The 144179-nt window shown below is 40.7% G+C and overlaps 2 protein-coding genes across 2 annotated transcripts; both read left to right on the top strand.

Moving 5' to 3' along the window:
• Positions 1 to 31877: 31877 nt before the first annotated feature.
• Positions 31878 to 119171, top strand: CD2AP (CD2 associated protein). The gene is given in 19 exon segments (XM_050893442.1): positions 31878 to 31964; positions 55129 to 55289; positions 73975 to 74128; positions 77867 to 77967; positions 82489 to 82609; positions 85744 to 85788; positions 85791 to 85927; positions 89536 to 89644; positions 93634 to 93725; positions 96037 to 96141; positions 98544 to 98580; positions 98961 to 99023; positions 102513 to 102672; positions 106119 to 106261; positions 112594 to 112724; positions 113564 to 113650; positions 114285 to 114469; positions 115628 to 115691; positions 116848 to 119171. Coding segments are annotated over 19 exon segments (1941 nt in total). The 5' UTR covers positions 31878 to 31960; the 3' UTR covers positions 116890 to 119171.
• A 5961-nt stretch (positions 119172 to 125132) lies between these two features.
• LOC127014231 (adhesion G-protein coupled receptor F2-like) lies at positions 125133 to 129601 on the top strand. Its single transcript, XM_050893441.1, has 5 exons — positions 125133 to 125210; positions 126158 to 126194; positions 126331 to 126491; positions 127080 to 127385; positions 128123 to 129601. Exons 1-5 carry the CDS (start codon positions 125133 to 125135, stop codon positions 129599 to 129601), a joined length of 2061 nt encoding a protein of 686 aa, XP_050749398.1.
• Positions 129602 to 144179: the final 14578 nt, after the last annotated feature.

Genomic DNA, 144179 nt, shown 5'->3' with positions numbered 1-144179 from the left:
ACCCCAATACTGAGAGTGAGACTCCTTCCTGTTGCCAAGAGTCATGAAGGCATCCTTAGGCAACAGATCCTCCAAAGATTTTAGTCCCCCCCAAGCTGGCCCTTTACATGGCATCAAGCATCTTCCTTGTGCAACCTTCACCCTGTCCCATCCTGCCCAAGCTGGATGAGTAATGATAAAACCCAGCAAGGAGGCCAGTTCCTGTTTGTTTTTATTTTCGATTAACAAGACTGAGCCCGGGGAGATGGGCCCCAGTGCTGTTTTTGGCCATGGTGTTAGTTTGGAGCCTGCAAAAGCAAAGGCAGGCCAGCAGTTTGCAGCTCAGCTCAAGGGGAAGGAGACAGAGACCAGAGAAAGAGGAAAGAAGTGACTGGAGGACGCGTGGAGAGACAGCCGAGGAGATGGACAGGGAGGGAGGAACTGCTGTTCTTTCCTAAGGCTACTATCCACTAAAGCCCTGCCCTAGCACTACGCAGTGCTGTCCTGGTTGGAGTTATAGGGTTGCTGAGCCCTGCCTTATTCCTCCTACACAGCCTGATTGAATGGTGCAAGGCTGTCTCCTTCCCTGTGTTCAAGGATGAAGAAGTGAGGCATGGAAAGGTCGACGACTGCGGGGTGCCGACAGCCCCGGGCAGCCCCTGCAGCACCAGGTTGCACATGGCTTGGGCAGCCCTTTCAGAGCTATGGGGCTCCTCCAGAGGAGATGTTGGGGCCTTTTGCAAATTGCTTGGTAAAAGCTAGAAATCTGAGCAGCCATTGAAGTCCCCTGGTGATTGCTGACATAGGTGACTCGCCCAAATGACGACTGCAGTTAGGGGTTGGACCTCCTGGGACGTATCCTGCAATCTGGGCTCTTGCGACACACAAGCTCTGCCCAATCCAGCCGTGGTGCCTGACACCGCTCTTGTGTCACCCCGCTGTGACCATGCCTCCTGCAAAAACAGAGCAGGTGGGACAGAAGGGAAGGCACCTGGTGCCTTTCTTGCTCTAGTTCACAGCTTCACATTTCCACCAAGCTGGTCCGTGAAGGTGGGTTTGCACTAAGATGCCCATACTGCAGTCTGGCCCAGCCAAGGTATGGACACAGGTTCTGCACAGTCAGATCCGTTTGGGGAGCTGTAGCTCCAGTGAGGACACGAGACTGAGTTGAAAAGCAGGGCAAGGACTCTGTAGATGGATGCAGCTATTTTTTCATTGCATGTGAGCTGGAGCTCTTTATATTTCCCTTCCAAATCATGCTATGCAGTGCCTGTGAGACATGCCCCGGAGAAGGTGACCCTGCTGAACGCTGGGCTGCGTTGGGCAGGTGGCAATAGGCAAAGCGTGGTTTGTTCTGTGCGCTGGGCAGGCTGTGCCAGCTTCCCTGAAGGAATGGCTTTAGGCTGGGAAAGCACTGCCTGTCCAAATGAGCACGCTCTTGCCTTGATTCGCTTGGAATTTGTCAAGGGAGCCAAAACTCAGCATTGCTGCGAGAGAACATTTTGATTTCCATTTTGAAACATCATCGCTTTCAGTTTTGTCTTATAAAACTCTTCTTTGCCTTTTCTCTGACCTAGAGGTTGCCTGGTGTGATAAGGCCACATCCATACTATTACACTTTTATCTTTTAAAGGGGTGGGTGCATCCAATTTGCGGCTAGGGATGGACCCTGTGTTGGGTTAAGTCCTGAATCCTCCCTGGGAATTGCTTGGGCAGAGCTGGGGCCAAATTTATGCCTAGGACTGTCCCACCAAGATGAGCATACCAACAACCGAGCACCAGTGGCCGGACATTGCACTCATACAGATGTGGCTTTTGTGTCCCGCTTTGGTAGAAGGCACACTGCCACCAAGCAAGTATCTTCTCTGGCACCTCAAGGGTAAGGATTTTCATTTGTGGAAATTCACGTGGAAAAGCTTCTTGCTTCACTCCTCCATGGCTTTTATCTTCATAAACGCAAGCACTCAGACATAAGGAAAATACAAAAGTGGAACTAGTGGGATGAAAGGCAACAAAATTAAAAAAAAATAGCAAAATATTGATGACAGTCTTATAGTATCAGTTTAAGGTGAGGTCCCAGCTGTGGAAATGCTCCACACAGGCAGAACAACATGTGCCCCCTGGGGAGGCCCCCCCGAAGGGGCTCAGCATGGGAAGCATGGTCTTTTCAGCACGGATCTGATGACATGACCATGCTACCAGTTCAGAGGCAACCTCCTTCAGGTCTGTTCTACATGTTTCAATCCCCCGAGAAAAAATTTTCCATGCCTCTTCAGTACATGACAGTGTAGAAGTGGCACCATCCATGAGCAACTTCAGAGACCTTTTTTAACCATACCCTATGTGGTAAGGGAGAGGACACAAAACACTGTTACAGGTGTGGTACCAGAATTTTAGAGAACAAGCCCATCTTTTTAGATATCAGGTAAAGCTGCAACCCCTTATGCCCAGCCTGGATGCTACTGTGTAGGTAATGATCTGTTTACACGATTTAAACTCCCCAGGCTCCCCAGGCTTGCCACCCCTGACAAATCTTCCTGCTATCTCCATAGCAATCTGCTGCAAAGGGCTCTAGCTGGAAAGGATGCACCTTTTCCCTGACTGTTCCAAGCCTGTGCTGTTCAGATTTCCATAGGAGTGCTTTTTAAATTGGCTTGCATCCCCAACCTAAATGTATTATCTATAAAATGCAATTTTTGACTCTGCACAGTCACAAGAGAGAAACGCCAGTAAAATTGCGTTGCCAGATAGGAAAAAAAGTCAAGCACATTGGACCTCTAGAGGCTTCCAGCATCAGGCGTGGAAAAGAGATGATAAAACACTCTGTTCTGAGTTGTATTTTCTGCAGTATGTTAGATGGCAGCTGCCGACTTAACCTATGCGGTGCCTGACGGTACACCACAGCTAACAGCTGTATCTCCACTGCCGGCAGAGATGTGATGCAGCATGTGTCAATGTATGTGAGGTAGCTCGGATGCTGCAGGCAGGAGGGCAGGGCTGCAGTGCTGCCTGCACAGGCCCGCCGGGGCTGCAGGAGCTGTCGTACTGATGTACTCACCCAGCTAATGTCATCGGCCTTCAGCTAAAGACATGGGAGCGCAGCTGAGATGGGGTGCGATTGAATGACTGTGTGCTCATCGTGGGCTGGACCTCCAGAGAGAAGAGGATGGGACGGATGTCTGTCAGAAAAGAACAAGGTCAGGGTGGGAAAGATGTCAGAAAGAACAAGAGTTAGACAAAACCCGTGGTTGTTTGCAGGTTTTGGGGCATCTCAAATTTCCCCAGGCAGAAAGCGCGAACGCACACAGACAGGCTCCCACTCACCTTGGGCCCCAGCTGCCTCCACGAAGCAATGGTTAATCGAGCAACACTATGGCTTGCAGAGCCATCTACTGACAGAGGGATGCAGGACAAGGAATTATTTTTTTTCCACTAATGTGTAGGTTTTTTCCAACTTTGTCCATGCAATTGAGAGGTTTTTTGAAGTACACCCCGTGGGCAGTACAGCCGGTATAGTCTGGCTCCTGCACACAACTCAACACAGGAATTGTTTTACTCTGCCAGTCTGATATCTGCTCTTCTCAATAAGTAATGTTCAAATATTGCCCCATCTTTAGATACAGATCTGTGGTGCAAGACAAAGAAGGAAGAAATGAAAATTATTTTGAAGTATCCTTGGAAATTAGGAGACAGACCCTTCCCTCCTCAAATAGGAGCTCTCCTTGAAAATCATGATCCTGTAAAATAATACATAATGTGGATGCAGGCCTGTAAGTTGGTCAAGGACACAGCAGCATCAGGAGTGAGAGGGACAAGCTCAACAGAGGTGTGCTGAGGTCACAGGGCTGCAGATCCTGAGTTACCAGGAAGGCAGGGGTACATCTGCTCTAACAAAGTTTCTTTCCATGCAGACGCCCCTTCTCGGGGCAGTTTTTTATCTGCTGTAAATGTATACAAGCCCCAGCATTTTTGTTTTACATCAGAGTTCGTACGGACAGAGGGCTGGACCTCTGCTGCTCCACCTTCTCTCCGAGAGCTGTAGAACCAAACCTTTTCTGCCTGACCTGAGTCTGCAAAACAGACTGCGTGTTTATTCTGCGACAATACCGACTTCTTTTATTTCTGTGTGAACAGCAGGCTTTAGAATGGGTACGATTCCTGTTTTCAAAGTGCTCCATGCCTTTGGGGTAGAAACGCACCTTTTCTTTAAAAATGTAAACAGATGCTGCGATCCTTAGGTTTGCAGAGTTGATGCTTCACTGAAAGCACAGCTTACAGCAGTCTAGAAATATAAATTCCTACCACACTAAAATGCATCACGGCGTTTTTGGTAGGGAAAACTGTATTTTTTCCAAAACATTTTATTTGGTTTTCTATTTTAATGTAAGGCAAAATCAGAATGAACTGCATGGCTTGATACTACATGAAAGCATTGACATTTTCTCCCTGCAGGAATACTGGAGATCGTGGATAAGACCAAACTTCAAGATGCAAATGCCTTCACAAAATGGAGTTTCTGACCGCAGATCAATTTTGTCATCATCTGTCTTGGTGAAGAGCTGCTTTTGTGGCAAAATGTGGATGCCTTCAGCAGCACATTAGCAGGATGGAGTTTGAAAGGATCATAGAATCACAGAATGATTTGGGTTGGAAGGAACCTTTAAAGATCACCTAGGCCAACCTCCCTGCCACGGGCAGGGACATTTTTCACTAGATCAGGGGGCTCAAAGTCCCATCCAACCTGACCTTGAACCTTAGGATGACTGTCGCTCTCGTGACTGCTGTAGTTGGCACTCATCATGTCCCAGATGAACATCTACAGATGACCCATCACCTCTCTGCTCCTGCCCTAGCCCACCCTGCTGGTTCCAGCTGTCTTCTGATAGCAATCCACTGCCTCTACCTGCACCTAAAAGCCTCTTTCCTGGCAGGATCTTTTGCAGTTTGGAGGATGCCTGGGGATTCAGCTTGTGATGCTTTGGCGGAGGTGAAACGAAATCAGAAATAAAAATGAAAAAATAGTAACCAGGCTCAAAAAGTTAATGGTCATGATAGCCACTCCCCAAGGAAAAATGGGGGGAAGAAGAAAGCTTTTAAAAGGAAGGTGGCCGAGAGAGCTGGATCTTTGCGCTATTTTTGGCTTGCCCAGAGTGGTGCAGGGTGGAAGAGCGCTGCTTGCTTACTAGAATATGCAGAAACGGTGAAATGCGATCACGACACTCCTGACGCAAAGGCTGTCCCCATGGCACAGAGCAGACATCTGACCTCTTTTCCCTGAGACTGGCTTTCATGCTAGCATATCTACACTTCCATGGACAGGGGCTGACATACGTAAAACAAATAAATATTTCAGTTCTGGTTTTGTACAGTGCAAATATGGGATCCCTGATAGGAATGGCCAGGTGCTATATATTACACAAATAATAAACATGTTAATTCTCTCCAAAAAAACAACCACGTGTGAAATAGGATGTTACATACTCCAAAAAAGAGCCTTAACTCTGCCCATCAGATTCAAACGCACCTTCATTATGTGTGCCTACACCTTTGCATTTCAAGTGTGCAGAATGCCCTTCGTGTAAGGGTTACTTACTTACAACTTTTTCTTTGTTTGTTTTTAGAGGGTTTTTTTATGGTCCCATAGCAAGCCTGGGCTGAAACGTAGTATCTCTGGAGCATTTTGGTTAAGGCAGCTGTTGCTGGAGTGCCTGATTCGCCTGACTGATGTGGCATCTCTCTCTCTCTTTTGCACCATGTTCCCTCTAAGGTTTTATTGTCTTACTTGGTGTTACATTAAGGACCAGTTACAAGTCAGAGACATCCTTCAGTACCATCTAACAACAGGCCCACTGTGACAGTGCTGTTCTCAGCCTGCTCCCAGAGAGACATGATGCTGCAGGTGAGAAGGTACCCTCCTTTGCTGGATGATGAGAGCAGTCCATAGTCCCCTTCTGGGAGGGCCTGTATGGCTAAGGAGAAGATGGAGCTGGTAAAGAACTAGAATCAGAAAAATACTGGAGCAAGTCAGACAGCAGATCATAGAATCATAGAATCATTTAGGTTGGAAAGGACCCTTAAGATCTAGTCCAACAGTTAACCTAACACTACCAGGTCCAAGTGGTTTAGGGACACCACTAAACCATGTTGCTAAGCGCCATGTCTGCACGTCTTTTAAATACCTCCAGGGATGGTGACTCAGCCACTTCCCTGGGAAGCCTGGGCATCAGTCTGAGCTGGGCCAGTCTTCTTAATCTGCTTTGCATCAGCTTGGTCTGAATAGTGAATACAGACTTGTTTTCAATTTTCACTTGACCCCCTTCCCCCAGAACTGCTGCATGTCAAGGACACCAGGTGACAAACACTTGGTAGGGCCACCTGCTTCCCTTTAGCCCCGCTGAGACCCTCCTGCATTCACAGAAAAGCAGAGAGCATTGCAAACTGGGTCACCACAGGCTGCCGTGATATTTGCTGTCGATCAGCTTGCAGCCTCCTGTCTCTTCGTTGTCTCTCTGCCAGAATGCAGTGGAGAACACCAAGACTACAAGAAGCAAGTGTTAGTCAGTGTGGGAAGCACAGGACATCTTTTCAAGCACCCTCCCACATACTTGTTTGCAGCCAGCCCTGTTCAGCTTTCATCTTAGATCTACATGGACAGCAAGCCCTCAGTTTTCCTGGTGAACTTCACTCAGTCTCCCCTGATTAAGCTGCAGCACTTCGAGACAACCATCAGCAATATCAGATTCCTTTCGGCTCTGACCCACTGCCCCACACAAATCAGCGGACTATAGTCTACACAGAGCTGTGCACATGGAGCTTAACCAAACTTGACCGCTCTGCAAGGTGGGATGCATCAGGTTTGCCCCGCCAGCCTTGAGGCAGGTGGGTTTTGATAATGTGCAATGCCACACCGAGGTACATCGCAAGTACCTTAGGACAGTGCCACGACAGTACTGCGGCTGAGGGATGTACCTGGTGCCTTCGGTCATGCTTCAGCAGAAGCACCGTGGGGCTAGGTGGCACCTAGAGAAGATGGTCTCTCCTTATCTCTGAGGATATCTTGCACGGCCAGAGTGTTTGTGGGTAGGTGACAATGTTCACCCAACCAAAAGAGCTTGGCACTTGGCTTCATGTGCTTGGGTAGAGGCTGTGGGACAGGCAGTGTGCAGAGCTCAAGGGGAAATCAGCTGTGGGGATGCTCTCCTGCTTGGTTCATCATATCGACAGGCCTGTGGGGAATATGAAAAAGGTGAATGCTTCTTGTGACTACCTCTCCTCCATGCTCAAGAGCTAGAGTGAACCTTGATGTAATAAATGCAACTCCTTTGATTTTTCGAAGATCTTATTCCAGGCAGCTTCTCCATCTAAAATCCTTTCTGAATGAGTGCCATGACGAAGAAACCAAGGAAAAATATGGGGAATTTTTTGCCAAATGCTTCTTTCTTCAGGGGAGTCCTTGTGAGATCTTAAGTTTGGCCTGGTTTTGGACGTGTTTTTTGAAATAATGTTACACCATCTCGGACAATGACCAGACTGGGCTTTGTGGACCAACCCTCCTGCTGGGTCTGATGGATGTACAAAAATGGCTAAGTGTCTTAAAAGGGGTTGTGATGACACGGAAAGAAATTTTGGCATAAGGCTAACTCTGTGCATCCAGTTTTGTCTGGAGAGTTTTCCCAATATTTACACATAGGAAAGGATGCACAGAGAGAAACACGTCTTTCTAGAGAGCCATGCTGGAAGGTGAATTATTTGTGCATTTCCTTAATACAAGATCTTTCATATAGTAGAGTAACTTTAATATTCCTACTAGAAATTTCCCATTGAAAACATCAGGTTTCATTTCATAAATGATGTTCTTCGTGCAATTTACTCTTTGGTATGAGTTTATTAAATCATTCTGAATAGGAAAAGTATTTTGATTATTAAAAAAAGAATAAATGAATGTTTTTCATGCTCTTTTGAGATTCACTGTCTTCCAATTTTACTTGACTGAATAATACCAGAACATGTATATTAGAAAGAAGATTTCAAAATTACATGAACTTGTAAAATTGAATTTCTAGGAGTCCATTTGTACATGCAAGCATTTACACTAAAACCATGTATGATGCAAACTTTACCATCAGCTGTCAGCACAGCCCAAGTTCTTCTGCACCACTGGCATATGTAGATGGTGTGAATAATAGATGCTTATTTTTTATGTAATCTAATCCCTAAACCAATGATTTCACTAGTGTATTATCCCTTATGACAGGAATATCAAATATATGGCTGGAGAACAATCCATGCAGACTTTTTACAAAATATGACACAGATATTTTGTTAAAAATTTCAAATGAAGAATGAGTCTTGTGAAATTTCACTTTGGCATTTAGTGAGGAAAAACAAGGCCAAGGTTTGATACAATGTATTTTTTTGAAATTATTTTCTCCCCTTTTGCAATTATGCAATAAACTCATGATTTCAGCCACGCTGCTGAAATGAATCAGAATACACACCTGCCAACATCTCCTGCCGAAACACAGGGGGCTGAAGTGAGCACAGGTCAAAACTGGTTTAATCTGAACATTGACTAGTTTTTTTCCCTACGGACACACAGAGTCGATTCATCCTTTATTAGTTCTGCCCTCTTCAGCACATCATTCATTAGTTGTATAATTCCCCATGCACTTTGCTCCAGTACAGAGAGCGGCCTTCCAGGAATGTAGGCTCTAGCACGGCTCTTCATGCCTCCAAACTTCGCCTTTCCATATCTGCCTAAATTAGATCAGCTTTATTCTTCCCCTCTAGCAACCTTCCCATACAGGCTATTTCTTTTGTTTGCTGACAATTCAGTTTTTACTCTGAAAGAAACGTGTTCATTCATGGACTCTCCCTGAAGTAATAAGGAGCGTGTAAGAACATTGATGTAATTATTTCAGAGTAAGCTTGTATGAATACAAAACTCAAGATTTGCTGAAAAGACTGTGCCCTGTGCTTCATGAACGTATTATACAGACATGGGGCATGTAGAAAAAGAGAGCACACCTACCTTGTGTAATTTAGAAAATATCTCCTTCACAGAAACGGTGATTGAACAGTTAAGAATTTAAAGACTATTCAGATTAGAGCTGTTGCCAAGGGACTCAGCATTAGTCAGCTGAAGCTCAACAATCCTGTAAACTCCAGCTGTTGCACACTCTATCTGAGCATCATGCAGGGATATGGCTTCTACCAGAAAGGAGGAACAGTTCCATGCAACGCCTGTGGAGAGTGTGTATGTGTGTGCGGGTGCTTAAGTACCTGTACATGTAAGACCAATTGCTAGCATGACTGAATAGTCCTTTCCTCCCACGAATACAACTGCTAATGCCATCAGCTAGCCATGATACAGAAAAATAGCCGCATCGCTGAGCATCCCAGCCCTCTACTCTGAGACTGGACTGCATCTGGCTGTGATCCTGACCCACACTGAGTAGCTGTAGTTAGAAAATAAAGCTGAGCTACTCTCATGAGCCGCCCCAGAGCATGGGCGAAGGAGCTAGAGAACGGAGTAGGGGCATGGGGAGCCCAAGATCCTTCTGCTCCTTCTGCATCATTTCTGTGTCTCAGGAGATTCTCAGTGTCAGCCAAGGCTGACTGTGTCAGGATGAGGAAATAGCCGTTCTTCTCTGTGGTGAATTCGAGGATGGGCTGCATGTTGGCAATGGATGGGGACTCATGAGGTAAGCGTTGTCTGTGATTAATAGCACCCAAGGCTTGGAAAGTGCTAAAATTTGAATGTTCCGGGTCACGTTTGATTCCAAAAAGCACAAGGATTTATTTCCATCAAATGACGGAAATCTGGCAGTTAAAGAGTTAGCATGGACACCTCTAAGATGTTTCATGCCAGAGCTGCCAAGCAGGTGGGAAATGATTGCTGGCTAGCAGTGAATCCTGCGACCAGAGAGGAGGAATCACTTTTCTTGGCTCAGCCCACGCGGAGGTGCTACAGACTCAGGAACAGACCAGCTCACCCAGAGCAGAGACAGACCATATGCAGAGACCCAGCACTGCAAGTTATTCCTAGTTATTTTTTAACAGGATTTTTTTTTGTGAAACATTAGAATACTTACACTTTATCTTTTCCCATATTTATTTTGTAATGATGCATCCAAAAAGAAAAGGAAGTATCAGCTGGTGTTCTTTAGCTCAAACAATATACTTCTTGTAAAACTTCACAAGCAATTCATATCTGATTAAAGTTGGGCAAAACATCTTTTTCCCTAACTTCAGACCTGCCTTTCTATTATGCTTCTCATAAAGGAAAATGTTTGTTGTGAACAATAAAAGGAAAGTCCCACTTTCCTGTGAATAGCTGTAACATCAAACCTCAGCCTTTAATATAATGGGTTCCTATTCTCTTCCTGGACTAAAGGGCAGCTTAAGTGAAACATTCCCAAGAAGAGATGGGGAAAAAAATCCCCTAGAAACAATAAAAAATTTCCCAAACAACCACTCAGCCTCTGTCTTGTGCCAAAGCTCTCTGCTTTGCTTTCTACCTGTCTGTCTGCCAAGAAATGAAGAGATTATCCAAAAACAAGACACAGGATCCTTTCCCCTGGGCCAGAGCTTTCATGAGGAAAGAAGAGACCGAGCAGATGGAAAAAAGAAACAGAATTTCTTTTGTAAAAAGCGAGGGGAGAAAGATGTGTAATATAGATGAGAAAATGTGAAAGAGATGGATGACACATTGAGTGAAAGGGACGATGCAGCCATTTTTACCATCATGTAAAGATTAATTAAATCATGTTCTGAATGAGGGCACTGGCGGCAACTCCCTCTGCGGCTCTTCAACTCACTGTATCGCTTTGTCTCCATTTATTGTCTGCAAGACAGGAAGAAAGAAATCTACCTGCATTGCTGAACTGTGAGAAATCAGTTAATCATTGAAGAGGATTTTAAAGATGGGAAGTGTGCAGCATTAAAATTGGTCGTGGGTAAATACCAGGTGGCTCAAACTTTGCCCTCGGCTCACATAGGCAGCCAAGTATCTGGGCTTTTTACATTTTTGCTCATTAGTAAAAATATTTTAGAACAGGCTCACATTGTGTTTTGAATCATGCTTAGAGAACTGTATCAAAAATCACTGTCAAAACTCTCAATTCTGTTTAAAGAAAAACATTTTAAACAGTAGAAATGAAAAATAACAGAGAAAAACAGTATTAAGGAAACACTTCACGACTGTCAAAATACTGTTTCCTGGTTAGTGTGGTAAGCAGGCGAACATTCAGAAAATACTTGGGTTTGGGTTTATCGAACCTTAACCAGAGGAGCTGTTTAATCATACTGTTAGGTTTCAGGTATTCAAATAGACTAAAAATATGCTTTAAATGGTCAAAATGTTCCTCTCTCACATGTTTATTAATAATCCTGGAGCAAATTACTACTTTCACCATTGGCAATTAACCTTGAGTCTTATATTTTCTTTCAACAACTAAGTTGCCGTTACATCACAGTAGATGCAATATTCCTTCTCCTTTTACTGCACTGACCTGGCATCTCCCTGCTGACTTTGCACACATTGAAAATAGTGATTTTACTGTGTGAGAGAGAAACGCTCACATCTGATTTTACTGATGCTCAGGAAAACCTTCACCTCCCTGGATGTAAGGAGGAGTTTCATCAGGAGCTCAAGGGGAACAGGACTTGTTGGCCCCTTGAAAAAGAATATAGAAGTGATATAATTGCAAAAAAATCTGTGGTATTTTGCTTAAATGGTATTTGCTTACTATTATCTAACAGACAAAAGCTAAGCTACTGCACTATGTGACAGAAGCCCTGTATCAAATGGATTTTGGCATAATGTAGATACTGGTTGAATTCCTATGACTAGTATAATCATAGGGACAAAAATGAAGAGCAGAATAAGACACAACAAGGAAATGGAATGAAGAATAACATGACGACATTCTCCAAAGATATGAAATATGAAAGAGTTAGTCCAACATGTGATGGTGTCGTGGTTTAACCCCAGTCAGCAGCCAAGCACCACACAGCCGCTCCCTCACTCCCCGTCTCCACCCCTGCTCCCGGTGGGATGGGGAGGAGAATCGGGAAAGAAGGCAGAACTCGTGCGTTGAGATAAGAACAGTTTAATAACTAAAGTAAAATATAATACTAACAATAATAATAACAAAATATTATTATAATAATAATAATAGTAGTAGTAGTAGTAGTACTAATGAAAAGGAATATAACAAAAAAAGGGGGGGGGGGGGGGGAACCAGTGATGCACAATGCAATTGCTCACCACCCGCTGACCGATGCCTGAGCCACGATCCGCCCCTCCCGGCCAACTCCCCCCAGTTTATATACTGAGCATGACGTTCCATGGTATGGAATACCCCTTTGGCTAGTTCAGGTCAGCTGCCCCGGCTCTGCTCCCTCCCAGCTTCTTGCACACCTGCTTGCTGGCAGAGCATGGGAAACTGAAAAGTCCTTGGCTGAAGATAAGCGCTACTTAGCAACAACTAAAACATCAGCGTGTTATCAACATCATTCTCACACTAAATCCAAAACACAGCACTGTACCAGCTACTAAGAAGCTTAACTCTGTTAACTCTGTTAACAGAGTTAAAGTTAACTCTGTCCCAGCCGAAACCAGGACAAATGGGAAGGGAGAAATAATAATGGGTGACAAGTTTAATGCCTTTTTTCCTTCAATAGTCACTTAAGAAAAAGGAAGTTTATTTAAAATGCTTAAGTAGCTGGTGTAAGCAGGATGAGATGCTAGTGATCATCCTTGACAAGGTGGTGAGGACAGATGAGATTCCAGGGCACTGGAGATGAGCAAGCATGGTGAATATTTTCAAAAAAGAAGGAAGGAAGGCACGCAGGAATTGTCACTAACCAGTCTGACTGCATTTTCTGAAAAAATATTAAAGCAGTGTTTGTAAAATGCAGAAAACATCTAATTAATAACAGTCAAGGGAGATTTGTACAGAATCAATTTGTTCAACTAGTCTATGTATGGCATGTAAGATGTTGAAATAATCTTTCCAGTCTAGATAGCATTGCTAAGGCTGCAGATGGAATAAGTGTGCTTGGTTTGGGGAAAACACTTCAGAAAAGATGTAGACAATTCACCCATTTCTAGAAACTTCTAGACAATTCTAGAAAAGAGAACAGATGGAGAAGATTGTAACGACCTATATATACACAAAAAGACTTCTGAAAAGAGGAAAAGAACTGTTCTTTCTGTATACTGCAAAGGGACATAAAACAATCAGCTTAAATTACAGAAGTTACACTTGCATTAATGTTTCGAAGTCCCAAATGACTGAACCATTCCAGCTTGCGTTCAGTATAATAAATTCTGTCCTCTTTCTCACTGCGAACTAGTCAAAGACCTGCTTTACAATAACTGATTTGTTTACACTAAATGCTCTCCCTTGTTGGAAGTTGATCTGGCAAAAATCATTATGTTATACCTCAAACAGTGAGTCATTGAGCTTCCTCTTTAGGAGGACAAATGAGACACGGTTCACACTAAACTACAAATAATCCCCGTGGATCATGAGTTCTGATTGTTGGAAATCCTTGCAGACTATCATTCTAAAACTTCCTTCCTCTGTACAGAGGCACCTTCTGAATAATGAAGAGTGGTACAGAACCACGGCAACCATACTGTATTGCTCCTGGTAGAAGAATATCTTCCTACGAGCGCTCCACCATCTGTAGAAAAGCCCTTTCCTTTGAACCTGTGCACAAGAGGGTAGAAGATGGCAGAAATAGGGGTAAGGTAGCAGTCTCAGAATCTAAAGATCTTGGCTTGCTTTCCACAGCATGTTCGTCAGACAGATCTGCAAAAGCAGCTGGTAGCAACTGACGCTTCAGGAGCAGAATTCACAATGCCCAAATTCCCTCTATGTTAAATGGGGAAGTTTCCAGATCAATGCCAGGATGGTCACCACCAGCAGGATGCTCACGACGAGGGTAAGAGCTGCCTCAAGGTCTCTCTTTGCTCTTTACCAAATGGTGGCTTTATAGACTCATGTAAAAAGCCAGCAGGCAGTTCCCTGAGGCTCCCCAGTCCCAAATAAAGACCCCTCAGTCAGAAGAAGTGTTTCGGTTCCATGCAGTGTATGTTTATGGGCCCATAAGGGCCTTATCTTAACAGAGGTGGAGGAGTCTCTGCTGAGATGATCTAGTTAATTAGAGTACGGTAAGGTGGGAATTCAAAGCATTTCCAGAAAAAACTGCAACTGTAATATAAAGTCTTCTTCCTGGGCAAGAGATCTGGGCAGCAGAGTTCTTACAAAAGGCAAGCATTGCCTTCGGTTGTGTACAGGGGAACACAACATTTTAGAGTATGTTACACAGCCGGAGAGAATCAGCCCTGCCAAGGGTTGCCTAATTTCTAAATTCTAACTAGCCCTTGGCCAAAAATTAGGTCCAGAGAGGTTTAATCCAGACAAGTGTTTACTGTAAAACATGTGAGTAATCCTGGGATTCACATGTACCAGGTTCCCACTGAAAACACTAAAAGCTCAGAAGCGGGCTGTGTACTTCAGATGTCCTCCTCAGTGCTAGGAAGGCTCTTCCATTTTTTAAATATCATAATTTTAACTGAGCTTGCTCTGGCATGGAGCTCCTGGTAGTTAATTTTAGATTGTGCCACTGTGAACAGAAATGTGCCGTTCTGATGCGGCATGTGTGCAGTGTAGATATGGGGCAATTTACTGCTGTGGCTTATTGCCATATCACAATATTATTATCCCTTGGGAGGGAAACAATGTAGATTTATGACTTGCTTGAGTTCTTTGGTTTGGTTATTTTTTCCTGCCAGGTTATTTTTAGTGCAAAATTGTTCCAGATTGTGTCGAGAACAGGAGAAGCTGAACTAAAACCGTGATCAGAAACGCGGCTGTGTATGAGGGATGTTTCTGTAGACAACAAGAGCCAGTGATATGTTATATTGCATAACCCTAAAGCAATCTCTAGAAAGCAATGTGTTACCTCTGTTATCTTCAGACAGTCCCCCACCCAATCCGCATGAAGAAGCAGCTCCACTGGGTGTCAATTTTAGGAGCTGCAGCATCAGATGCTTTGAAGTGAAAGAGCCACTTTCAAGAAAAACCATGTCTCTGTGTAAGGACACGAGCTAGCTGACACAGTCCCTCCTCTTCCACTGCTTTTGAAGAATACACAATATTGAAACCCTTAAATCACTTGCAGGCTTGTGTCCTCTGTTCAAGACATTTTACATCTCCCTAGGCCATTTGCTTTCAGAGACAGAAGCATGGTGTGTCTCAGAAATTAATTAACAAATTCACAACCTCTTTTGGGTCGCTTGGGAAACAGCAGTATGGATGAATGCTCCACTGATACGGTTTTAATGTTGAGCTGTCAGAGGTACAGGTACCTGACAGTTCTTGAAGCCTAATTATGGAGCGCAACTTTCTCTGTTGCCGTCTGCCTGCTCCAAAGAGACAGCTGTGTTTCCTTCCCTTTAATGAAAGAGTGCTGTAATAATAGCTTGCAAATATTTTATCTGTGGAAGCAATTATTATTTTGTTTTAAAAGCTGAGCTAACACTGGAGACATGTTTATTCTCCAAGTAGACACCCTGTATTTGAGCTATCAAATTTCTTGTTACTATTTTTAAACCACTGTTGTGCAGTTGTGAATGCAAGTTGCTTCATCTGCTACAGAAACATCCTAATTTGTTAATGAATTAACAAAAGGGGAGTTAAGGGAGAGGTTTCAAGAGCAAAAATTTGTGTTGGGAAAACACCTCGACTCCAAATTAAATTAGAAGCGTGTGATGTTGCCAGAAAGTCCCAAAGCCATAATGAGCTGTGTAATGCTCCGCTGTCAGTCTCCATCCCCTGGTGCCTGCAGCCTCCTGCTCCCTCTGCAGCCAGGAGCTTTCTGTCTCCTGTGGGACAACGATGGCAGCAGCCACAGCTGGGGCTGGGACACGCTGGCCTCCACTGGCACTTTCTAATCCTTGCTGCAGCACTGTAAATCTTAATCAGAAGCAAGCTGTACAGACTAGGGCCAATCTCAGTCTGTTTTTGTGAGTGGCCTCAGAAGGATTTGGTTCTCGGTTAATCGTTGCCCCAGGCTCTTATGACAGTGATTGCTCATTTGGTGGAGGTCACCATTGCAAGTGGCCGCTGGCAGGAGTCTGAGTCAGAGGCAGAGTCAAATTCAAGGGAAGTTGTTTTTTTCTGAATATGAGAGCTGAGGAACATGCAAGCTGGACAAGGTACTTCCATTTTTTTCCAGGCTGCAGGTTTTTTTCCTTCCTTTCCTGGGGGAAGCATGGTGTCAAATTCCTTCTCTAGCAACTATGAAATGTAGGTAGTGTGTCACACATCTTGTGTGCATGCCTATCTGCACAACAAGTAATACCACACCTTTGAGAAGAAGCAAGCAGCCTCATATCCACAATGGGTGACATTGTTTGAATTTTGTGAAGTGATATCCCCTTCCCCCTCAAAAATACTGTGCTACAACTGTACGCTGTGACACTGTTAAACCTGTGCACCAGTCTGATTTGGGCCTGTGTGGGGTTTGTCTCTCTCTTTCATTAATACTCTGCAGATGACCTGGTGTCCTCAAGGGGATGCAGGACCAGAGTAGGCTGCAGGCTAGCAGAGTGTGGCAAGTGTTAGAGCCACCTCCTCTCTGCCACCACTCTTACACATTCAAGGTCAGGCTGGATGGGGCTTTCTGCAACCTGATCCAGTTGAAGATGTCCGTGCTCATTGCAGGGGGGTGGGACTAGATGACCTTTAAAGGTCCCCTCCAGCCCAAACCATTCTATGATTCTACAGCTCTATATCAACCCAGTACAGCCCTCTCCCTCCATCCTTCCTTTGGACCCCTTCCCCTGCTTGGACCCCCACTGATCGGTTTTTGCACCATTGCTCTTGTCTGCTTTGGCATTTTGGTGAAGAGAGGAAAAAAGACAGCAGATGGAAAATGAGGGTGCAGCTCCTCTCCCATCCCTGGGCCTGCCTGGAGCAGACGCCGGTGCAAGTAATACAGCCCTGGTTCTGCTTTCTTCCTCCACTGGGGGAGCTTAGGATCCTATCACACAATAAAAGTACAAAACTGCTTCATTGCTCCAAAAAGCCATGTAAGACTATAAAGCCAGTTTTTGCACAATTAAAGTCAATGAGAGGTCTTCCCGCTAAATTCAAAGGCAGCAGGATCAAGTCTGTACGAATAAAATGGGAGCTCCAACATCAAAGGCAGGCAAAGAAAGGGCACAGCATGAGCTCATGGGATTGTTTACTACGTAATGTGCTCTCCACATTTTTTATACCTTTTGCTTGGATCTCACTTTTCTTTGAACTCCAGACAACGTGCACGTTTAGGCCCAAACCCGTTCCCACTAAAATAACTGTTTTCTTACTAACTACAATGCAGATTAGATCAATTCTTTAGTCTCATGTTTTCCTCTTGAGCACTATAATCAACCATTTTATGCTCAGTTGGATATAAAATTAACCCAGGCAAATTAGGTTTATTTCAGAATGTTGCGTATTCTAAACTATCTAATTTTGCTGGAAATAAGTCAGGGTCTTCTCACCCATAAAGGTGAGCATAGCTCAGATCTAAACGGGAAAACTGCACAGCTACTTTACTGTGGAAATATTGGGTGAGGTGGGAGCATGCACCATTTTGATAGATACTAAAGAGAGGCTACAGTTACAGGCACTGCTGCCCTGGGACAAATCAACAGCACAACACAGGGTATGCTAGTGAATCTAATTCAGCATCTTCAGAAGAAAAATGTGCTCAAGAAAACATTTTAAAGATCTGAAAAAAACCAACAATAAAACCACCCTTGACAACGTGAACCACTCACAGTCACTATTCCAGTTACTCTCTGCCTGTTACTGTCTGCCTCGGTCCTCTCCTATCGGCAGTGTTTTCTTTGAGCACAGGTATAGCGTATGGTAACAGTCAGAGCTCTTCTATCTTGTAAAATAAAGGTCTCAAAAGTAATGGGAAGCTTGTGAGTAGGTCCTCGTGATACTGGAAGGGAGACAGACGCATTATGTAATTTACAGGAAGTGCTTTTGGCAGCTTTGTGACTACAAGTTCTATAAATATCTGTTGTAGAAAAAACACAGGGACACAAAAGCAGCTTTGTCAGAAAAATGATACACTGTCGTAGGGAAATAATGTTACTAGACTTTGCAACAAGAACTACACTCTGAGGCTGCTGGTTTATATTTTGAAGGAGGAACCTACAGCCTCCAGATCCTACTGGGCTAAACTCTGCTTTTCTAAAATCTGCCAGTGGCTGGATCCCTCTTGTTTCATTAAGTCCTTTTGGTTCTCTACCTGGGCTGAATTAGCACCGTTATCTTGTACTTCTTGGAATAAAGTTTGGTCCTGGGCAGAACTGTGGCCCCATGTAATTTCCCACAATTTGGACTCAAAAGTTTTTTTAGGGACAGGTGTTGCTTTCACAGCGCTTAGCACAGCTGCAGCCTTTTGCCAACAGCCAAGTAAATCATAAAAGTACTATCGGCTTTTCTGCAATACTTCTGGAAGGCCCTGGTTGGCAGCCATAAGGGCTGGCTTTGATTATCTCTGAAGGTCTGTTGTGAAGATTGGTTTGAGCCCCAGCCCAGACACCTGGGAAAATTTCCTTTCCCATCACAATAATGAATCACAGCGTTTAAAAGGATAGTAGCTTATTAAAGGTGGAGAAGAACAGATAAACAGAATAGCATGTAATGACCGGGTGCACTTTTCTCAAAGTCAAACAATAAACAAAGTAAAACAATTTGAAGTCTTCCTCTATAATTTCATGGCAAGCAAACTGCACGCTGGTTTGTGCCTCCAGTACTAACACCCCACCGGCAGCCTGTGAGCCCCGTCCCTCCTCCCAGGATAAAAAAGCTGATGCCTCAAGTCTGAACTGCCCTTCAGCCAACTCAAGCTCCTTCTCTCTTCTGGCTCCTCTAGCAAGCTGTCCCTTTTTGACCATTAATCCTCTTCTTCAGTGATGTCTACCTCAAGACCCAATTTCCCCAAAGGATCCTCTTAACTACATTTTCTTCTCTCTTTTTTTAATTAGGTACTTTCATGCCCTAAAGCTACAAGCTATGTGAAAGATCAGACAGACCAGTCACTCCAGGCCTGTTTTGGCTTGGTTGATTGGCTCAGGGTTTTTTTTGTGTTATAGTAACTGTGTAATTTCCTCTGCTTTCACATGCTTTGTTGTTTTTTTTTAACAGAATTGCTCCAAATATGAAAAACTTAAATGAAGATCCAACATCTTTCAGATGTCTGCCTCCAGCATGCCTGTTAATCCATTTCCCTAGGTCCCCTCCCTGCTACCAGACTCCAGCTGCTTGCTCCCTCCTTCCAGGCTGCCATCTTTTTAGAGCTTTCTGGATGGGGTTGCCCTTCTCCTTTAGACCTCAACCATCAGGCTTATGGCTCAGAGGCTTAGGTCAGATCTATCTGATACAAAGACTATGTATGAGGTAAGTTTCCTCCTGAACACTTGTGCTCATTTCCTGGAAAAGGCATTTGTTTGCCTGGCCTGTGTTTGCTGTATTGGCTACAACTCCTTATCAGCCTTCTCCTCCCTCCGACCTCAGGCTCCCATCTTTTCATCTTCTCTCAGGTTTACCTCTGTGCCTGGAGCTCCTTTGCCTTCCCAGGCCATGGACTTTCTATTCTTCTGCTCTGGTATTGTCCCTCTGCTGCTTTGATCAGACTGGGCTCCGATGTCCGGACTATCTGAAATTGGCTACGGAAATTATTATATGAAAACCAGGTGATTTATAAAAGAACCAGTTAGGCAGTCAAAAATAGAAGCAACTAAAATATATCTGTGACTGTTACAACCTCTTTGGGGAAATGACTTGAGTGGGTTTTTAAGGCAACAGGTATATAGCTAGTGCTCCAAAAACAAGTACCATCTTAAAGCCTATTACAAAGAAGATTATCAGCATCCTCTACAAACAGGCAAAATACACAGAACAAACCTGTGGATTAAATACCATCTCTTTTGCAAATGGTTTTACAGAATTAAATAAAATGGATACACAATTTAAACAAAAATTAGTGTATGTGGAGGTGAGAAAGAGGAGAAAAAGTGGTATGGGCCAAGGGAGAATAAGCTCTGTTTTAAAAAAAAACAAATACAGATGAAAGGAGACAAAGTAGAGGAACAGGAGACAGAGGACTGCATAGGGCAGTGCTGTTGTACATGCAAAAATAAGTAAATGGAAGGAACAAGGATCTTCTGTTCTAAGACAAGAAGTTACCATATAAAAATGACATCCTGGCTCTTGTTTTTTTCTGTCTCCCTCCCTGCAAACACAGCCTGGGAGCACAGAAGAACGGGATTACTACATCTCATGCATTATCATTTCTAATGGAAGTTACAATGCTGTTACCACATACAGCCATGCCACTTATCCTACTACAGCTTTCTTCATGGACCTTGTAGAGCAAAACTCCAGAGCTTCCTTCAGTTAGACACATTTGGTGTCTGCTGTCTTTGGTAGAGGTGAAATTCAACCCTGTGCATATTTTATGTGCCTTGTAATAATACCCACTCATTCATTGCAGAAGAGGCATTCTATGGCCCTCCTACGACACTTCTTTGGGATTGCAGCTGGAAGGTGTGTCACTGGGACTTCCCTTTGTTTTCTCGCTATGAACTAGGCGCTTGTGACAGATGCTGGATTGGCGGCCCCACAGAAACAGATACTCCAGGCCACCAGCTTGCACAAGTGGTGACAGTTCAAGCGTCTGGCTTCTGTGTGGCACCTATCACTTTCCTGCTAGACCACCCAGGTTAATCAGCAGCTGTCAAATAGCACTGTTCAAGCACTTCTGGGCCAGGGTGGTAACTCATCTGGTTAATGTCATGGGAGCACAGCCAAAGCTGATACAAGATTTCAGTTCTTTATTTCAGTCGTCTTTTTTTTTTCCTTTTAGGGAAGGAGATAGTCGCACTCCGTATTACTGCAGGTCTGCGCCTCTACCTGCCCCTTTGGGGATGCCCTTCTGACAGTCTGAAGACCGTCCTTCCTGAAAAAGAGAGAAACGGGGTGAAAGTGGGACCATGATAACCCATTGGAGACAGCAGAGCTACCTAGCTCATTGTGATCTATACTGACTACTGTCACCAGTACTCAGATTTGGTAATGCTAAGCTTGCTCTGGCATCTGTGTGCTATATTGCAATCGCTCCTGAATACTTGGATGTCAAAGGCAAAATGCTAACAGTGAAGTCCATGCTGCACAATGCATTGTATCAGCCTATAAATGTACATAGGTGCCTGTGCCCTCTGCTTCTCATGGAATGGTAAGAACTTGACCCTTGTGCGTAGAACTTCTAAAAAATAAACATAACTGTATATACATACAGCACATGCATGCATACACACAAATATACATTATATATGTGTGTGTGTATATACATGAACTTAGGAAATAATGTAATCAAGTCCTTTTTCCTGCTAGTAAAGCAAATCACATAATGATAATCCATTACATCAAACGAGCAAGCTTCATCCTGAGAACTGTTATGTCGCTTCTCTCCAAACTCCTGTGTCAATGTTGTTCCTGAATACCATGGCTGTGCTCTGCAGTAATATTTCCTTTCTAATTTCCAGTTTAAGCACATCCACCACCATATTGTGTCCACTGATTCTGAGCAGTGCTGCTTGTAAGCTTTAGTCATTTCCTCTCCCTCAGATCTGCCCACGGATGTATTTACAGAGAGCAAATACCTCCCTTCTCAGTCTTTGTTTTGTGAGATTAAACAACCTCTTTTAGACTGCTCACACTCCAATATGGTTCAAATGGCCCTTTTCCATACCTATTCCAAGCTGAATTTACTCTTCTTGAATGTGGTCTTTGCATTCATTTTTCAAGAGTAGGTCTTACTAGTTAAATGATGGCATCAACATTTCCCTATATAATGGAAACACCTCTCCTGATAAACCGAAGAACCATATTTGTCATTTTTGTGGCTGCATCATGTTAGTGGGTACAGCCAATTACTACTCTGATTTTTCTCCTCGACATCTATCCTTTCGAACAAGTAACTTCTCACCATTAGCTTAAATGCAGGACCAGTGCAGGACCTTGCACTTTGAACTACTGTCTTTCACATCAAGAGGCTTAAAAACAGAAGGAGCGTAGTCGGATTAGGCCAGTATTTTATTACTTTCTTTCCAGTTCAAGACTTCCTCTTTAAGCAGCTGTGTCTAGTTTTTATCTCACTTTTGGGTATATGAAGCAATCTCCAGAAACGTGAACTAAATCTAACTCTAGATTGTCCAAAATGCACTGTTGATTTTGTTTGCAAGGAAAACATTTTAATAGCAGAACATAAAGGCAAAAATAATAGAGATGCTGCAAGAGGAATATGTATCCATCTACTCTAATGATGGCATTCACTTTATCAAACTTCAGTAATCAAAGTCTAAGCTAGTTGTGTGGTTTCCCTCTACAACCACCAAAAAGATGCTGGCACCTCTCCAGGGTTTTTATCACTCATATCTTAGGCACTTATTTTAGGATCTAATGAACTGTTTCCTATCGGTGCCTGCTTCCTCCTTTCCACGGATCGTCAAATGAATTCGCATCAGCAGAGTAGCTGAAGCATGCACCTAAAATCAGGTGAAATGAACCTCTCTTCACTGTTTATCTTAAAATTCAAAAGAATATTCCAGTCAGTGACTGAAATGGCTGGGTACATGAAATAAGCCATGCTGCACTTTTCTAAAAATTACAGGTGGACATTAGCACTTTTCTGAACATTATAACACGGGTGGATTTCATGCATGGGCGTTCCTGTGTCCCTTTTGGCCACTAGCTGTAGAATAACAAAATGTTCCAGTGTAACACAGGAGTAGAGCTAGTCAGCAAGAATGAAAAATGCCGAGGCTTTGGTACCGGGATTTTTCACGCACTGAGAAGAAAACGGACCATGGAGCAGTCACCTGGGATGTCAGAGAACTGTTTAAAAGAACTAAACTCCCTAAATCCGCTCATTACCGACATGTCATGAGACAAATATAAACACTGAAAGAAAAACATAGGACGTTTAAAACACTTTTTTCCAGAAGCAGGTGTTTTCTAGAATGTTCATTGCAAGAATTGCTGTAATTTCAAATCGGAACAAGAATAAGTTTTAGAATTCTGATTTCCCACGAGAGAGCTCTGATTAATTGGTGTAGAAAATGGCTGAGACGGGAAATTGCCTCTGACCAATCCTATGTTACCATCTGTCCTTATATCAGACAGATCCTGTTTTCTAAGAGCTCACTCTGAAACAAATATGGTCTTTCAGCAGACCGGTGTGTCTAAACAAAACTATTGTTTTCGCTCCTGTTTGTGACAAAAGGTCACGAAGAGAGATTGGGGAGTTCCTGAGTAAGCAGGAGCTCTGGAACAATTATAAACTGGAATTTCTAAAAAGGAAGGAATTTGATGTGAAGGGCCAAGTCATAAGGATTAATTAGATTCAAAAAGGGGTGCTGACTTTCAAGTAGTCGGGGCTGGAAATAACACAGATGGAGAAGTGAAAAAGAACAGAAAACATTGTGCCTGCAAACTGTTCTCCGAGTGGGTGTTTTGGGGAGAGTGCCAGCTAAAGGATTCAACTTATGGTAGGAAAAGTATGATTTATCCATGCCCATATCTATGGGTAATCAACTCACAAATCAGCTGATTAGTTAATGTTGCTTCCTTAGAAAAAACACTCAAGTTTGTGAGTATATTTGGTGATACACTTTTGGTGACTCAGATACTGTTGCTGGAGCACACTCCCCTTTTCTGTCACACATCCTGCTCTGCACTTTCTGGTGGGCAAATGCGAGTCCAAACAATGCAACAAACTATTCTGTATAATTAATTTCTTTGTGGTGTTTTTCTCTGACTGTACACAAAAAGCCTGCCATTCCTTGCACCTTAATTGTGAAAAGTAGAAATAATCTCAGTTCACTGTCCCACCTAAAATGGGAACTGGAAAACATTTTACTTGTCAAGACATAAATCCAACCTTCTGTTTGCCTCTCTAACTTCATTGTCTCTGAAAGCAGAATAGGAGTTGCTTTTCCTCCTTCAGGTTGAGATGTTGATAACTGTTAAAGTGGAAATACAGAGTTAAAATTTCCACTTGTAGCCAGTGAGTGAAACAGAAAACTCAGCTTCTGCTGTTTTTGTGGGAACATGCTCTGGTAAAATGAATAATCCCCAATCCTTTAACTTCTTAGGAGGGAAAATATAAAGCAATCAGGTGCTTCTGAAGTGCTCAGTCTGTTGTTAGGCTGAGCTTGCTGTCTCTCTAGAAAACCTGATGTGCATTGTTGGCAGTAGGCATCAATGCCCCGAGGGAGAGGATATACAAGCCTGCAGGAATGTAGATAAATATCTAAGTTCCTACTCTGCATGACAACGACAAAAAAAAAAAATCAGTGAAAGCTTCCAAAGCTGTGCCAACGGGCCCTTCTTCACAGTCACAAGTACCTTACTAAGACAAGAGCTAACCCTTCTAATTGAAAATATTTCGTATTTATTAGATCCAATCACAATTCTGACTTTTTTAACAAACAAAACTGATAGGGTTTGGTTCGTCTGGGGATAGGGAGGGAGAAATGCGTGTCCTTTCTTGATCTGGGCAATGTTTTCTCTGCAGTAATGTCTAATGGTTTTGTCAGTTGTAATTTACTTGATAACTTTCAGAACCGAAAATGCAGGTAACCAACTTTTTTGTAAAATTTAGTAGCTTGCCGGAAAGAGTTACACACCTTACAGAAGCATCTAATAATTGTCAGGAGAAGTAGTATTTTATTATAGAATTTTCTGAACAGTGGATATTTGGTCAACTCTGGCAATTCCCCAGATGTACAGACTACTCCTTGGGAATGCTATTTATAACCTCAAAAGTGGCTGAACAGCACTCACAAAAAGGCTGCCACTTTCAAGAAAATTAATGACAATCTTACATTGTTTACAATGTTACATTGTTACATTGAGAATGAAGAGAGAAGAGGCATTGTGTTAAGCTTAAAGCATGAAGTGATAAGCAAGTATGTTTGCACTCCTTTGTCTTGATCTCTCTATTGAAGACCATGATACTGATGAAAATGGTCTACTCATTGCATTGTCAGCTTAGAAAAATCAATACAGAAAAATGTAAACATACAGGTAACTCCATATCCCTTTCTCCAAAAGGCTCCCAAGAGTCCCCTATAGCAGATCACTATACAGAATATTGTGTCTTCATGTCCTGGAGCTTGCAGGGTGTGGCTTTGCTGTACTTACATTAAAAAAACCAAACAAAACACAACAAAACCGCAAAAAAACTCCAAGACAGTCATACTCAAAATAGTTCCCTAAGTGCAAGTAATATCTGCAGAGTTTCTGCACCTGATCAGTCTTTTTGGTGATAGACTGGTTTTAATTGGAATTTTAAAAATTACAGTTGAACATAGTTTAATTGCAAGTCCAAACTGCTCCGAAGACTTAACAACTCCCTGCTTTAGAAGTTTCCTGCTGGGTTTAGAAGCTGAACTGACTGAGCAAAACCATCAGATGAGCACTAGAACTAGCACAAGAGTGAGAGAGCCAGAAACAGAAGTTCAATGTCAAAGAGTGACACTTTCCAACTGTGGTGGCAGTGACTCAGCTGCTTCTGGCACCGCGCTTAAAGGGGCTGTACAGGTATCAGTGACTGCCATTTAAATATAAGAGCACTTTCAGTTGACACCATCGTCTTACCTGTGGCACAGAAATGTACCCTAATACATAATGTGCGTGCACTACAGTGATACAAGTATTCATGATGATGTATCAAATGCTTTAATAAAACTTAATACCTTTTGAGCAAACTCTGTATCTTTAGATCACTGCAATTAGGACTACATTGCTGTTACTGATGGAGCGAGAGAAAAATTACATTGCTAATATTGTACATTTTGTGTGAAGCTGTCGCTGCAGAGAAAAGGCTACTTATCCCCCTCTCGGAGCATGTGTGAGAACTGTTACAACAACAAGCAGGTTTTCCATTACTTTTATTTTGGTAAGACAAAATGGCTGAAGGCCACAGCTGTTGATTTATTCAGATGCCGAAGGAAACCATTAGCCCATTGGACCCTGAAGATGAGATTTCTTTGTGCTAGACATTAATATAAGGAAATCCCAAACAGTGGCTGCCAAAGGGACTTAATACAAATGCAAAATGCCAAATGTACCTAAAACGGAAGGAGGAAGATGGTTGCTTATTAGAGAAAAAATAAATATGCCAGTGAAAAGCACAGTTTGCTTTTTTTCTGCTTCTTCTTAAGTACAGTGTGACGTACTACAACCAAACTGAGGAGATGAAAACTCTCCTGTATTTACATCAAATAGAATAGCTTTGAAACTACACATATGCTTACATATATGGTTATACCGTTAATGACTGCATGTCCACGTGAAATGGTTTTTATCAGTGTGACGCGGACGGAGCTTCTCCACAAACTCCCTGCTGTTTGCAGCTTTGTATTAATTAGCTGTACTCGCCCAGTATAAATGAATTGAATCCTCAGAAGAGATGTCAAAGAAAAAATGTAATAGCTGCCATCAGGGTAGGTAACCATTCTTTCAACTGTTATAACGGCCTCATGGCAGAAACATGATTAATTGTTGCCTATACTTAGCCTGAATTTCAGATACACCTCCCTCTCCCCCAATTCTTTTCTTTCAAGATTCAACAGTTACAAGTACTTTATTTCATACCTGTGCAACAGAACTGACATTTCTAATACTTCATTCAGGACTTTAAAAGTATTTAGTACTGGACAAGCTGTCACCGACAATAACGTTTTAATCAACATTGGGCCCTATTTGAAGGACATATTTTTATACAACAAAATGAAGCCACAGAACTGAAACTTGTCCTGGCTCCCTGTCTTGTGCTCAGCCCAGCAAAACGGAGTAAGGCATAGGAGTTTTTGGCGTGAGGCAAAGGAATAAGACAAGGGAAAAAACAGTACTTGCTAATCAAGGCTAGAACTGATTATGGAGAAGAGAACAGGATTGACTAAAGAGGTTGATAATAATGGAGGAAATAGATCAAGAGTGGTTAAACTTGAAACAAAGGACAGAGGAATTTGTTTCCACTGGCTGATGTTCCTCAACTTTTTCAACCAAGAACTTAACCAATAAAGAACAAACCATTTTTGTGGTGTTGCCACAGCAATTTCCAGTTAAAGACAAATAAAATTAGGATAAACTTCCAGTGTCCACATTATTTCCCTCATTTTGATTGCTTGCTTGTTCGATGCGTGAGAATGCAAGTGTAGTTGGTTTACAAAGCCATTTTCAATTATTTTGCAGACCAGCTCCTGAGTTCTCATAGATCATCATTGACCCACACTCCACGGTTTGAAAAATGTGGCACTGGTGCATGATTCTTTTGATAGCCTGAAAACTGGCACCCCAAATTCCTTAGTATCACCAGCTGTCTGCAGTGACACAGTACTTCATCCTCCTTTAGCAATAATTTGCAAGAACGACTACGACTAGTTGCTCTTTACCTGGATGGAGGCAGCTGTGCTGTAGTTGCAAAGGGTTCAGCCTTTCTAAAAGCCCTGCATAGCTCTTGAGATGCCACATAATGGAGTGCCTGTAGGGGGGTAGGAAGAAAGACAAAATTGCTTTTGCTTCTTAAAATAATGCACGCCCTCCCCCTCCAACAGTTAAAAGAAACAATAGGATTAAATGTTAGTGTGCAAGCTTAATTTGCCCCCTCCTTGAAAATCTACATTTTGATACAGTTTTTATTTACAAAACAACTGCTCAGTGTTTTATATTTTCTTTTTTTTTTTTTAAAGAGTCCTGCCTCATTCTGTGGAATAAGCAAATTCACTCTCCACTGAGTATGCAGCGAAGGGAAAAATACTGTGTGTGCTGAATGAGTATTTTCCCACAGTTTGTAGTTTTTAAAATGAAATATATCTGCTGCTTCTTCAAACCAGCAGAGGGAGTTTTCTCATCTAAATAATTTTTTAACTTCTGAAACACAAATCTGTCCTTTTTTTAGTAATGTTATGTTACCTAGTAGGAAATGCTACTGAAAACAAAAGGTGAAATCTTACAGTCAAGACTGTTTAACTCCTCAGTGCTAGAGGCTGTAGGCTTCCAGTCAATTTTTATGGGTATTATTGTGCAAGAAGCTGCTCTCATGAAAAATGCAATAGAGTATTAAAAGCATGAAAAATTGACTCAGTTGGAATGTTTGGGAGCAAACTACTTGGTTAAAGGGGAATGTACAATTATTGCAGTACATGTGCCACTCAAATGTGCATGAAACCGTAACTTGGTAACAGCTGACACATGATTTTTGTTTGGAAAAAAAGCCAGTTCCTGTATTTTTTTGCACTCTAGGGAGAAGTTTTGAAAGTTCTGGGTTTAGGTTTCTTTATTTGGAAGTAATGGAGTAATTTTAAGATCACCACAGTAGCAAAAAAGTTCACATGAAATGTTCACTGTAGCACTACTAGGAAAAGAGTCTATCATTATTCCCATTTTTTTTGTGAGAGAAAAAAAAGCATCTCCAGTGGTGACAAATTGTATCATTCTTATATAAACCTACATACCAGGCTCTATACAATGACCTCTCTTGTAAAATAAAATGCTAGCAGTTACTGATGTTAACAGTGAATATTTTCTTGATCTGTGAACATCACAACTTTTCCTCTCTCAAAAGCAAGCAATAAATTCAGATATTCCATTAAGCTCAATCATAAAGCACTTAAAATGCTAATCTTTCATTTTTAAAAGTTCTGTTGAACAAATTCCACCTCGGGAGAAAATAATCACAGTTATTTTGGGGAACCTAATTGGATTTGAAAATACTCTGAAACAAATACGCACTTTTATTATTCCATAGAGTCAGAATATCGATGCTCTACATTCTGCTTGAACTGAAAGAAATTATTGAATAAAAAGCATGATTCTGTCTTCCCTGTACATCTATCAGTATAACAGCAAGACTGTATTTTCTAAGGACTGCATAAATACCAATCACTGCATAATATCCAAGTGAAAACGGCTAATTAAATGTTTTCAGCTTTTACTGAAGTGGCAAGTGAGGAAGGAACTCATTGTAGGTGATTTAGAAGGTAATTATTGGTAAATAAGCATTTAGCACATGACATCAGACATAGAGCACATAGAAAAGAAACGAAGTAGTCACATGGCTTAACGGTTGAGCTATAATAGTTAATAGTTAATAGCCTAGCACAGATGTATTTTCCTTATATGTATTATAATTGCCAACTCATATAAGAATGCTAAATACGGGTCCCTACGCTGCTTTGAGTTACACATGAGCGGACTCTTGCATTTTTGCAAAACTCACTGCAGCGAAGTGTTGTCAAACTCAACGAAGCATGAGGCAGACACAACTGTTCAGCGCCACATAACTGACGGACCAAAGCCCCAAAGAAGGACCAGCTTTAGGCATGGGCAAAACAGAAAATTGTACAGGGCTGCAGATGATGGATTCAGCAGCATCGCAGCCAGTCGTCCAGAGAGAAAAAGACTTTGGGGCTCAGCAGCCATAGGGGCTCCCTCAGGAACCATCCCATTTCTGCCTCACTGGTACTGAAAAGGAGATGGAGGCTAAAGCACAGCACCGGCTGGATGCTGGTGCACTATCATCAGAGCAGATGGGCTCTGAATAAAATTCAGTTTTTGTACTCAGACTGCTAAGAAGCTTTGAGCCAGCCCTGACCACAGTTATCGAGACACGTAAAAATAAAATAGAGAGAATTTCAGAAAGCCACCGTCTTGCTAGTCCACAGCATAAGAACCGAGAAGCAGTGCTTTGCTCTCCAGCATGTTCTAGACTGAAGAGGAGGGCAAAGGTAGCTTTATGTCAGCGTGAGTATTCATTCAGGGCTCATCCAAAGGTAGTAACGATGCTTAAATGAACTGGAATGAGCTTTTGCCCTAGTTCAGACCAGCTTCCTGAAAGAAGGCTACATAGAGCTCCTTCAACTCTCTTTAAAGGCATACACTATGAATATTTTATTTCTTACCTCTCGTTCATGCATACTTAGCCTTGTGGCAGGTTTTAAAAAGGTAAGAATTGCTATATCAGATCAAATTTATAATTCCCCTCATCCTTTATCCTTTTTTTAGCATGCAGCTCTTCAGAGGAAGTGGAAAAAAACTATAGAGAAGACAGATGAGGATAATTCATCCTCATGGAAGTTATTTTCTGATTTTTTGGGGGAGTGACTTCAAACTCTAAGGATGACGTTTCCTTTCTGTACCAAGTCTCCTCTTGCTATTAACTATTGTAAATCTGGGGGTGCAGAGAGGTTGTATTTTTATAAAAAACAAATTCTCCTTTGAAGAGGAGTATCATGGGGCCATTTATCAGCATTAAACGCTACACCTACTTCAAGGAAATTCTGACTATTGCTTGTATGTTTCCAGTTCTGCTGTTCGAAGAAATGGAAGCCCAGTCTGCCTCAAAGTACAGTGAAGGAGATAAAATATCATACTACAATATGGCATGTGTTTGTTTACACCCTCAGACTTCACATTTTGTCTCCAGTACTCATTATCTGACTCATTTTCTGTTTATATGCCATGAGAAAGATGCTAAGCAAAAGCTGACTCCTGGAAATACTTGACATTCTTTTTAGGCTAATTTTGTCCTGAGCTTGACTGAAATGGCTCATTTTGAACCACTCATAAAAGGATGTCTGCAGCAGGGAAGACAGAATATTTTCATTTCGGAGAGCCCTGCTGTGTTATATTCCCTGATTTTCATCAAAACCAGACCATGTTTACTTGTCCTTTTGGCCTCAGGGTCACCGTTTTTTCTTTAAATTGGTTTAGTTCTAAGTAGTCATTTTCACTCATTCCCGAGTTTCCCACAAAAACCTAAACAGTGGCAGCCTGATACAGCTTTGAACACTTTCCTAAGTACATCTTAAGTAAAAAAAAAAACAACAAAAAATACCCCTACGCTATAAACTCTCCAAAAGCAACGTGCAAGCCCACGAACACGCACACGAGGTGAGCAGCCTCGAAGGCCAAGGGGACATGCCCGCTTTCCTCCCCAGGCCTCCCTGCACGCACCCGTGCCCCCTTCTTTGAGCCAGGAGGAATGTCCTGGCCCCTGCACCCAGAACCGACCCCAAATCTCAAGGCTTCTCTGCCCAAAAGGGGCTTCCCAAAACGATCCCAGGGTGGGCGTTTTTGGGAAGGGCTAGAGCCAGCAGGCTGCTGGGGGAGGAGGTGGGGAAGCCCCTGGATTCCTGGGGCAGCCCAAGGGCCTCAGAGGGCCGGGGTTTTGCTGTGAGGGGCTGTAGGGCCGTGAGGCAGCTCCTTCCCGCGGGGGAGCTGTGGGTGCGCGGGCTGAGAGCCAGGCCCCCACCCGGTGTGGGAAGGGGCAAGGGGGGCATCGCCCCTCTGAGGCGCGGGGTGTCTCCTCAGGAGGGCCTGAGGAGAAACAGCCGCGGGGCGGGCGGGAGGCTCGGCAGACAAACTCAACTGGGGCAGGGAGAAGTAGGGAGAAGCGGGGCGGCAGCGGGTCAGCCGGCCCTGCGCCGGGGGAGCGGGCGGTGAGGGGAGGCGGCCCCGCGGGGCGGTGACACCGTCCCGGGCGGGGCGGGGAAGCGGCGGTGACGTCATCCCGCCTGGCAACGGCGGCACGGCGTGGAGGTGGTGGCACTCGGCTCTCGCGGGATTTGGCGACCCCCGCCGCGGGCGGGGCGGGGCGAGGCGGGGCGGGGCGGGGGCGGTGCCGCCGGTGCCGGAGCTCGCCTGAGGCGAGGTGCGGCGGTGGCGGGGAGCGACGGGACGGGTCTGCGGTCGCCTCTGCCCCGGGCCGCCGGCGGCTCGGAGCAGCCCCTTTCACGCCCGTAGTGGCACGGATGGAGCCGCCGTGCCCGGCTTGAGCGCGTCGGCGGGACCCGGAGCCGCTCCGCCGAGCCCGGGCGGGCGGGCGCAGCATGGGTGAGCGCGGCGGGGAAGGGCTGCCGCGGCGGGAGGCGGCGAGACTGGCTCCCTCTTCCCGCTGCCCCGGGGCCGCCTCCGCTGCCCTTTGTCTGAGGGGGAGGGCGCGGACCTCGGGTGCCCGGGAGGCGCCGCTTCGGGGCAGTCCCCGAAGTCCCCTGGGCAAGGAGCGTTGCTGGTACCCGGTGCCTTCGCAGAAGGCCGGGGCCGGTGGAGGGGCTGGAGGAGCTACCGCGAGTGGCCGGGCCCGGCGGGCGGGAGCTGGCGGCGGCAGGTGCCCGCAGGTGCTTGGGTAAACGCTGCCTCCTCGGCGGGACGAGGAGCGGCGGCGGGGCTGGGAGCGGCCGGGGCCGCTCCCTCCTGCCCGGCCTGTCCCGGGGGGGGGGGGGCAGCGGCGGGGGCCCGGGGCGGGAGAAGGCGGGAGGCAGCGCCGGGAGTTAAGTGGTTTTCGGTGGGGAGAGCGAGGTTTACAGCTGTATAGCGAACACTGATCCAGTGCTGCTTGGAGGGAGCTTGGTTGGAGTGGCTTGGTGAAGAGTAAAAGTTTTTCTGATTAAATCCGGCCCTTCTGCCTTTTTTTTTGCCCAGCTTCAGTTTGAGCTGCACCTTTGCCCATTTCTCCACCAAGGTGTTGGCTGAAAAAAAGCAAGTGTACAAAGACTCAAAGCATTCCTATTTTCATAATGTGCCAGTTGAGGTTTACACTTGAAACAATCAGGTGTACTGGGTCTAATTTTTAATGCAAGAGCGTCTGCATAGGGAAGTATGAAAGAGTGACTTAAACACCACTCTTCAGAGCCCTCTTTCCTTATACAGAGTTCCCCCACTGAGGTCCAGAAAGGTCCATTGACCATTTTGTCTGTCTCTGTTACCTCCACTCATACTGCCTCCCTTGCTCTGTGCTATGTAATGTCAGCTGCTTAATATACTTCTGGAGGGGTGCGTGCAAGAGTGCGTGCGACGGTGGCTTTTGTGTCACTGCTTGTGTGAAGAGGCGTGTGTGTGCTTATGCTGCTATGTGCAAACATGCTATGTGATTTAAGCTTTTTAAGTAGAAGGATACCTGAGTTTTAGATAGCTTTGCTTCCTCCCTGTCATGCATAAAAAGAAGTGCATGGTGTGCAGATCAAACGTGCAGTTAATGAAGCGATACATGTACCTCCTGACTTGTGTTCCTCCTGATTGTAAATACATGCTTTTAGTATTTTCATCTCAGTGAAAGTGGTCGAAGCACACTTAAAATGAAGTCTGAAAATATGAAGTGAAATTGGTGTTTTAGGTTCTGATACAAACCAAACTCTAAAGAACTCACTTTTTGATGCTTTTTGTGATTGTTGAGAATAGGTAAGAATTACTGTTTCTTTTTGGGCTGCATTGTCTTACTTGCAAGTGAGAAGCATCTATCCAGGTCATTGCGGTGGCCTGCGGTGGTGGTTCCTAAAGTGTAGAGATTTAGTGTGCTAATTAAACATTTTGAACTCAGACTGCATCATGCTGAAATGTGAAATACCTGAGGATTTACATATGGTAGGTCTGGATTACTAAAATTATTACTGTATGGTTAGGAATACTGTATAAGACTGTTAATAAAGGGTTGAGTCCAGTTTATGACTAATGATTGCTATATGACGTTATTTTATGTATTTTTTCCCTTACCTTTCCTTTTCTTAAGTGTAGCTTCTTTCTCTGCCTCTTCTGATTACAGTAGTGAGCATGTTAGTACTGCTCTAGAGGTGACTGAATTGAGTGGGTGCATACACTCCATGTCAAGTATTGTTATTGCATGGGTTGTTATAACCATAACAATTTGTGTGCATGTGCAGTTACAGAACTGTTTCTGCCAGAACGCTGGCAAACATCTATAAATGATTGCAGCATAATCCCAGAGCCTTTTAAATAGATTTTCTGTGAAGGTGTCGTCCTTTATTCAGATTTTCAAGTGTTACTCTCCCGTGACCAAAAGTGGGGAGGAATGTACAGTAAAACATCTCTAAAAATAAGAGTTGAAAAAGAACTGACTGTAGTTTGCACTGCACTCGCTATATTTAGTGATAGCCTCACGTTTACCTTGAGAAGTCATTATTTGATTATTTTATTACTGACGTCATGGTAGAGCTGGCTCCTGATAAGAGGTTGTTTGTCTTTTATGTCAGCTTATGGAAAAGATTTACATGTAAGAGGTGGCTTAGAGGGGGGCCATTGAGGTATCTGTTTGACAAACTCAAGGGTTTCTGAGATTTCTGGAGGAGTAAGAACCGGGGCAGTATGACTCTGGACGAACCAAAAGGAGAAGGGCAGAAATACAAAATGCCTTGGACCACGTTCTTTTATGTTCTTGTAGTAGTTGGAAATTAGTGTTGCAAGAGCACGTGTCATTCAGGCGCTTGAAAGATGGGGAGGAGTTATGAGAGGTGACAAACACTAGACCTTATAAAGTTACTAGTAATGCCCAGTTACATGCTTAAGCTCCATCATTATAATTCTTTGCCTTCTGTACTAGGTTAATCATGTGGATTCCATATATGGGTCTACAAATAGAGAGAAATAGATTAGTTAAAGGAAAAAAATGTATTCAGATGTTAGGGGGAAAAAAATCTATTTGAATTATCTTTTTCCTGTCGTGGGTTGATATCCACTTAGAGTGAGGTACAGTTCCATGTATTGGTGCATTGTAACATCTGTCGGGCTTCTATGGCTCAATAACAGATAATTTTCCTAATTATAGTTGCAAAATGGTTTGACTATACAACTTGCACGTTAACAGGAAGGTTGAGCTAAATTTGCAGTGTCCAAATAATTTTTGTATGTCTTCACAACTAAGAATGAAATATTCCAGCAACAGCTGATAAATTGCCACAGTGGTACACTGAAATCTACTGGACTTCTGTCAGTATCTTCTTAGCTATATGCATTTTTCCCCCTCTTTTATTTCCAAAAATTTGTACGAGCTTTGATTTGTGTTTCCTGCGAGTTAGTACATTTGCATTTGCTGCATTTCATCTTTAGAAAATTTTATAACTTTGGAATACTTTAAGAAGCCAGACATACTTCTTCATTGCTAACAGGATGAGTATAAATATACGTAAATGTATTTGGTCTACAGAAACTATTTAGTAAGTTCATTGAACATTAAACTTGTGTGAAGCCTTTTGCTTTCTTCACCTTCATGTTGGCAACGGAAGAAAATCCAGAAGGTTTTTGTAAGCAGACTGAATACTTTTTAACATATTGTCACAGGGACAGTGACAGATTGTTTCAGTATTCACTAGTAGTATTACAAGAACCAATTAAAACATTACTTCAAGGCTTGTTCTCTGATATAAAAAACAAAAAAACAACCCAACAACCCCTCCCCCCGACAAATCCACTCCAAACACCCCCAAACAAATGGGATAGGATAGATGAAGAGTCCTTCTGCTAGTATTTTTAGCAAGAAGTATGTAACATATGATGTACAGTTGAACTTTATTTACAGTAAGCTACTGAAGAATAAAATGACTTAATCAGAAGTACAAGTTATTGCAACCCTTCTGTACTAGGGTGCTTGATGAGCGTAATGTTGACAGATCAACTGTACCTTGTACTGGCAATGTTGAGTAGTGCTTTCTTATTATCATTTTCTTTATTCTAGACAAAACTATAAGGGAAGATGATGGAAAGGTGACCTCTGGAAGAGAGGTGCCTAAGCTACTGGGAAACCAAATTACAGTAACTGGGAAGAGTTGATGCATACTGGGTTTTGGTCAAGGTAGAGGAAAAATCCCATCAAAAGGTGCTAGAGGTTCTGTCAGCTCAGCTCTTGCCTTTTTTGTTTTTCCAAGAATGTAAGAGCTGCTGCACTTAGAGTCCTGTCTGTGGGGCAGGTAAGGAGGAAAAGGATATGGAAGGCAGGTCTGTCATGGAAAGTTCTTTATTTTTTTATAAAAACCCATGGTCTGGCAATTAGTAATTTATGGACTTGCTCAAAGGTGTTTGTAGTTTCACTGGACCTTTTTTTTTATAGATAGGGATGGACCATCAGGGACTTGTACAAAGGGGCACAAAGAGGAACGCGGGTCTTGCCCTCCACAACTATCTGTGGCAGTAGGAGTCCCTGTTCAGCATGAATGAGGATGTGTGGGGGAAATATGTCCTTTCAGCGTGAGGTTTTTTCCCTAAAGCTGCTGCTTGTTCTGCCTGACTCCTTTGTATTTTTGAGAAATGGTGGATGATTGATTGGTGGCTTCAGACTGAGAAGTCTCTCTACGTCTGCTTTCCTCATGTGCCAGCCATTCCGGGTGCTGGTCACCTTTACTGGATGGTTATTTTAATTTTGATAGCACTTTCATCTTTTTGTGGAGAGTTGTTCAGGACTGTGTATGTGTTGTTCAAGACTTAAATCCATGCAGGGGTGTAATTATATTTGCTGTCTTGGTTTCTTTTGTTTTCCTAACAGTTCTCAGAGTTTTTCTTTCAGCTAGATAGGATCTTCCCTTTGAAGTCTCTTCGCCTTCACTGGCCTTCTTCACTCTGTTGTCTGCCTGTGTTAGGTTTTTTTTTGTCCCTTAGTGAGTTTTTGGTGCATAAACACAGGAAGTGTGTGGTTCGGCACACTGTACTGGCTGGCACTAAGTGAGGTGGCTGCCTGGTCTGTCCCGCTCTGGCTGTCATCGCTCTGCTTTTCCCATCTGTTTTGCTTCCTTGGAGATACTGTCACATATGACTGCTGGTCCAGTATTTCCCTAACCTGGTTTCATGAAAATGATTTTTTAGGAAAGAGCAGCAATGAAAGTGCTTAAAGTGACCTAGGTCATCTTGACAGAAGTGGGTAAGTCGATCAGATGAAATTTGTTGCTAGTGGGTCTGGGGTATAGCGATTTCTAGGAGGTAGTCCAACCTGTGATTACCACCTGGGCACTAAAAACATGTCTCTGGTCCGCTATAGGGTTTTAGCCCTTTTCTTCTGTTCCTTTTAAAGTTGGCTTTTTTTTTTTCCAAACTGTCTTCCTATATTTGGTAATGTAGTTAAATTATCTTCAACTTTTTCTTCCCTGACACTCTTCCTTTCCATGAATGTTGCTTTTCTCTTCTACTCTGAACTGTGAATTTGCTAACGATCTAAAAAGTGCCCCGCTCCCTGTGAAGGGGACGCCTGTGCCTTAGCTGTCCCTTATCTTCTTGGATGTGCAGTGATGAGAAATAGTTGTACGTAACTTTGTCGCTGTGATGATGCAAGCGTAACCCTGCTTGTGCATCGCCCTTGGCTGTCCTGTCGCACTGGTTGGTAGGAGGACTGAAGTACTAAAACTGCCTGTTCAGTTGCCTCTTTTCTAGAGTGATCCCTTGCTATGTTAAATAAAAGTGTACCAAAGATTTAATTTTGATGCTAGCCTTGCTTTGAGCAGGATGTTTGCCTAGATGGCCTCTGTAGGTTCCTCTCACCCTAAATTATTATGTGTTTCTTAGTGTAAACTTCAATTCATTTGAATAATGTTGTGAAGCCTGCACAGCTATTTACTTTCTCTGACTAATGCCAACAAGTATTTTTGGGTGGGATTATGTTTTATTGCTCTAGCCATATGCAGAATTGACTTTCTTTATATAAAATCAATATGAAATGTTGCTTTTTCAGGAATCTTCAATGAAGAAAATGAAGCAGTGTAGATATTTTTGAACAGTATATCTGCATTTCCTGAAAAATTTAAGGCCTGCCACTGCCAGAGTCCTAAATCAGACTGAAGGAGAAGTCACAGTATGTGTCTGTCTGCCAAATGAGTTAAATCTTTCCACTTTTGGGGTGATGTACGCTGGAGAGAATATGATATGAGGTCATTTAGAATATTAAGTTAACTTTTCTTAAAGGAATATATATTTCCTATAACATGCTCAAGATATTACGCAGGATTGCTTTCAGTGGAATAAATTAGAATCTAATATTTTGAATTAATAAAAAAAAAGAACCATTTTCCTTTAAGTTCGGCAATTTGGACAGTGCTGACCTGTGATATTACAGGAGAGGGTTGCAGTTGGAGCTCTCCGCTGAACTCTGGAGAAGGAAGCAGGGATCTGTCTGCTTGTGTGCCTTAGTGTTGAAGAGCTTTGTGATTGTAAACTTTGAGTTTAAATTAGACATTATTGTTAAAGAAACTCAAAATGAATTTTATAGCTTTATTGCTTCAACCAGATAAAGTATTATTTTAAATTATTTAAATGGCTTAAGCTCATGCTGTTTTCTTAACAGTACCTAAATCGCCATGAACATGATACTTTTTGACAGCAGAGGAATATGTAAATGGTTTTGGAATTAAGCAGTACTAGGTAATCTCATTTTTTTGCTTCCGCAGCAGCTGAGTCTCAGCTGCTGTGAATGGATTTTTGTTGATTGGAGTTAAAGATTTTTATTTTAGTTTCAAAGAAGACAGTTTTGCCTGAGTTCCTGGAAACTTGCCTGACTTACCATTTAAAGACGACTCTTAAGTCATCCATTTCTACGTCTTGGATAAAATTACTAAGTGGTCAGTCTTAGTCAAATGTTTTTGACTGTATGTGTAGATTGATCTTTTTAAGCTGGCGCTGAAATAAAGTCTCACCCTTTACTTACCTCTGGCTAGTACGTATTGTCCTCTTCCCTTGCTTGTACGAGCTGAGTCTTCCAAAACTTCCCTGTCTTCCTGGCTTAGCTTTCAGCCAGGCTGGCTCTCCAGAAACCGAGACTAAGCTCACGGTTGCAAAAAGAGTGAATGGAAGCAGGAGGAAGATGAGGATGCTACTTACAGCGGTGTCAGCTGTGGCACATTTACGGCAGTTGTCGAAGTCGTGCCTGATAGAAATTATTGTCTTCCAATTTTAACTCTTTAGTTCAATTGTAGATTTATTGGAAACATACCAGTTTACCTTAATTCTGCTTAGTGTGTTTTTTTTCCCCAAGGTACATTGTTTCTTCATTTTTTAGGAAAAATACAAAAGCAGAACAATAAGCTAACTTCTCAGAATGGTTCAAGTCGTTTCCACTCAATGCATCTTTGGGACTGAGGGGAGAAAAGTCTCCATCTTTGCCGCTTGAAGAAATGAAATCGCTAGTTTCATGAAGTTTTCACTCTCTAGTAAAGGAGAATCACATCACTTAACTCTGAACTTGCATCTTTAGTTATGAAAGGATTTCCTTTAAGGCTGCTTTGCATGTAATCTTGCTTTGCCTGAAGTCATCCTGTGGGTGCAGTTTCACGCTATGCTTCATCAGAGATAACTTTAGGCTGCTGCCAACAAGGGCCAGAGCTTTGCGATGCCTCTTCCTGGCTTGCCGTGGCTCTAGTGGTTGTGAGTCTGTGGTGTGAGATAACAAGCTGGCTGGCGTTGAAGAAACTCTTGTGCCAGGTTTGCCATCATGTCAGCAAGCTGAATGGCCTTACTCTGACTGCACAGTCATTAGCTCCTGTGCAAGAGAGTGGATGGGACGCTATTTCAGGAGCCAGGGAACAGAGAGTGTTTCTCCTTTTCCGTTTTAGCCTGCAGTTACTTTGCACTAGATCCAAGCTGAAATTTCCCAAGCTTCTTCTGAGTGTCTATATTAATTGCTCTCCCAAAGTGTTCACGATCCACCAAACTGATTATTTCACAATTTTCTTGTTCCTGATCTTTAAAATGCTTTTTTAAACTCCTTGTCATCCTCCCCCATCCGTTTTAAGCCGGCCAAGTGTCCTTTTTAAGCAGTGCCTCTAACTTGCATTCTTTTTTTTTTATTGGTTTAATAATACCTTTAAAGAGAAAATAGTTCCTAAACAGCTATAACTTGTTATTGAGGTGCTTTTTGTATTTCTGTGGATTTTGGTTTTGGTTGTCCTCAGTAATGTGTATGTTTTGAGAAGACGACTGAGCATGGTATGTAAAAAATACGCCTCTGTCCTTCTGTATCCTGATTTTCCATGGTTGGGCTGGACTTTAATGTTCCCATCACTTAAATGCTTTTATAGAGTTTGGCTTATTTAGTACTGTCATAAATCAATAAATGCAAGATTAACTAGAATAAGCCTGCCTAAAACTTAAGGTAAATTATACTGCTGTTTGCACTCATTTTAACATCTGAATGTTTCTATCGGGGAAGTTACTAACCACTAGAACAAATTGCCAAGGGAAGTGCTAGGTCCATCATTTCTTGATATGGTCAATCCGCTAGATGATGCCCGTATCCGTGCGTTCTCTAACCTTCCCTTTTGGCAGATTTAGTGATCATGTGTCCATGGGTTGATCTAGTTCAAGACACTGGCCGGAGTTGAATCCAACTGGAAGAGAACCAGCTGGCTGATTTGGCAGCAAACTAAACCGGCACACCCTGGAGCAGCACAACTGTGAGACCAGCACAAGGGAAGAGGCAGCGGTATGGGAATGAGTAGGGAGAGAGCATGCAGGGTCACTCCTTCATCCTCAGATTGCTGGAATCGCTGTAAGAAACTTTATTCTTTGTAATGACTAAGGCAACCGTTCCTGAAAAGCAGAGCCCATCTGTTTGGTTTCCTAAGTGGTTAAGTGAGGAATATTCTTTTGTTCAGAGTTTTTAGTACAAGACTTCACAAATTTAGCTAGATTTGCAAGCTGCCTGGAAGTGTCGGCAGAGTTTCAGGTGACTATCTGAAGAGTGGGCCATGGGCTGTTTGTTTGAAACCTCAGTGTCCCAAACAACGCTTCTTTTTGTGTTCATCTGAGTTGGTGCTGTTCTGAAGCCAGGTAAAATGAGATGCTGTTCTGAAATGGGGGCAGTGGAAGTGCTGAGGCGAGTAAGTTTTTTGTAGACCTGAGGACAAAAGCAAATGTGTTAATCCCATACTATCATGGGTGTGGTAGATAAGGAGACAGCAGATCTTTCAGAAAAGTGCAAACAGCAGAATATAGTCCTTTTATTAACAATAAATTATTATGAACTGTGCTGTTTTGCTCTTGAAAATCAAATTTGGTGCTTCATTTGCCTGACTCAAACTACGCGTGGTACTGAAAATACACCTCGTCCTTCAGCACCGGGAAGTAAGAGTTTGTCTGTAAAGTGGAAGACGATAGTTAAAAACATTACATTAACGTTTTCACATTATGAGAAGCCTAAGTATACCAGGATCTGCTTTTACTGCATACCAGTATCTGTGTAAGGATGTGGTGCAGGGAAATTGGAAACCGTCTCGGATGAAACCCTTTGCAGCTTGAGGAGAGCTTGAAGGCATTTCTTGTAGCTGTATGTGCTATAGGGCTGTATGTGAATTAACAGTGTGGTTGTTCTCAAGTAAAAGCACAATTGAGAGTGCATAAAAGTGCTTCCTTTAATTTTCATGTGCTCATCATCTTACTAGATGCTTATTTTGTGGGAAGAGGGTTTGCTCTTTCAGTCTTAATGCTGCAACCTTACTGAGAGAGAATCATAAAATATATATATATGGATTGTGATGTAAATGACTTCTAATGTGTAGGTAGTAGAAGAAAACCTGCCCTGGTAGATAACTAGTAACAGGAAGCCTCGGGCTTGATGAATAGCAGGTGAAATAAAGCTGTTTATGAAACATGAGATGTGCTGTCAGTAGAATAAGACAGAGCCTGCCATCTCCATGCAGCAAGAAGACCATGCTGATTTCCTATCAAGACAGAGTTGCTGGATCTTGCTGTACGCTGCTCTATCATGCTTTTGCAGTTCTGAGCAGCGACTGAAGTGGTAAATCCTGACCTGTGTTTTTTAAAAAGCTGAGATTATATTGCTGATTTTTTTCTCTTCTCTTGATTTTACTTTTTTTTGTGTGTAGTTGGGTCACCATGGTTGTGCCTGGTAGTTGTGAAAAATGTGGGGACAGTCAAAAGGATTTCCTTTGTGTTTCCGAAATCCAAACTACTACTTCAAGCAAATGTGTTGAGAAAGGTGGAGGTGAGGGTTAGCTTTCTATGAACTTGGGTTCGGGTGCTTTGTCTCCTGACCGCAGCGGCTGCTACCCCTTGCCCCAGACAGCTTTTCATAACCTCCTGTAACGCCTCTGCTCCCTCCTCAAATTCTTCAAATACCGATCGTTCTGTGTTACTATCAATTAGCTCTGCAAGACACAGCACATGCTGTAGCTGCTTCCAAGCTGCATATTTGGTGATTAGCCAACCATCAGGTTAAAAGAGGAGGAGTGTTTGGGCAGTCGTGAAGTCTTTTCCTCAGGGAGGACTGTGATTTGGGTGCTTCAGTGCTGTCTCTGGAAAAAAAAAAAAAAACAAAAAACCACAGCTCGTATTTTTGAGATGCTACTTTACTGGCATATTTCAACCAGATGGGTGTATGGGGGAAGAGTTATTGGGAGCGAAGCAGGAGGATAGGCTGATAGGGACGCTGACGTGAGCCTGGTTTCTTCAAGTGCTCAAGATTATGTTCAGGTACCTAAAAAACCCCACAGTGAATGAGGGGGGGATGGTTGATGTGCTGCAGTAGTACTGGGGGAATGGTCCAGCAGGAACCTCCTGTGATTCCAAAAAGACAAGTGCATAATCCAGCATCTAGGAAAGAACAACCTCGCTGTCTACCAGGTGGCATGAGCAGGATAGTAGCTACCAGGTCATGGGGAGTGATTGTTTCCCACAACCTGGCACTCTCAAGGCTGCCTTTAAAATACGGTGTCCAGTTTTGCTCCTCCCTCCCCTCAAATGCAAGGGGAATACCAACAGACTGGAGAGTTGAATGTGGTTAGGAGGCTAGCGCATATAGTGTGCAAGAAGTTGGTCTAGCCTGGAGAAGAGAAAGACATACTGTCCTTGGAGGCACAGTGAAAAAATGTAAGACAATGGCTGCAAGTTAAGACAACGGTAATTCCTATTGAATATAATGGGGAAAAATGACTATGAGAATTGAGTGCCAGAAAAGGTGCCCAGGGTGGCTGTTTTATCTCCATCCTTTGAAGACTTTCAAAATTTAGCTGGACAGTGCCTTGAGTGACCTGATTTGACTTTGAGGTTGGCCTCGCTCCGACCAGTGTGGAGTAAGTGACCTACAGAGATCCTTTCAAACCTTGTTTTTCTGTGATTGGAAGTATTGCAAGCCATACAGGTTTAAATCATGGTCTTAATATGATATACTTAAATGCTTCTAAATTCAAGTTACAAATGGATCTTTAAAGGACTCAATCTCCTAACTTTTAGAACATAATTGAGCAATTTTATCTCCTTTAAAACTATCTGATTGAGATTGTAGGGTGCCCTTGAGCATTTGCCATTTTGACTGGCTTTTGTAAAAATCCATTGCATAACGATTTCTTTGTGCTTTTCAATCAACAGTTCAGTTTTTTGTATAGGCTAAAATGTCCACACTAAAAAGTAAATTAACTTTATTAATGCCATAATTAGTATGGACTGTCCTGACAGCATGAAGTCAGATAGGAACACTTGTCCCTGTTTTAACGCTAAGCATATTTTGTGGTTTTTGCAAGATCCCAATCTGGGACCATTCAGACTATTGCATCATGTCTGTTTTTAAAGATGAAGGGAACACTTTGTGCATGCTCCGAATGATGCTTTTAAGTTTCCGTAGATTTATTTCAAAGCCAGATCCTTGCCATGTTTGCAGAAATACTAATTGTCATTCTGAATTAGATATGTGCCAAATTGTAGGCCATCTATCAAAGCATTTTTGCATTTTTTTAGAGCGTGAAAGGAGTTTTCTTTTGGTTTAAACCCAAAAGGCTTCCAGAGACTTCCTTGTTTTTGTAACTCATGAATTCGTAACCTGGAGCTGTGATCATGCTGTCCTTTTTGGCTAGAAGTGTCCTGAAAAAAAATCTGCAGGAGGAGCTGAAGCTTTTGTAGTAACATGGGCTCCTGATATTGAAGGAAGGAAAGTTAAAATTCAAATACAGATTGTTTGTTTGTTTGGTTTTTTTTTTTGGGGGGGGAGGGGGATGACTTTGTAAAAAGAATTCTAACTAAGATCAGCAACAGTCTTCAGCTTCAAATGTATTTTTGTGAGCTAATTATCTAGTGGAGGTTTTAAGGGAAAAACCTATAAATATGGTGTTGACCCTGTGGTACTTTTACTGCTTATTTGGTGCTTTGGATTTGAACTAAATCTAGATGAGGTATGATCTTTTTGTTCGTCAGAGCTTTTTGGCATGGCTTGTTTTAGCAGCTTTTGTAATTTGGTGTTTTGTGACTCACCTTGAATGTTTTGCCAAATAGATGTTATAAAATTAACTTAAGGGAAGGAACAGAGGAAGAAGCGTAAATCTATATATGGAACAGTGTCTGAGTCATGACTTAAGAAAACGTGGTGTGCTTTTTTAAAGTATGTTACCCTGTGCCCTCTAAGATCCCTGATTTACTCTGCATATTAAAGTAATAGCAGTTTTTCACCTTTGCTTGCGAAGACATTTGCTACCTTTCCTGCAGGTGTCACCTCTCATTTCCAGGCTGATTTCTTGCAGTGATCTCTACTCAGACTGAAGGAAATAGCAAGTAGCACAAAACATCACTTTCTGCTTAACATAACTTCCCAGGTGAAACATTTTGACCTCTTCTGTCCTTACAAGGTAGTATCAAATACCTGTAGGTGGGACAGATTTTACTCTAATACTTCCTATTTCATGTCTTCCCTTGCTATGAAGGGAGGAGCCTGGGAGTTCCTGCTCATAGTGGTGAGAGGGTAAAAGCACATCTACAATTTTAACATTTATTAAGTTTGCGACCAAATTTAAGACAAGTATTTCTGATAATATTGGAGAAGGTGTGATTGGATGCTTCTTCTAGAGTTGGTTTAATGTACCTGCAGTGAGGAACGTATCACTAAAACGCTTTTTTCCCAGCTGGCTGGTAATGATGACTTATCTACAGGATACAGTTATAGAATTGAGGGTATGTGTGGGAATGATTTGCTTTAGGGAAGTGAAAATTGACAAACTTCTAATTTAAGCGTGCTCTGTCTTACACAGTGCTAAGCACTAGAATGCACTTTAGAAAATTATGGGAGCCTGGAGTAGGAAAATGAGGCATGCATGGTTTGCATCTTTAATGCTTCAGGGCAGGCTGCTGGGCAGGATTTCTGCTATACTGTTTAATTTCCTTCACAAAGTATCTTGCTAATTGTACCAGAGCCAGCGTGAGAAGCTGGTGTTTGAGATGGTTACTGTTAGAATGCAATGAGTTTCTCATTACTTGAAATAGTTTGGGAGGAAAAGTGTACATTTTTTACAGTTTTCAATTGTTCGTTTTCCTAATTCCTTCAGCCATTCTTACTGGGCTGTAAAATTAGACATAATCTTTTATTAAAAATGTGTGGTGACTCATTTCTTGGAGAATGCACCATTGACTTGCCCAATCTAAAAATGCCAGGCAGATCCAGGGCAGTTTCCAGATGGACCAGTTCTGTGCTGACAGAACCAAGACCCCTGGCTTTTGACTGTCTCATGGGTAGACTGCTATTTTTGTTTTTATTATCTTTTTTTTAGGCAAGCTATTGCTGTAGAAAGATTGTTGCTCTAAGCAGAAAATGTTTGTGCTAGAACTGGGTGAAGCAGCATAGAGCGAGTTACAGAAGAAGTAAGGAAAAATAGCAGACACTGCAGGGTGAAAAGAAAAAAAGGAAGAAAAAAGCAAAACTGTACTCCACCTTATCACTGACTTTAACAGTGACTGGAGCTGATTGGGAATTGTACTGTCTGAGAGTTCACGACTGGGATGTCAGTGGCATAGCAGCAGGAAAGTATTTTTGGGAGAAGTGTTCAGTGGCTCAAATTAATTTCAGTTTGGCCAACTTCTGCAGAGTTGCCTGTCAGCTGTAGATGTACAATCAGAAGTGTGAGAAGCTTTAATGAGGGATCTGACAGATCTTGTGGATCACAAGAAGTCTGTGAAAGTCACAGAATATCTCTGAAAGAGAACATGCTAGAGCCAGTTACTGATATGTTCTTTTATTTGTATGGTATATCTAACACCTAGGTAAAATCTCATTAAAAGATTTTTGTGTCTGAATCATAGAATGGTTAGAGTTGGAAGGGACCTTTAAAGATCATCTCATTCCAACATCCCTGCCATGGGCAGGGACATCTTTCACTAGATCAGATTGCTCAAAGCCCTGTCCAGCCTGGCCTTGAATGCTTCCAGGGATGGGGCATCCACAACTACTCCAGGCAACCTGTACAATTCTGACTGATCTTGTAAACCATCACATATATCCAGCACCTTTTTGGTGGCGACTTGTGATAGAAAAGATATACTGTATTCCAGAAGAATGATATATTTTCTTGATAACCAGTGCTATGGTCTTTGATTGGAAAACCTTTGATTTTTAAATTCCTTTCTAAAAATATTTTTTTTTTAATCTGATAGAGGAGAGGCGGCTGCGGCTGGAGGACTGAGCTGCCCCAGCACAGCGCTGCATGAATGTGAGCTCAGGCGGGGTTGGTGCTCTGTCTGATCAGCTTTTATGCTCAGGAAGTGGAAAGGAGGCTTGTTGGGAATTTGGCCTGACTCTGTAGCATAGTGGCTGATTGCCATCACTCATATAATGCTGCATCGAACCTAATGAGCCTTCTGAGACGTGGGGTGTGTTGGAGCGAGTATGAAGGCTGTTTCTTCAAATGGAGCAAATCCTGTTGAGATCCAAACTGAGTCCCTGCTGGGTGGCAGCAGGCTGTTCGTCGTGCTGCCAGAGTTTGGGTGGACACAGCTGAGCTGGTTTTATGTAGAATCAGCTTGGTCCAACAGTGTGTGTTTGTTCGTATTGAAGGTGTCTTTAGTGCTTGGAAGCAATGTTTGTTTGCCCAGCACCTGAGCTAATAAATTGTACAGATTTAGGTTCTCTGTCTTTGAAATAATCCACAACTAGAATAATTGGCTTACAGCAAATTGGGAATTAATTGTATATGCTTAAAAGAAAATGTATGTAGAATGGTATGAAAATCCTTCAATTCCATTGGCATTATGTTGTTTTATTATAAACTAATGAAAGAATCCTGATGGCTCAGGGCACTCTGCTTAAAACAAGACCTTAAGTCAATATTTGAATATATAAAGTCAGCATTATCTTAAACTGCCGAGTACCTCCTCTGTCACATCCCTTCCTTGTGGCAGCAAATGTTTGCTTGGCTGGCGTATAGGAGATCAAAGCTTCAGGAGCAGGAAGCAATGTGACTGCTTTGGTACAGAGCTGTTTGTCAGGACTGGAGCTGGCACGACTGGTATGGCTTGGGAGTAGGCACAGCTAGAAGTGGCTCTGCTATGTGTCACTGCTATTTCCAAGGCCATACAGGAGGCACCCGGCCTCCTTTTGAGCTGCTGTGAAGGTAGAACATCTTACTTGTGACGCTTAACGCTTTCAGTAGTCCTCATGATGCCACTGTTTTGCAAGTCCTCCACATGGAGCATGAATGTGATGGCTCCACATGGCTCAGCTTGGTTAATTGTCTGCTGTTCTGTATAGTGTGACTTAAAACTATTGACTTATTGAAGGCTGTGGTGAACTGTACTGTACGATGTGTAGACTGCATGGTCTCTGTTAGTAAAATATACTCTTTCCTTGTTCAATTTCTTAATAGCTTGGAACTGCATCCCTACTGTCAGAGTTGACAGGAATCCAGTGGTCTCATATTTATGCATTATGTTAGGATGTGGTTTCATGGCAGATTTTGACTATGTGCAAAGCAGGAGGTGGTGAGGGGCAAGATGAATGGATCTGTAGGGGGGAACTGTTGGTGTTAGGGACCTGACGTTCATCTTGCATGTTTTGGACGTTTTTATATCATTGTAGTTCGAGTCTCATCCCATGGATTTAATGCCTATTAAAGATTAGCATGCATTAAGAGTGTTCCTGGGCTGCATATCTTTGATTTAGTTTCAGTGAAAAGAAATCCAGATTACTTCCTGTGAGACTGCTCCGCACTGTGAACTGAAGCACAATCAATGAGGATGGTTTGGAGCTTCACTGAGAAGTGTGCTCCTGATCTGGACTGTAACAGCGATGTAGATCTAAGTTGGGTTTGATGCAGTCCTGCGTCTCTGACCCTGCAGTGAGCCATCTTAGGGAGATAAACTTGCAGGAAGCTGGCACTAAATAGTTTTCTCTCGGGCTGTTTTCTTTATCTGATTCACCAGTAGTATAAATAAGTGCTAATTGAAGTGCAGAGCAGGGGGAAGGGACCATGTGAATGCACACAGAAGAGAGGATGGGATCACAGCATCCATGGGTTAAGATGTCTTGGAAATACAACGTTGCAGGTGTCCCATTTCCCATTGGTGATGTAGCTGTATTGGGCACCATGAGAAGGAAAGTAGGAAATACTATATGTTTGCATCTGTTCAAGGTTCAGTCCCTAGGCTGCTTCTCATGCTGATGGCAATTGGGACGTGAAAGGAAGTACCTTTTTGCACAAGACCAGTGGTCACAGTGGTTTCCCCAATAGTGGGAAATGTGAGGCGCTTCCCTACTCAGTGTGAGGAAGACCAAACCCACATCTGTACCCCAAAAGAATACTTTGATCTTTGGGGAACTGGTTATTATGGTCATTGTGGGTAGTTGTGTAAAGAGGAGAGTGAATCATGGGAGCAGGAGCAGAGCGCAGAAGAGTGAGCCTGGCTGCAGAGCAGTGGAGGCTCTTGGCCAGGAGGGATTTGTCTTCGGTTGCCAAACCCTGGTGCTTACCTTGTGCATGTGTCTTACCAGGAGAGCTTCATAGGACAAAACTCATGCAGTTTTGGAAGCAGGGACTAGAATTTTAAGGGCAGTGGGGAGTCCACCAGGTCTCTTTATTTGAGCATGTGGGTTGTCATCAGTGACTCAGGTCAGGGTAACAGGGAATTATGTGGTGTTGAAGTGGAAGAAAAACATTCTTATAACCACTACTTATGTTTAACACTCATGGAGGTGTTTTCATTGTTCAGCATTTAAACACTTGAACTACTTTTTCAGTGTTAAGATCTGTCTTCGGTGGCCAAACGTATACTATGGTATTACTATTAAAACAGCTGGAACTCTTATATCTCACAAATTGTGGGAATGTTTCTGGGGGAAAGCAATTGGAAGGAGCTTTCTCCTTCAGTCCAGCACCTGATTTTGAGATAGTTGTGAAGAAAAGTATGATAGATAAAAGGATAAGATTGTGTCTTCTGTCATCTTTTGTCTCTAGTGTAAGCTTGCTGTCTGCTATAAAACTAAATACCTTTGTAACTCTGTGTATGTGTTCATACCTAATAACAAAAACGTTAGCTTGGTTTTATAGGAGACTAAACTTTGGGTGTTTTGTGATAGATGTACAAGTGGAAATAACAGTACTAGTAAAGTTTGTTTTGGGCATCTAGCAACTGTCTGTTATGATAAATTGGAAAAGCAAAATCTCAGTTTCTAGTGTAACTGAAGTTCTGCTGGCAAGATGCTTCTGGAGGCCACACAACTTTGCAGGGTTCACATTCCAGTAAATGACTTTGAATCTGAACTGACCTAAAACCTGCCTGAAGAGACCTTTATGGAGCATGGCATGCAACTCAAGCTCCTCTTGCTGCTTCGTGCTGGACGCTGTCCCTCCAGGTCTGCAGCAAGTTTCAGCAAGGCTTCCTGAATAGCTTGAGAGTTATATGCAAGGGTTTCAGTTATCCCATGATTTTTTTTTTCTTTTTTATAAGCTATTAAATGTGTTTTTCATGGGATTTATTTTATATCTGGTTTGTGTCTTTTTCTGGCTACTACAGAAAGGTCACTGGATTCTGACAGTATTGTAATATCCTAAACAAGGTACCAAGAATGTGAAATTTTGCTCTTTGCTGGATGACTGTCTGACACTTCGTTATTTCTATTGAGGACACAGACATGCTAGAATTTCAGTATATTTTCCACTCTTTTCCTTGATTTTTTTTTTTTTGTTTGTTTTTTTGTAGGGCTCCCAGAGGGCCTTAGTTACCTATAATAGCCAACTTCAGAAAGAGTCTGAGTAGCTGACGACTTCCTTTGTTTAAAATCAGTGAAGATGGGTGTTATGCAGCCGTGCTTATCGGGAGGCTTGCCTTCTGCTTTGGCACTGGGATGTGGTTGGCAGAAGAGCCGGTTGTGAAAGTTTTGGAGAAGTTGGAGGGTCCACCTGTGCCAGCAGTGACTGACTGCCTTGTGCAGGCAGCGTTGCTCTGTTGGCTAACAGTGTGAGCTATTTTGTCAAAGAGGCAGTGGTGTTACATCGGACACTTTTTGTCTGTGCCATGGGGAACAAGGTAGTCTGTAGTTGTTGACGAGGCTGACTGGCTTTGACGTGTTTGGTCTGTTTTATTGTTTCACTAGTCAGGTTGTCATCTTACTCAAAACCAAGAGCTGAACAGACCACTCCCATAAAGCCTGCTATAACCACCTTTCCCCCAAAGATATCCATTCAGTATTTTTTTACTTAGCACTGTTGATTTAATCGATCCCCTGCCCCTGAAAATGGGTCAAAACCTTCAAAAAGCACTGTCTGGGAAGTTCTCTAATTATGTTGAACGGCTGTCATGGCTGGATGACAGAAAGCTACCACCTAAGGTATATCTTTGACTCGAATCAGTCACAGAATTGCTGAGGCTGGAAGGCACCTTTGGAGATCATCTAGTCCAACTCTCCTGCTCAGAGCAGGGTCAGCTACAGCGGGTTGCTCAGGACCATGTCCAGTTGGATTTTGAGCATCTCTAAGGAGACTACACAGCCCCTCAGGACAAACTGTTCCATTGTTTGATCACTCTTGCAGTGTGTGTATGCATATGCGTGTGTGTATATATATTTAAGTGGCATTTGTTCTGTTTCAGTTTGTGCCCACTGCCTCTTGTGCTTTCACTGGGCACCACTCAGTCTTTTCCACACCCTCATCAATAAGATCTCCCTGAGCCTTCTCCCAGCTCTTTCAGCCTTTCATTGTATCAAGATACTCCAGTCCCTTAGTCATCTTTGCGGCCCTTTGTTGGGCTCACTCCAGTATGTTCATGTCTGTCTTGTACTGGGGAGCCCAGAACAGGACCCAGCACTCCAGATGGGTCTCATCAGTGCTGAGCAGAGGGGGAGGATCCCCTCCCTCAACCTGCTGGCAATACTCCTCCTAATGCAGCCCAAGATGCTGTTGGCCGCCTTTTGCTGCAAGGGCGTGTTATTGGCTCGTGTCAACCTGGTGTCCACCACGTCCTCCTCTGCCAAGCTGCTTTCCAGCCAAGCAGTCCGCAGCCTGTACTGGTGCATGGCATTGTTCCTCCCCAGGGGCAGGACTTGGCATTTCCCTTTGAGCTTCATGAGGTTCCTGTTGGCCTGTTTCCTCAGCCTGTTGAGGTCCCTCTGAATAGCAGCACACCTGGCTGGTCTGTCAGCCACTCTTCACAGTTTTGTATCATCTGCAGACTTGCTGAGGGTGCATTCAGTCCAGTCATCCAGGTTATTAATAAAGATACTGAACAACTCAGCGTTGACTCCTGGGGCATACCACTGGTGACTCTCCTCCAGCTGGACTATATGTCATTGATTACAACCGCTTGAGCCTGACATTTTGGGCAGTTTTCAGTCCATTTCACTTTATGCTCATCTGGCCTGTACTCCATCAGTTTGTGTATGAGGATGTTATGGGAGACAGTGTCCACTGCTTTCCCATCATCCAATGAAGTAGTCATTTCATCGTGAAAGGCTGTCAGGTTGGTCAGGCATGATTTTCTTCATACATCTTTGCTGATTCCCACTATCACCACCCTGGTGCTCTTGGGTGACACTGGCTCAGCTGCCTCTGATGCTTCATTGAACAGAGCTTCCAGCCCCTCAACTGCTACCAGGGCACTGAACATAGTCACGTGTTTCTAAATCTGTTCTGTCAGTTCTTACAGTCTGTTATAATTTATTTTTTAGAATACCCTAATCAACCTGACTCTGATTTGGCTTGTCATTTTTTTATTTTCTTCCCTCTTTCTTTGGTTAAAAGCACGTGCCAGGTGATGTCTTATGTTTATAGTTGAATTCTTGCCAAAACAAGGTTGCCACTTATTTGTTAGAGATCTAGGATAAAGACGTCTTCTTTGCAGACAGTGTAGGAGGTGGTTTGTGATGGTCCATGATGCCTGTGAAAACTCAGGAGAATGTCTCCCTCTCAGGTGAGCTTTGTTCCTGCTGGATGTGCAAGAAAAGCACGGTTAACCTCACAGCGTTCATGCTCAAGCTTGAGAAAACTGTTTTTCATCCAAGACTTGATCATTATGGACTGTTAAGCTACAGATAATTGATTTGAATGGGGTTTGAAATTGAGAAAGCTGTGTAAAAAGCAGAGGGGAGGTAAGATAGGTGGTTTTGGTAGTTTGTGTTGCTGAGGTGTTCTGGTGCACCTTCTACCAGTTGAGACTTTCTAGTTTTTGAACGTTTTGACCAGTTTATATTACTACAGTCCAACTTATTGCTGACTGATTTTAGTATCACATCTGTTCTTGAGTAAAGCTTTTAAGTGAGAACTTGAAGCATTCGGAAGTATAATTCAGAAGCATTCAGAACTACTTCAAGCATTCAGAAGTATAATCCATGGACTGACATGATTCCTAATTATTGTTGTTATAAGGAGTTGTGATTCCTTAAAAACACTTTCTGTCACCACTGGACACTGCTTTTGCTCGGGTAAATATTACGCTTGAAGGCCTTTCAGAGGCTTCTTTAATCTGGACTGTTTTGGTAGTAAAATGGTTTCTTGCCCATCACACTGCGGTCTGAATTACCTGAACGGTTCTTCTAGTGCTACTTGTTAATATTGAAGGGCAAAACTGGTAAGTGTTTCTCTTGAGGACCACATAGTAGTGAGATGTGTAGACTTCTTGCTGTTTACGTGTCATCACATGAAAAAAATGTATGGGATGAAACTATATTGACATTCCTCATGATCCCTCCCACTTTACAGGCGAGACAACAGAGTTTAGATCTGTTTTGTATACGTATCCATGAGAGTGAGCGTGGTATTGAGTATCACTGACAAATACAAGAGGAAATTCAGCACCTAAATTTCAAACATAAAAAGCTGATGTTCATTTACTGCTATTTGTCTTTGGAACACAGAAGACACATGGATGATGACTGGGAGGTTCTTGAGATCCTCCTTTGGTTGTTGGCATGACTGAGTCCATGTTTTACAGTCTGGAAAGATGACCAAAATCAACATGTTGACATTTCAAGCACAAATAGAGAAATGTTCCTCCAAGGAAATAAAGAAGCTTTCAAAATAATTAGTTCATGTTGACATAGTGTGGATATGATTACCTACTACTTCTGAGGAAAAAGGACCAGGTATTTGGCAGTTCGAGTTGTAGTCTGCAATGCTGTAAGCATTTACCATGACTGACACTGTATTCTGATCTGTTTTCCATGTTTAACTTCGTAAAACTGTCCTATAGTGTGTATATTGAAATATAGTACCTGCTAATGTGCTTAAAACCAGAGTTTATCATGAGAGAAATATGTAACATGGATACTTCTTACATTTTTATGCATTTGTAGGTTTCCAAAATGGTTGGATTGAGTTGGTTGGAAGATGAAATTTTTATTTCCAGACTGTAGGTGATGAATGATCGTTGTCTTTATGATCTGTGGCTGCTAGAATTTCCTATCTGTTGGGCAATATTTCATGTCAGCCACTCAAAAGACAATTCAGTGCAGAAGCAAGACAAAACTACTATGCTTGCTGCAGGCAGTAATGGGGAAATATGATGCTTTGAAGCAAGCTTAGAGAATATGTTTGGCAAAAATAAATGTATACAGTACTAAAAGCCTATGTTAGGAGTTCTGGAGTGTGTATGACGAGCAGATAACTGGTGATGACTTCTGTTCATTATGAAGAAAAGAAATTTTCTTTCTCAAAGGAAAAAAAGTAAAACTCAGTCTTCATGTTTATATTTGACTGGTTCCTTTGTTAATGGGTGTATTCAGAAAATAGTTTGCCAGACAGATCATTCTAGCTTCTCTTGTATTCATGCCACTGTCATGTAGTTCTGTTTTTTACCAAGCATTTTCTGACTTCATCTATAGGCAGCAGAGGGATAAAGGCTATGTTGCAACATGTGTGCAGCAGCACTTTAGATCAAAACTGTCCACAGATCGGAATTATACATTGATTTAAGGGAGCTGTAAGTTCAATAGCAGGAAATAATGCTTTCTCCCATTTGATTCCTTAATTTGTGAATTAATTGTTGGATATTATTATGCATTGATAAAGAGTAACCTGGGAAAAAACTTTTACAGCTATTCAGGATTTACCCTTTTAACCCTGTTGTGCTCTTTTCTTGGTGTGTGTTTGTTGTGATGTGCAGAGGAGAGGAAGGTTTCAGTGAGAACAGTGTTAAGTTTGGTAGTGCCTGGGTATCCTTACTGGATTTGAGTGAGAGGGAAGTTTATTTGATTGCTGCAGGTTTGTGGAAGTTTCTGGCATAAACATAATTTCTTGATGAACAAATAAGCCTTTATTGCCAAACAAGCCTTAAGCTGTCAGTAAGCAACTCTCGTGGATCTTGTGCAACAGATGGACAAGTATGTAAATACGTTGCTATGCTCCTCTGAGTAAACTTAATTACATCAAAAGAAAAGCTCGCTTGCTTATTGTTCTTCATACAAAACCAGGTGAATCTGAAGAAGGGTGCCTTTTACATGTCTGTGCAATTTAAGTTGTATAATATTGTCAATCGTACACCTTCTGGCTGTATTACATTTCTTGGATCAAACCTGCAAAAATACTGTGCGTGCAGCAATCAATTTTTTGCAGATATAATAGCAGATGCAAGCATGAGAATTAACGAAGCATTGCGTGTACATACCATACATGCATAATTTGAACCTTTCTCCCTCCTTGGCCCCAAATATGCATTGAGTAACAAATGCTTGCCCTGTGGGCAGTGATTCATAATTGGTAAATCCTGGGCTGGCACTTGGCGGGATGGGGGAAAAAAAACCACTGCTGGCAATCCCTACCACCACACATGCACAAAAACCTACCCACCACCACCAAAATAGGACCTCCTGTCATATTCCTAAATTTACTTTATTCTAATAGGTGACTGTCCAGTTTTTTTCCCCTCTCCAAAATGGTTGGGAACACTACAATTCACAAATGAATGTTGCTGTAAGGGAAACACTTGTTCTTAGCATTTGTGGTTAGGTCTGCCTTTTTGTACATGCATGGCTTTCAAGTTGCATTTCCACGTATGAGTTGCATTCACTGTGGTGGTTTTTTTTTTTTCTTTTTAGTGGACTACATCGTGGAATATGACTATGATGCAGTGCATGATGATGAGTTATCAATCCGAGTTGGGGAAATCATCAGGAACGTGAAAAAACTGGAAGAAGAAGGATGGTTAGAAGGGGAGCTAAATGGCAAAAGGGGCATGTTCCCTGACAATTTTGTGAAGGTGAGTTTTCTGCATTGACTTGGTTTTACTGTGATTGTACAGCAGGCTAGTTATTATTGAAGTGGTTAGAATACACCTCAGTTGTACTTGTAACAATGTGACTTTTTTTTTTAACTGGAGGACCTTTTAGATGATTACATTTTTTTTTAGTATGCTTTTGAAGGCTTTTTTTTTGAGTAAGTTCTGCTGTCTGTTCTTATTCACTTCAGCATTTCTTTTGGTCTGTACCTTTGCACTGTATGTTCTGTCTCCTTCCTACTGCTGCAGTGCACTAACAGTTGTCTGTAGCCATGGTTACCTGCTTTAGTGAGATGAACTGATTAAAAAACCAAAACCACAAAAACCCCCCAAACATAGCCCTACAGAAGACATCAAGTCATGAGGGAGTTGAGACAGTGGGGTCACAGCTCAGTCAGCTCAGCTATAATGAAAAACTACATCCTCAGGCTGTGGTTGTGTGGGTGCTTCAGCCAGGATTAAGCTGGTTTGTTTGAAGGAGCAATTCTGCCCTACCCTGGACTCCTTGCTGCTGGCACTGCCTTTTTCATGACCATGCAAAGGGACAGGGCAGGGAATGTGTCCAGCTAAAAGGTAACTCTGAAATCGGGTTGGCTTTCAGCTTGTTTGGTTCCCTGACCGGGCTCCCCGTTTGTCAGCAGCAAATATCTGAAACGGGAAGGGGGTGAGGTGAGTGCTCCACTGGGCTGCAGCTCTGTCGTGTCTTTGGATTAGTCATCACCTTTCTAAATACGATCCTCTTCTCTGGGATCTCTGTCTCGCTCAGTGCTCTGCGACTGACTTGCGGTACTTGTCTTCTGGTGTGAGATATTGCTTCTCAAACCTTTTATTTAACCTTTTATATTTATTCTGTGTTTGTGTCCAAATTTTAATTGAAGTGCTTGTTTGCACCTTCCACATTTTTCCTGTTTTCTCTGCAAATTTTCTAAATGTAATATTGCGTATGCACATATTTATTACTTACTTACAATGCAAAGCAGCTAAGTGTGCTATTCCACGTGTAACTTCTGAAATTCAGAGTCTGCTGAGCTGCAGATATTTTCCCATCTAAACTACGCAAGTGTTATGGAGATGTTATGCTTTGCTTCTTTATGCTTTATAACCTTTTTCGTAACTTAAAGGATTCCTTACTGTAACTTCCATAAAGTATGATCAAAGAGAATTAAGACATTCCTGTCTCTTTTGAAGTGAAATTAATTCTTTGCAAAACAAAATTATCTAATATATATTACTGTGATATTTTCATATCGTTAAACCTAAGGGGAAATTTGTCCAGTGCTGTAAACACTTCTTTATACTTGCTTACATTAAATTTGACAGGTTTTCTGTTCATCATACTGCAAAAGCAAAATTACTCATTTTTGATTTACTGTGGAGGGATTTAAGTATCTACCTTTTAAACCTGATGGGAATAATCCAGTTGTTCTCAGAGAGGGTCTTTTACCAAGGAAAAGTTTGTATGAATGCCTTTCACTTGTCTAATATTTTTAAGTTGTTTTTAGTTTAGTTCAAAATCCATTTTGGGTTTTGTGTCCTGTATAAATAGTAATTTTACCTTAAGCGGTGTTTCCATGATTACTGTGTTGATGATGTACTTAATTAGCGCTCAAGTGCCATACAGGAAGAAAGCATCCGATGCGGCTCTTCTCTGGTTCTTGTGTCATCAAGACTGTCTTTCTACTGAACAGCAAAGAGGAGTCGGATGTGGCTTGTTTCTGTGTTAAATACTAAACTTGTTGGGAGTTTTCTTGCCCTTCTGCAGCTGTGGCTTTTATAAACTTTTTTTAAATTATTTCCATCCTGAAAAATATTTATGCATCTCAGCTCCAGGTATTTTTAACTCTACAGCTGTTCAGTATATGCATGGCATGGTCAGATATCCTGCATTACAGGGGATAGTCAGTTTTCTAGAAGATGTAGGGATTTGGAGAAGTGGAAAGGAAGTTCTGTAGAAGAAAATTATCTCTTTGGTTTCCTGACAATGGGATAGCTTTCCTTCTTGGTGCTGGAGTTGAGGGCAGTTATGAGGCTGATCTTGGGAACTTTTTCTTTTAAGATGGTATGCATAGGCTGGAAGACTATGCATACCAGTGGTGAGTGCAGTGGTGAGATGATGGGAAAGTATTAATTGTTAGGGAAGCGAAAGTCATGGTTTTCTTCATGGCCAATTTGATTATAGTTCCTTCTTAAAAGTTAATTTACAGGTAGTGATAGTTTGAGAGACTATTTCTGGGAAAGCTATTGCAGAAAAGTGGGGGTTTTCTGCCTCCCCCCCAACTGTTCTCATTTGCTGCTGCAGTAGGTTGTTGATAGTGCAGGATCTATGAAATGCTGCTATGAGCAGACCGCTGCAAATACCAGGCCTCAACAACTAAACTCAAATGCTCCGGCTTGGCCTGGTGCAATGTTAACACCCGCAAGGTGTGGGTGAACTGCAGGAGGGAGGTGGAAACAAGCTGAAGCAGGGTTGTACTTTGGCCTTGTGAAGAAGGAAGGTCCCTTGAGAAATGGATTTACCCATTTGCTGCCTCACTCAGTAGCTCACCACCACCAGGCGGTGGTGGCCTCTGAGCTTTCTAAGGGAAGGGGTGTCTTACTGCTCTAAGCAGGAACCTCCCTACAGTTCCTGCAAGGAGGTGTAGGGTTGAGAATAGAGAAGTGCAGCAAGTTGATTGGGAGGGGTAATGACAAGAAGGATGCTGAAGAGGGACAAATACTGCTAACTTCTCACGACACACATGAAAGGGAAAGGAGGCCGAAGGTCTGAAAGATGCAGTGAGGAGGAAGAAGCTGGAAGGACACTAGGGTGGGAGGACTGGGGGGACCTTGGGTGCATGGGGTGGATCTCCCAGGTCAGGTCAGTAGAAATGTGACCAGAGAGAGCAAATCACTGTGGGCAGGACCAAGGGTTGCACCAAGTTTTACATGTTTGGATGCAAAATTCTGGAACTGTACTTGAATATTTATCCCTTCCTGAAAGGATCATCTTATTATCCTGTTATGAGTGTAATTTCATGCATTAGATGGGGGTCTGGCCTGAACTCATTATATGGATAAATTTGGTGGTTTTTTTGTGATATATATATGCTGGTTTGTTAAGAATTGAACTGAGGCCAGGATATAACCGCTCCATGCAGAATTTGGATGGTAAATTATAATCTGTGCTGAGCTGAAAAAGATTAGCATTTGAAGCTGAAAGTGCACGTGTTATCCACTAGATTTGCCTAGCCTCTTCATGTATAAAATATTTAAAAACATAATAAGTATATGACAGATTAAACGGGGTGAGGGTGGATATGTTTTCTTTTTCAAATGTTAGATGTTTTTAGAGAAGATAAATGAGTTCCTTAAAAGAAGCCTTTGATTTTCATCAGGCAACTGCAGGAGAACTGGGGGGGGGCGCTGATTCCAGCTAGTTTGGTTTTTGCTCATTTTGTCAGTTTGTCGTCTCTTCATCCTGTCCGAGGACAGGAAAAGAGCTTTTTGCCTTGGTGGCAGCTGCAAACTGTCCTCGGCTGCCAGGCAGCGTGTGGCTGCTTCTTGCCTGTTTGAAGGACAACCAAAATGTTGACAGGAGGATTATGGCAGCACGCCGCCTGGATGTGTTGGATGCCCCAGATTCGGACTGTATCATCACCGCTAAAGCAGATCAGTCCCCTTCTGTTCCCTCCTTGTGGGCTCCACTAATACATAGGATTTACTGATGTTTTACACCACTCCTCATACTTTGACTTCTGCATACTTTGACAAATGTGTCTTTTCTGTTTGAAGTATGACCAAGAGCTATCAACTTCATTTTGAGTTGTTAAAGTCGTGCAGAAATTAGCTTTTTGATTATGTCTTCCTTTTTTTCTCAAGTCTTCTAAATATTGCAAAATAGTTTTATGTGGTGGTAGTGGGTTTATGTTTCATGTAGTAGTAGCAATTGGGTCTTTGCTGTCAGAAGTACAGCAAAGGAAGCTGACATGTTTTCACATGGGTTAATTTGTTGTACAGACAAGTAGGTGAGCTAAGCATTATATGACTTTGAAATACTCATATGCAGAAGGGAATGTATGGAAGCTTCCTGTGGATGCTGATGTGATGCTGATGCTTGGTACTTTATAACATCTGCTAGTAACTTTTTGGTTGGGCTTTCTTGGCTTCTACCCAAACTTTTTGCCCATTGACAGTGAGATCCTGAGGAAGGATCGGAGCTTGGTGGTGCCTCGTTCCTAGTGCCAGCTGGGACCTGGGCACTTTCTGTGAGCTCATCACTTGATGGGTTAACCAGCAGTCTGAGAAAGTCTGTCCCAAAAGGCGCAGTTCTTGGTGCTGACTTCCACTTGTGTTGTTTTGCATTAAAAGAAAGAGAAGAGGTAGACTCAGTTAAGGGGAACCCCATAAAGCCTCCAGAATGTCCTCAGATACTACTGTGACACTAGCGTGACTAGTGTGTCACTGCACTGGGTGGGGATCAGGAGGTGTTGTAAAGGTTGGGACGGAAGTCAGGGGGTGGGATGTCCAAAACAGTCCTGAAACCAGAGCTCAGGGGTGGTGGTGAAGCTTGCAGTGACTGTATAGTTGAAAATAAGTAGGTAAAAAAAAAAAAAAAGTACAAGCAATGACACTGCCCACTTGTGAAGCTAATTTCCTTGAATTCACTTTTCAGTACTAGGCCTTTTTAAAGATTTTGTGCCTGTATTGCAGTGCTGGATTTTGGAGTGCATAAATTTCCAATTTGATCAACAAAACCTGGTTTGAAATTCCTGTTTGAACTGTGTGCATATACACTTTTAGTGGGGTTGAGATATTTGAATTGGAGTTCTTGTTCCTGACATTGTTACTGCCATTTTTCTCCCTCTTCCTGTATAGGCAATTTAAAATAAACAACTTCATAAATTCCTGAAAGGAATTAGCAGTGGAAACCTAGCAGACTTTTATTGTTTTCTTTGAGAGTGGCTTTTCCGTTCTAAAATTCATCACAGTGTGAAATGTGCATGCAGACATTCATCTCCAGTATAGGTTAGAGCAGTGCGGTAACACTGTTAGATCGAATATGTGAGGTTTTTGGAGATGTTAAGGTGTGTAGGATGTGGAAGGCTTTTTGGGTTTGGGTTGGGGTTTGTTTGTTTGTTTGTTTGCATTTTGTTGTTTATTTTTAGTAGCTCTATTCACTCTCCAGCCAACTATTGTGTTGATAAGCTGGAAGTGATAATTTGGTGTTCATCCTTCTGCTCATTTTTGAAGGTTTTTGTCTGTACATAGCTGAGAAGGTTTTTAAGAACTTAAGTTCCTTGTTTTCTTTCATTTATTGCTATCTTAGTTTTGTAACTAGCTATATTGTGAGTAATACGGCTTTTCACAGTAGTAAAACCAGTTCGATCATAAGCTCAAGGCAGTAACTTGAATGAGGGAGGAGGAGCGGATAGATTTAATTAGTGGCTTTCGTCAGTTAAGGTAGCAAAGTTTGCCAGTAGGCTTCAGGGGCGTGCTGGTGAGCAAGCTGGACACTTCTACAAGCGTGTTTGGGATATGCACCACTTCAGCCACCCGCTCAGCAGAGGACGCGTCCGCGATAGAGCTGGTTCAGAGAAAACTTTTTGCCTGCGCAGGTGTGTGCAGCTGCTCCCGCTTAGCGCCGAGCCGGGATCCTTTTCAGGTTAACACGTGAACTTTGCTCGCTGTGACACTTTTCTTCCTCCCCCTAATAAAAAACACTGCAACACTGGGTGTGTTCGAGCAAATATGTCCTTGGAAGTGGTAAGCTTGCTTTATTTTCCATATGTTCTTAGCATCAAATATTGTAAACAGACTTTGCATTTCGGGGTAACGAATGTGAACGGCAGCACAAATTTAAAAGTTGTGATTGCAATATAATTTTTAGATTTTATTTAATATATAGTGTAAATTCTTGGCCTTAAAGTTATTTGTGTAATAAAATTACTTGGGTTTGATTTAGCTTATCTACCCTTCTGTAGCGTGCAGAGATGCTTAGGAACTGCAGACAACTATGGTGCTTGCATGAAGAATTTCTTTTAAAAAGGGTGATTTGTTTTTAGGGGTTACTTTCTTGTTCAACTTCCTGGTCTATGTTTGTCCATGTAAACAAAACAAAACCCAAGACCCTTTCCTTCCCTTAAAAGCCACCCTAGACCAAAACTTTAGAGTATTAGCGCAGCTGACCTACCTTCTTAAGGCTGTGTCTTTTGCTGCCTCCTTCCTATGTTCTTGCTGGTGGAATGCTGTTAAGCACCGAGCATGCTGTGAACAGGTGAGAGAGGTTTTGGCTGAGAATTCCTTCAAGCGTAGCGTCTTCCGTAACTCCTTTTCAAAAATAGAAAATTAACTTCGCCCAGAACTTTGAACAGGGATCGTGGAGTCGGGAGGGATCGTGGCCGAGACAGTGTCACTCTCTTCTGGGTCGTTCTTAATTCTAACCTAATTAAATAGTGTAGTAACACTAATTAAAAAAACAGATTAATAACTGTAAGCTTTTAAACAATATATATAGGATAAGCCATGTGCATCTAGTTAGAAGTAATTAGGATGTCTTTATGGAATGGAATAAACATGTATCTATTTCCAGAATTTTGGGGTTTGCTCCTCTGCTAGGTGTTCTGTCTGAATTCTTTGCATCCAAGTAAGGCTTGGAGAAAATTAGCAGTAATTTATCAATCCTATTGGTCAAACAATATTTCAGTTTATACAGCTTTTTCCTTTTCTTTATTGTTGTTTTGAGGAAACTGTCATCGCAGTGGGTTGTGTAGGGAGGTGAGAGTGAGAAGCTTGGAGGTGTCGTTAGCTTCCCAGGGAGAGGTAGGCAGCCCTGCCAGTAAGAAGGCGATGCTTGCTTTGAAGCTGACAGTTCTTGTTTTTCAGAAACAAAGATAACATGCAAGATTGAAAGCCATCTTAAGTAATTTTGGTTTCAGTATATGAGAGAAACGATGGGTGTAAGGTGGCTCTTTGTCTCCTGGCAAGGAGTGAAGCTGAGCGTTCAGGCTGGTGCTTTAAGGCCTGTTGCCGATACGATGGTGCCATCCATTGTTCCTGCTGATTTTTCTTCTGGCTTTTGGAGAAAATAGTGCCACTGGAGAGTGTGTTATCAGGGGGTGCCCTGTGGGTTTGCCTGAGCTGCTCCCGCTAATCCCGTCCATCGGTATGTCTTTGGGATTTGTGAGAACGGTGATAATGATTCCTGTGCTTGTGGGGTGAGAGACAGGTCTCTACTAGCCAGCTATTTTGGCCTGAATAAACAAGGAAACAGGTTTCTTCCAAGTGGAACGTCAGGATAAATGGCTTGGATGAGCCTTGCTTATGATGGGGGAACCATTGTTTCTAAAAATAATACTAAAAAAACCAAAAAAGCTGAAAACATTGGCAGATATAGCCAGCAGCACTCATACGTAGGCATATAGTCATATGTAAGAGTTTTCGCTGGGATTCATAGCTCATCATGGATTATTCTTATTCCTGTGACTTTTGCAGTTGAATCACTGGATTCGCTGCTTGGGTTTATACCAGTTGGGCCCCGACCCTGTGAGTTCCCTCTGTAAACTGACTGTATCTGGCATGAAGAGGGGAAAAGCAAAGCCTTGAGGTTGGTTTGAGTTTGCAAATGGTCTGAGACTTTGCACCGTCGAGCTGCTGTTGCTGACACAGCTATGCCAGCACAGCTGCTTGTGGGCACCTGCATGCCAGGTTGTCTTTTTGTATCGTTGCTATGTCCACACTGGGATTTTATTGCCTTATTGGTGTTGGCTGGACATGTGTGAATTATTTCATATTCCAAGGCAGTATAGGTATGTTGATTGGAAGGATACAGCATGAGAAAGTTATGTCGCTGTATGAATTATTTGTCTTGATGGACTATCAGATCTGAAATGTCACAGACGCTTTCCTCAAAAGTTAACTATTTAAGTGCAGAAAACTTGGTGAAATGATGTGGCCTTTTCCCTGTTCTAGATGAGCACCCGTGCTTTAAAATGTTTCAAAAAATCACCTGTCAAGAAGGTTTCAGTTTGCATTTGAAAATTGTTATTTCACTGTAAGAGAAAAAATCTGTAGCATCATGAAGTCTTCCATGGCTGAATGTGAACACAGAATGAAGAAAACACTGGTGCTTCTTTTAATATTTAGTATTTTAAAATATATTTATATATTCCGTATTTTAAAATGCTGTGTTGCGAAGAGCATGGGAGAAGTGGAAAGAGCTCCTAAATTTTGCCTCAGTGGCAGTACTGGTATGGAAGGGAACTTGAGGTGCTGTTCCGAAGGATGGCAGGACAAAATTAAGTCATTAATTAATGACTTGTGTGAATCTTGCTTAATATGCTAATTATTCTCTCTGATTTGAGTTATCCAAGTTTCTTGATTGTACATGTGCTGCTTGCTTTTCTAAATGGCATATCGGCTTGTGATGTTACTCTATTGTAACTGCACGCTCCTGGATACTCATAGTGCTGCTCAGTTTGGATGTACTCGTTTGTTGCACAAGCTAGTCTGGAAAGGGCAACAGGTATATACAAGTAGTTATTCCTTTAACCACATGAAACAGTCTGCTCTTTTGCCCTTCCTTATTTAGTTTTTACACTTGATTTGTGCGTAATTTTATAACTTCCTCTCTGAGCACTGGAGAAAGGTGACCATTCTCTGGCTGGAAGCTTGCAAACAGGGTGTGTTCCATCAGACGGCGTTTGCAACCATCACTGAGTAAACTCCACAAAGCATCGCAAGCGTCTTGGTCAGCAATAATTGACTGGACATGGGCAGAAAACTTACTGTTAAGTTTAGACCTTCACTGTATACAGAAGTCTAAAATACAGCCGTAAATATGTACTCTGGAATTAGCATATGTAATAATACCAAAAAGGTCAGTTATCCAGGTGCTGTAATATGTAATGTTTGGTACATCCTGGGAGGCTCTGGGCGTGCGTGCCAGCGCTGTATTTTTAGTACTTTGCCATATGTCTAATAAATCAACGTGTGTACACCCAACACAGTTAATATTAAATCTGTTCTTTTGCCTTTTTTATGAGGTTGAATGAAGTAATCTACTTGTGAACTTGAAACGTAAACTTGTGTGAGGCTAACTCATCTGGCCTGTCATCTCGTAATGTTTGCACCACTTGTGATTTTTTTTTTTTTTTTTTGATGGGTCATCATTTTGGAGGGGAGAAGTTAGCTCTCCTCTACTGTAGTGTTTTCAGTATTAAATTTATTTTTTGATATATGTTTTCCTTCCTTCAACACTGGGTTCTATCTAATATTATGAGCTGATCTCTAAGTTAGATGTGGTAAATGTTTTCTAGGCTTAACAAGCTTTTTGGATACTTTTCATTTCCTAAGAGTATTATTTTGGCGTATGTATGCAAGTTCACTAGCTTTGGTCTTGGTGTAATAAGCTTTCAGACTGTTAGAAACTGATGATGATGGGCGGTTGCCCTGTCATCTAGCTGCTTACAAAACAGGAGCAGAAAGCAAGATGCGTTTTCAGTTTAAAATGTTAGTTAATGTGTGAATCTTTGATAAAACTTAATCTTTAAACATCTTTTAATCTCTAATGAGATTTTGAGATTTATATTTTTAGCCCGTATTCAGCAAATCTCTTAAGCATTTAATTTTGTGTCTTAGGCAAGAGTTGTGATGGGAAGTAGCTGTGGCAATGTTTTAACTTGCTTTAACCTTTGTGCAGAGGTGGCTATGAGTGAAGTGCTGGAGGTTTTACAGGGAATGCAAAAAAGATGGGTGCCCTGGAAAAGGGATGCAGGGAAGAAGAAAGCAGAGTACGACAGCGGATGCAGGAAGCCAGGATGATGGCGAGAAGGAACGAGGGATGTTCTGCTTTAAACATCAAAGTGGACCTGTAGTGGTTAATGGATGACACATTTCTCTGGACCGGCAATAGAGGCATTCAACTGGGAGAAGGGAAAGAAATGTGTCTTCCTGCCTTCCCTTGTCGGGGAAGCTTGATAAAACACCACGTGCTGCGGGAGCTGGATCTATGTCTTGCCCTCTGCCACAGGCGATTCTTGGTTTCGTTGATCTAAAGCACTATTTTGTGGCTGGTGGTTGACAGGACATTAACTGCTAGTCTATAAAACAATTACAAGAAATGTAATTAAATTTTCGTATGTATAAGCAAGCAGAATAGAAAAGAAATGCCATTAACATTTTAAGATGTTTTTATCTGGCTGTGAATATGGCAGCACCATAAAATATTATTTAGGTATTATTTTTAGAAGTGTTTTAAGACTAACTTTTTTTCTTAATTAAATGGTTGGGAAACATTGATGTAAACATCTGTGCTTCCTTTAGTTATTCCTGTTAATTTAGGATTCTTTGTTCCGCTGTTGGTAGGCCTGGTGATCTGACTGCTGTACTTTTCTGCATCTGGGCTTTGGTCCTTGTTGAAAGCAGATGGAAAGAGTCTTTTTAATATCAGCAAAAGCCTCTTAGGATGCTAAGACATTACATGTTTTTAGGTCTCTTGTATTTTGCAGATATTAACAAGACCTCAGATCAGAATCTGTTTTGACACTTGTTTGGCACATGCTTTATAGGTATCCAGTTCTCCACAATAAAAATTAATTAAATATATATCAATATATGCATGTATAATAATAACTATTACTAAAATATTTAATCTTAATTTAATCATAATAAATTTAATAGTAATTACTATTACTAATATATATATTAGTATTATTTATTTATATATATATAAATTAAAAAATCTGTATCAAGATCTGAAATTCCAAGTCTGCTTCTACATTCCCTCTGTAGAGATGAGTTTTCCTTATTTAGGAAAGTCCGGTTGTTTGCCTGTTCTTCACCTTCAAATATTATATTTATTCAATGGCTCAAGTTTTAGTCTGTAAGTCTGAAGTGACTCAGTAATTTTTTTTTATGCTTCCCAGACATCCTTCTTATTCCACGTGTTATGTATTGTGAGAAAGAAGTAATACCTTGCCTGACTGATGATGCCTTTCTTCCTAACAGGGAGGCAGTATGATTATATAATCTATATTTAGCATAGATTATAACACATGTAAAAATATTGGTAACTTGTTAAACTTCATTCTGAGTGACATGATGTGGCTGTGATTTAATAGAAGGAAACGCTGGGGTTCTGTCTGCAAACTGGAGAAGTGTGAGACTGGCTTGAGTCACTTCTTCTGTAGCTAATTATATTTTATTCTTTGGGGGAAAATGTTAGAAATTGTGATTTGAATCTGCAGCAGGCACAAATATTAATAATTCAACTTTCTGAAAATATTTCTCCAACCATTTATGAAACTCTGCTATGCACAAAGAGTCCGCAGATGTCTTGTGGCATTGCTTGATGGTGGAGAAGTTTATCTACTAGGACTTTGCATCCTTGCTTTCTGTACTCTCATGTTTGAAGCATGCGAAAACTTTAGATGTAGATGAATAGCTCTGTGTAAAAACTCTTGTAAGAAACATTTAGGGGAATTTCCAAAGCCATGCTCAGCCGATAATGGCCTTTGAGTGCGTGGTGTGCTGTGTTGAAGAACTACAGCAACAGTCGCTCCCATAGCAGTATGTGTCTGTAGCTCCTGTGAAAACTGCTGGGGATTCATGTCAGCTGGAAACTTTTTTCTAACCTTAGTCTTGAACAGAAATGCCTTTGACCGGGGTGCACAGAAGTCAGAATATGAAGCATTTTTGGTTTTGGAAGAGGCAAGGACGAGGAATGATGCTGCCCTACTGTTGGTTCAGCCTGATCATGGGTCAGCACTTAAAAAATAAACCCACTGATTTACTGTTAAACAGTCCCTACTTCGGCCATAAATTAGGCCAAAAAAAATCAACCCGTGACACATGTTAAACTGCCCAGGAGGTAATTTGTCTTGCAAAACAAAGGTTATCAAGTTTGTCCATTCTTCAGATGGTAACCACTTTCATCTTTAAAGTGATTTGTTTCTATTTTCAAGAATAACGTTTAATCCTCTGGGGAGTCAGGGGCAGCTTGTGACCTCTCCCAGCCAGGCTCTTCTGTTGGGAGGTGGAACCTGCTCTGACCTCCCAAATGCTCCAGGGAAAGAGCTCAGGAGCCTTCTCAGCTATTTTGGTTCATAAATTGTCTTGATCTGTCCCTTTAGTTCATGGCAGGTGTGGCAAAGCAATGGGGCAGATAGGAATAGCTGCAAATTATTCATCTTTCTTTCTTTGCCTTTATGAAATATTTCTCCTCTGGGGGCGCCTGCATTGAGGATGAGAAAACATGTTTTCTATTCAAGGAGGAGACGCTGGCAAAATGAAGGGGCGTGGGATATCTTAGATTTAAGAGACTGGAGCTGTTAAAGCTGCCCTGTGCCTGCCTGTCTGTTGCTGTAACTAAGACTGTAAATGCGAGAGGTAGTGGGTGCTTAAATAATTAGCTATGTGAAGATTTTTGTGTTCCGGGAACCACAGTGTTTGCACTTGAGCAGATTATGGCTATCTCATCTGTATGCAGCTGTACAGATTTTTATATGTATTTATATACAGTCACACACATGTGTATGTGTTATTTTTTTTAGTGACGAGGTTTTGCAGGCTGTGAGGGGAAGAGATAAACTTGTATAAACAAAACTATTGCCTGTAGATTTATCACAAGATTCCAATTCCTCCCCTTCCCCTGAAATAAGTGACAGGTCCAATTCTGACTTCCTTATTTTCTGCCCAGTAAAATATGAATCATCAACTTAATTTGCCAGTCCATAGGTTCTTTATTGCTGGTCTGATGGGGAGGAAAAGAGATGAGAAAAGGGGAAGAAAAGAGACAAGGTAATCTTATGTGGAGGCTCAGACATTTACCTTTGTGTGTTCTTCATCTCAGTCTCTTTAGAGATTGAGACCATTTTCTGCTGCTTGAGAACTTGCTTTAAAATGTGCTCGGCCGATAACAGAAACACACATTGCTTTTGTACAAGCTGATGTTTTGTAGTTTACAGTGGAAATAATGTTAAAAGTCTGAAGATGATTGTTCTTGGTATAATGACATATATAGAAGGAGATGGGCAGCTAAAGTCTTAATATTTATGCTTGAAGAATCTAGCTAAGGATTTCAGTTTGGATAATGAACTTCTCTGTGCCCTGTAATTCAGGAATAGACTTCATATTTATAACCATCTCTTCCTCATGTCCTTTCAGATGATCTGACCTGCTTTCTCTGTCTCCAGTGCCCCACTGATTTTAGTGCTCTTTGCTTCTGGCGAGGGAAGTGGGGAGGATCCTGCTGTCCCTGCTGGAGTGATGTATGGGCAAGCGGCTGATGGTGGGAAGGCTGCTTGCTTGCTCACTTAAAAAGTAGGTCAGGACCGCCTGCTTATTTGTTTATTTTAATGGGTGTCATGAGGCTATAGATGAATTTAGATGTGTTAGATTTTTGTCTGTGTATAAAGAAGAATAATTCTTGTTTCACATGTTGCTGTACCTAAACGATTTTGAGATTTTATGTATAAATATATACATTTCCCTGAGGAGTTGTTGCACCTGTCAGTTTAATTAAAACAATAGCCCCTTAAGATCACCCCAATCTTTTTTTACTATTGCTAGATTTATACGCATTTTTTGCATATCAGCCTGTAGTGATTTCAGCAAATTTTTGTAAGTGTTGTGAAATACACGTTTAGTGGAGATTATGAAAACTTCAAACCGTTATGACTAGTGCTGTAGTTTGCAACAGAAAGAGTGGGTGGTTACTTCCCAGTTGAGTGTGTTGTATGCCAAGAGACAGTCTGTATTGACCTTCTACTGCCAAGTCATAAATGCATAAAATCTGTGTTGCTAATGGAAACACTGACAAGCCTTGAACTGCAGCGGACTGGCATAATAAAAATATTAAAATTTCCAGCTGCAGTTAATGTCAGATTTTAATTTCGTTTTTGCTGGCTGGCAGCTGGTGATGGCCTCATCTCGGAAGAAGCTGAAGTGTCCTGGAGGTTTTTCGTTGGTATTGTCACAGCACAGACTCTCTCTGTTAGTTTGGATATAGGAGGCTGACTTAAAAAACAACAAAAACAAAGAAAGAAAAATGCCTTACTTGTTGTGAAGCCAATGAATAGGAGTTTTGGGCATGTTCAGGTTGGTTATAGTGGTACTTGGGAGATGAGACCTGGGGGCAGTGTTGTTTTCCAACCACTGAAATTCAGGCCAGCTGTTCGGGCAGAGATGTAAGAATTGCAGACTCTATTAACATTTAACGTTGATTGCAAACTCTTATTAATGTTATTAATGGGGCATGTATTAATGTTTACAGTGATTACTGTCAGTTTTCAGAGATCCAAACTGATATGTGTCTTGTTTAGAAATTACTTCCTTTGTAAAATCTTAACATGTCGAAAAGGTCAGAGAGTCATAGCAATGACGTTCAGGATGAAATTGCTGCCAGTGGTGATGGGTATGTATGTCAGGATCCTGATGTGTGCTTTTGAAAATGTATCTTAGAGCAGTTTCCTACTGTTAGAGGACTGATGTGAAATACAGGTTTGTGGTGTAGTGGACCGCATGTGGGTGTGGAGGCCAGGGATTCCTGAATTTGCTTTAACTTGGTTTGGTTTTGATGTTGTTTTCAATGCCCTGAGGAAGGATAATTAATGCTGCGGTTCCTCTTTAACAAGAAGAAAAAAAAAAAGTGCTTGCTTTACAAGGATGTTCTAAAAGGTAGTAGGGCAAATATGGAAAAAGCAGTTGTTGGCTTATCCATGCACTGCTTACTAACTCCTTCTTCTGTAGTTCTTTGTCAAAACTATGTTTATCACTAGCTGCTATAGCAGTAGACTCTTGTGTGGTTATTTTTCCTCTCCTTGTTGCAAAGCAGCTTCATGTGATGCTACGGTCACAGCGTGCTTTCTGATACACAAAGTAAAATGTCACTGTTGACTCTGATTCAAGCATGGCTGGTATCAGTCCATTAACCATGTCTGTTCATTGTAAATCTGATTGATTTGCAGCTCTGCTCCTGTTTTTATCCAGTAGTCACCTTGATCTTTTCCTTGCATCCTCTTCCCTTCTGCATGCCTTAGATTAGGACAGTTTCTCTTAACTGCGTATTGAAGTGTTCAACTTTCTTGTCTTAACTGTATTAGGAAAGTCTGGTGGTACTAGTCTCTCCCAGTGTCCAATCATTCTTTCTGGTCTCTGCTGATGAAATTCTTCATCAATAAATCTACAGCCTTTGAATCTGACTGCAAGATTTTCTTCATGTAATGATTGCTCACAGAATTATTTTAGATCTTATTTTTTGATCTAATTCCACTATACTTTCTGTTATAATTTACCATTGCTACTCTTGTGTTAGACTTTCAAGTATTTCCTACCTGTCACCACTTCAATTACTGACTCAAGCCTGGAAAGAAAGTTGCTCAAGCATTCCTCCTTTCATTTTTGGGTCTTTGGCCTTTTGTAGTGGTCACTGCTTTTGTCTCAAGTTGTTTCCTGTTGTTTGTAACCTATCAATTACTTTGCTGCCTTTGATACTACTGCTGGACTTAAAAGTATATTGTCTGTTTACTTCAAATTACTGATAAAGGTGATGCTTACCTTAGACCCCTTCCAAATGCTAGACACACTGTGTGTTTGTTGGGTTTTTTTCCTAATAAATTAAAAAAAAAAGAGGTCATGTTTTTGACCAGACTGCCTGTGTATGTCTTCCCCATTTCCCTTTTGCATCTCTCTGCTTTTCACAAAGTTATTGAAGCAGCCGCTTCTGAAGTCTTGTGTGAAGTGCAGACCTGGGGAAGGAGCCTGGAGCTGACTCCTCACCGGAAAGCGTTACGATTGAGAAACTGGTTAACTGGGGAAGCATTAGTTCCTGGAGCAACTGGAAGCTTTTGGAGGCTGTGTAAATTGCATAGCAAAAGATTATAATTTTAAAAATCCAGGGACAGAACCACTCTAGGCAAGTTTTCAGGCGCCAGTATGTTTTTCAGTTGAGCAGAACGGCCTCGTCAGTAAGGCAGCTAGAAGGGTGTTTTGGAGGTGGCAAACTTTTCAGCTGTAGCCAAATTTAATTCCTTTTGGTTTTCAGACTTGTAACTGGCCAAAAAACAACTATGAGACTGAGAATGACAAAGTCTTTGAAAAGTGAAATGTCTACTCAGATGGGAGGTAGACACGATGCTGTGCTATTCTGGGGTTTTGGGGCTTTTTTTGACTTGGAAGATGGGATCTCAGCAGACCTAAGATCTTGAGGGCAGAAGTCCCTGCGGATGAAGGAGAGTAACAGCAGGAACTACTTGCCTGTCTTCTGAAAAGCCTCTTTATGTAATGTAGTTGAGTGGGAGGAAAAATTACGCTGTCTGTAGTCTTGCTTATTCAACTTGCTCTGCTCTTTTGGGAAATAGGAAGGTGCTTTGGACTGTTTGACTTTAAGTTCGAAGTATGTTTGAAAGCATCAGTAGATTTCCAGACCTGCTGAGTTTTTCTAGTTGGACAGCTGCAGTGAGTAGCCTGTTTTAATGTTCCAGAAAGCACCAGATAGGTCCTGCTGAATATGTTTCTCATATCTTTGGCATTTCATCAATGCATGGGTTTTGTTGTCTTAAAGCTCATGTTTAAGAGTTCACATGACATTAGTAAGTCTATATATAGTGTGTGTGCATTGTCAATATTGTTTTCAAATATTACTAAACATTTTATTGCAGCTACAGCTGCAATAACTAGTGGAGTTGTTAACCAGCGGCTACTGATGGTGGATACAAGAATTGTGCTGAAGTGGATCACAAAAAGCTGCAAAGTACTTACGGGTGTTTGCTTTCCTCAGGACACGGTAATGCTGCACTGGTGGGAAAGCTGACGGCTTTGAGGGTTGTGCTAAGCACACAGGCGTGTGAGATTCAGTGGATGTAACACACTTGGGTTTTCAGAAAGTCTTTGATAAAGTTCTCCAAGTTATTTGAAGGAATGAAGTTGCTGTGAGACTGAAGGAAAAATTCTTTTATGGATTGGAAGATACTTAATGAATAAGAAGCAAAGGACTTATCAATGACTTGTCAGGATAGAGGAGAGTTGGCGATGGGATCCCCAGGAGCTGGTTGTGGTACTGGCTTTGTTCAGCATCTCCGGTCATCTGGAGAGGATATTTAACAGCGGACACTCCCATTTTGTGAGTGCTATTAAACTCTTATGTAGTTCAATGCCATGCTGATGGCAAGGAGCTGAGCAGGCAGAAAGAGCGGCAGATGAGCTTGGAGGTAGGTAAATACCAAGTAATGTGTATAAGAAAAGGTAATCCGTACCATGTCTACGTGGAACTGCCAGTTGCAAGTCGAGCATTAGCTCATGAATATCTGGTATTGTCGCTTTCAGTTCTCAAATCCTCAGCTCCGGATGAGGTACAGCAGGATGCCAGGTATTGTCAGATCTGTTGAGACCAGGATGGGGACAGGCAGCTAGATAGATGGTTAAGGGGATGGAGCAGGTGCCTGGTGAGATGGGGGCTGACAAGGTTGGGACTCCTCAGTTGAGAGGATAAAGCCAAGGGGTGATATGATCAAGATTTACACAGCTGTGGAGATAAACTAAATGCAGCAGTGGGGAACACGCACTGGGACTAGTAAGGTGTCAGCTTAAAGTAGATGAGAGAGAGGAGCTTCTTTACATAGCAGAGAATGAATATCTGGTGTCTGTCCCCATGGAAGCTGTGGAGGGAGACAGGACCATGGGTGCAGAAAGGGATTAGACAGCTTCATCTGCAGACATGAAAGGGAGAGGGGAGGGGATGTGTCTCCCTAATGAAACCCTTATGGGTGCTCTGGGAATGTGGGAGGATCTGGGTTGCAGGCTAGCTCTCCAAAGAGTGTCTGGGATTTCAGCTGCTGGGAGCTGTGTTCTGCACTAGATAGGCCATTGATCTGACTTAATGGGTTTCTTCCTGTGCAAAGTGATGATTTCTTTCTTTCAGAGTATCTGTTCTCTGGTGGAGTCTCACTTAACGAGCTGATGCAGTAGAGTAACTGCTGAGTACATGGCCTTTTCTGTGAAGAACTGATGCTTTCTTGTTTATAGGCTTCTTAGTCTTGATTGGCACATTCAATTCCAATGCTAACACCTTAATTTAGAAAGATAGGAAGGTGGGAGAAAATTAATAGAAAAATGATGTCTCTCTTACTTTCCTCCTACACATTTCCCTTCACTTCCCTCTCTATTTCTTCTATCTCACTTTCTTTTCCACTTGTGTCTTTCAGCAGTACGATTGCATCTTGTCTATAAATAAACTTTGAGCTTTCTGAGGCAGAGATGATCACCTAATAGAGTTTTATATACTAAAATATTTTATTTAGTGCCCTACGCTATGGGTCTGTCATTGAAGTAATAGTTATATTTTTAAAAATGTTTTCAAATATGAGCTGTGACTTAAGAGTTGTAATATGGGACTTACGGGCTCAAAGCTACTTTTCTTAGGGTTGGAGTAGATGGCTAAAATACTGCCCCTGTTTCTGAATTTTCTCAGCACATCAGCTTGCCTGTCTACTGGCATGATTGTGTCGAACGGTCAAGTTTATTAAGGCCTTTAGTATGTTTAGGTGCAGGATGGCATGATTTTTGAGTATAATGCATCATTACACACCAAATGGTAAGTACTTGAAATCTGTTAGTCTATGGCGTGCCTGTCTAAAAACACTGACCTCTTGGGTAATTTAAATGGCCTCTCAGTCTTTTAAATGTCTTGTTTCAGGAAGTTAAGAAGGATATAGAGCCCAAGGATGATGCTGTACCAGTCAGAAGGGAGAAATCTGGCAATGTAGCCAGTCTTGTGCAGCGTATAAGCAGCTATGGGCTTCCAGCAGGAGGATTTCAGCCTCATCCCCCATCCAAAAGCTTCAAGAAGAGTATGTAGTCTTTCCAATTCCTTCAATTGCGTAAGCTGCTGACGTGCGTTTTTTTAATAAACATGAATTATTTAATGTCTGACTTAGTTTTAAGGTTGTACGGAAAACTAGAGACATAGGAGGAAAAGCTTTGATTCTAAGCCAAATTCTGCTCCTGGATACATGGGCAGAAAGCTTATATGTAGTTCTTAACAGCAGTAATAGGGATGAATTTTTCTGGGAACAGGATTTAAACCTCTTCCAGATTCCAGAGTTGCTCTGTAACTTCATGTGAGCTCTGCTTGTATTGTCAGGTACCTGAATGAGAACTGCAGGGCTGGTCATAATAGTCAGAAACCTTCCTGTGGTCATTTCTTCTAAACATAAAAGTTTTGCTACAAATTCAGGGCTTTGTGACAAGGAACGACTCTCTAATTCAAGTTCCTCTTGTTTGGTAGGCTTGCTTCTAGTGTGAACTAAGGTGAATTTGGTGATGTCTAAGACAAAGTAGTGGTCTTCCTTTGATTGTAACTGCAGCCCCTAGGATGATGAGGAGCACAGACTTGGTGCCTCCATATCTGTGGCTTCTATGTTTTAATGCCAGTATTTAAATCAAGGTGACTAAAACCTAGAGCAGAAACTTAGTGTTCCCTGCATCCAGAAAATTGACTTGTGATTTGTATTTGGACACCTCAGTCTTATAAGAGACATTGCTTTAAATTACTCTGGCTTCTTCTCTCTTATAAGGGATTGCAGGCATTTATGATTTAGGCTTGCTTTTTTTAAAAGAAAGAGTTCATAACTTACTGTTTCTGCTATGTTTATGCTTTGAGTTTTTGCCCGTAAAAGGAGAAGAGCCACTAGTCATCTTTTAAAGCCCTGAAATGGGACCACCAGATTTATGAATTTGTTGAAACCTTCTTCTAGGCAACTAAGGATGTTACCTTCAAAACCACTTTTTAGTGAATCTGATCTGTATATGTGTACTGGCAACAGCACATATGTGCCTGTTAGATGTTTGCATCAGCAGGCTTTTGAAAATCTAGCCTGAAAATTGATGCTGTTCCTAGATTAATGCAACCAGACTCTGAAAAGGAATCAACATGATCCTTATGGGTCCTTCCAACTTGAGATATTCTAGGATTCTGTGAACGTGATCTGATACCAATTCAGGGGTTGGCTACTCATTGTGGTCTCCCTAACCCTGGAACGATCCTGTATTCAGCATGTCTCATCTTCATGCTGGTGGCTGTGTGGCTGTGGCCAGAGTAGTAGGTACAGCTTGGTCTCAAACTCTGCAGTGCTCTGGCTGGTCTTATCCTCCTACAAGAAAATGCTGTTCAAGCACCTTCCTGTAATCACACAACTGTTTACTTGGCGCAATGACAATCTCTACGTTTCCATTTTACTTACTGTTCCCTCTTTCCTGGAAGACTGTTTAAACAGCTCCTGCAGATCCTGTTTGCTCTGTGCCTGGGACATCGCTCACTCCCTTCAAAAGGTTTCCAGTGCTTAGTTGTCTTTCTGTTTCTGGTTCCTAACCTGGTAAAGTGAGGTTTACAATGTTAAAAACAAAGTTAAGCTTCTTTAACAGCAAGTTTTCAATGTGCGGTGAGGTAGGTTGTCTCTGCCTGGGAAGTCCCTTGTGGTGGTCTCATGTGCAGCTCTTGCTGAATTCAAGTTTTTTATATCAGGTGGGTAGTAAGCTGCAGGCAGTATTCCTGTCAGTTAGATGACTGCCTTTACTCAGGAAAAGGAAAATACAGAAGGTGTGCTAAATTACAGCAACAAAGGGCTAAATCTGGTTTACCCTGTACAAAACAAATAAAACCTGAAGCCAGACAATTGTTTTGGAAATGCAGAGAAGTGCCTAGGGGCTGCCAGCCCAGCAGTCCTGTGGCACCACATGAAGCTGGCGTGTTGTTTTCTGAGCAGGTTGGTTAGCTCCCTAGGTTAATCTAGGGATTTTCAAAACTGGAAGGCAGTACTTCCTAAACTGGGTGTCACTGAGAACAGACCTCAGGTGAGAGAGAGTTCTGGATGTGATATGCATCTATGGGTTTGTTTTCTCCCTCTCTTCCCCATTTAGGTAGAATTAAAATATGAAAAGAAAAGCTGAGATCAGATTTATACCAAATGGTCATGACTTTTTAATTTGCCTTTTTTTAGTATCAGTTAATCTCACACAAAGGAGGAGCCCAGAGAGTGCTGTAGGAGGTAGTAAAGGCCAGTGAACCGTTTATTGCAATTACTGTTAACCTGACAATCCCTCTTGGCTGATGTATGAGTTTCAGTGGAGTTAAAAGAAGGGTGTATTATGTGGGCAATTATGTGTTATTAGAAATAACCCATAGAGCTTCATACTTTTGGTTGGTTTGTTTCCTGCCCGTTTTAAGCTCTTTAGACCACAGACCATATACCAGCATGTAGAAGATTCTTGATTTGGTGAGCCCTCTCAGAAATTTTAAATGCTAAATATTACTCAGATGCCTGGCGTGTTTTTTACTGAGGACGCTGGGTGTGGCGGACTTCTGAACGTCTGACTTTGGACTTCCAACGCTGCTATAATAAGACAAGGATCAATCTTGGAGGCAGTATCTGTGTTTTGAAATGTTTTTACCCAGCTAATCTTAATTGCTGAAGCTTGAGTATGGAAGGAGTGAAAAGTATAAGAGAGAATATGGAAATTACACAGCTTCTACAAGCTTAAGCCTTACCACTTCAAGCTTTTGATTCATGTTTTCACTTAAACTGTGGCAGATTGTTTTTGAGGAGGCTAGGGGGTGTGTGTGGGTCATAGCTCAGGATGACAATTGCCTTCAAAAGCGTGCTGGCTGCTCTGTTGTCGAAAAGGTCTGAAGGCATGGCCTCTTGTTTGAAGGAGAAATGCCTAAACTCCCCGGGTTCAGCAGTAGCATCACTCCAGGATACGTGCAGAGGAACTGGGCAATCATAGGTTCACACCGCTCTGGCTGGAGGGGTTGTTGAAAGCCACTTCAATGCTCTCCCTTCTTGGGATGTCATTTTGTCTTTTTAATGCCTGCAGAGCTTTAATGATATGTGGCAAACATCTAAAGACTGCACTTTATTTTAATTTTGCTTTTGTCAAACACTGCTAATTGAAGCTTAGGTTTAATTTCTCGACTCCATACTGGCACTGAGAAAAGGGAGTTTTTTGCATTCACAGATAAAAATGAGTTTGGATTTTGAAATGTGAGCCAAGCAAATGTTAGCATTACCTCAGGTCTGTAGTTAGCCAGGCCTTTGTTAGAGGGCAGAAAGGCTATCGGCACTTCAGTGTTGTGCAGAACAAAACATGTGTTACTTCTTTCAGGATTGCTTAAAGACTGGAGGCTCAGACTTGCACGTTTTCTTCCAAGCAGGTGCTAACACTGCAACTGGCAGCAGTTGTCATTCCTGCAGATTTTGGTCAGGAAATAGCTTGAAAAATCATTGTAGTGGGGATTTATCTGACTTGCTTGTGTCAACATGTTTTTTATAGCATGTTGGTAATTGGCAGTGTAATGTTTGTTTGTAATCGGCAGTCTGCGAAGCTGGATCATTTTCAAGCTCTGTCTAAGATGTGGCTTGCTAGCCTGAAGTGACACAAGCAAACTGGAAAACCAGCAGGAAAAGCTACATAGCTTTTTGGGATGGTTTGTGGGTCTTCTGGTCAGATTTGATCCTCAGGAGCTGAGTGTAGGAAAACCTAGTTTTCCTTTGCAAGCGTTCTTACTTTTGCCATTTCCCTTGAATCAGGGTCCAAGAAGCGGCAGTGCAAAGTGCTCTTTGAATACATCCCGCAGAATGAGGATGAGCTGGAACTCAAGCTGGGGGATGTGATCGACATCAATGAAGAGGTAAGCTGTTTTACAGAGCTGATTGTCTCTTTATGTGGCCAAAAGTCAAATTGTTTTTTTGGCTTATTACTTGAATTACAAGGATGTTGGAAAAATAGCATGGGAAGTAGTGTTTTTGAATCTAAAGCTAATAGTTTAGGAGTTCTTTCTTCAGGATCTAATCCTAAATCAATGAATGCTAGACGTTTAGGGGAAGTATTTGACCATCGCAGCAATAAATTGTGATCTGTTACACAGATTCCTCTTTCGAAAGACTTTCACAGTTCTTTGGCCCTGTCTATATGATCCTTGTTTTTAGGATGCTTATGCTAAAACAGTTTGACCAGTTGCCTTTAAGTTGACATACTCTAACTTGGTTTAGGTGAAAAATGTTATTTGACCTGAGTTTCCAGTTTCATGCTTCCTTTCAAACTCATTGGAGCTTTGAACTAATAGTAACAGTATTGAGCATAGAAGCCTGTACCTGTAGTACAATATACTTCAACCCACTTGCACAAAAATATGGAGCAGACAAATGCACTCAACAACATGTTATTATTTCTATTGCCTTCCTTTTCCACTGAGTAAGAAATACAGTTAAAGATATGTCTTGATGTTCAGACTTCGATGGCAATGGCCCCAAAATATTTGAGTGGGGGTTTGGGGTGAGGTTTTCTTATCTTTTCCTACCTGCATGCTTTCTTGGTATCTGTTCCGTTCAATAGCGACTTGTGTTGTGAGAGGCTTGAATATGTGGGAAGAGTGTCTCTTGAGAGTGAAATCTGTCAGGGAACCTGTGGAAAAGACCAGAGCAATCGTGGAAGGAACCTTTTCAGAACTAGGTGGAAGGCTTCTGCATGGCATGCTCTAACCTTCACTGGTGGCATCTCTTCTTACTACCTCCCTGAGGGTCTGAGGAAGAAGATTGAACCTTTCTTTCTAGCCATGTGTCTGGTGGTGCTTTTTAAGTAGCTTGATGAGATTTGTGTTTTTCACATGCATGACCTCGTTTGAAGAGAGTGCTAACTCTCCAGGATCCTGGCAGTTGCCAGGAAGGACTTTCCATTCTCCTAGCAAGGAAAAGTTATGCTTTTAGATGCATTTGCACTAATGACTTCTAGAATTTGTTCTCTTTGAATAAACAGAGCAAGTGACTTGTAAAACCTGCTCATTAAAATCACAGTTTCATAAATACCATTGTGTGTGGGTGTTTTGTAAAGGAGTGCTCCTGGATAACCTCACCAGTTTAATTTGTGGATAGTGCCTGTACACAGCAGTCATGACATTGAATAGTCCAACGTAAGCATTTACAAGAGATAGCATGTGCAGTAAACTGTTGCGGAAGCTGCCGTTTCGGATTGCACATGTCAACATCTGGAATTATTTTGGGAGGGGTGTTCAGTGTGATGTATCAGAGATGACCAAATAACCAAACAGAATGAAAAGATCAAAGTATTTCCTCATCTGGTTTCTTAAGGAAACATGGATTTTATTTTATTCTTTTAAGTTTTTTTGGTCAGTCCCTATGCTTCTTCCTTTCCTAATGATTTGAAAATACATATTTGTAGTACCCAGCCTTTGTTACTTCTGAGAAAAACTGTTAATCAAATTTTTTGGCAAATGCTACTAGGCAGAAAAGTACTGCAGCTAACTATTAGCACAGAGCTGTTTGCACACTGGTTTTATGGTGGTGTAGAATAGACCTGACAGGTGTAGGCTAGGTCTGCTTCACAAAACTGCACTGATGGACCAAAAATGTGAAGAATGGTAGAAAATACTATCCATTGGTTGTGCAATATGCTGGGATAACTTGTATTACGTAATTTGTCTTCACTACTGTGAGACGATTTGCTTCCATTTATATATAAAAGGTGATATTTATATATATGCAGATAACTCATAACTGTTACTTCAAGGAAAGATCATTTGGTCACTTTTTTTAATGAAGAAAATAAGGTAAAATCAGCTCCATAAGGGGATCAGTTCTACCCGTTACCTGAGAATAATTCAGTATTTAGCCCTTGCAATTTATAAGTTGAAAGGTAAATAAATTTCATAAATTGAGTAACAATTGACACTACTGATCGTGAAATCAAAGGTGGAGGCAGATGGGTTCAGAAATTAAATGGCTAATATTGAAGAGAGCAGGCTACAAGGGTCAGAAGTAGCTTTTAGGGAAGAAGACCCTTGTGCTATGCGCTGGCTGAATCCGCAGGGTTTTTTATTTACAGAACATGTGGGTTTTACATCCAAAATACATGCACAAAGTGCACGTGATAACTGTATCATTGCTCTAAAACTTTTGTTTCTCCTTTATATCTCCCCCACTCCTGTCAGATACAGCCTAAATAGCAGATTTATTTTTGTAGGATTATATTTGTAGTATTTGCATGCTATGTTATCAAGCGTAATTGAAATTCATATGACTCCATTAGTGGAGTTTTTATTTAAAAAAAAAAAAAAATCAGATTGGCAAAACTGTTTGTTTCAGCCTTTTCTTTTCCCCTTTGTTTAGAAGTCTGAGTTTTCATCATCTTATAGAAATAAGTTGATAGAATTCACACTCAAAAAAAGTATTGATGTGTGTACCAGAGCTGTAACTCCCTCTTGTGGGAATTGTATCATGTGGTAAGATTTTGAAATGGAAGATAAGAGTTCTGAAATTGTCATGTATGTTGCTAGTGCCCAGAGATGCACAGATGCTCTCCACGAAAGCGTGTAGGACTCTCTTAACCTGTTTTTTAATGTTGATTAAAGATACCTTTTCTAGTAATACAGTTTGTATACAGTCAGGTTTTTTAAAAGACAGCGTGGTGAGGAGGCTGGAGCAAGTACGCTCAAGAAATTTTTGTTTTATTCCTGACTGTCTGTGAACTGGCATTGCTTTGCCTTGCAAGTTTGTAAAGTGCTTTGCTGACCTTATTTCTTGGCAGAAGAATAAATGGATGCTCAAGTAGCTTTCTGTATCGTAAGCATTAAAAGCCCCTTTCTCATGGCTCTTGGGTGTAGTATGCGTGAGTCAAGGCATTTGAATTTTAGTTTTCTGTAACGTATTATGTAAAGCACGAGGCGCTGGAGCCTGGTCAGCACTTGTCAGTTATCTATGCTTAAAATTTATTTCAGAGGACCAGACTCTGAATTTGAACCATCCACAGCAAAGCTATATTTGAGCACCAGGATGTCTTTAAAAATAACAGTGCTCTTTTCATTGCCTGTCTGTCTCTGTAGCTGCCAGGTTTTGCATGCATTCTGCTTGCCTGGAGGTAGGCTAGTGTTTAAAAACTATGCCTGTGTGTCAGGCATAGTGACCTACAAAACAAGGCTAAAAAAAGATAATGTAAACAACTGCTGGTTTGTTTTTCTTCCATGTTGCTTTTCTTTCTTATCTAAAAACAGCATTCCAGCCCCCAAACAGAGCAACTGAAATACTTGAAATATTTATCTTAATTATAGTTTTTAAATAGTGCTCATTAGGCAAATATACTCGATTTATTTAAGACATTTTGAAAACTGTTCGTAAATTTGAAGAGCGCAGTTCTTCCTCAATCTTCTGGCATTGTTTTACACTGTCAGCTACGCGTGCCCAGCTTTTGCGTGTTCTGCTTTGGACCGTGGGGTATTCCTGATAAACGTTCCATTAAATTTTAGAGTATTGCAGTGTAAATGATGCACCAGGAGTCCAAGCACATAACTGAGCATTAGAGTCATTATGTTCCCTAATTCCTGAACAGGTTTATTTCCAGTGCAAAAACGAGTTGTTTTGTGAATAGCAAAGCCAACAAAATTTGACATCCCACAGACTTCTATCCTTAGGACTGACAAAATCCTCATGCGTCTCGGCTACCTTCGTCAGCTGGTCAGCTCTGATGGGAAGTGTCTGTACCTTCTGACACATCTAGAGCTAGGTGTATGCTGTTCAGCCAGTTGCCTCCTGCTAGAAGGAATGAACAGCTTAGTTTCCCATTACTCTGTGATATCCTTAAGGATTTTTCTCTGTTCTACCTAACATTATCTGTAGAAATTATATCTTTGAAACTTGTGTCTTTTGATCAAAATTGTTTGAAGCTGCTCAATGGATACGAGGGCAGTGGGAGTAGGACTGGTGGAAACTGGACAAGACAGAGGAAAAGACACATGGACAGCAAGAATACATAAAAATTTCCTTAGAAAGCCAGGTTAAAAGTTGCATCTTTATTCCATAAACAGTTTAATATTTTCTTCTTCTGTTTGATGTGTAATGCCTGTTATTCTGTCTTACCTTGAGAAAGTTGATGAACATTTGGTGCTCTTCTGGATTAATTGTCATGGGGCTAGTCTAATGTTTCAGGATCGTTGCTGTAGTGATAGAAGTGACTGTAAATTATTTTCTTGCTTTTCTTTTTGCCTGCTGTTTCTACATCTTTGGTAGGTTTCTTTAAAGAGAAATCATGGTCATTTGAACTTTCCCAAAGTTGTTTGTAGAGTTTTATAAGTGAAGTATGGATGGAATTGATAGGAATTACCTTTTGCTTTATTGGTAATGTGCAAAATATTTCTATGCAGGTAGAAGAAGGCTGGTGGAGTGGAACGCTAAATGGCAAGGCAGGGTTGTTTCCTTCAAACTTTGTGAAAGAATTGGAATTGACGGATGATGGAGAAACACAGGACACTCTGGATGACACAGGTGGTATTCTGTTTGTTGTAAACCCTTAGCAAAGTCATTTCAGATCTCGGTATAATTTGGAGTATTATGGTTGTAGTACAACAAAAGCTGTAAAGAATTCAAGCTTCCTAAGAACGCTTAAGTATTTGATTTCATTCTAGAAAATATTGATGCTGAGTATGAAGATACCTGTCTTGCTCCCAATACACTTCTAATAAAATTGCAGTCAAGGTCTTGATCTTGCAAATGTATATTCTGTATTTTATCACTAGAAATTTCATCATATTCAGAGTTGAGCTTTTTTCAGTATTGGATATAAAATTATTCTTCTGTTTAATAGCTTTTTTCCCAGTCTTATTCTCACAGACATGAGTTCTTTAACATGGAAAACTTCAGTGTTTAACCATGTCAGTTGAGAATGAAAACTTGAATTGAATCAAAACAGTATAGAGAGCCTCAACTTAAAATGAATCCTGGGAAGGGGGCCCTGGTTCTTTATTATGTTTTAATCTAACAATACAATGTTTTTAAGGCAGTATTTACATTTAGCCATTCCTTTGTGGTTATGACAGCATAGCTCAGGCAGAAGCAGACGGTCTGTGGCTAAACAGTAATTAAGTGATAAGTGGTGCCAGGCAGGTGCATGCTTTACAGGCAATTACTTTGTTCCCTTGAAACTGTACTTTAGAAGCATTCTGTCTATGAAGACCTGTTTGAAGGCTGGAGACTTGTGATACACTGCTGGAATGGGAATGTTCTTTGGGAACACGAGTTAATCGATGCTTAAAGACAGCTGTGTAATGTTCAAGGGAAAAAAGTGATTTTTTTTTTTTTTTTCTTCTTCTTGTAGTAATATGCACCCTCATTTACAAGATATTCAGTATTTATTGTTTCTAACAAGGGTTTGCTCAGAGGTAGGAAAGAAAAGTCTGGCTTGGATTTTTTTTTTTGGTAAATTGTGGAAATAATTGCAGTAGCGTAAAGCAAAAGTTGTTTGACTTGAGCAGTCCCAAATAGCTCAGTGGCTGTCTCCTTGGAGGTCAGGTTCCCTGATGTCATGGTTTAACCCCAGCCAGCAGCTAAGCACCACACAGCCGCTCCCTCACTCCCCCCCGCCTCCCAGTGCATCCATCCGGGAGGAGAATCGGGAAAGGAGGTGAAACTCATGGGTTGAGAAAAGAACGGTTTAATAACTAAAGTAAAATAGAATACGAACAATAATAATAATAATGAAATATAATAGTACTAATAGTTGTAATGAAAAGGAATATAACAAAAAAGGGGAGGAGGGGAGAGAGGAAAAAAACCCAGTGACGCACAACGCAATTGCTCACCACCCACTAACCGATGCCCAAGCCGTGATCCGCCCCTCCTGGCCAACTGCCCCCTGTTTATATACTGGGCATGACGTTCTATGGTATGGAATATCCCTTTGGCTGGTTCGGGTCAGCTGTCCTGGCTGTGCTCTCTCCCAGTTTCTTGTACACCTGCTTGCTGGCTGAGCATGGGAAACTGAAAAAAAATCCTTTACTTAAGGTAAGTGCTACTTAACACACTGATGTTCTAGTTGTTGCTATCAAGATTATTCTCACACTAAATCCAAAACAGCACTGTACCAGCTACTAAGAAGAGAATTAACTCTATCCCAGCCGAAACCAGGACACCTGAGTTTAGTGGGATCTAGTGAGATGAATTTACAAATGGATATGTGTTGGTCTTAATTCCTGAGTGCTGAGATCAGTGGAACTGAACAGTAATTTGGAGTAATTGTATTTTCTGTCAGTAACTAACATGTTATGATTTTCAGCCCCTCACACCCCCAGGGGTTATATTTAGTCCTCAGTACTTTCACAGTGAGGATCTCGGGTATCTGCTAGTTCTCTCCTCACTCCTGCGAAACAGTAAATGCCCCATTCACTGAGCTGTAGTCTTTCAAACGTGCAACCTGGACTTTCGTCATCAGTGAAATGTCTAGCTATCCTTTTAGATATCTTAAGAGGGATATAACTAAGTGAAGAGAAACTCGGTTGAGAAACAGTGAGACACTGAAGGCAAGAGCTATGTAACTTCACGGTATTATCAAAGCACCATAAATTTATGGTAGAGGGAAGAGGCTTTAATCTTTATTGCAATTCCCAGGCATGCATACACTGAAAAGAACTTAACTGAAAGGCTAAAAGATGTGGAGGCTATTTTGAATTTGGTTTATAAAAGTTGTCTGTTTTCACATGACTGTCTCCTGGAATTCTGCACGTGGAAGTAGTTTACCCATGAAACTAGCTTGTACGTTTTAACAGATTTGATTGTAACTTAAAAAAAAAAAAAAAGTCTTAAAAGCTCCTAACACCTAAATTAAGTTCTTCTCTGAACTACGTTTTTTGGGGGTGGATAAATGTAGTCCCTTAAAACTGAAACATTAATCTTAATTTTTCTTAAATGTTTAATATTAAACATTTTTCTTGATTTTTATTTAACAGGTAATCTTAAATACTTGTGTTATCTACCGGTGATTAATCTCAAACAACTACATCTGATTTGAATGCTGAACTCATTTTAAATAGGTTTTAAGTTATCAGGTTAAAAAGGTATTTAAATAAATTTGCAAGAAACTCTTTTCAGGTATTTTTGATAATGCATTTGAGCAATAGGAAGATTTCACTTTGGTGCCTTGAGAGGCATCACTCTACTACTGAAACACTTTTTTCCTGTGGCTGTTGAAACATGGTAGGACTCATTATGGACCTTTATTGTTTATTGCTTTCAGCAGCTATAGCTGTGCAAATGACACGCTTTTAAATGTTGGACTAAAAACACGTCTTCAGAGAATGCATAAGTAATGTTTCATAAAACTAATGGAAAACATTGACGTTAGCAGACTGGAGCCTGAGTGATAATTGAAATAGCAAGAAATATTAGTGATCTCATGACTTAGTTGCCAGAGTATTCAGTGCAATACTGGTGTCATTTCAAATGGTCTTATGTTAAATAGACAACTAGAACAAATGTGAGGTATTACGGCTACAATAAGGTTCCTAGAAAAGCTGTTTAGTAAGAGCAGTGCACACAGCTGTGTTGCTTCCACTTTTTCTCCCAGAAGAGCAAATAAATAACTTCAGATATTAAAACAACTTTTTCTTTCTTTTTTTTACTTTCAGAGTCTGTTTTCAGTGGTTCTACCTCACCTGTGGCCTCTCCAGGAAATGGAGTGAACCTGGATCTGGACCAGCACAGCCAAAGAAAATCAGAGGTATTGGGTTTGGAGATATCTTTAAAGAAGGCTCAGTGAAACTTAAAACAAGATTATCCAGTAATGAATCAGAAGATAAAAAGCAAGATAAGGTTTGTAGCGGTTCATATTGTTATTTTTGGGTTTCCTGTAAAAATAATTTAAAAGACGTGGAATCTGAAGATGTAGTATATTACAGATGCTGAATACACTGGCCATTTTAAAATTTGTCCATGTTGTTCCATAATCAGACCATAATCACCTCATAGGGCTCTTGCCTGTAAAACAAAACAAACCCCCTCAAACTTCTTTCATAGTAAATTATATTTAACATTGATTCCAAAAGGTCTATTCAAATGTCTTGGTATTTAAAACGTTAGAGAGCGAAAACCAAGCTGATATTAAAAATTGTCGTTTCAAAGCCATGTGGTGTAAGGCATAATAACTTCTTGAACACATCTACAGTACGAGGTCTCTCGTAGTTCTCTTTGTAACAGACTTTGTATATAGTCTGGGACAAGACTGGTAAGTCTTCCTATACAAGTTAAACTTCGCCTTTAAAACAAGGAATATTTTGGAGTTTCTTTAGCTTTTGGTTTGGGTTTTTTCCCAAGTTTTGGTGAATGTTGAGATCCGTAATGACGGTTGACACCTAGAACAGCAATGTAAATGTCCTTCAGTGATTGCTGCCAAGCTTTGGGCTTTGGTGGTGTCTTAGGTTAATGAGCTACATAAAATGCTGATTGTGTAAGCCTGAAAAATACTGTTCTACAGTTTTGCATCTTCTTTCATTTTCTTTTCCCTCTTTTTTATGAGTGAGTGGGAAAAGGAGCACTTTTATTCTCTGTATCAAACTTAAAGCTTAGGAGAGAGCAGATAATGTGATGATAGTGGAATTGCTTTAGTTTGAGTTTTATTTTGATCTGAACCCGAGAGCACTCTTACCCCGTGGAAACACAACAGCGATGCTCAGTCCTTTGTCTTGAACTTATGCATATTTTATACCAAGTGCTTATATATGGATTTTCAGCTTTTGATAAATTAAAGACAGCTGAGATAGTCCAGTGCTTCAGTTTTTACTCAGGTGATCAATTCAAGAAAGCTTTTTAATCCTTTGTCCAATTTCAATTTTTTTTCTGTGGGTTATGGTCATTAATGCTGTTTTGCTGACTGATTTGCTTTCCTCTGCTGCCATGGAAATAATTGTAATGGTGTAGAGCAAAAGGTGGGGCAAGTCCCTGGGAAGAGGGTGGGGACAGAGACTTCCCTGAATGTGTTTTCCCTTGGTAGCAGTGCTAAGAGCAATGCTCATCTACCTGTAGACATGGTGTGTGTCCTCTTTGTTTCTGGTCCAGTCAAAACTGAAAACGAAAGTTACAAGTGTGTTGCCTTCTGTTTAAGCCCCAGGGAATGTTATCTCCTAAGGAAGATGATGTTCAGCCTGGAGAAGAGAAGGCTCTGGGGAGACCTTATTGCATCCTTTCAATATATAGATGGAGAGACACCTTTTACCGAGGCCTGTAGTGACAGGACAAGGGGCAATGGTTTTAAACTGAAAGAGGGTAGATTTAGATTGGACATAGGGAAGAAATTCTTTATGGTGAGGGAGTTGAGACACTGGAACAGGTTGCCCAGAGAAGTTGTGGTTGCCCCGTTGCTGGAAGTGTTCAAGATCGGGTTGGACGGGGCTTTAAGCAACCTGATCTTAGTGAAAGATGTCCCTGCCCACGCAGGGTGGTTGGACTAGATGATCTTTAAAGGTCCCTTCCAACCCAAACCATTCTATGATTCTGTGAAGGCACAGTGACTTTCCTTGGTTCTCTCCAGGCTTTGTGCCTTGAAGTAGGAGCCTGTGGGATCACTACATCTTCATGTGAATGCTGTTAGATTAGGGTTTCAGGACCTAGCTTTCAATTTACTTTCTTGTCATGTTTCCCTTCTTCCTACCTTGTAACTTGGGAGTATAAAGAGCCTATCTGAAATATGTTCAATTAATGTGAAGTCTGCTCAGACATTTTGAATTGTTATTTGGCTGTGTATAAACACTAAAATATGTTGGCGCTCTGTTTTGTTGGTTGGCTTGTCTGGAAAGTTGTTGTAAGCCGTTTCTCAGCAAGAGGGGAAATGAAGTGAGAAAACATTTTGCATAGCTTAAAGACAATGAAATAAACAGTTGAGTTTAGCGCTTAATATTCCACTTACACTTGTTGCCAAAGTCATCCCAAAAGTGGACAGACTTACAGAACAACATGGAGAGCCCTAGGGAGATAATTCTCATGAAGGTCTTGTGAAAATGGATGGCTTCTTTGGATTTGTGCTCAACTTGCTTTGGAGTTAGGTGGAGGGATGCTGGAAGGGCATTCTCAGTCGTTAAGCCAGTAAGGAAAAAAGCCGTCATCAGGAAACTCTAGAGTAGAGAGGGCTTTTTTCCCTTGGGGAATTCGGAGACTGTTCAGCACAGGAAGGCTGAGCACTGATGGATCTGAAGTGCTCAAGAGTATATATGTTCCTGCAGGAAATATTTTCAACTGGTCCCAGCATCCTGCCTGGACTCAGGCTATTTATACCCCGCCTGCCTAAACTTCCTCTCGTACTTCTAATTGCATCTCGTTTTGGAAGGGGGAAATATAGAAAACTGTTTCCATGTTGGACTTGTTTAATCTCATAGGTGGGTTATTTTAGTGCTTCCTTCATATAGCATTCTGGAGTGAGTTAAATTGCATATGTACTCCAAGACCATCCCAAGTGACCATGAATTCCTCTATGGTATGTCAGAGGTACCAAACACCAGCCCACAGGCATCATCTGTCTGGTTTTAAGGAGAGTAAATCTCGTTTCTTTGACAGTAGAAAGTCTGCAAAGTTTAACTGTGAATGAAAATGAACAGAGTAACTAAAGGCAATGGGATTTTTCACATCAGTAACACTATTAGGGCTGCTCAGGTAAGTACTGACTGTAAGATCATGTTCTATGTTTGTAGCTCATAGGGCTGTGAAGAAGTGGATGCAGCTGAAGCTGTCTGAATCTTCCTGGCAGCTCAGCAAGTCTCCTGGAGGAAAAAAAAAAAAACAACAAATATTGGAACAACTATTTTGATTGGATGTTAACTCTGAAACTTGTTACTGGTTGCAGTGCCTCTGTGGTTTTTTTGGTTCAGGAGAAATCTCGAGTGACACTTATCTGTTCTGTTCGGTACGAATTGCTAAGAGTGAAGGGAAGCTGAGACAGGTTTTCATGTGCTATTACATTTGTCTGAGTAGTTACAAACTGATTGCCTCTTCAGTTGAGGTAGTGTATGGCTACTGAATATTCCTGCTTTATTCCAGTGCAAAGTAAGCGTGGTCAGTGAGTTACTTTCAGCAGAGCTGTTAAATAACTGCTTCTGTTCTGCGCTGGAGGAGGCAGTTTTCAGGATAATGGAAGAGTAACACTTGGAACTGCTGAAATACGATTGCAAAAATGTATCTGGCAATGTCCTGAGATTGGCTTCCAATTTGAAAGCTGTGCTCTGTCTTTAATCAGTAGACAAAATTCTAATTGCAGTGGCTGTAATGAAGTAACTACAGTAAGTTAAGTACTTAATGGGAAAGCTCACTGAATCTCTTGGAGATGGTCATTTGCATCATCTCAGCTAATGAAGACCTGAGTATTTTCTGTAGCCTAATCAACACTAAAACTCATAAAGAATTTTTGTTAACAAAGTTCTCTTTCGTTCATACAGCCATTACTTAACCATCCCCCTGGAACAAAGCTAATTCATTTTCCCAGTACAACAAAAACTGAAAACTCATCAGAAGTAATAAAATCAGAAGCTGAAAGTAAACCAAAAGGTAAGGTTGATGGAAGTTTACATCTATTACTTGGTAGTCCTCTCTAGAGCAGTATTTGGTTGTCAAATTTTTTTGTGTTAAAATCTTAATCTTTTGTGTATACTGGGTTTTTGTGTAATGTTTGAGAAGTTATGCAAATGCAAAAGAGTCGAAAAGAATTTTTGCTTGCATTTCTGTGGAAAATGAATCAAAAACATTTGTAGGGTTGTCTCCCAGAACAAAATAAGGCTGGGGTTTGGAAGTTTTATTGTAGCAGTCCCTTTGCATTCATTTGCTATGTTAACATACTCAAACTGACTTACTTTCTGCCTAGCTTTTAGTGTTCAGATGGGATGCTGGAAACCTATTGCTATGGAACAGTCCTCTAACTCAATTTCTGTCCCTGGATTGTAGAAGTTACTTTCTAGGCTCAAGATTTACTGTGGAGTTGCTAGTGTGCTGTCGTAACTGTATGCGAAGTTTCTTGCATCAGAAGGTTGATGCTTATGTTTTGTTGAAGTCTGTTCCCTAGATAATCCAGTTCCATTGTGGTTCTGTTTATAATAACTTCTTTTTTATTTTTCTTTTTTATTATCTCTGAGAATTTATTACTTCATTTAACTACCAAATTGCATAGTTTTATCTAGAGAGATATTTTTAAGCCAACCCAAAACATCTTGTGGGAGTGCCAACCCCATATAAAAAATTAACTTCAATTATGTGATGTGTAGACAGCTCATTTTGCCTGGTTCCAGAGCAGACATTTTTTTGACTTCTGTATTGTAATTTCAAGTATATTTTTGTTTTATGTGGAAATACCTTATTTTGGTGTAAGTGGGTTGTTTTATATGGAATGCATAATTTGCAGAAATAAGAAAACTGCAACAAACAATTGTCTTTTTGCCTGTGTTCAGGAGTTTTGTGTAATCTAGCACAACAGGGCACTTGAAATGGCAGGTTTGTTAGAGCCCTAGTTTATCTGTATCTATAGCAGAATACAGGGCATTCCTGCCATTTTAGCCATATTTTGACTTTATTGAATTGGATAGCTATAAATAGCATTACCGTGTTTACAAGCAGCTGATTACTGTCAAGAAGGGTTTGATGTAATGGCTTGAGAGCAGTTAATACTTAAGCTTTGCCATTGCAAAGCATATATCAAAAGTTTGCGTACGATGCATTCGATGGAAGCTAATGCTTACTTGCAACTTTGAAATCTTTACTAAACTCCAAAATTGGGATAGTCTTGGGATCTTGCTTTTAAACCATCCCAGTGCTATTGCTGGAAGAGCCAGCAAGACAACGTGCAGCCCTGAGCATTGTGAAATTTGACTTGTCTAAAACTTTGCATAAAAATTAACCCAACTCTGCCTAAAAAATCTGAACTTTCAGTACTGAACAGTCAGAACATTTAGTATTTAGCTCTTTTCATAATTTCAGGTGCATCTCATGCTAAAAGCATAGAAATTGGACTAATCCAGTAGCCATGCTGAGTCTCTGCTCCCCAGAGAAATGAATACATCAGAGAGGAGCTTAAATATGGTAGTAATAGATGTTGTAGGAGAACATCAGTAGATAATAACTATAGACACTGTTTAAGAACATCTTATAACCTTTGGAAGAAAGCTTGGTTTTCTTCCTTAGTGTTTTTATTTTAATATAGACCATATTATAGTTTATATTAATCACCCTCAGTTATGAGAGAGCAAGTTTAAAATAAACTGTTCAATATGTTAGCAAATAAACAGAGATCTCTAAAATGTTTAGACTAGTGTGGCTTATTTTGGTGTGGCTCTGCTATTTCTGGGAAGCTTGTTTTGGCCTCTTGTGCAAGTAAGTAAAAATACTTTGTTAAAAAAAAAAAAAAAAGACAATTTGACCCCTCTTTCCCCCCATTATGTTAGAATACAACATCTGTGATTCCTGCTGCTGTATTGTTAGTCCTGGAAAAGATTCAATTTTAAACTACCTTTTATTAAAAATATTTACTGAAGTTCAGATTTACTCTTTTGTAAATACCATCCTAGATTTAAGTGCTGGAAAGTTATACTGGACTCTTTCTTCATCTTAACTACTGGAAGAATATCAAGCACACAAAATAAGATGCTGAAGTGGCAAATTGTACATACTCTTAATGTCCATGGCTGGGTTTCTCGGGCGGCGCTGACTGCTGGGGTTCACAGCCTGGCACATACGGGGAGCTTGGCAGTCGGCAGGGTGCAGGGCTCCCTGTGTCCAGCCTTCCTGGCAGCTGGAGCAGAGTGAAAGGTCCCGTTTCTGGCATGGTTTTCTGTCTGTTTTGGGACTTGCTGTATGTGAGGAGGGGAGGAGAGAAAAGAAGGATTGTTCAGCTGTACTGGCCAAATCCCCAGGCAGTAAGGAAATGCATGTATTTTTACAGAATCAGGACATATAGATATGTATTACACTTGTGTTACACTTATTCCCTACTAATGAATAAAATCCCTGAATTTGATGGATTTGTAGTGTACCTGATGAATTTTTTTTTGTCAGTGTGACTTTTTTTTTCCCCCCAGACCTCAATTTAAACATTTATCTGTTTGACATGGTTCTGCTTATGTCTCTGTAATTCTTCACAAACCACAATATAGTCAATATGTAGTTGAGCATTTTTGATCACTAGATAAGGCAGTAAAATAATGCAAGTTCTTGTACCTAGGATTACTCATGTGGCTACACATCTATGTCTATCTAGGTATCTATATATATCTGTCTCTTAAGCTTAGCATACTTTTGCATTTTAACATAGTGGTTGTCACTGACCAAGGTAGATTTTTTTTTTTTTTTTTAAATACAATTTGTGCATTTTTAACTAAAGATTTTTATCTTGATTAAGAAAAAATACAACAACAACAACAAAAAGATTCAACTGCAACTCACTCATTTTCTTACCATCCAGGAGGAGGCAGTCATTAAGACATGCAGATGATCCTAACGGTGACTTGAGGTTGTGCTGCGCTCTGACTGGGGGTTGATGCAGCTGCTCACCTCTGTGTGTTGTCAGTGCAAAATACCTGATAGGTTATGGCAGCACATTAGAGTCCTTTTTGTTTGCTTCCTCTTCCTTCATCTGTCAGATACAGAAATCCAGCCTTTTTATCTGCTAAATTATTTTAAATGTGCTGAGGTTAAAAAAGGTGCAAAAAACGCTTTGCAATTAAGACTTCTATACTAAGGTATTTTGGCCTTTCTCATGTTGTTTTTGTTCTAGCATGGGAAAGGAAAACAAATCCTCCTGCTTTTTCACCTGAAATCGTTATCACAATTTTAAATGGATTAGTTATTGAACTGTACCAAATGGAAAGAAAGGAATTATTCTCTCTGCTTTTGCAGAAGAGCCTGTGACTGTCTGAGTTGATCACTCAGATGAGCTCTAGTTTCAGGTGCTTAGCCAAGGGATTCCTTTGCTTCAGTTACTTGATTTCACAGCAGAATTTCAGCAAATGTGCTGCTTGGGTATTTGAAGTTTCTGTAACTGTACATGTTAATAAAGGATGTCACCTTGAAACAATTGCATGTATTTAATTAGTATTGCAAATGTGAAATTTAGATCAATTTTGAGAAAATATCATATAAACTCTCAATAAAAAGCTTGAAACCATTTTTGTCTGAAGTAGCTCAAAATTGAATATATAATGCTATGGGAAGGGTAGATAGGCTGTTGTAATTTTAGCTGAGTAGGCTCCTCTCTCTAAAGTCACAGCACCTGAATTAAGTTGCTGTTGTGGATAAAAATGTTTTAGAGCTTAAACTACTAACTTCGCAAAGATTTATCTCCATTGCTCTGTGAATATATAATCTTATTTTTCTTGTGATATGAATGACATAGTGAACACTTGTAAAGCAGTCTCAGATGGCTGGTCTAGAAGGGAAGTATGATTATAGTGTTAATTTCTGAGCTCTGCTTTCAGACAGCATAAGTGAGCTGGTATTATGTACGTTACTACCCATGGTATTCAAATGTAGTTAATTGTGCTGCTTTGTTTCAGCCAAGGAATATTGCAGGACAATATTTTCCTATGAAGGCTCAAATGATGAACTCAGCTTTAAAGAAGGCGAGATCATTCAAATAATCAGTAAGGTGAGATGTTCGGTCTGCTTTAACCATTTATATAGCTTTTGTGGATTTTGTATGGGTAGGTAATGTATGAAATGTGAAAGCAGGAGAGTCTGTGGGAGTAGATATTCCTGTAGACTGATTTGTCTCATGTGAGTCAACTCTTTGCTTCTGCACTCGGTGGAGATACAGATGTCCTTAAAGATCGTTCCAGAGTGGGAAGTTGTCTTAGATTCCTCAAAGGCCAGTCGGATCAGTAAACACCCAGTACCAAATGCCTTTTCACTGAGGAAATTGGAAAAGCTTTGCAAATAGCCCTTTTACCCTCAGAACTTTTACTTTTTCTCTGGTGATATATCAGGCTGACCTAGAGGTGGTGGTTGGAAAGTATTGTTGTGTCAAAAGGTGAGAAATTAAGATCTGTACTTAGTGATTTTGATCTAGGTATTATGAAAAAAACTGAGCAAATGTTTTCAGTAGGAGAATGAAGTCCACGTGTTAGAGATAACTTGGTATTTCAGAATAACCATACAGAAGTTAATGATACTGCTTGGCTATTTAGAGAAACATGATTATTTAGTTGAATGTTCTTATTTGTGTTCAATATTGAAAACACCTTTTTGAAAGGTTATTTTGTTGCAGAGATGGTTTTAAACAAGAAATGAACCTACCCATACTTAATTTCCCTGCAGTACTCTGCAGTCTTTCATTAGTTTATATGCTGTTATATTAAGGAATAATCACTTGCCTAAAAAAAGTGGAAAGCTGCTTTTTTTTTGTTTTCAGCTTTCACACAGTTGCAGAAGAAAAGTAACACTTTTTTTCTTTAGGAGGATTTCAAGTTTATGGAAAAGATGGCCACTTTTCTTAACAAGAAAATTGATATTATCAGTGTTATTGACTGTAATTACAGTGGAAAAAAGTAGTTATGGAAGGCACTTTTTTAAACGCGACAGCCCTTGCCCCATCTTCACTGAATCTCTTGCCTCTCTGTCCTCTTTAAACCAATTTACCCAAAGCATATGCTGGTCCAAACTGGAGTGAAGAAGAATTACCCAGAGCAGAGCTCTCCCTCCAAAACCATCTTCTGAAGTCTATTAATGTAGCTTTCAGGTGGCTGCCTCAGTCCGGGGTTTTGATTTTGCCAAGTGTTAAGGTATTTTTCTTTTAGCACGTACTCTTTGTGTAAAGCCTGTCCCCGTTGGCAATTTCTTTTGTTTGTTCTGCATATGATCATTTTCCATGGAGTTGTCTCTGACTTTCTAGCATGCCTCAGCACTGGCTAAATGAAGTTTAGCAATAGATGCCTTATCCCATTTACGATTGCACACTGTTCAGAAATTGGACTCTGTAGTACTTAATTGAAAGGGTGACGGAGGGAGAAATGAAAGAAAACTTCAGCAAACTTTTACTTTCCGCACTAATCACCTATTCAGGCCTTTTTCATGCCAATTCCTCGTTTAGTTTAATGTGAGGTGTGTTTTTTTTTTTTTTTTTAATTACTTTATATTTAATTTCCCCCCCTCTCCTTTACCTGTTCAGTGTCTCAGCTGAACTGAGTGCTGAATTGTCCTTTTTGTGTACTGAACTTTGGGATGAACTACTTATGTGCCACTGTTAGCAGCACCATCAGCAGTAATCCACTTGAACTTGCATGCAGGAGTGACATCTGCAGTACTTTGGGTCTGAGGCACAGAGGAAAGCTGTTATTTATGCTGCTAAAATATTCAAATAACATCATGCTTTCTGTTATGGACAAACTAAGGCCTTGATCCAGCAAGATCATGTAAGAGATTTCTGTGCCACTGAATTAATTCTCCATTATTTTATTTTTCTTATGTCTTAATGTGGTTATTTTTTCCCTTAGTAGGATATATCCTCTTGCTTCTTCACCCTTTTCAGACCAGTGGACCTGATCAATCACATCAGAATCACTTTTATTTAGTAGAATTGTGTGTTACTTCAATGACACTTCAAGTATTTACTGAATAAGCTGCTGGTCAAGGAAGCTGAGAATATTTAATATTGTGCATTGGGTCATAACTGGATTTGTGTACTTTCCTTCCCCTTGCAGATCTTATCCTTGTACCCTTATATATGATGTAATATCATTTCATCTTGCTTTTTAGAAAACAAACAAAAAGTGACCAAACCTGATCTGATCTGTAGCTGTTTCCCCTTGCTAAGCTGGCCAAAGTATTCCTCTTACAAACGTGATATTTCAGACAAGCAATTATGTTATATTGTGGGTAAAAGCAAAAACATTGTTCCTGTAACTGTATCTGTTCTGAGGGAGAAGTAAATATTGATTGAAATGTCCTGTTGTTTATTTTAGGACACTGGAGAGCCAGGCTGGTGGAAAGGAGAACTCAATGGTAAAGAAGGAGTCTTCCCAGATAACTTTGCTGTTCAAATACAAGAGTCTGATAAAGACTTCCCTGTAAGTTCTTACATGTGTCATTTAGTATAACAAAAAAGTATTGATGGAAATGCAAAGAATAAAAGACTTCACAGCACATTATGCTGCTTAAAATATCATTACAACTGTGGCAGTTTTTAACTTCATCTTGAATTAGCTATATCAAAGAAGAAAGATTTAAAGGTTAATGTTTGTGTTTAAACTTCTTAAATATTAATCTGAGGCATACGTTTCGAGATTAACTGTAATTAATGAGGATGATTAGGTCATATAGAAAAGGATATAGTTCTGATAACATGGTGTTATGTGTAACTGGTTACTGAATTAAACCCTTACTGTTTTGAAAGGAGATAAGCAGTCGGTCTCTTCCATCTGTAGTCCTGTAATTGCAAAATGCTGAATGACCCTTGTGGGACCGACTGGGATTTTTCCATGTTAAGACTTGCCAGTAGGTTGCAGTGCGTGAAGGATAATCTTTGGATGGGATCTAGAAATATTTTTTTCACCATCTCGTGTGCTAACTTGTAGAAATTCATGTTTTCATGTGGTACTCCATGGTCCTGTAATTCTGGTTCTTATTTTATAATTTTTTTGTTGAGATTAGTGTGGTGTTTTGGTTCTGACAAGTTTGTGTAGCAAAGATGGTTGTGTTAATTCACAAATGTACATCATCCCCAGATGGGACGGATTCAGCTCCAGATCAGGACATCTAAATGGTGAAGCCTGTATGTCAGCAGAACAGAGTTTCAGAGTTTCATAGTAGTTTAGTGCCATTTGGTCTGGAATTGGAGACATTCACAGAGGATTGCTAGATACAACCTGACAGTTATTAACTTAGCATTTAACCCCAGTTACTTAACATACACAGAAAGTCTAGTTACTCCAAGTCAGCGTTTTCTTTTCAAATTGATTCTCAGCTTTGCAAGGATGGCATAAACACGGTAACATACAGCTGACTTGATTTGAGGGGTGGGTGGGTAGTATCACTCTTTTGCAATACAGAATTGCTCCCTTGAGAGAGAGAAAAAAATTATTCTTTTCTCTAGACAGACCTTGCTTTGATCCTTTATTCTGCTTTGTGTAGTGGGTCTCAGTACAGGGATTCACCTTGCACTGAGCAGCTTTGAAATTCAAGGCATTAGATGGCTGATTATTGTAATCAGCTATTTGATATCGACTTAATAAAAACACAGATCAGAATCATGTAATGGCAAGTTGATGCTGAGCTCTCAGTGTAATTGTTTTTGATATAGGCAGCAGTGCTGCACAGCTGGATAATGTATTTGCTTTTTTGGGAAAGAAAGAAAATACGGTCTTGTTACTTTAGTTCACTAGCTTTTGTGTTCTCTGAAACTAGAGAAAGAAATTTAATATGGGTTTTCATGCTTGCTTAATTACATTTTGCTTGTCAGAATAAAATCTTTCTGCATTAAGAGGAGCTTTTTCAATAGTGGTAGGGGCACAGAAGTGAAATCCATCCGTAGCAACTGTTTCAAAAATACCCACTACAAGGCATTTTTGGAGGTGCTATATTAGACTGAGTCTGTACAGTTTCAGCAGTGTTTGTATAAAGAACAAGTGTTTTTGTAGGCTTTTGTGATCGTTTTATCAGTGAGTCTTGTCCTTAGTACAACCACAAAGACATCTCTTCTAGAGCATTTTCGTGAATCAGATTCTAAGGATGAGGTTGCTTGAGATGTCTGTTCTGAGAGATGCCAGTGCTCCTTCAACAGGAGAGAGATTCAAATTCAGTTTTACCAGTTTAAGGAAAGTGAGTGACTGCGTTTTAAAATAGAGTTATTTTAAATGTACAAATTGTGGCACTGTAATACTTTGTAAATCTTTTAATGGCTAGAGTAGTTTGTCGACCTTTCCCACTTAAATATAGAGTGATAAGGAAGGTCAAAACAATGTTTTTCATGTAACTGCAGTGTTTATGTTGCAAATGCTATTTTTTTTATGGTTGTAATTTAGAAGTCAATTAATTGAAATAGTTCTTCTGATACTTCATTTAGAACCTTTTTTTTTTCCCCAGTGAAAGTGACCATTTCTGGTCCAAAAATTTACCTGATTACTCTTTTAAACTTGCATTGTACTAAGATCAAGGTTTACACATTGAAATTAAAATGAGTGCGATCAGAGCAATTCTTTGGACTAGAAAAGATGTAATTCTTAGGTTTTAGTTCTTTGTGAAACCTGCATTTTGTTCCTGTTTTTGCAACTGTTTGTCTGGGAGATATCAGAAGAATTACTCCAGTTCTGTTTTCTGTCTGTGAATTGATTGCCTCCTTTGTGAAATACTTTGAAATCAGCTAGTAAACAAGCTAGACATTACAGTATGCAAAACAAAACACAAATAAGTCTGTCTTCCAGAGAATATCTGTTTGTTTGTTTATTTGAACTTTTTTTTTTGCATTTTGCAGAAGCCAAAGAAACCTCCACCTCCAGTTAAAAGTCCAGGTATGTAGTATATGTATGGTGGTACACGTCTGAGGAAATATTAAATTTCAGAAGCAGTGCATAACTTCAAAAGAAAATTCAGAAGTAGCTTTGTATTTCCTAGTAATGGAGCTGCCCATAGTCACAGTTTGAGGTTACTTTTTATGCTTTATGTATTTTGCTGCTGCTATATATTTTTCGAAATTATGATGGAGCCTACTTTGGAAACATTTTAATACAGGCCTACCATTTTCTGGGCTCAAATGAGTGTTTATAAATGGTATTACACTCCTTGCAAAGGAGAAAATATAAACACAAATTGGTGTATGTCATATTTTTAGTTAGTGACTAAGATAATTAAAGCTCTTTGGGAAATGTCTATGGTTTGTTTTTGCATTCAGCTCCAAAGCCTGAATTGCAAACTGGAGAGAAGAAATTCCCTTCTTTGAGGCCTGAAGAAAAAGGTGAGACCAGTTTTCTTCATAGTGAATTTCAGACTATGCTCTTGTAAACGAGTTACAATTTTTAGCTTGGCTGCTCTGTGCAATAGGTACTTGTTTAGAAGACATCATACAGATTCTCTTGATACCGTCTGCTGAAGCTGTCGTGTCTGTGATGTTATGGAAATGTCTTTAGAGTAATTAGAAGAACTACACTTCTACAAAATGTGTATTTCTTGTAATTACATCACATTCTGAAAAATGTTGATTGCACTGCATAATAACATAGTTACTATTGAATTCCTTTAAGTATAGTTCTGTGGTAGTGACTGCAGTTTTGAATAGCAGTAGTAAGCTATTAGAAATGAAAATGTTTGCTGCTGATTTTGAATGTTTTGGCCAAAATCAGTCTCTGATGGAAAATATTTTTTGAAAGAAATACATAGAATGGTTACAACACTCTTTATACAGATGTTAGTCACAATGCTCAGAAATTGAGATTTCTGTTAATTCTTGCTATATTCCATGTTTTCCAGTTCCACAGAATTTGGAGATGTTTACCACTTTATTCTTAATATTTAAAGGACACCTTTTTTTCAGAAGAAAAGCTACTATTATCACCCAAACACATTTCTAAAAGGCTTCTTTTCATATTTGAAAAACATGCCAAGTCAAACTGTTAAACTGTTTTGATTGTGTTTAAAAGTCAGAAGCTTAAACAAACATGCTGGTTGGGTCTTAAAGAAGAAATACTGATGTTACTGCAGCTTAACCATACTGCAAAAACATACTCTGTTCTGTGAATAGTGAGCTGTGGCTGGCCATGGCTAAACAGCATTTCGACAAGTAAGCCTGCTCAATGGGTTTCTTGGCTTCCTTGGGCAGTTTTTATAACCCACATTTTAAACAGAGCACGTTCTTGAGTGTTTCATATGAAGAATACTTGTTAAAATCAGCTGTGTTTCCTCTGCATGTGAGCAAAGAAATTATTTTTATCTGTTGGAACAGTATGTTCAGGTGTGAATTGAGATCAACTGTATGATTCTAGAAATTTTGATCACTTGGCTCCTTATAAGTTTGAGTTTATTTAAGCTGAAGTAAGTTTAATTTTAGACTGGTTCTAAAAGTTTGTAGTATGGTGTTAACCTTTGCATAGTTGAGCTCAACTGTTTGTAGAGGAATATAGGGGGAAAAAATATTGAACAATCCAAAATGCTTAGGAACATGAAAGCTTCTGAAAAATTAAGTAACGTAGAGAACCGTCCTTTACTGTGGTACAGGAAATGATGGAGGAAAAGTTTGTCTCCGTATTCAGTTGAAGGTCAGGTCTTAAGTTACTTACTTAGATAGCAGTAGTGTTTTACAAGAAGAAATGCCCATTTATCAGTGCAGTTTTACTTGTGGAAAAATAACCATGTTGATACTAGTGATTAAATTCATAAAGTATGAAATTGTGCTGTAATTAGTTTTAAAAAAAAAAAATAATTGAGCAGCTCTAATCACAAGCTGTCAAACCACGTAATTTTTTTTATGCCTATTGGGAGACTAATAAATCTGCCTTTAATCGTGATCAAGAATTGATCAAAAATTAAAAGCAATACTCCTATAAGTATTTCTGTATTTATAGTGAAGGACACTTAGTGGTATCATGTAGAAATTTTTGTCCAGTGTAAAGGTCTTTAGATCAGTATTTTCATTTCCATTACTAAACTGCTCGTTTTTAGCCAACTCTTATCTCTTTCATTGCAGAGCAAAATCAAAAAAAGAGGCATGCCATTTTGTCGAGCAGAATTGTCCGATTTCTGTGCTCATGGTGAATCTTGACCTTTGGTATTAACTTTTTCCACTTAGCTGTGGACGGTTTTTATATTCGAATTTTGAGTGGGAGTAATTGAAGGGAAAACTGACAGATGATAATTCAGGAATACGATTTGATGACAGCATTTTTTGTCCTGTTTATGAGCTCGCTTATTCTTAAAAACAAAAGGCGTAATTCTCAAGTTGTGTTCAGCATACCTAAAATAAAGCTAATTGATCTTCAGTAATACTAACTGCTAGTGGGCATTTAAAACGTAAATCTTGCACATAGGATCAGTAGGCAGAAGTGGCTAGCACTGGTAACAGGCTGTTTTACACAGGACAGTCAGCACCACCATGTGGCAAAATCCTTCCACTACTTCAGTATTTTTTGGGGGTTTGGTTTTTTTTTTTTTTGTTTTTTTTTTTTTTTTTTTTTTTTTAACTGAATACTAAGAGAGACTGGAAGGGGATGCCAACCAGTTTAGGTTTTTTGTTCATATCTCTTCCTAATGTTCAAATGTCCCAAAGCAGGAAGACAATTCTGCCCTGGATAACGCTTTTTTTGCAAAAGTTTCTCTATGATCTGTTTACTTCCAAGTATTCCTGTGAAAGAAAATTGACGTTTTCCCATTTTACGGCTGGAGGGCTGACACTCCACGGCTGCAGGACTTGTCCAAAGGAAGTCAGTCATAGACCTGGCAGTTCAGGCACTTAGCTGGGATGGAGTTGAAGCAAATTTCCAACCCTACCCCCAAATCCATAGCATGTGTAAACATTTTACATTAGACCAATACCTGGTTAAAAGCAAAGTCATAGAAGAGGAGGATGGGGAGAATCAAAGCTGAAGGTCAGTCTCTCCATCCCAGTTTACTGATTTACTGCCCTGTAAGGGCAGTAACTGTAAAGGACTGTAACTTCTTACTGTAACCTAACAATAATCTTGTAAATCCTCAGTGCTTTATGCATGCCTGACTGAGCTGTAGCGTAGTTTTACAAGGAAAAGTAGAAGGTATGCTCTGGATATTCCACAGGGTGTGATTAGGGAACATGGGTGGAAGAGTATTCAACTAACATTTGTGAAGCAGCTTTAATTTTTCGGGGTCCCATATGTTATATGTCCACTCCCCTGGACAGTATTCAATTAGTTCATGCAGTCATTGAACAATAAATTTAACTTTTTTGTTTGATTATCCATACTTAATTTGTATCTTGAATTTGTAGGAAGGTAGACTTTATCTAAAATAAATTCAGTTATTCAGATAAATATTCATTTTTTCCCCCCTTTTCTGCATAGATAAATTATGCTGCTTGTGTGTATGGAAGAAGTCTAGTTACAACAAAATAAAAAAACCAAACCCTACCTTTTTAAGAGGAGATAAGGTGAATTCATAGAAAAGAGAAAGCAGTGGCAGTACAGAGAAATTGTTGGTTCTTAGCTGTCATTTGCAGTGCAATAATGTGAACCCATGATTTCTTAATACTGTTTCATGTCAATAGAAGGACATTTTGCTTACTTTAACATAATGTTTAAGTTCAGGTAAGTAGTTTGTGTGTTTTGATTAAGGTATGACTTAAGACAGTTGCATATCTGTTTTTCACTTTTATCTGATCTTCAAAGAAAGTATTTCTGACAGCAGTTGCTTTCTAATTGATTGGCGTTGTAACAATTCTAGACAACATGGGTTTATAAAATGTTATGGTGACTTTTGTCAGATGAAAAAGGAGCTTTGGATCAGAAGCCTTTGAAGCCACAAGCTCCTCAAGTACCACCCAAGAAGCCTATTCTTCCAAGCAAGACTAACAGCTTACTGAGAGCAGGACTTCTGCACCCAAAACGTCCGGATAAACCTGTTTTGCCATCATCTGTATCCAAGTCAGTATAACTTAAATCGTATACACCAAGTATATTTTATTTGGTTTGTTCAATCTTTCCTCATGGATGAGGTGGGAAGAAACGTATGTTTTAAGGGTGAAAAGGATGCAAGGATAAGTTTTGCACTACGCCTACCAATGTCTTGGTTCTCCAAGTCTTTATCAGTGTGAACTTGCAACTTTCTAATTCTTTGAGACATTGAATCCATCTCACAGTAAATATTACAGCGTAACTAACCATGGGGTGGGTGAAGTTACAAATCTGTGGGCTGCTTTGCTTTAAGCCTGCCCCATAATGAAGAAGTTGTAGCTACAGTAGCAGTATGGTGTAAAAGAATCTGTGGACATGGCACTTGAGAGTTGTTACTGTGTTGGAAAAAACCTGAAGATTTGAGCTGCATCAATGTTCTATGTTTCAGCACTTTATATGAATAAGATAGAGGGAAAGGAAGAGTTGAGCACAGTCAGTACCTGTGCTGACGGTACTCAGCGTTGCTCGTGTGCTCTTCTGGGGAAGAAAGCACTTATTACAGAACCACATCCAGTCTCTATACTCTGTCTTGAGTATTCTCAGTTGAGTTACTGGTCAAATAGGGAGGGTAATAGCAAGTAATCGCTCACTACTTCTTTTAGATCCACTTTTAATTTTTTTTTTTTCTTGTGAGTTTGAAACAATTTTTTTAATGGTGTTTCACTAAGACTAATTTTGCACCAATACAATCTTCCCCCCCCCCCCCCCCCCCCCCCCCCCCCCCCTTCCCCTTTCTGTCTCCAAAGTATTTGCTAGATCCTTACCCAAAACTGTAAATAAACTGCTGACGGGTAACTGTCCCTTTGGGATGTTTAGTTGACTTGAAAGAACCATGAGAAAGTAAGGTCATGATGCACTTGGCCTTGTACAAATAAAGGAGCAGACAGCTGCTACATCAAAGAGCTTGCACCTTAAATACCTGCAAAGATACAGGGTGGCAGCAAGCGTTTGTCAAGGTTTATCTTTATTTTTACAGCAGGTCCTGTATAGCTGAACCAAAAGGAAGAATATCTAAAGGGAGAAAACAGTGAGGAGGAGGGCAGTGGGAAAAGGAAGTGTGAGTAAGGCACACACTTTGGACGGTTAACTCCAGCAGGGATCAGCTGCCTCTGATCCCACGCTGCACAGCCCTGGGAACATTGGATGCCTGACTGAAGAGTTAGACCATTGCCACATTACTTCTGTTTAGGTTTTCAGTATGTAATTGTGTTATATCACTTGGTATTTTGGAGAGTTTCCTAAGTAAAGATTTTTTTTTTTTTTTTTTTAAACCACAAGTCATGTTCTCCTCCTCCATTTTAGAAAATAATTATGGCTATAAAGGGTTACACATGTGCAGTTAAACTGTGGTCCTTTAATAATTGAAAACTTTAAATCTTAGGGGTATTTAAATATGTTTAAATGTCTGAAAGTTTAACATTGTTCTAGGAAGATAAGGCTACTATCTCTTTTTCTACTGCAATAGAACTTCCAAATAAAGGATTTGAGAGGTGAATTAATGACAGGGACACATTGAAGCTGACAACTGGTCCATTTATATACTGTATATATGGCACGTACAGGACAATGGTGATCAGGCCCAGTCAGCATGGGTTTATGAAAGGCAGGTCCTGCTTGACTAACCTAATCTCCTTCTATGACAAAGGTGACTTGCTTAGTGGACGAGGGAAAGGCTGTGGATGTTGTTTACCTGGACTTTAGCAAAGCCTTTGACACCATTTCCCACAGCATTCTCCTGGAGAAACTGGCTGCTCATGGCTTGGATGGGCGTACTCTTCGCTGTGGAGTTAAATGGAGTTAATGGAGTTAAATCCAGTTGGTGGCTGGTCACAAGGAGTGTTCCCCAGGGCTCAGTATTGGGGCCAGTTCTGTTTAATATCTTTATCAATGATCTGGACGAGGGGATCGAGTGCACCCTCAGTAAGTTTGCAGATGACACCAAGTTGGGTGGGAGTGTTGATCTGCTTGAGGGTAGGAAGGCTCTACAGAGGGATCTGGACAGGCTGGATCGATGGGCCGAGGCCAATTGTATGAGGTTCAACAGGGCTAAGTGCCGGGTCCTGCACTTGGGTCACAACAGCCCCAAGCAACGCTACAGGCTTGGGGAAGAGTGGCTGGAAAGCTGCCTGATGGAAAAGGAGCTGGGGGTGTTGGCTGACAGCCGGCTGAATACGAGCTGGCAGTGTGCCCAGGTGGCCAAGAAGGCCAACAGCATCCTGGCTTGTACCAGAAATAGTGTGGCCAGCAGGACTAGGGGAGTGATCGTCCTCCTGTACTCGGCACTGGTGAGGCTGCACCTCGAATACTGTGTTCAGTTTTGGGCCCCTCACTACAAGAAAGACTTGAGGTGCTGGAGCGTGTCCAAAGAAGGGCAACGAAGCTGGTGAAGGGTCTAGAGAACAAGTTTTAATGAGGAACAGCTGAGGGCACTGGGGTTGTCTAGTCTGGAGAAAAGGAGGCTCAGGGGAGACCTTATCGCTCTCTACAACTGCCTGAAAGGAGGTTGTAGTGAGGTGGGTGTCGGTCTCTTCTCCCAAGTAGCAAGTGATAGGACAAGAGGAAATGGTCTCAGGTTGCGCCAGGGGAGGTTTAGATTGGATATTAGGAAAAATTTCTTCACCGAAAGAGTTGTCAAGCATTGGAACAGGCTGCCCAGGGAAGTGGCTGAGTCAGCATCCCTGGCGGTATTTAAAAGACATGTAGATGTGGCGCTTAGGGACATGGTTTAGTGGTGGACTTGGCAGTGTTAGGTTAAGGGTTGGACTTGATGATCTTAAAGGTCTTTTCCAACCTAAATGATTCTATGATTTTATTTTTATGCAGTGGCATAAATGGTGGCAAGCATTGTAAAGGAAAATGTCATCTGTTCTTTTTTTTAATTTTGTTTTGGTGGTTTGGGTTGTGGGGTTTTTTTTTTTGTTTTTTTTTTTTTTTGGTCCTTGGATTATGTGACCAGACATGCAAAGAATGCATGGTAGAATAAAAGCCATAAGTACAAGGTACTTTATTCTATGCCCCGAAAGAAATAACTTGTTCTTGGCAGCTTTTTTCTTTACAGGAAGATTTTCATGTCAAGGAGTCTGAGTATGTTTCTGAGTATTTCAAGAGATATTACTGAAGGTGCTATTTGAAATGTAATATTTTAGATTTAAGTGCCAAAATGTGGCCTGTAGTATAAGTTTTGAATTATTTTTGAGGGGATTGTACATGTTTGACAACTCTGCAAGAGCTGGAACAGAAGAATTGGCTTTTATAGAACTAGAATTGCTCTCTGAAAGACTTGATTTTAAGCAAGGCTTTAGAAAATGATAAAATCTACTGAAATTTTTCAATTTACTTCTAATTCTTGGTATGTTTCGTTTGTAAACTATTCAATCTCTTGACTAGGTATGTCTTGTTTTTTTTTCTTACTACAGATATAATGGAGAAGTTGTTTCTCTTCGACCTAAATCTGAAGTTGAGCCAGTAGCAAAACCAAAGTTAGACTCTGAACCATTACCACTTAGACCAAAATCAGTAGAGGTAGATTCACTTGTGGTAAAGAGCTCTAAAGAAGCAGGTAAGAAAAGAATAAAACGCTCTTTTGGGTCTTTCTGTTTGGATTGCAGTATTTTACAAGGTTAGAATAAGCTTTTTAAGTAATTTACTCAAAATGCCACAGAGTGCAATTATGCCTGTTCAGTAGAAAGTATGGTTTTTTAGAACTGCTGTGGGTAGCTGAAGGTAAGAGTCAGGAAGCAATGAGCAGATGTCAGTAGGCTATTTGGAGGTAGCTGATGAGCTCTGTCTTGTAATAGATGGCAGGAAGGGAGAAACTTAGGTAATGGTTTGTTCTTCTAATTTGAAAGCATGGTTTTTTGTTGCCACTTTTATCTTGCATTTTTATGAAATTGTTTTCCTTACTGACTGGTTCTGTTTGTTCTGCTCTTGCATTTCAGATAACTTTTGCTTTTCTAGCTAATTTGTGTATTTTTAGTAATGCCATTACCTTCAGTGTTCTGTGATAAGTTCATAGCTGTTCTAGATTATGACTTTATCATACCTTAAATTTGGGCCACATTTGAATTTCATGCTTATGGCTTTGCTTAATGCACCTTGAGCCAAACCTGGCATCTCTTTAAATCTAAATTTGTCCGGTAAAAACCTTGGTTCTGGTTAAAGCACCCACATTGATGATCAGGCTCTCTGAGCTATTATATAGTTACCGTTTGTCCTTTACTGACTGTGCAACTGATTTTAGTCCTCTGTGTGCCTCTTAGGCAGAGACCATCTGCTGGGGGCATATTTTTTTTTAAAGTCTAAATTATTTTTACTGTATGATTAACCGCTGCAGAAAAAGCTTTAGTGAATTGTACCTGCAGCGTTTGGTTTGCATATCTCAAATGCAACCTTTCATCTGAGAAAAGGTTTTAGTAATAATACTTTTGAAATAATATAACTTGATTTATTTTTTTTTTAGGCCAATTATGATATTCAGGTTGTAGAGTAGTTGGTCCTAAAGTGTAATAAATTCATGTGGGAGATAAAAATAATGCATTAAAAAACTGAAGCTGTTTATGAATAGAAAAGAATACTCCTGATTTTTTTCCATCAAGCATTTTAAAATGTGCTTCTAAGCCTAAATACTTTGTATGGGGAAAAGTTAGTTCATGTATGTTTTTAATACAGAAGTTATGTTTTTCTGAGCCACAAAGGCTGAACTTCAGCAGGTATTAAAATATCCTGGAACTATTACAAATATTATCAGTGTTACCCTAAAGTATTTATAAGTTCTTTTGTTATTCCCCAGTAAAAGCTATGCATATGCTGTGATGTGCCTTGTTTTAAAGGTTTTGAATTAGCACTTTAACTGTTGCCTCTATTTAAAGACGAGTTTGAGTGAGGGTACAGAAGAAACATTTTCAGGCCAAAGTAAGCTGAGATGAAAGAGCGATGCACAACCTAGCCTTAAAAATGTAAGCCTTGTCCTACTACTCAGATGTTTATCTCTAGGGTTGTGCTAGATGTGTTACTGTATAGCTCAGTGTCATTTATCCCCAGGAAAAAAATCCCCATGAAAACAGATGGAATGTCTCTTTTTTTCTTTAGGTGCAATTATCTTGACATCGTTAATAACCAGAGTGGCAAAATAGTGGCTGTGACATTAGGTATTCATATATATAAAAAACCCCTAATTTTATACAGATTTAGAAAAAAAAAAAATCTGTGAATTCTGATTTGCTAACATAAGATTTTAGAGGCTCATGGAGAAATTCAAGATTTTAATACCTAGATGGGGCAGGAGACAGGGGTGCATAACAAGCAAGTGGGTGAGGTCTGTTCAGTGGTCCTTGTTTGGGCAGAGCAAGCAGAGGAGGCTCAGGCAGTCCGTGCGGGGATGCAGCACTGACAGTATCATGGAGCTGCTATTTAAGGAAAGCTTCAAAAATCCTCTGTTATGTGAAACTGCCCTTGTTTAAAACGATCTGCATAAGTCACTTGTAATTTTACTACTCTTGTGAAAAGAGACTAGTCCAGACTCCTGCCAGTAAAATGTAATGAATCTCGTGCTTTGTCTCTGTATGCATTCTGCTGCTAAAGACATAATATTGCGTGCAGCAGCTAAGGCTATATAAATACATAAAGCTCCAGAGATGTTGGGTCCTTATATAAAGTTTAAGATTGTTTAATCTTACAAGAACTAAAGTAGATACTAAAACATGGGGGAAAACATGTATGGCTGGGGTTGGTAACTGCATTGCCAGAGTGTCTCCTTCCTCCCCCCTTCCCCCCCGCCCCCTTTAGATTGAGATCCTGAAGTGAATGAATTTTTAGAAAATCAATTTCTTTACGTATGGGTCTTATTTTTTTGCAACTTAGTTTGACCATGAAGTGTGGTGTACCTTGAGCCACTTTCAATTTAGCCTAAGGAGAAGCTGTAAATATTCTGTATCTATAAAAAAAAAAAAACAACCCACCCCATACCAAAATTAGGCCCCCAGCCATCAGATAAGGACAAATACTCAAAAACGTTCAGAAACATTGATCATGTTGAAATACCTCCTCTTGAAGCTTTATTTGAAAAATTGCATAAATGTTTCTGTGTTGATTAGAATTAAAGTACTGTAAGAGACTAAAGCTGTAATACTAGCATGCTGAACATGTAAAGTGATTCTGTTTCTTCTACAAATGTTTCTTTTTCCTGCTTTGTAAAATAATTTTTTTTGTTCAGAATCTTTTTCTAGACATTCCTCTCCTTGACTTTTCTTTCCAGATTTTGTTTCCTATCCTGTTTGCCATGTTTCCCTTCTTACGTGTCAGGAAATTACCCTACCCTTCTCCATTTTGGTAAGATAACAATCTATAAGGAAATCCAAATGCTTTATGCCATACACATAGCCTCTTCTTAACGTCATAAGCGTAATTTTCAGTTGCAGTTATTGATACTAAAATTTTTGGGTTTCAACTTAAAATGCTTTTTTTGTTTGTTTGAATGCCTGTTTTCCTTAGCTGTTAAAGAAGTTACTTTAAGTATACTTTTCAATTAGGAGCTTGTGGGGATTAAAAAAAAAAAAAGGGAACAAAAAACTTTACAGTCCAGCTGTTGATAAGCCAAACCTAGTGTTTATAGTGAAATGTGTTCGATACTTATAGCACTTCTGGTGTATGTAGGTTGAATGGCTTTATCTTTCTGTACACACAAATTATGCAATTATGAAGCCTTTAGGCACTGAATCTACTAGTGTTGGCTATTTAGTATCGAGTCTTGTAAAATAGTATTTTTGAAAGTTACGTATTAGGCACATGCTTAATTGTAGCAAATACCTTACTATTGCTCAACTGCAAATTTAAATATTCTAAAGCTTATACCTGTCCCCTAAATTTTTGGGGTGCAATCTCAGCAAGATGAGTAATAGGAAAAAGGGCTGCCATCTTCTCTTACTCTGCAGATTAATGTGAGGTCTTGTCTTCTAAAATATTGGATACGTTTCACTTCTATCATGGGTTTTTAAACCCCAGCCACGTGCGATGTTGGAACCATAATTTCTTTAGACACTCTTTCAGCTTTGCTTCTTTTTGTGAAGGCTTTTTAAGACAAACTGCTATGAATACACTTGAAGCGTTCACAAATCCTTACCTCTTACCTAATTGTATTTGTTAAAGCTCCTAACAGTTCTGTTATAGATCCATGTCAAGCTTGCAGAAGAGACTTTTCTAATAGTCTAAGAAACTGTTTAAGCTTAGCTCATCTTTCTAGAAAGAAAGGTACTTCTGCTCAGCCTTAAAATAATTTTTTGGCTCAAATTATCCCCAGATGTATGGTATTGCTCTTTTGGCACTATGGTGGGATTTCCTTTAACAATTATTCACAGGCTGTCTGTAAGAAAGTTAATTGATAAATCACTTTATTGATTGAAATGGGTGTAAATTGTGAACTTTCAGTGGGTTTCATCAGTATCTCTATTGATTTCAGTGGGGCCAAGCTTTCTCCTAAAATAACTAAGAATGCTGTTTAAAAAGAAAAACAAAACCCCTAAACCCACAATAAAACAAACAAAACTACTACCACCAAAACCACAAACCCTAATCCCCACCAGCCTGTGTTTTAATTTCTTCCCTATACCAAAGCAACAAAATGGAAAGTAAAAAGGAAAATGGAAGTACAGTCAGAGTTCTGTCTGACTGTAATGTGCTGGTAGTATTTTAATGCTGAAGCAATTGTCTCAGGTGTAGCAATTTCCTTTAGAAGCTCTTACAAATAGGAAAAAAACCCCTGGCTTTAATATCATCTCACCATCTATGTTGAAATCAGATACAATTCAAGACTATAGCAGTCTTCATCTTCAAGCCTTGTCAAATACTGTGGTTTTTTTTAGACATACACATTATTCTTAATATGTTCTTAATATTCTTAATATGCCTGATGTTTACTTTGTTCATGGAGACAGGGCTGGCATTACAATCATAATGGCAACTCAATTTATAATTCTTATTTAAATTTACTGCCAAATGATTTGTCATTTTTGCAGAATGATGAAAGGAGGATCATTTAAAGGCAAAAATTACTGAGATGGGGGAAAGGGCATATATATTTTTTCCTGCCTTCTTGTTACCTTTTTAATAATACCTAACTAATGTAAATCCTGATTTACATTTTGGCATGGGTTGGTGCTCTGGGATTGAGTAAAGAACATGAAAATATAACCCTTGGTCACTGTTGCTTGACTTCTAATAAGTTAAATATTTTATTGGCACAGACTACCACAGAAACACCTTCGTAGTTATTTTCTCCCTCGTCCTGTTTTCCATCAGCCGCTTGCCATTCATCACTCTTCTGTTTCTTCCTTCTTTGTTTTTCTTCCCCGCTTTTTTAAATTGCAAGTATGATTACATATTTACAAAAGACTGTCTTTACGTTCTCTTTAATAAAATTAAAAAGCAGCAAAACTGATTGGTAACAGATAGTGTTATAAAAGCTTGCATTTCAACAAGGCAACAGATGATGAAGTAGGTACGTTCAGGGATGTCTGAAAGATGTGAATATTTTAAGGACTTCAAGGATAGTAACACAGAGTAGAAGACATTAAAATCAGTTAAAACATTCAGTGGAAAACTTAGTTCCTACACGTATAAATTAGCTTTGACAATGCATGAGTAAAACTTGGATTAATCAGATGATGTTAAGTCATCCAAACACTGCAGTGGTATGAATGGTCTGGCTCAGTGTTCTTAGGGCTTTTTTATTTATCTGACCTCTTGCTATAGCTTCAAAATAAATGAGAAAATAGGGAAAGAAGTGTCATAGCTTCTGTTTGATAAATCATAATGTCACATAAAAATCAGAGGCTGCAAAAAAACCTCCCCCACAACCCCCTCCCCCCCAGACAACCCCCAAACCTTGAATGTTACTTTTGGTGCCTATAGTAAATGCTGTGTGGCATTTTAGTTAAACATGTAGGGTCTCTAGAATAAGTGTAATGAATTTGTGTTGTAAAAACTTATATAATATCCATAATCTTATGTCGGTGCTTAAATAAAAAAACCTATCTCATTGCACATCTGTTGACAGGTAAGTAGTAGTAGTAGTATTTTTGTGGAGAAACAGCTAAGAAGTCCAGTTGCTAACTGGCTGAACTACTTATGTTATTAGATTAGATACGTTGTGTTCTTCCTAACAATAGTTTTTTTCCTAAGGTTGCCTCTTCCCATAGGATATAAAGAATTTCTACTGATCTAAGAGAGAGTATACCTAGAGCTATGAGCATAAACAGACTAATGAGCAGAGAGATCTGTATAATTTAATAAAGTATGAGAATGGAGTTTTGAAATGTTTTATTACAGACTCTATGAAGTCCTGTATTTTCTTTAGACAAAGTACTGCACGTGAAAAAACTACCCTGCACAGAAATATTTACAGTTAATGTCTTGTTAACTTACTTTCACCAACCTGTGGACAGGTACTTTACCATTCTACTTTTAGTTTTGTCTTAGTCACTAAACTTGTTTTTTTTTGCTTTCCATGCAAGTTTAGCGACAAGAAAATATGCTCTCTTAAATAGTTGAATATGGCACCTCTCAAAAAAAGTCATAAATGTATTTTTCTCCAGATACTTGTTAGGTCTGTTTTATGCTGCCATTTTACTAGAGCACTTCTGTTGAGAACTTGAATTTAAATGCTATTTGAATTAACTCTTAATTGTTTTCAAGGTGGAAAATGTAGTTTCCCAGATATGCCAAGGTCATGTAGTTGTTTCATATGGCTTATTTGTTGTATATGCTGAAAATCTTTAAAACAATGAGAATCCTGATAAATTCTTTTTTTTGTTGTTGTCTTAAGGAAAAAAGTAATAAAACAGAATGCAGCAAAACCTTCTGGTCTTGATGGTGGTCTGTGTTTTCATCTTTTTCTAGATCTGTTAAGCTTTGATGATGTAATAGCTACCTCAGATAATCTGTCGCACCCTACTGCAAACCGACCCAAGATGCCTGGTAGGAGGCTGCCTTCACGTTTCAATAGCAGTAGTCCTGTGAGTATACTGGGTGTGTTTTCTTAGTAGTGAACTAAGAACTAACTTCCCAGGAAACAGGGTTGCACTGGGAAACAGTCTTATGAACCACTTGGGTGAGAGCGAAATGCAAAATGCCGAAGAGGTTCAGTTCCTATAGACTTTGTCTACAGGAATATCCATTCCCAGGAGGGAAGTGTATGTAAGAGGAACAATGCGACTGTATCGCAGCTGAAGGAGTCTTTCTGTTCTGTGGGGTATTGCTGCAGTAAGTACTCAGCTCTTCTAGCATCACTGATGATGAAATAGGTGTTGTGCGTACACACGACTCTGAAAGCGTCTTTAGTGCCTTACAAGCCTAACAATATACAGTCTTTGGCCACAACAAATTTGTAATTTAATGTTGCTGTAATGTGAGACTTGTGATCTCATGTGCTAAGATATGAGATTGTCAGACCATGAGAACCAGGTGGTGCAGAGTCCTTGAAATCAAATTATATCATCGGATGTTGCGCAGTTCAATCATGCCAGTTACCATCTACAGTTACTGCCTATTAATGTTTGTGTTTTACGGAAGCGCCTACAGGCTCCCAAAAACATCAAGGATTTGTTAAGTACTGCAGAGACGCTTGAAAATCCTGCCCAAGATTCCTATGTTTGATTTAAATTCAGCTGAATGAGTATTGTTGGGAAGGAAAGTTCTGACTGGCAGGGAAAGAAAACCATGGTAGTCTAGCAATTTAAGTTGTTTTTTGGGTTTTTTTTTTCTTTTTTCTGTTGCATCTTTAGAAACATGTGACAGTTCTTTGTTGTTGTTGTTTACTTATTTATTGAAATTTTGAAAACCTTTTCATTTTTTATGAATGATTTACCAGGCGAGTCAAAATGTGAGTCCAGAAAAAAATTTGAAGGTGCAGAAAGAAGAAGAAAGTGCCAAACCAAAGCCAGTTGAAACGAAAAAGGTATGATACCAAGGAGCTAGAGAAGTACCAGGCAGCTAGGTGTTCTGTTCATCTTGCTCATATTTCTGGTTTAGATTGATGCAACCACCTAAATGCAAATGATTGTATTTAAATGCAAGTGAGCCATGTCATTTACTATAAAGTTCATATTAGAAATTTTAGTGTAAAGTTCATTTATACTTTAGTATAAAGTTCATCAGTTCTGATGAGAACTATTGTATCATTTCCCAAATAAGCTTCATGTCTGTTCAGCTTTTAGTCTCCTGACAGACAGAACAACTGAGCAGATCAGAAAGGTGCACAAAAGGTTTTTTATAATGAACCAATGGGTTCCATTAAATCAGTTTGGTTTGTTTTTTTTTTTTTTTTTTTTTAAAGTATAGAGAACTGTGGTGTGAGCACTTTTTTTTTACTGACTACGGGAACCTCAGGGAAATGCTTGATAAAGAGCTGTATAAAATAACTGTATCTCATATACTACAGCAGCCCATTTGAACTGGATGTTGTTTTTTACCTTTTGGGTAGAAAATGAAGGAAATCTGTGCACCTGTAGCTCCCATAACAGTACAACCTGTATGCTGTAAGTGGTCAGTATGATTTTATTTCTTAACTTCCTACTGATGTGTTTTTTCAGCCATCTGCATTCAGTCCACCAATTGCATCTTCATCTCAGAGACCAAGTTCTGTTATACTCAACTTTTTTCCTGGAGACATCCAACTTAAAGGAGAAACGGATGATGAAAAAATTTCTGTGGAAGAGCTCAGGACTCAGATTAATGATTTGATGGGTTTAGTAGACGCACTGAAGAAAGAACATGGGTAAATATTTTCCTTCTCAATCTTCAAAGGAATATATAGAAGTCTTCCAAATGTCTTTAATGCCAAACTTCTTTTTAAAAAAAAAAAAAAAAAAGGCTATTCTAGATTAATTCAGAATGTCTTTCTTTAGAAGTTGATCCAACTAGGTGTCCTAAGTACGTACAAATTTGATGTCAGAATATTTTTGGAATTTGTACACTTTTTTTCCTTCCTACTTGGCACTCCTGCATTCGTTACAGCTTTTTGAAAATATTTCTTAAACAGTTAGTATTTTCACTGTAGGGAAAAGTAGGTAATTTTTGTGGTATTTAACATAAGTACATGTGCTGGCCTTGTGTAACACTGCACACAAGTAATTGCAGTATTGATGTGACTGGTAGTAGGGAAAGATATTACTGAGCTTTTCAAATTGGTGATCACGGTGGCCCCATCATCTGTGTGCATGTGGGTAGGGTTGTGTTTGGCGAATGATGTAGAAAAATGCAATTGGTGTTTGAGTAAACATAGTAAAGATGAATCTGCAGGAAATTTACCTTTTTTGTTTTTAGTTTTACAGCACAGACATTCATTTTGGTACTATTTAAATGATGACTAGTGCTAACCAAACCGGCATTTAGTGACCTCTTGAGAGATTATAAAGCATCAGGATCAGTTGGTCTCCAAAGCAAACTAGTAAATTACGAGTTCTGGAGATTAATGAACTAGTTCTTCAGCAACTTGATGATAATTCTTAGCACCTTCTTGCCTGAACATAGTTATGACATAAAACATGTTTTAGGAACTTTCTATTCTAAAGAATTTCTATTCTCTATGTAGAAGTTGCCAGGTTATTTTGGTTTAAATTCAACTCTCCAAGTAAAATAACAGTACAAATTTTTAAGTAGCCTACTTAAAATTGTGATTGTAAGTTAGGGATAAGTGCATAGTGATAGGTAAGAAGAGTTGAGAATTGGTGGAAGCTTGTGGTCCACCAGATTTGAGTACCAGTTCACTAGTAGGCGTGTACTTATATGTAAGTTTTATTTATAAGATGTAGGATCAGACAGTTATGTGAATGCCTCTTGTAAAATTTGAACAAGGCCTGTGCTTTCTGTTCTCAGTAATGTGAAATCTTTTCCCCCTACTAACTTGTATTTCTGATACCTTAACTACTATTAGGAGAGAACTGGAAAAACTGAAGAAGGATTTGGAAGAAGAGAAGCTGTTGCGAAGTAATCTGGAGGTAATATTAGCAATTTGAGGGGGGTAAAGTTTAGAAGTATGTAGGCAGTGTTCTGGAATTTGATGCCACAGGAAAGTCTTAATGAACCTGCTCAACCTGGGTTTTTTATTGCTGTGTTACTGTGTGGTTGAATGAATGCCTCATGCGGCAGTTGGATGTATACAGAAGATTTACAGTTCATCTTAGTTCGGCTTTCTTTATCTGGAAAATTATTTTTAACAATATGTATGGGTGTTGGGATGTGAGTTCAGTTTAGCATTGCTAGATTCTGCTCTTTGCCAGAAATATGTCCAACTGGACGTGTTCCAAGAGAGAAGATTAATACTTTGCTTTTGTAAGATTGAAGGACAAATTTACTTTATGTATTCAAAACAGGGCAAAAGTAAACTTTCCTAAATTTTTGATGAACTGTTTAAATATTTAAGTGGATAATTTGCCAAAAGAACAGAAGGCATCTGAAAAATCCTTATGAAGGAACGCCACTTCTCTCAATTTATTGATGAAGAAGGCTACCTGCATTACAATATGATGCCGTGAAGTAGTTAATAGGATGAGCTCATTGTAGAAAATTAGTTCAGTCTGGTACGAAAGGGCATTTTATTTGTGAAATAGTACTTCTTATTGACTACAAAGCTACTTTCAAAACTTGAGAAGAACTTCTGGTGAGTCCTCTTTTTAATGCATCTCTAAAGTAATCAATGAAGTTGCCTTAAATATGCACTGGGGATGAAGAGGAGGTAACTTTCATGTATCCTCTAAATCCATTTGAAGAAATACAAATTAATCATGGCACGGTATTTTGCATGAAGGCTGCTTTAGGAAGTTACCCTGAGGTGATGATGCAGTGTTACGTGGAGACACGTCTAGTGATTCCACAACCCAGCTTTGACTGCTTTATTCAGAGTGAGTTTATCCAATAAGATGTACCAGAAGTATAGGCAAATTTTTAATGATTTTAAATTCTTGTTTGTTTAGCAATATAGTAGTATAAAATCAGCTGTAAATATTGAGCTGTCAAATGCGTCTGTGTTATGATTTTATTTACTTAAGTGTCTTTGAAATATAAAGGTTATAATTTTGGTGAAAGCTCTGAAGACTTTAGATTATTGCTACTTTAATACTGACTCGCTTTCTTTTCAAAATGTCCATTTTCCAGCTTGAAATAGAAAAATTGAAGAAAGCAGTCATGTCTACGTGAGACAGCTATGAACTCAATGTTTTTAACTCACCAGGAATTCAAAGCTGAACACAAGGAGAACTGACTCTTATTTCATAATAATGGATGCTGGTGTTCTACAGTCTTAAAGAAAAAAATATAGTAAAAAAAGGAATATAGTCTTTTATTCAGAGAGATAAGAAAACAAAACAGAATAATGGTGTAATTTTTTTGCCAATATAAAGGAGGCCTTATTTCTTACTGTGCTGGAATTGCAGACCTTATTTTTTGGTTTGCTTGAAAATACTACTGAATCTGTATAGAAAGGAGAGGGAATTCTTAATAGATTTTTATGGAATACCTGTAGCTTAATTTTTAAAGAGATCTATACTATAAATAGGGTGATCTATCTTTACAACTAATCTGTAAAATAGTCTATTGGGAGGGATGGAAGAACTGTATCGTAATTGTAGTCACTACTTTTCCCCCACACGCAAAAGGGAATATATGATATTTGTATAATTTTGGGAGTCTTATCCAGGGTTATGCTGTTGTGCCTGTCTGCAGTGAGAATCTTAATAATATGCTGTTTATAAGTTGAGTAATGAGATAGGAATTTGTTAATGCAATGAAGCAGGTGAAACTCCTATGCATTGTAGTAAGAACGAATGATCTAATCTGAGTAGTTTAGCAGAACGTTTTGTCACTTGCACTATTGGATTAAAAGGGATTTAGGACTGAATCATGAAGTTATGTCAAAATTAACTTTTAAAACCACAAAATGCAAGAAATACAGAAACAAGGCTAGAATCCAGTCTTAACTCAACCTGTTGTGCCTAAAATATTACAGCATACAGCATGAAAAAAATAAACCTTAAGTCACAATGTCTGTGCTTCTGTGTATCTAAACCGAAGTCATCAGTCTTTCTAGTGGTTAAATACGCATCTTGATCTGTTTTTACAGTAGTCAGGCTTTGTTTATAATATGTCTCCAAATAAATCCCTTTGGAACTTTGATACTCTCAAAAGGTCTCAATATTTATATATTTATGCCATAAACTTTCTCAGTATATTGTGTACCTCTAAATTTAATAACATCTTTGTATTTTAATGAGTGATTGGAACAATTGCTTTGACAGCATTGTGCTGATGTCCAAGACGGCGTCTTTCACATTTTATGGAAAACAGTTGAAATCTTGTGGATTGCCATTATCTTTAACCCCTGAGCTCAACACAGTGCACCAGAACGATATACAAATAATACGCAAAGTGATGGGAAACAATGATATTTATTGCTGTGTTCATTTGCTTAAAGAATTGAAAACTATACAGCTTTAGAAAGCAAGTCTTCGTTAGAAAGCATTACTTCTGTCAGTAATCGCCTTATCTCCTTTTGGTCTACTAGAATTTAAATGACAAAAACATGCCACATAGTTTGGCAACTTCACCAGTGACACATAATTAAGTTTCTATTCATGGGAGTAGTCATAAATATAGTAATTATTTAGTATGTCACTTGAGCAAGTGACATGGAAGTGTTACTTCTTGAGAGTATACTTTTTCCACGGTTGATGCATCATAAAATACAAACATCAAAAAGTCAATTGGAGGATGTTTGTTAGTTGCTGATTTAAATTGCTCATAAAGTTTGATTTGATATACTATGCAGGTATTAGGTAATATTTGCTAGTCACATTGCTAATAAGCTGGTTCATTAGTAATGCTTTTAATTTTTAATTGCCTAGATGCATCACAAATGAAGACTTGAGCCAGATCTTTATGTTGAAGAATAAAGTGCAGCAGTAATGCTTCTTGTCAGACACTAAACTCGTACTTAGAATTCATACCTCTAAGTCAGGTGATGAAAAGCAAGAATTGAGCCTAATGGAGTAGCCAACTTTGTTATACAAGCTCTTCACTGTGATTAGAGCATGAAACAAATCTTGGAATGGATTGCTCTACAGAAATTGTGTCTGCATGTAAGCTTGTAGCGGACGAACAGAACAAGACAATCAGTTAAAACCACAATGAAAGGTGTTCGTTATTTAATGGCCTTTGTTTGCTATAGCAATAAATGACCCAAGTGCAATGACTTGATTTAATAAAACTCTCCTTTAAAAGTCGCTGCTATGAGTATTTTTAGCCATAAGGAAGTTGCCCTGATAGATGTCTGTCTTGTCTTCAGCTAGTGTTATGTACTAGAGTGGAGGGGGAGAGGGTGATGGTTTTGAAGACATTCCACAGTACAAGTTCTTAAAAGCAGTATGCTTCACTGACTTGTTTACCGGTGCTGTAAAATGATGCATGCTATCCAAACTTGGCAAATAAAATAAGTTTAAAAAACTGTTGAAATGTCTGCTCAGTTCTGTTCAGGAATGTTTTGTATGCCATTAAATTCTTTGCAGGAGGAGTTTGGGGAGTGGGAGCAAAGTGTATTATTATTTATGTAGTCCCCCTTTGAGGCTTTCAGATTTTAATTTGCTCACTGGGATGCTCTGATTCCTGACTGTCAGGATGGCTTAGGATCCAAACAGTTGGTAAGCTTACTGTTTTTCCTTGCAAGTATAACTGGGGATCTTAACTTCTCAGTATCTCTTTATTCCCTTTTTTTTTTTCTGTTGGTCCATATTGAACTGTGACCTTACTGTGCATCTTAAGAGCCTTTTTTTAAGATCCCTGTTGCTATTCAGTAACATGGATGAATGCATGTCTGAATCGCTTCTTAAATATACAGTGAAGAGCTGAAGACTGAGAGTATGGCATGTTTAAAAGGGGTATGGATGAGGGAAAAGGCAAATGAAGAACAGAACAACAGAAGGGCGTTTTTGAACTGCAAGGTTTTTATTCAATCTTCATAACATTCTCTAAAAAGCTTTTGTTTGCATACAAGGTACAGTGTTAAATTACAGGTCTACTTATTTTTTTTTTAATTTATTTAAACAATCACCATGAAGATAACATTTTTCATTAATGTTGCTTCAGGTGAATGAAGTTTCTGATGAAAACCTGTAATGTATTGCAAGGTTTGACTTTGAGTTGTGTAGCAAAGTATCTGTTGAACTTTTAAATAAATACCTTGTATTCATTGAAGTCCTAAATTAGCAGAAATCTGTTAACTCTTTCCAAAGGAAATGGTAAAAAACAGGTTTTCACAGCTGCCTTACTTTTGGCTGCTATTAAAGTTCTCTGAGATGTTCCTTGTTGCTGACTGTTTGCTTTCTCAGAGCAGTGTCAAAGCAGCTGGTCATACATCTTGGGTAACTGGATTTTGCAAGAGCTGAAAAGACAAACCACTCCCTTTTGGGTGCCTAGGCACATACCTCCCAGCTTGAAGAATGCAAACAGCCTCAACCAGCTTGTAACGCGTGAGGCTGATGCTGCTGGGTTCAGGGTTTGGAGTACCCTCCTTGCTTGTTGGAAGTCATGGTTCGTGTACCTTTCTAAGCCTGCAGGAGCATGGCTTCACACCTCTTCCTTCTGGGAGAAGCATGTGTGTGTGTCTGAGTGTTGAAGTATGCCAGCCTTTGTGTCCTTCAGAGGACTATTGCTGAGGTTGAGGAGGTGTTTGAGAATCAAGGGGCATTCAGTCTTGCCATCATAGCAAAGGTTCAGGGAGTGTGTAGAAGCACAACTCCAGGTGACTAGGGGAAGAAGCCTTTTAAAACAGGTACCTTGACATGAACTCATCTGTGGCCCTTTTCTTCTGACTTAAAAGGTTGCGAAGGTGCCACCTTTTAATTTGTCTCTACCTGGTACTGTATCAAGTGCAAGTCATTTAACCTTTCCAGATGGGTTGTGTTGGCTGTGTCTAATTGTGCTTGGCTTAATTCCTACTTGATACCAATGTGAGATGCAAGGCTGGCTATATCAAAACAGAACAGTAAATAATACCTACCTTTAGGCTAAAATTGGAGACCTACCTTGTGGCTGAGGACTGACTGAAGTTGTGGTAGCAGACAAAATGACATTATCTCAGGAAACCCTATAAGCTCACAACAAACACATTGCAGGACTGTGGAAAAAATTAGTGACCAAAGCTCTTCCAAAGCAGCCCTGTGAGTAGGAAGAGTGTTAGGAATTGCTCTTCTGTTACGATAAACTACTTGCTGTAAATTACTGGTTATTGGAAATCTGGCTATTGAGGGTGAGACAATATTAAGAGAGCCAACAGTGAACATGGCACAAGGTTCAGCAGACAACTCTCACCCCTTATGATGGGTGCAGCCCATAAAGAAAAGATTATTACTTGCTCATTGAGCTTTTTAGCTGTGCAAGGTACTATCGGTAGTGTCATCTTTGATTTATGAAGGGTTATGCATTAACTTGACCAGATTTTGATCATGAATTTTTTTTTCTCTTGGCTTTAAAGTCTAGAAGATCTGTTAAATACAGAAGAGCAGAAGATGCCTCCTCCACCAGGAGGAAGGGTACAAACCACGCAGGTGTGATTCATCTGTGTGGACTCCTGGCAAAGGTGGCAATCTGGCAGGTTTGTGGGTGTGTTTGTAACTTGTTTTGTCATTTGGCAGTGCAATACCTTTATTGTTATCTGCAGGTTCCTCAATGTTAATCCAGTCAGACAAGAAAAGAAGCAGGCTGATGCCCAAGGTTATTTCTTCATGGGAAAACTAAATGAATCGGAGCACCCAAGCAACACTGGGTAAGACCGTAAGAGTGAGACTGGGGCACAATGGCAGCAGATGAATGGTTAGACACTCGCCTGTGATATCTTGAGGATCTCTGGCTGCTTTAATTTTGCTTACAGTAGAACCCAGACTTCTAAAAACGGTGAGTACTATCGCAGAACAACATTTTTCTGGAACTGCTTGAAAATTATCAGTAGTCTGTGAAATTGGTTCATTCATAATCTAAAATGCACTTAACTGCTTAAGCTGTGTTTACTTTGCACTTATTTCCTCAGTTTTGCATTCTCCTTACATCTGTGGAAATAATTAGATATCTTAATTATCCTCTGATCTTTTTGCTTGTAGTTTTGTGATTGGTCTCTAATCACAGTGTTGTCACTTTTAAGAAAATCTGAAATTTTCTTATAGCTAAAGTTACTGTAAAGATCACTCTCCTCTCAGAACTTGCTTTACTTAAATTCACATTTTCCAAGTGTGATCCCTTTAAAAATACAACTAATACCATTCTGTATAATTAAGAGCGTTAACTTTTATCCTCGGATGACCATGTTGAAGACTCTGAAGTCTCCTGCTGCAGCCTTTTTAACTTGCTAGGTAGCAATGGCAAGTGATCACATGGTGGTTTATTGAGTTTTAAGCTCGCCATGTAGCCATTCAAGCCCTAAAAATAACAGATTAGATTCTGTAACAACAGATTTAGTATTTTTAAAAAAATGTTCAATACACACAGTGTAAGCTTGCAATGTTTGGGAAAATACATTTGTCTAGCTAATTATGGCACAAGCCCAGTGTAAAACTTTTTGTACAATACGTGCTTGTAATTTTTGTGCAGGATACCTTTCCCCATAAACTTAACTATAGTTTGTCTTCTGGAGTAGTGGAGAGGGGAAAGATGTGACCTCAGGTGATGGAGAACCCTTTGGCCGGAGGCCTTGGGTCCACCAGTCTGGGGGTGTAGTTTCCACAGTTGTCGCTGCTTGGGCTGAGCCCTTTGGTAGCTGTGACCACGCGGGGCCGGGCTGCCTTGCAACGCGTCCTGCCAGAAATTAAGAAAGTGCTTGGGGTAGAGGAAGGAGGGATAGTTTTTGTAGGATTTTAGAAAACACTTTGATTTTAAACCAACAGAGGTCGTGGAGTAAGGGCTTTGAATTTAAGGCTATGGTACATTAACCAACATATGGATTACTTTTTAAATACATGATCAGTTTACCTTTTTTTACTGTTTTAAGAGGTTCTTTCCCCTCTCATAACCAGTATCTAGCCACTCACTCCTCACTCTGTCCCACTTGTTGAGGGCTTTGCCCCCCTGGGGTGCCGTGACCAAATGAAATGAGCTGGAGAAGGAGGATCAGCAGCTGGTGACAATCTCCTGAGTTGGGTGGGAGATACCTGAGGGTATGGAAGTGTCCCCGTACTAGAGGTCTCTTCCATGTGAGAGGGTTTTGAAAACTCAGCTACTCGTGTGCCTGTGCCCTGATGGAGCAGAAACATCTGGAAGAGAGGAGTAATGTGTTTACAGTCTCTTAAAAAAAGGAGGCAAAGTTAATAGCCTAGTGCTCCTGCCGTTGCCCTTCAAATGTGAATGAATCCCAGCAAGGATGGGTGCATGGAGGGGCAAGGTGTTCTTCATCCAGGGGATGATTTTCAAAAAGTGTCAAGTTTCTAATTGTGGTGTCTTGGGTTAACAGCTCAGTTGCTCTTTATGGACTTTTCTCCAAAAAATGGTGCATTGCTTGAGTTTGGACCAGGAGATCACCATCTGATACCCTGCATTCACACTGTGTGTTCCTGTTAATAGCAGTAGATAGTTTATGATTAGATATATATTGTCCTCTATCTAAAGTACCATAGTTGGATGCTTTGGAGGGAGAGGAGTAGCTGTATATGCTTTCACATGGCCTTATGTCAGTATATCCATGTTTTTTCCCTAAAGTGACAGTGGCTTGCTGCTGTATTACTTGTTTTGTTCTAAGTTTCTATTGCTGCGTAGTAGTTATCTTGGCATGTTCTTGTGTGGTGAGACTGGGTAGTTTCCACGATGAGGCAAGCAATGCAACTGAGTGAGATCAGTGTTTCGCTGGTAACGTGAGCCGGTATCTTGGAGCTGTCCCAGATTTCTCCCTCACTTAAAGGTAACAGCCCTAGGTGGAGTTACATCAGTGATTAAATAGAAAATGAATGAAATAATTAATGAGGAACTCAAGGATTCCGAGCTGTGAAACGGAATTAGGGCTACGAGCATGCAATAAACATTTAATGACTACAGAAATCAGAAAAGAATTCGATACAACCCTTTGCCTCAAACCTGTAGGTGTTTCCCGGCCACCTCCTGTTCTTCAGCAATATTGATCCGAGTCTTTTGGTTCACTTCTCCTTATCCATTTTATTTCCTTCGAAGAGCTAATGGTTGCTAGCTTTAAACCCGGAAAGTGCTTTTACTAATACCAGTCGAATTCAAGAGGCTGTCACGAGGTTCACCTTTAGAGCTAGCTTAGAAATTCAGTGCATCAATCTAGCTCTTCCCTTTATGACCTTTTCATAATTAAATAATAAACCTGTGGATCTCAAAATACAGTAAGGTGAACAAATGTCACAGATGAAGGGGGCAGCCAGCTGTGTGCCTGGCCCTTTGATGCCATCAGATTGTTACAGCTTGGAGTTTCTTGGATGGAAAAACACATCTCTGCTCCGTCAGTGCAGGACCCATTCTGTTTCAGCATCCTCTGTCCTGATCAGTACATATCAGGGGGAAATGGAGTCTCTTCTATCAAAGCACAGTGATTTGATGAGCCTTCTCCTGTGTGCGTCTTCTGAAACCCAGCTATCATCCTGCTTTGTCACCTTGCAACCATTTTATGGATTTTATTTTTTTTAGTACATGGCTTAATCTACTTGTGCATCCAGTGATAGAAGATCAGTCTCTCAGTTCTGTTGAATCCACAGCAGCTGTTGGTTTTGCCTTGGACATGTATGGCATCTAATAATCAGATTTGATGTAACACATTATTTTTTTCCTCGTTCCCTTTTCTGGATTATTTTCCTCTAGCAAATGTGCCTGTAACAAGTTGCATCCCAGGATATTAAGCTTTTACCAAGGACCGTGGGAAACTTCTCTGCTCCCTCCATGGCCTGAATCCTTCTGCGAAGCAAATGACGCTTCAGTCTGATCCTTGTTTCTCAGATTTGGATATCTGAGCCCCAAGGGCCCAAGTTTCCTACCTCACGTGGCAGGTCTCATCAGGAAGTGCCTGAGGAGAGAGAGTAGCAGTGTTGAACCCAGTGGAGGTGAGGCTGTCTTAAATCACTTCAGAAGGGAACCACAGGCTGAACTGCTTTAATAAGTTCTCCACCTCACAGTTTACAGTAAATTATTAATGCAGTAACTTCCAGTGTGGGACAGGTTTTTTTTAATTTTTTTTTTTTAATTTTTAAGAAGAGGTTCACAAATAATTCTCGTTAAAAAAGTCAATAAATAATACATGTCTGAAAATCACCTTGCAACCCCAGTAAGGACAGTCTTTGGGATGGGTTTAGCTGCTCTCTTACTAGGAACTGGACTAGGTTCACAAGTGAAAACAGATATGTCTAAACTTCTTTAACATCTCTTTCTTCCAGGAGGAAAGCAGTAAATGCGAGGCGATGGAGGTGAGGGTAGCCCACTGCCTCCTCCTTTGGGCTGTGCACATCTTCCCGGCCACGCCGCACACCGCTCTCGGGGTAAGTTTCACTAGACCAGGTTGCTCAAATCCCTATCCCACCTGACCTTGAACACTTCCAGTGATGGGGCATCCACAACCTCTCTGGGCAACCTGTTCCAGTGCCTCACCACCCTCGTAAAAAAAATTCTTCCTCCTCTGATATAAATATACCCTCTTTCAGGTTAAAACCATTGCCCCTTGTCCTGTCGCTACAGGGGAAAATACTTTAAAGTATTTGGTGTGTTCAATATGCCAAGCAACCTCCACCACGGCTCTTGAAGTGTTAGAAATCTGCTATTCAGCCTGCTCTACCCAGCAATAACAGTGCGATTTCCAGGGCATCGCATAGCCAAGCTTTGCTTCCAGACTGACAGGGTTTGGCTGGTTGTAGATGACAGACCATTTGACCAAGCAGTGATGGAAGCTGTTCTGGATTGCACCTAGCTGTACGACACGCAGGCCCAGCAAGTGGTCCTGCGCGCAGGAGCCTGGTACGCCTGCCTCGGGATCGCTTCCCAATCAGGAGAGGAACAAAGCGGCTATTGGTATTTGTACAACTGTAGCTTTATCTTATGTCAAAAGTCATATAGATCGTATATTCTCATCAACAAGTCACATATTCTCATCAACATGAGAAACACTGGAGAGTTTAAGCCTGATACAGGCTTTTTGACTGAGGAATAACTGCTGGAGGCATGTGCGGTCCTGTCTGCTAGCTCAGTATGTCACTTCAGTAGAAGGGTACGACTGAAGGCTTAATATATTGAGACAAACTGTTAGTAGAGAGTTCTCAATTGGTCTGTATGAGCAAGGGGCCATAAGCTCTGCATTCTGGACCTTGAAAAGACTTCTGGACCTCAAAAGGACTATTTTGCCCTTGAAATCACCTTTCTGGTTTGCGCCAAGGAGTCATCTTTTACTTACTTATTTTAGCATTCAATCTACATTCCACTTCTTATTTTTCAGGTTCTCAATAAGGAATCAAAGACTGGTAATCAGCAAGGTACAGTGAATAGCTATGTGTCTTTGCTAATTCTTTGTGAGATGTTATCAATACTTTACACCGCTGATACTCACCTCATGGACCATGGTATGCTGTCTTACACCTTATAACAGTATCTGCTGGATTTGTTTTTCAGATGGCTGTATAAATCTCATTCCCTGCAAAGATAACGGAGCTATCTGTATTCAGCCTTGTTCTCCATCCTTCCATGGGGAGACACGCTTTGTCTGTGAAGACAGAAAGTGGCAAATGTTCACAGATGCCTGTGCAAGCCTGGATGTTCAGTCTCTTTTTCAGGTGAGGTAGCTGTTATGCATCTACTTTGGCCCATGCTCGTAATTTCTTGCAAAGACAGCCCCTCCCTCCATACGCTTGCAGTCTTGAGCAAAGGGAAGAAGGTGGGATCCTAAAACACAGATTACTTTGATAAGAGGCTTTGACTTCACCTTAAATCAAGTGATGGGAAATAAATTTGGGAAATTTCTGTGTGGAAACATAATTCAGAAATGAAGTTGCCTTGTTCACTTGGCTAATGTTTGTCATGTGGTAGTTCATCACACTAGGATGAACCTGAGAAAGGAGCAACACCAATATCCGTAATAATCAGATGATTCACGGTAAATTCTCCCCAACTACAAAATAAAGAACTTTATTCAAGTCATTTCAAGGAAAAGGCACTGCATTTAGTTCTTGCCCCTTCCTTCATGTGTGTTGTACAAGCAAGACATTCTTCTCGGGTGAGCTTTGGTCCCTTTTTGAGCCTGGTTTCAGGCCATCCGGCCCATTCATTGCACACCCCAGCACTGTACCTCTTGCCTGGATGTAGCTGTAGCTGCATTTTCATTCTGTTCATTAATTTTCTCAAATTTATTTTCCTCCCTCCAGAGGATTTCTGAACGTGAACTCCTTCCAAGCTCTGGAGGACATGTTAGTGTTGCTGGAGGACACCTTCCTTTTGTAGGGAAAGGAAAGCCAGTGCATGGGAAGCCAGTGCATGGGAAGCCTGAATATGGAGCAAAATATTTTGGTGCTGATGACTATGGGGATAGTAACTGCCAAGCTGATTTTTCATGCATCATCCCAGATATCTTGTCTTCACCAGCCATTCCAGGAAACATTGCTGATATAGTGGAATTGCTAAAGAGGATTTCCCTGCTGTTATCAGAGAATGTCAATAGAGGAAAAATGCAGGTATTTACTTTTATGGGCTTCAAGAGGTGTTTCTGAGCTTGCCAGAGCATCCATACAGTGTTTTGTCCTTATAGCCACTATCCAGTGAAGTGGTGGCTGCGAGTGACATGAAGATCGCTTGGAAAGAGTTTCCAGAGAGGGCCGTATTTTGTTGTCAAAGAAACTGTTTGACCGATTCATGTATGGTGAAAATACTCTGTGGAATTCACTTTCTTTAAAAGCAAAAGTTTTCAGGAACTGCTGTTATAGACATGGGAGAGCAGTACAAGGAAGAAGTAATTTTTAAAGTATTACACCGTAGGGAAGGCAGCCTTGGAGATGCTGACCTGCAGCTGTGTTGTCATGTGTTGCACAATGGAAACTGAAATCTTTCCCTGATGAACTCAGAAATCAGAGACGTGGGAGAAGAATATAGGGAGGGTGATGTAAAGCAGACCTGCATAGCAGGTCAGCATCTGGAATAGAACTTAGGTGTCCTCGTTTTTGCTTGATACTTGCTTCTCCAATCACCTTTTGAGCTATGATATGAAGAGGATAGGACGATTCTGGTAGTGACCATGCCAATGAGATGTTTGGGTTTGACTGGGATGGATCATGGGATGCTGTTCATTCTCAAAGAATATTCCCTTTATAGAAATCACTTCTGAATTAAACGAGCCTTTCTGGAGGCTCTGCCAGTGGAATAATAATTGGTTTCTTTTAACATAAATAACTTTTTTTTTTCTTGTTTGTTTCAGAGTTACAGCAGGATAGCAAACCATATTCTGAACAGCTCCATCATTTCCAACTGGGCTTTTGTAAAGGACAGAAATGCCAGTTCGATATTACTGGACTCAGTGAATTTATTTGCTGGGAAACTTCTTCTAAGGAATGGGTCGGAAAGTGTACAGGAGCACTTCATCTCTACAAAAGGCTACACCATACATAAAAATACTTCAGGAAAGAGCTTTGATTTTTCTATGGAGTTCAGTAACACAGGCAATATCACTGGGCACGTGGTCATTCCAGAAGAAGAGCTTTTGAAGTTACCCACGACTTCCAAAGCCATCAGCATTGCATTCCCAACGCTTGGAGCCATTATAGAAACCAACCGGTTGGACCCTGTTTTTGTGAATGGAATGGTGTTATCAGTGTCTCTGCCAGAAGAGCTCAGGCATATTTTGCTCACCTTTGAAAAGGTGAATAAACTGGAGAACGTCAAGGCTCAGTGTGTTGGGTGGCACTCTACTGAAAGGAGATGGGATAACAGGGCATGCAAAATCAAGTCTGACAACATCAGCAGTGTTGTTTGCATCTGCAAGCATCACAGTCGGACATTCAAGTCGTTCTCCATTTTGATGTCCCCCACCATGCTGCGAAATGCGGTGCTGGATTACGTTACACGTGTAGGGTTAGGCCTTTCCATTTTCAGCTTGGTTCTCTGCCTTATCATCGAGGCTGTTGTCTGGCCTCACATTACAAAAACTGAAATAACCTACATGCGCCACTTTTGTTTGGTCAACATTGCTACATCGCTTCTCATTGCTGATGTTTTGTTCATCTTAGCGGCTATTGTGCACAATACAGCCCTAAACTACCAGTTGTGTGTAGCGGCCACTTTTTTCCTTCACTTTTTCTATCTTGCCTTGTTTTTTTGGATGTTTACCCTGGGCCTCTTGATTCTCTATGGATTATTATTCATTTTTTTTAAGATAACAAGATCTGTATTCATAGCTACAGCATTCTCTATTGGATATGGATGTCCCTTGGTCATATCTGTCCTCACTGTTGCTATTACTGAACCAAAGAACGGGTATTTAAGGAGCGGAGCCTGCTGGCTCAATTGGTATGAGACGAAAGCCCTTTTGGCCTTTGTTGTACCCGCCCTGAGCATCATTGTTGTGAATGTGGTGGTGGTGGTGGTGGTTGTGGTGAGGACTGGGAGATCCTCTGTTGGAGAAGGCTGCAAGTCACAAGATTTGAGCAACATGATCCGAATTAGCAAAAACGTGGCCCTTCTGACGCCTCTGCTGGGTCTCACCTGGGGGTTTGGATTAGCAACGATTGTCGACAGTCGCTCCCTGGCATTCCATGTTACGTTTGCGCTACTGAACACCTTCCAGGTAAACTCAGAGAGACTGGGAATAGCATGTGCTCAGACTTTGCTGAACTTGGGAAGAGGTAGCAGACCTAAGAGGGGCTGGCAGCTTGAGCTGTGCATGAAAAACAGGATCTAAGCTTTCCTTTCAGCTTAACTATTTTACACGGCACGTACACTAGGCATCCTGCATTGACATAGTAGATGCAGATGGGTGATGGAACAAACTAGTTGGTGTAAAGTGTGATGAAGAATTAAGATGACGAATTTCTGTGAAACATAAAATAGACTGGTTAACGTCCAGTAATTGCAAAGATGTCTCATCCTTATCACTTTACAAATACACAGAAAATTCTCACTTGCCATTGAAGATGGTTTTGTTTAACTCATCAGTATAAACATCCAATGTTACCTGACACACCATTGTATACCCAGTCTGCCTTAGCTCTTCTTGGCTAATACTGCTACTAAGTGGATTGAGAAGGTCCTGGTATGTAACCCATCAGTCCCGTTCATAATGAGAATTAGCATGGGTTATGTATCCTTTCTTGAAATTCCTGGAGAGCCTGTGTGACCTGGGTGGATAAACTAATTTTGCACGTTGCTGTTACCTGAGTCATAGATGATGAGATCTGTTACACTGACAAAATCATTATTTTATCTATCCTTAAAGAAATGGCATCTCAAAGCATTTAAAAAACATCATGTGGTTATGCTGGTTTTGTTAACTTTTTTGCAATTTTTTTTAGGGATTCTTCGTCCTGTTGTTTGGGACACTTCTGGACAGAAAGGTACTTGGGTCACTTCAGCACTTATTCTGAATTATATGAATGTTTTTTTACACTTTGAGAAACTGTTCCCCTTAATTTTTTTTTTTTTTAAATCTACAGACGAGAGAAGCCTTAAGGATGAACTGCCTTTCATCAAAGCGGAAGTGTAGTCTAGCAAAGGTAAAGATTCCCCCCCCGCCAACGGCTTAATTTAAAATTTATACCAACTTACAAACCTTCTTATTTGTACACGGAGAGAATGGAACTATGCTCTAAATCTTACATAGTTTAACGTTTTTCTAAGACAAGTGCTTGCTGAAGGAAATACATGTATCTCAATAGTATGTTGAGGTTATTAAGCTTCTAAATATTAGAAGTGGCAATCAGTAGATTTTTGTGAACTCCGCATAACCTACTGCTGCTGTTACAAAATTAGAAATGGTATTTTAATCTAATCTCTTCACCTGTAGATATCAAAGCCCTTTAGATAGAGAATGCTTATGACTTTTTTTCCCTATCTGCAAAATAGATCTACTTTAAGGTTACTAAGTAAGGAACAGAATTAAGAGTCCAAAATCCCAATGTAATGACCTGTTTGCCGCCTTCACAAAAATACGAATCTGTATGCCAGCAGGGCTGCTCTAGGATGTCAGAGGATTGTTCTGCTTCCAGCTGAACGTCAGCTCAGGATGGAAACCACTCGGAGCCCAGCCAGTACGTTTGATGCTAATCAATGTTGTGTACTCATAAGAGCTTGACTTTTTCTAAATATCAGGGCAATTCATTAAAAGGAAGCGTTTAAAGCTTAAGGAAACAACTGTGTTTCAGCAGCTTCCTCAGAAAACACTGGCAGAATTGATGAGTTGACGTCACTGAGTTAGTGTTTCCTACCTCTGCTGGAAAACTTTTATCTGCTGTTTGTCAGATTTCTTTTGGTACCACGGCTTTAATGGTTTCACACTATATTTATAAAAGGGAATCCCCTTTAGCTGTCTCACAAAAATCGTCTGCAGTGTTCCTGCTATCTACCAAAAGAAACTGTCAGTTCAGTTTGGACTTTGGAAAAATAAAGTTATTTTCTTGCTTTTCTCCAGTCTATTTATTAATCAGTCCCGATCCTAGTATTGAAAGCTGCAGCGTGTCTTGCAGTGACAGTGTGTCCAAATGTACTTGGTTTATGAGGAAAAAAATAGAGGGGTTAAGGAAACTATACCTCCCTTCTGCTATCAGCATTGCCTGGTGTCATTTGGTGCAAGATTTGTCAGATTGCTTTGGGTCATTTGGTGCAAGAGAGTCTGCATGTTTGTGCAACTTCTGACTCCTCTGCATCCTTCCTCTCCAATTTAGTCTTCAGTTGCATCCAGCACTGCTGTTATGTGCTAAGTTTAAATGCAGTGCAGAAGGTCCTCTCTTTAAAAAAACCCAACCAACCAAAAAAACCAAGTAACAAAACAAACCCCCAAACCCAATAACAAACAAAAAGACCAACCCCCAAACTTCTGCTAAAATGAACTGTTTCCTACCTAACAGAGGAAAAAGAGAAAGGAAGTGCTTGAGACTGCTCCAAATTTAATAAATGGAGATTACAATGCCTGCTTTTACAGATCCAGGATCCAAATAACAGTGAAGATGTTTCACATCTTATCAGGCTTTAGGTCAGGATTGAAAGTTTGATTGAAGGATTGAAAGAGAGTTAAAATTCTCTCAAGTCACCACCAATATAATATTCTGGAAACAACAGGTGGAAACTTCACTAATCCTGTGACTCAGCAACATTTGCTAAAAGTATTAAGTGATCTCACTTGGGCAAAACTTGATGTGGAAACCACAGCTGCATGTGCCTAAGAACTGGGGTCGATGTTGTCACTCACCTGAGTGGAAGAGATCACAGGTAGGTGTTTACCATTGCGTAACAGAGAGGGGGAAAATGTTAGTCATCCACTTCCGTAAACTTGGGTGTAAATATGGAGTTTGACTCATGAAAGCTGGAAAAGTTTGTAACACCTGAAATGATTGTTCAAAAAAATAAAATAAAAATACCTTGTTTCAGAGAGCTTCAGAATGGGACTGTGTATCTGGGACTTTAATGGCGAATATGTAAAACATCTAGAAGGGTTATGCAGACTCTTGCTTCAGGTCTCCTAGTTTCTCCAGACTCATAAGAGCCTTTCTTCTGGGTCAGATTTTCAGATGACCATCTTGTGGTGTTTCTCACAGGACTCTGAGGCACCTCCTGTTTGAAATGGAACCTGCACCTACATGGATGATAATCTAATCTGACCTGCTGATTTCTTTTCTCCTAGTCCTAGCAGTGGACAGTTGTCTTCAGTGGATCTGACCAGTGAGAGGACAAGGAGCACTTCTTACACAGAAATCCTGGTTTGAGATGAGCCAAAGTGGCTGATGAACTCGGACCGTGGACAGCACTGTCTTGGAGCACGACCACGGGAAGCATCGTGAAAACCAGAAGAGAAAAGGCCCTGGACCTGCTGTCAGGAGCAGGAAACCATCAGTGTTGCTGCAGCCCTTGGAGGAAACACGCTGAGTTGTTGTTTCTTACCTTGTGAAAACCGCTGTGAGGAGAGTTTGTCCTCGTTTGCCATTTCAGTGCTTCACTTTCTTTCTTTTTTTTTTTATGTCAGTGCAATAAGGAACTGTACAGCATGTGGGGCTGTTCTAAAATTATTTAATTTTTAATATGATGTACAAATGTTGAGCGTTATCTAGCTGGTTTTGGCTGTCTTTGGCCAAAAGTGAGTCTATTAGGTGGCACTGTATTCATCACTTCCATCTGTCCTCCCAGACCGATGGACAATGTAACTCTATTTCTGCATTGCAGCTGTTCTCTCTGTCTCAATATTTGTTCTCTCCATCTCGATACCTGTGTGTCAGGAATTGTACAAAGCCCTTTTTTGGTCTGTCAGGTGGCGTGGTTTAACCCCAGCCAGCAACTCAGCACCACGCAGCCGCTCCCGTGCTCCCCCCTGCTCCCAGTGAGGTGGGGAGGAGGGGGAAAAAAAAAAAAAGTAAAACTTGTGGGTTGAGATAAGAACAGTTTAATAACTAAAGTAAAATCAAATACACTACTAACTAAGAATAATAATAATATAATAATTGTAATGAAAAGGAATACAACAAAAAAAGAAATAACACCCAAGAAAAGACAAGTGATGCACAATGCGATTGCTCACCACCCGCTGACCGATGCCAGAGCCGTGATCCGCCTGTCCCAGCCAACTCCCCCCAGTTTATATACTGGGCATGATGTTCCATGGTATGGAATACCCCTTTGGCTAGTTCAGGTCAGCTGCCCCGGCTCTGCTCCCTCCCAGCTCCTTGCACACCTGCTTGCTGGCAGAGCATGGGAAACTGAAAAGTCCTTGGCTTAAGAGAAGCGCTACTTAGCAACAACTAAAACATGAGAGTGTTATCAACATTATTCTCACGCTAAATCCAAAACACAGCACTGTACCAGCTAATAAGAAGAGAGTTAACTCTGTCCCAGCCAAAACCAGGACACAGGACAGCATTTTCATTCTTTTTCCAGTCCTGCAAGACAATGACAGAGATAAACAAGAAAGAGCACTCCGCAAATACTTCATTTCCCTCTTTAGATGTGGGAAATCAAGCCTTGAATATGCTTCAGACTTGAATCAAGTGGCTGGAGATCTCCCATGTCCCATGCAATGTGCTAACAAAGGAGATGGTTCGTCCATGTGAGGTGGTGTATCTGGTTTCATTAGAAAATCAGTCCTTGGTCTGAGAAACCCTTTCTAATGAAAGCTTTGATAGAAACATTATTGTCTCTTGTCAGGACAAATTGATGCTTTCAAATGGAAATAAAGTCAAAATTTTGTCATTGTTTCTAATAAGCGGTCCTTATCCTCCTTTACCAAAAAAATATAGGTAAATGCCCTTTAATATTAGCTGGTATTACTCAAGTCAGAAATCACTCCTCCCCCTGTGGATTCACATATGTTTGAAATATAGAAGATTTAATCAAATTAATACTGTTTAATGTCATCAACACCCCTTTACCGAAGAGGGAGAAAAATACCCTGGCAAATGAACTGAGGGATGTGGGGCGTGTGATACGTACTATGGAAAAACCCACAGCCATATGCCTTGGGGGGAGAAGCTGGGGCTGTGGGGGGGTGATCTGCAGGGTAGAGCTCTGCCCTGGGCCATGAGGCAATTCTTGTCCCCAGGACTCTTCTTGCATCCTCGCGTTTTCCTCTCCTATCTTCTTTCCTCATAGACTGTAGTCTTTGGTAACAAGAGACTATCCCTGCTCCTTCCATACGGCGCATTTCCATGTTGGAGAGCTTTGATCAAATATAGATAAAATTGGGCTTATGTGCTGCTGTAACGTAAATTGAAAAAGACCATTACCCCAAAGTCTGCTTCTTGGTGTCAAGCAGCATCTTCTGTGCTTTAGCTTCTTTCTCTCCTTGAAGCACTTGGAGAGTTTTTTTTGTTCCTTCCCTTCCCTCCCCTTAATAAATTACATGTATCTTGGAGTTGTGTGGCGGGTTGACCCTGGCTGGATGCCAGGTGCCCACCAAAGCCGCTCTATCACTCCCCCTCCCCAGCTGGACAGGGGAGAGAAAATATAACAAAAGGCTCATGGGTCAAGATAAGGACAGGGAGATCACTCACCAGTTACCGTCATGGGCAAACAGACTTGACTTGGGGGAAAAAAAAATAATTTAATTTATTACTAGTCAAATCAGAGTACGATAATGAGAAATAAAACCAAATCTTAAAACCACCTTCCCCCCACCCCTCCCTTCTTCCCAGGCTTAACTTTACTCCCAATTTTCTCTACCTCCTCCCCCCCGAGTGGCGCAGGGGGACGGGGAATGGGGGTTTGGGTCAGTTCATCACACGTTGTTTCTGCCGCTCCTTCCTCCTCAGGGGGAGGACTCCTCACACTCTTCCCCTGCTCCAGCGTGGGGTCCTTCCCACGGGAGACAGTTCTCCACAAACTTCTCCAACGTGAGTCCTTCCCACGGGCTGCAGTTCTTCACGAACTGCTCCAGCGTGGGTCCCTTCCACGGGGTCACAAGTCCTGCCAGCAAACCTGCTCCAGCCTGGGCTCCTCTCTCCATGGTTCCACAGGTCCTGCCAGGAGCCTGCTCCAGTGCAGGCTTCCGACAGGGTCACAGCCTCCTTCAGGCATCCCCCTGCTCCAGCGTGGGGTCCTCCACGGGCTGCAGGTGGATATCTGCTCCACCGTGGACCTCCATGGGCTGCAGGGGGACAGTCTGCCTCACCATGGTCTTCCCCATGGGCTGCAGGGGAATCTCTGCTCCGGCGCCTGGAGCACCTCCTCCCCCTCCTTCTTCACTGACCTTGGTGTCTGCAGAGTTCTTTCTCTCACATCTTCTCACTCCTCTCTCTGGCTGCAGTTGCTGTCATGCAGCAACTTTTCCCCCTTCTTAAATATGTTATCCCCGAGGCACTACCACCGTCGCTGATGGGCTCAGCCTTGGCCAGCGGCGGGTCCGTCTTGGCTGGCGTTGGCTTTGTCGGACATAGGGGAAGCTTCTAGCAGCTTCTCACAGAAGCCACCCCTGTAGCCCCCCCCGCTACCAAAACCTTGCCATGCAAACCCAATACAAGTTGTCTCTGTTAAACGTTTTTCAGCATCAGTAGCATCTCCTCCAAGTCCCTGCATGTCCTTTTTCAATGTAGTATCAGAGCTACGTGCCTCTTGTGCTTGAGGGTTTTATTTCACTGTGGTGGTATTGTACACCTGATTTACAAATCGGCTACTGTATTTTAAAGAATAGTTCAAAGACTGGCACAGGATGTGTAGTGTCAGGTGAAGGTGTTGGTCAGTGTTCAGCATGTATCCTTTGCAGCCATGAACCCTTGGACAGGTACCTCTGTCACTTCTGAAGGAAGGGGACCACGTTGTGCAGTTTGCAGCGTGAAGAAAACAACTGCTTTGCACCTGGATTTGCTGCAATATATTTAAAAAGACCTCTGTTTCCCACCACTCTTCGGGACCATGTTTAATTCAGCTGGTTTTTTTTTGTTCATTTGATTTACTGTTAACCGTGAAATTTTATTAATGAAATGTTAGGATTTTTTGATAGCCCCTGAAAATTTAAGAAAACTTGTCTCAACCTAGCACCTTACCCTTCTCTGACGTGTACACACATGTGCATGTTAAACCACAGTCCATTACAACTGTGGGTTTATAGACAGTCTCGGATGAGGCTTCCCATATTATACACAGCCCCTCCAAAATCCCAGGAAATTCAGCAGGAGTCTTGCCCAGGCAATAGCGCTGTGAAAGGAATCCGTTTCATCTGCAGTTTGCTGAGAAAAGTATCTAAGCCATTTATGAAAGGGTGTTTGAAGTATGGTGCTTATTTTCAGGAGCTGGCGTACAGCAGAGTGTGTTACCCTGTGTTTTATGACCATTTACCGATTGAAAAATAACTGGGGGCTTACAGAGAACCAGTTAATGGTACAGGATGAGGATGAGCACTGAAGTTTTATTTTTAATACCCCAAAATTAAACTGACCAGGAGCATTTAATGAATAAATGTTTTTGAGAGGTGAAAGCTGTAGCTGTCCTCTACGGGTTGTGAAGAGGTATTTCCTTAAATGCTGTGGGCTGATGGCCCCGTTCTAATTGCAGCGGGGGGGGGGCAGAAAATTACTAGAGTTGGAATTCTGCCGGTTTCCCAAATTATCAATGTAGCAACAGCTTAATAATGTCAATGTTGAATGGGTCAGATAGACCCCTTGATGTGCAGGAGCTTGTTTTGGAGCTCTTCCACCCTGCCTGCCAAAGTGGTCAGACTTGAAAACCGCAAGTGCTCTTCTTCACAAGGTGTCGCAGTTAGTGGGACAACCCATTTTTTCCCATAGACTTACAGCATTGGTTGCATGGCCGAGCGTAGAGAGATGTCAGAGCTCCTTGGCCAGGCAGGTAAAATTGAATTCTCTTGTGTCAAGTTCGACACCAGAACAAGTTCTTGGGCAGAACATGAATTTACCTCAAATACCTCAAGTTTTACATTGCCTTTCCAGAGCCAGGCAATTTTCCCCCTCTTTTTCTGTCTAGCACAGGCATCTTCTTCATGGCTGGTGAATCAAAAGAGAGGAAGATGCCAAACCAGCAGAGTCTTGGCAGGCTGTTAACAAGGCTGCTGGGCTGCCCCATAAAATGTGCTTATGGTAGATGCTCGCCTGCACCACGAGGCTCGGCACTGCTCGCTCCAGGCACGCTTCCAGCCTGCTGCCTGCGGCTCCAAGAACCAGTGGGTGCTTGGCCTGTGGTCCTTCACAAAGGGATTGCATGGCTCTGGGTCTGGCTCGCTGGTTTGCCTTGCAGAGAAGTGTCGTGATGCCCTGTGGTCAGTCTGCTTGGCTTCAGATGTTAACGGTACACGTTGCTAGAGAAGCAGGGTTTGTAGGGTAATGTCCCTCCCAAAGTTAAATCTCATTTCAGGGTTTGGGGGGAAAGCACGGTTTTGGACAGGCAGCACTTTTTCACCTCTGGCCCTACAGCGAAGATGCACCTAAAATCTCTGGTGGGCGTGCTCCTGGGAGAGAGCCCCTTGGGAGCACTACCTCCTTCTCTGGCTCCAGTTTCAATGGTTTTGTTTAGGCTAATAGTACTAGGTGAATATATTTTTAGCACATCTGTGAATGCGATTGGGTCAAAATTGTAAAACCAACAGTATTCCCCCTCCCTGGCCCCCAGGTCAGATGTCCCATTTGTGTCCTGTAAGCAGGGTGATGCTAATGTCTTAGTTTACGATTTCTGACATATTCTGCACTATAAACCAGATTTTTTTTGTTTTCATTCTCCCAAGGGAGACATAATCAATATCAAATGCCACTGGAGTTGTATATAATTTTAACTTTTCTGTTATCTTTTGATGTAATCAAATATTTCCATGGTTTTGTTCTGAACACTGTAGTTAGAGGTGTTTTTCTTGAACAGCTTCCATCTGGGTGTAACAGAGGAACCTTTCTAATGGTGTAAAGTTTGTAAACTTGTTTACATGCAGTCTATATTTCAGGTCAAATTTGGTTGGACACCGTGTTCCTTCAGGCCCCTCACGTTCCCATTGTATCTGAAACCCAGCCCGACTTTAGTGACACGGTGAGGCTAGTTCAAGCTTTGGGGAAAGGTGCATGCCTCTTCTGATTTTACAAAACCAGTTCATCTGTCACTAATTACTGCAGCCATGTGCTAAGGTCATTCTTTTTCACAACTGGAAAAAGTCATCTTAGGTCAATTTATTTACTTAACTGCAGCCAGTAAATGGAATTGCACTTTTCTTTGTTCAGCAGTGCTAAACTTGAAAGGCCCAAGTGCTCTCTTGCTTGCTTAAGCATCAGTGTTTAATTATAGCTCTTCAACCCACATGAAAGATGTACATGTACCCTTTGGGTACTTTTGTTTCAGGTTGAAACCAGTAATAAATCATCTGTTTTGGCTGTTTGAAGATTAAGTGTTGAACAACAGATTGATTAGAAAGATCATTCCGACCCTTGGGGAGTGCATGTCGAGTTATAATTTACTTCTTATTCATGCTGCAGTGTCTCTGGTCAGGGGACAGGTAGACTATTACAATACTGGGCTATTGAAAAACTGAACTATATGTAGCTTGAATTTGTCGGGCTTTAAATACCCTTCCTTAAGAAGAATAAGTTAGTCGTAGAGCAAGTGTTTTGAGGAGCAGTGAGTTTTTCTTTCTCTGGTGTTGCTAAACTAGGCTTTCACTAGACATTAATTATTGGGATCTGTACAGTGGTGTGAAAGCAGTTCTCCAGCCTGTGAAACAGTCCCTTCTGGCCTTAATGCTCGGTAACTATCCCAGGCCTTTCTTTCTATTGCAGTATTGTTATCACTAGCCAAATGCGAATTTCTAGTATTATAGGTGGCCATCCCCAGGCAGAGCTCCCTACTTTGGCTGGCTCTTTGATGGCAATTGTAAGGAAAAGGAAGTTGGGGTAATTGCATCAGTATACTTGCATCAGTGCCAACCTTTTTAATAAACCCTGCTATTCATTAGTAGTATCTTTGGCCCTCATCCTTGCTCTTAGAGTGTTTTTCTTCCAGAAATGCTCCGCTGATGTCAGTAGTTAATCCTGACTTCTTGTGGTACAAGAGAGCAGAACTAGACTTAGGGTACCACTCGCCTGTTTAAATCACATCAGATCCATCACACTGCTGTGCATCTCTCTGAGCGGTCGCTATTTCCACAGTAAAGGATTCATTTTTTCTGGGTAAAGACAGTTGCTCATGCAATCTTTGTTTCTGTCATGCTATAGCTGAAAATCTCCCACATTGCTGAGATGGTTGGCTCGGGAGCTGTGGGACAGCCTGGATTTCTTGCTTAGCTTCTGCGTTATTACAAAATGTTATCTTAATCTCTGCTCGCTGCAGAGAGCCCAAGGTATTCATCTAGCCAGCTGGGGAGGTACAGCAGAAATCCTCTCGTTATCTCCTGTACTGCAAGTACAGGCGCTGCTGGGCGTAGCAAGAATAGGGCAGTAGAATACAGGATTTTGACCTTATTATCAATAAGCTGTAAAGCTACTAGAGTATAATGTGTGTCAGGATCTGCCAAAAGATCTGTTGAAGACAAGACTTGAAGGGTGACTTGGAAGTGTGCTGATTAATAGTAAAATTCCCACTGGCTTTAAAACGAACTGCCAAGCCATAAGTGTTTTGAAAATGTCTGCTTTTGGGAAAAGGTTCACTGATACATTTTTTTAAGCTTTTATTTTTTAGGCCAGAAGAAACTGTTGAGATTAACCAGAGCCTTCTCCTCTCAGATGTGATCAAACCACCTTTCAACCTTCTTTTGGGCAAGCTAGGTAGATTGACCTGTCTTTTTCCTTTCAGAAGAGGAGTTGTATTGAATTTGTATTGATTTCCATTTTTGCTAGCAGACAGAAGAATTAATCTAGTACACAAATGCATCCTTCAGGTTACAAGCTGTGTTAAACTAATAGGAATTTGGGTGTTCTTCCTGTAATGAATGTGTGTGAAGACCCGCAAGAAAAAAGGAGAGTCGAGACAAGATTTTTGGTTACTGAGACTTAAGCTGCAAATACAGGAATGAAATTAATAAAAATTAGTGGCTGACATCTGACACAGATACAAGACAACTCAATTGCAATGTTGGCGAAGAAAAAAGCTACAAATCTTTAGGTTTTTTGACTAGCTCATGGGAAGCTTTGTGCTTCAGCAACCGGCCCTTGAAACCCCATCTGGGACCTGCTGTGATAGCCGGACTGTAGCTGGACGCAGGGTTGTGGCCATCAGGCTGCTTCAGGAGAGTACGTGCTGTTGTGCAGCTCCCCGTTGGGTTGTGCAGCCCCACGATGTGTCGTGAGGCTCCTCTTGGGTTGGTCAGCTCTAACTTGCACCAGTCCCATTTCACGGCGAGGCCCGCATAGGTTGCGATGGTGCAAAGAAGTGGGAGCATGCTGTGGGGCAGAGGTGGGAAGTCCGCTAGCTGGTACAACCCTGGAGACCTTTGCACGGGGGAGCTTTGTCCCAAGGCATTTGGGACATCTGGGGGTTCAGTGTGTGGCGATGGGAGATAGCAGATGCCTGAAACTGAAAGCAAAAGGTGATGCAGAAGGTGATGAGATGTCCAAAGGTTGCTCTCCCAGATAATCTGGAGCTCTGCAGTTGTTTAGCAGCAGCAGAAGGCAGCCTTTATGTAGGACGCTTTACTGTGGAGGTTTTACGAGGAATAAGCATGCAAAATGGCATGGTCCTGATGAATATGTGACTCCTTTTTTCTAAAGGAATGCTTCCCTTTTTGCTGGTCACAATCCTAAATTACTTGAATTATAGAGCTGTATAATAGCTGTCATGTGTTCCTGATTACTTGAGCTGCTACAAGATTCTTAAAAATAAACGTGCTTTATGGAAATGGAACTTAGAGCCAGAGGGGGGAAAGGAGGTGGGCTGAATGAGAAACGTTGTCGTTGCTTCCAGCTTTTCTATGAATACTAGTTTGCAGAGAGGTGAAAAAATGTGAAGGAAAGCTGTGTAAGTCAAATGAGCATGACTTTCAGCTGAAATATGCCTAAAATATAATTGTTCTGAAGATGGAATAGTCACCTCTCTCCAGAGGTTAGCTGAACTGCTGTCAGTCAGTCCTAATTTCTCCCAGTGTGTAAATTCTCTTGGGGAACCTCAAGAAGTGAGGGGGATGTAAGCCTGAGTCCTCCTTTTCTAAAATCAGTACAGATAATTGTATCCAAGAATAGCTCTAAGGCTGGCATCCTCTGTGGAGGAGATGCGTGGGGAGTCTGAGCGCATAATTTAACACTAGATGTATTGGACGTGGGCACCAACCCTGAAGCAGAAATGGTCACAGGTAGAGCTGCTGAAAACTCAGTGTCTGCTCTTTAGAGAGACAAAAAAAAAAGGTTTGCTGTAGGGAAGGTCCGATACTGGTTTGCAAACCCGGTCCTGCTGTGTAGCGCCCTGGTCAGGATACAGTCATTCAGAAAGAAAGCAAAATGTTTTACTGATTATGTGTTGGTCCCATCAGGCTGAGTGTAATCAGGACTGGGACAATCTGCAGGTCATATGAAACCCATTCAGAATCTTAATGCTTTAATTAATCTAATCATTCCTGTAGTAGGGCATTAATACTTTCAAATGGGGATCTACCTAAATGTTTTTTACAGGGACTTACATATGATTGTATTTTTAACTCTGTTAAAAAAAATCCATGCATGCTATTTATATTAGTGAAAGTTGTCGATAACTTGATCTTTATAAAGTTGACCAGTCCAATCATTTATGTGGGTGATTACTTACCGCATTAGGACTATAACCTTGGATTTTATTTCTTGAAGGTCTCCACACTGGTGGCTGTATTCTCTGTCCTTGGTTAACTTCTCCCTTGGTAAAACAGGGTAACACAAACCTGACCTAAGTACCAAATACGAATATTGAGAATACGACCTATTCTTTTGTGCTGTGATTGCACAGAGCTCAGCATGCTGAAGTCCTGGACCATGGCTCAAGATCCTACATGATGCCACAGTATAAATTATTATTATTATTATTATTATTATTAATAATAATAATAATGCTAGTGACACCAAAGACTTCCTCTTGAGTATTTTTCGTTGTGCATATGTTTATGAAATAACAGTCTGAAAGGTGCTGGTGACAGGTAAGAGAAATATTTGCAAATATGTACCTGCTAAACAGAAGTTGTTGCCCCATGCAGTTCTAAGTAGAAGTGATGTGATTTAGTAGCGTATAGTAAGATAATATTCCACGGCAGGCAGAAAAGCAGGTGATTAACAATCCCTTACCAAAATTCTTAATTGTTAATTTTGCTGATACAAGGGGAAAAGGGGATCCTACAGACATTGTCAGGAGTCATGTGTTTTTATGAAAGAAACTTAAAAATTATATTATTTTCAACTGGTGAACTCTGGGCTTGAACTCTAGTTCGCTTGATATGATTTGACATAACTAAATCATTGTTTCCAGGAAATAAAAACAAGTCATGTGGCTCAGAGATAGATCTTATGACAACATAAATAAAAGCAAATAGTATGAAACAAATTCTTGGATTATTTCTTCAGGGTAAACCCATGATTTCCACAATGCTTTATTGTGGTTTTCAGACCAAAGTTATTTTATTGGTGTGGTAAAGATAAACCATGCAAACAAGAAAAATAGAAAACAGATGTAATGGGCTTTGTTCAGTTCTTTTGTACAACAGTGCAATCATCCTAATAAGTAAATAAAAACTGAAAGTTTGAAGGAGCAACTGGGGCACTTGTTGAAAATTTTCTTTGCCCTGATGTAAAGAAGTCTGAAACTTCAGTTGTCTTGCTTTTATATCGAGGTCATCTTGGCATTCATTCAACCCAGTTTCTGTACAAGTTAGGAATGAAGAAAGCATCAGTGCAACAAAATACTGATTTGGAAAACAGCATTCAAGGCAAGTTCCATCTGAATTTCAACTTTCTGGTCTTTCCTGGGCTATTCAGTGAACCTAAAGCCTTTCTTGCAGAATTATTGCCCATGTAATAATTTTGCATTGTTCCGGTTGTGTTGCTTCTCTGTTGAAAGGTAACGGAAAGACACCAGTTCTACCAGTTTTGAGGAACCTTTTGCCCATGAAGTATCCTGGGCAGGGTTGGTCTGTCTGCATGATGGACATTCACTTCTGAGCCAACAAGTTAGGGCTGCTTGATGAGCAACTCAGAGATACTGCTGTCAACAGACTCACTGAGTGCTGCTTTAAATTTTTTCCCCCAAAGAGTAACCCTAAATATGAAGCTCTTAATGCCATCTCAGGTTGCGGATCTCTGTAGCATCTTTCGGATTAAGTGTATGATTTTATTTTCTCAAGCAACACACTTCTCAGTCCATTAACTTTAAATTTTTTACTCAGATGCTGTAAAGATAGGAAGTGGTAGATTTATTTGTGGATGAAAGATATTTCTTTGGCTTTATCACCAGACATCACTTATGTATGTGCATGTATCAAAATACATTATATAGCCTTTTTATGTGCAGGAAAAAATAAATCTCTCCATGCAATATCAATAGAGGCTGTGCATGGAATAAATTCTTTTGTTTGTTAATGTCTTTATAGGGCTTTGGATATGTAGAGCTATTAAAAATAAACCACCGAACCAATGAAGTGAAATATCTCTGATGATAGGATTAAAATTTACCAATTTGTGGCCAGCAGCAAAGATGTGATATCTGTTATAGCATGCGTGGCTGGGGCTAGAGAGTAACGCGATTGTTTGTTGCCTGCACTTGTCTAAGAGAAAGATGAGGAAAAACATAAATTAATTTCCTTGTTCTAATTTTTTTATCATCAAAGATACAGACTGGAGAGGCTGAGATGAAGGCAAGAATTTTTCCCTAAAGGCTGACTGAAGGATTTTAAAAATGGAAACCATGTG

The sequence above is a fragment of the Gymnogyps californianus genome, chromosome 3 (assembly GCF_018139145.2).
Source record: "Gymnogyps californianus isolate 813 chromosome 3, ASM1813914v2, whole genome shotgun sequence".
In the NCBI taxonomy this organism is placed as follows: Eukaryota; Metazoa; Chordata; class Aves; order Accipitriformes; family Cathartidae; genus Gymnogyps; species Gymnogyps californianus.
This window is presented reverse-complemented; position numbering and strand designations above follow the sequence as displayed.

Coding starts and splice junctions, on each gene's coding strand:
- LOC127014231 (XM_050893441.1), top strand. CDS start 125,133: ATGGAGGTGAGGGTAGCCCACTGCCTCCTCCTTTGGGCTGTGCACATC. Junction 125,211..126,157: donor CGCCGCACACCGCTCTCGGG/GTAAGTTTCACT, acceptor CTTATTTTTCAG/GTTCTCAATAAGGAATCAAA. Junction 126,195..126,330: donor AAAGACTGGTAATCAGCAAG/GTACAGTGAATA, acceptor TTTGTTTTTCAG/ATGGCTGTATAAATCTCATT.